This window comes from Fundulus heteroclitus, chromosome 16 (genome assembly GCF_011125445.2).
Source record: "Fundulus heteroclitus isolate FHET01 chromosome 16, MU-UCD_Fhet_4.1, whole genome shotgun sequence".
Taxonomy (NCBI): domain Eukaryota; kingdom Metazoa; phylum Chordata; class Actinopteri; order Cyprinodontiformes; family Fundulidae; genus Fundulus; species Fundulus heteroclitus.
Genome location: NC_046376.1, coordinates 2,951,706 through 3,091,873, shown reverse-complemented (window position 1 = coordinate 3,091,873; position 140,168 = coordinate 2,951,706). Strand labels below are relative to the sequence as shown.

General features: G+C 43.4%; 10 protein-coding genes and 4 long non-coding RNA genes across 21 annotated transcripts in view; 7 read left to right on the top strand and 7 right to left on the bottom strand.

Moving 5' to 3' along the window:
* LOC105919096 (ceramide synthase) overlaps window positions 1-6,533 on the top strand; it is a 9,317-nt gene extending 2,784 nt beyond the window's left edge. For both annotated transcript variants that reach the window (XM_036148645.1, XM_036148644.1), the window contains 5 exons: window positions 63-146; window positions 2,202-2,427; window positions 3,359-3,454; window positions 4,954-5,063; window positions 5,773-6,533. In XM_036148645.1, the coding sequence (XP_036004538.1) occupies window positions 88-146; window positions 2,202-2,427; window positions 3,359-3,454; window positions 4,954-5,063; window positions 5,773-5,932 (651 nt within the window). In that variant the 5' untranslated portion in view covers window positions 63-87 and the 3' untranslated portion in view covers window positions 5,933-6,533. The remainder of the gene's footprint in view (window positions 1-62; window positions 147-2,201; window positions 2,428-3,358; window positions 3,455-4,953; window positions 5,064-5,772) is intronic.
* A 10,758-nt stretch (window positions 6,534-17,291) lies between these two features.
* LOC118566469 lies at window positions 17,292-21,320 on the bottom strand. Its single transcript, XR_004933042.1, has 2 exons — window positions 20,730-21,320; window positions 17,292-20,698 (listed from the first exon to the last, which is right to left on the bottom strand). It is a non-coding gene; the product is annotated as an uncharacterized LOC118566469 (long non-coding RNA).
* A 6,314-nt stretch (window positions 21,321-27,634) lies between these two features.
* Window positions 27,635-32,917, top strand: LOC118566470. The gene is made up of 2 exons (XR_004933043.1): window positions 27,635-27,691; window positions 32,571-32,917. It is a non-coding gene; the product is annotated as an uncharacterized LOC118566470 (long non-coding RNA).
* Window positions 32,918-50,609: 17,692 nt separating this feature from the next.
* Window positions 50,610-52,011, bottom strand: LOC105917954. Its single transcript, XR_001165180.3, has 2 exons — window positions 51,874-52,011; window positions 50,610-51,743 (listed from the first exon to the last, which is right to left on the bottom strand). It is a non-coding gene; the product is annotated as an uncharacterized LOC105917954 (long non-coding RNA).
* An 8,581-nt stretch (window positions 52,012-60,592) lies between these two features.
* LOC118566269 (heat shock 70 kDa protein 1) lies at window positions 60,593-62,714 on the bottom strand. Its single transcript, XM_036147738.1, has one exon. It carries the CDS (start codon window positions 62,689-62,691, stop codon window positions 60,772-60,774), a length of 1,920 nt encoding a protein of 639 aa, XP_036003631.1. The 5' UTR covers window positions 62,692-62,714; the 3' UTR covers window positions 60,593-60,771.
* Window positions 62,715-64,797: 2,083 nt separating this feature from the next.
* LOC105924564 (heat shock 70 kDa protein 1) lies at window positions 64,798-67,676 on the top strand. Its single transcript, XM_012860380.3, has 2 exons — window positions 64,798-64,879; window positions 65,340-67,676. Exon 2 carries the CDS (start codon window positions 65,363-65,365, stop codon window positions 67,280-67,282), a length of 1,920 nt encoding a protein of 639 aa, XP_012715834.2. The 5' UTR covers window positions 64,798-64,879; window positions 65,340-65,362; the 3' UTR covers window positions 67,283-67,676.
* A 1,512-nt stretch (window positions 67,677-69,188) lies between these two features.
* LOC118556568 (heat shock 70 kDa protein 1) lies at window positions 69,189-71,978 on the top strand. Its single transcript, XM_036148706.1, has 2 exons — window positions 69,189-69,299; window positions 69,638-71,978. The coding sequence occupies exon 2, from the start codon at window positions 69,661-69,663 to the stop codon at window positions 71,578-71,580; it is 1,920 nt and encodes a 639-aa protein (XP_036004599.1). The 5' UTR covers window positions 69,189-69,299; window positions 69,638-69,660; the 3' UTR covers window positions 71,581-71,978.
* Window positions 71,979-73,486: 1,508 nt separating this feature from the next.
* LOC118566467 (heat shock 70 kDa protein 1-like) lies at window positions 73,487-76,276 on the top strand. The gene is made up of 2 exons (XM_036148707.1): window positions 73,487-73,597; window positions 73,940-76,276. The coding sequence occupies exon 2, from the start codon at window positions 73,963-73,965 to the stop codon at window positions 75,880-75,882; it is 1,920 nt and encodes a 639-aa protein (XP_036004600.1). The 5' UTR covers window positions 73,487-73,597; window positions 73,940-73,962; the 3' UTR covers window positions 75,883-76,276.
* A 1,698-nt stretch (window positions 76,277-77,974) lies between these two features.
* sh2b1 (SH2B adaptor protein 1) lies at window positions 77,975-92,702 on the top strand. Of its 2 annotated transcripts, XM_012852912.3 has the most exons (10): window positions 77,975-78,180; window positions 79,789-81,838; window positions 81,916-82,017; window positions 82,915-83,006; window positions 84,114-84,196; window positions 84,466-84,621; window positions 85,460-85,671; window positions 85,748-85,922; window positions 86,204-86,294; window positions 88,459-88,605. In XM_012852912.3, the coding sequence occupies exons 2-10, from the start codon at window positions 80,171-80,173 to the stop codon at window positions 88,478-88,480; spliced, it is 2,601 nt and encodes an 866-aa protein (XP_012708366.2). In that variant the 5' UTR covers window positions 77,975-78,180; window positions 79,789-80,170; the 3' UTR covers window positions 88,481-88,605. The 2 variants fall into 2 exon arrangements, with proteins under 2 accessions (XP_012708366.2, XP_036004598.1); XM_036148705.1 differs by lacking the exon at window positions 86,204-86,294 and having other exon boundaries at window positions 88,459-92,702.
* A 313-nt stretch (window positions 92,703-93,015) lies between these two features.
* On the bottom strand, window positions 93,016-109,571 carry LOC105917956 (WASH complex subunit 3). 5 transcript variants are annotated; one of them, XM_021310805.2, is made up of 14 exons: window positions 109,241-109,571; window positions 100,997-101,103; window positions 100,804-100,843; window positions 100,693-100,721; window positions 100,229-100,283; window positions 100,020-100,099; window positions 98,151-98,183; window positions 97,109-97,151; window positions 96,979-97,028; window positions 95,372-95,395; window positions 95,244-95,288; window positions 95,066-95,098; window positions 94,811-94,896; window positions 93,016-94,739 (listed from the first exon to the last, which is right to left on the bottom strand). In XM_021310805.2, the coding sequence occupies exons 2-14, from the start codon at window positions 101,094-101,096 to the stop codon at window positions 94,713-94,715; spliced, it is 645 nt and encodes a 214-aa protein (XP_021166480.2). In that variant the 5' UTR covers window positions 101,097-101,103; window positions 109,241-109,571; the 3' UTR covers window positions 93,016-94,712. The 5 variants fall into 5 exon arrangements, with proteins under 5 accessions (XP_021166480.2, XP_036004601.1, XP_021166481.2 ...); XM_036148708.1 differs by having other exon boundaries at window positions 100,020-100,081; XM_021310806.2 differs by having other exon boundaries at window positions 100,693-100,718.
* A 2,901-nt stretch (window positions 109,572-112,472) lies between these two features.
* Window positions 112,473-124,808, bottom strand: spns1 (spinster homolog 1 (Drosophila)). The gene is made up of 12 exons (XM_036147958.1): window positions 124,566-124,808; window positions 123,219-123,422; window positions 119,093-119,158; window positions 117,608-117,744; window positions 117,167-117,318; window positions 115,738-115,941; window positions 115,412-115,567; window positions 115,155-115,344; window positions 113,895-113,960; window positions 113,705-113,803; window positions 112,977-113,145; window positions 112,473-112,906 (listed from the first exon to the last, which is right to left on the bottom strand). The coding sequence occupies exons 2-12, from the start codon at window positions 123,412-123,414 to the stop codon at window positions 112,836-112,838; spliced, it is 1,506 nt and encodes a 501-aa protein (XP_036003851.1). The 5' UTR covers window positions 123,415-123,422; window positions 124,566-124,808; the 3' UTR covers window positions 112,473-112,835.
* On the top strand, window positions 115,565-115,692 carry LOC118566302. The gene is made up of 2 exons (XR_004932944.1): window positions 115,565-115,613; window positions 115,646-115,692. It is a non-coding gene; the product is annotated as an uncharacterized LOC118566302 (long non-coding RNA).
* Window positions 124,809-126,890: 2,082 nt separating the features above from the next.
* LOC105917948 (nuclear factor of activated T cells 2 interacting protein) lies at window positions 126,891-132,569 on the bottom strand. Its single transcript, XM_012852905.3, has 8 exons — window positions 132,465-132,569; window positions 131,351-131,449; window positions 131,202-131,262; window positions 130,878-131,097; window positions 130,580-130,805; window positions 130,089-130,233; window positions 127,988-128,088; window positions 126,891-127,866 (listed from the first exon to the last, which is right to left on the bottom strand). The coding sequence occupies exons 1-8, from the start codon at window positions 132,549-132,551 to the stop codon at window positions 127,705-127,707; spliced, it is 1,101 nt and encodes a 366-aa protein (XP_012708359.3). The 5' UTR covers window positions 132,552-132,569; the 3' UTR covers window positions 126,891-127,704.
* Window positions 132,570-135,728: 3,159 nt separating this feature from the next.
* Window positions 135,729-140,168, bottom strand: part of sgf29 (SAGA complex associated factor 29) — a 7,286-nt gene continuing 2,846 nt past the window's right edge. Inside the window, exons 7-10 of one of the 2 annotated variants that reach the window (XM_036147819.1) lie at window positions 139,007-139,153; window positions 138,894-138,929; window positions 138,103-138,265; window positions 135,729-136,037 (exon numbers count right to left, since the gene is read on the bottom strand). In XM_036147819.1, the coding sequence (XP_036003712.1) occupies window positions 135,921-136,037; window positions 138,103-138,265; window positions 138,894-138,929; window positions 139,007-139,153 (463 nt within the window). In that variant the 3' untranslated portion in view covers window positions 135,729-135,920. The remainder of the gene's footprint in view (window positions 136,038-138,102; window positions 138,266-138,893; window positions 138,930-139,006; window positions 139,154-140,168) is intronic. The other variant, XM_036147820.1, reaches the window with a different exon arrangement.

The window sequence follows — 140,168 nt, the reverse complement described above, 5'->3', positions numbered from 1 at the left end:
CTGACCCAGAACCTGACCCAGAACCCAGAACCCTGGTGCTGACCCGTCTGTCTGTCCTGCAGCCTGGTGTCGTCTCTGCAGGCCGTCATGGCCTCGTCAGCCGGGTGGATCATCTCCTCGTCCTGCAGGGACGTGATGGAGGACAGGTGAGGACCTGCTGCCTCGTTTCCACCTTTATGTCGTTGACTTCCCAGATTCATGCAGAAGAATCTGACGTTCCTGGTTCCGTTGGGAATATCTGAACAGAACCAGAACCTCCTCTGAGGAGAGCAGACCCGAGGCTGTCGCTGCGGTTCCGGTCAGCCTGTAATCTGATTACCAATCTGAGGTTAATCTGAGCCGCGGCGCAGCTGCAGAGTTATTTCAGGCGGTTGGTGATCCTCCTCGCTGAGCATGCTGGGAAAATGGGAGCGAGCGCTGATTTCCCAGTCAAAGTGGAGCGCTGGTCCGGCTCCCATTTGCTAATCAAATCACAAGGAACTCTGGGAAATGTCAGCCCAGCTGCAGAGAGACGTGGTGAAGAAAGTCTGCTTTTCTGTCTCTACTGCTAAAACTAGTGCTGTCAAATGATTAAACGTTTTAATCATGATTAATCGCATAATTTCAATAGTTAACTCAAGATTAATCACATATTTTATTTTTTTATTTCTGAAAGTATAAAAGCCTATTTGGGCATTTTAATATGCAATTTTGCAATAAATGACACTAATAAAACACATGCTTGTACAAAAAATATTTTATTTTTTTTATTTTTCAAGCACTTTTCAGAATTGGAATGAAAACATCCTGGTGCCATAAAATGTTTAACTCTGGACTATAATGGCTAAATCACTAATTATAATGCACTGATGTTTACACAATGTGTAAATAAATAAATATTTCATGCCAAAATATTTTTTGCCTCTTAGATAGACATGGTAATAAGCATTTACATATTAAGTAATACTAATTTTACATTTTAATAAAGTTTTGTTAATTTTTTCACTCTCTCACACACATGTAATCCTGAGCTTTCACACCAACAACAATAATTTATTTTTTATTGTTGCATTCTGTTTATATCCACATTCATACAGTTTAAAGCCTGGAAAAAGGTTTTAAATTTCCACGTCATTCCAGAGTCTTAAACTTTGCTTAAACTGGCCAGGAGCTTAAAAGCCTTGAAAGAGAAATGTTTAGCACAGATTCATGTCCTGACACTATAACTCCAGGTACTTTATTTGTTAACGTGATTCAGCCTTAGTTTGTCAAATTCAGAGACAACAAATTAATAAGCATTAACGTGGTTTATGGGTTGGGTTTCTGCAACGTTATCAGCGTGTAAAAAAATAAATAATAAAAAATCATCTTCAGAACCAATCTCTGCTGAAAATGGTGATCTGCACCACGTAATCTACTTTCAGCAGTCATCACTGGTTATTGCAGAAAACCTTCTGCCTTTACTCCCTCTGCTGCTACGTCAGGATGCGCTGCAGCGCGTAATGAGGCGGAGGATATTTCAGCTGGTCATTAGTGCGGCAGCTTCACTTATTTTAGAGCCAAATAAGCGATTTCACTTTCAGAAATAAGCCCAAAAGAACTGCAACCTGCATCTCATGAAATTTACAAGCAACTTTAGAAAAAAAGAAGCCCAAAGTTGCATAAAATAAGCAGATTTGGCGACAGTGAGCGCGGGTCTGTTTAGCTTTCTTGGAACTACGGAAAGCGGCGAGGGTAAAAAAAAACCGCAGTTCAGAGACGCTGCTGGAAAAAAAACATTAATGCGATTAACGCGCGTCAAAAAAAATGTCGCTGTTATTGTCCAACAAGGTTAACGTGTTAATAACGCGCTACTGTTTACTTCTAAATCTCTGCCGCACCTAAAACTGTAATTTAACTTCTACTGCGATTTACAAAAGCTGTACAAAACGAAATTTCGTTCTGTACACACTTTGTGCATACCGAATGACAAATAAAGTTGTCTAAGTCTAAAACCGACAGTCCTGGTTAAAACACAAATAAACCAAAAATAATAAAGACAGACGTAAAATCAGAACAAACGGAGGAGCCTGTGTTCAGTGGTGTGAGACGGTTCTACAGTTCTCCTGTTTTTAATCTGATTACCGATGGAACCGGGAGTCTGAGGGTTCTGAATGGACCCGGTCCAGCCAGCCTCCATGTTTCTGACCAGCCGGTACCGGACGTCTGTTTCTCCTCCCCAGACACTGGCTGACGGAGGCCTACGTCCTGTTCGCCACGCCGTACTTCGCCTACGACGTCTTCGCCATGTTCCTGTGTCACTGGCACAAGCAGCAGGTCAAAGGTCACGAGGAGGCGGGGCCTAACGGCGGCGCGGTGCGAGCGGCGCTGTCGGGTTTCCTGCGCAGAGAGGTTCTGATGGTGCTGCATCACGTCTTCATGGTGGCCTTCTGCTTCCCTGCCTCTCTGGTAACTACGGCTCGGTTCTGATGTTTCCTGCGGCGCCTGCTCCAAAATCATCCAGAACCCGTCCAGAACTCCAGAACTCCAGAACAAAGTAAATTTATGAATCTGGACTTAATCCCAGTCCAAAACAAAAACTCTGAACAGGGTCAGAACCTGTTGGGAACCACTTCAACTCTGAAACCCAGACTAATCCAGACCCGGGACCAGCACCGGTCCAAAAGCCAGAATAAAATCCGGTCCATATCAAAGGCCCAGTTCACGTCTAGAGCTGGTCTGAACCTGGCCCAAATGTAGCCAGGTCCAATCTTAAGGTCAGAACCAGCCCATCAGTTCAGAAAGCACAGGAACCAAACTAGGTAACTAGTTAAAAAGGTTCCTGAATCCTGGATCAGAACCAGTTTGGTTTGACTCAGAATAAAACCAAAGAAACCCGTTTAACTCGGGCCACAAAGGTTGAATCCAGCCCAAACCCGGTCCGAATTCAGCTCCAGAACCAAAAACAGTCCTTTGTTCAGCACCAGTTGAACTACTTGGATAAACGTGTTCTGGATCCAAACTGGTACTGAAGAAAATCTGCAGTCAGATCCACATTAAAGTTCCTCTCTAACTTCTTCTAAAATTCAGAACCAGTTACTCAGTTAAAAACAGACCAGAGCTAAGACTAAATCCAGAATCAAACCGGGTCAACAAATGTCAAAATGAACTGTAAGTCCACATGAGGTCCAATTCCTGCCCTGGAGTCCAGCTTCATAACCAAGAATTTGGTCCAAAAGCCCGGGTGACCCCTTGTTTGTTAGACCAGATCTACAAAAAAGACCCAGTTATAAATGTGTGATGATGAAAAGTTCTGAGTCCGGTTCTGGAGAGAGAGCGCGCTGTTCTGATGGGTCAAACACATTGACACCCCCTCTCTCTGTCTCCCCCTGCTGGCCAGCTGTGGCGGCGGGGTAAGGGCGACTACTTCCAGGGGGTTCTGTTCCTGGCTGAGCTCAGCACGCCCTCCGTCTGTCTGGGAAAGGTCCTGATCCAGGTAAGCCTCCAGGTGTTCTGGACCCAGTCACTGTGGTAGATTGTCGTGGTTCCGACCCAGATTCTGAGGAGATCCAACAGAGCCGAGCGGAGTTTATTACTCTGATTACTTTTCTCTTATGCTCATAATTTGTTGCTCTTCATGGTGGACTTCATTTAATTTAAATTTAATTTATATAGCTCTAATTAATATCATTTAATCTCAAGGCTCTTTCCAAAGTCAGACTCCATCAGATCCTCCAGGTTGGTGAGAAAGTTTCCTCTCTAAGGAAACCCAGCAGATTGCATCAAGTCTCTCCAAGCAGCATTCACTCCTCCTGAAAGAGCGTAGAGCCACAGTGGACAGTCGTCTGCATTGTTGATGGCTTTGCAGCAATCCCTCATACTGAGCATGCATGAAGCGACAGTGGAGAGGAAAACTCCCCTTTAACAGGGAGGAGAACCTCCAGCAGAACCAGAACCAGGCTCAGTGTGAACGCTCATCTGCCTCCACCCACTGGGGCTTAGAGAAGACAGAGCAGAGACACAGAAAGCACAGAAGCTCACATTGACCCAGGAGTACTTTCTATGTTAGAGAAGACAGAGCAGAGACACAGAAAGCTCAGAAGCTCACATTGACCCAGGAGTACTTTCTATGGTAGAGAAGACAGAGCAGAGACACAGAAATAAAGAAAAAGCTGAATTAAAGTTAAGCTGTAAGCAGAATAAAAAGAAGTTAGTAGAAAGAGGAAAGAAATATTAAATAATTATTACGTTATAATAAAGCAGATAAAACAGGTTAAACAGAACAAAGACAGCCATTTACAGAACAGAGCTGAACCGGACCGTCTGAGTTGGACCGCGGTACACGGACGGGTTAAACACGAGAACACCGTCAGATCTGCAGCTGATGTAAAGTTCTGAGCATAAAAGGATCACGGAACATCAGCGGATGCAGACACTATGGTTCTGGTTCTGGTTCTGGTTGTCCACTGGAGCCTCAGAGAAGCAGGTCCTCTACATGCAGTCCTCGTTGTTGCCACCAGGGGGCGGTGTGACCCAGCTGCATACAGCAGCAGGACAGGCGGGACAGATAGAACTCCAAACAGAACCAAGGTTCTGCTCAGGCAGAAGGAAGCCAGAGTCCGCTGTTGCTTCAGAACCAGATTCATCTGAACCAGATGGGCATGGTTCAGCTCAATCTGGATCGGGTCAGACTGGTCCTGACCCGGCTTGGTTACCAGAGAGGAAACCCACCTGACTGACAGCAGAACCGCTCTGATCGTTTAAGCTGCTTCAGAACCCGAAACACGTGGAAATGTTTCAGAACCTCTGAGTCTGCTGGCTGAAGCTGGTTCTAAATGTTTCCTCCAGAACTTTAACCTCCTTTTATTGCTAGTTGCTGCCGTTTCAGAACCAGGTCCAGAACCAGAACTTCAGGTTCAGGTTAGATGATTCCAGGTGGCTCCTTCCACAGTTCAGTCTGGTCCAAACAGTTTTCCTTTCTGTGTGACCCGTCAGTACCAGAAGCAGAACTCGGTGCTGCACAAAGTCAACGGCGTCTTCATGCTGCTCAGCTTCTTCAGCTGCAGAGTGCTGCTCTTCCCTTACCTGTACTACGCCTACAGCAGGTAAACACACCTGTCCTACTGACTCCACACTGTCAGCAGGTTCATGTTGCAGCAGATTTCAGAACCAGAACCTGTTACCGTTTCACCTCGGATCAGGAGATTCTGTCTGTACAGCTGAGACGAATAAGATCAGGACCAACAGGAGGTCTTCTTCTGTTTCACTGCTCCTGAAATAATTATAAATTCTAACTATAAAATTATTATTATTAATAAAACATTATTATTGTTATTACATTATTATTATTAATAATAGTACATTATTATTATTAATAATACAAAAAAATAATTAACAGTAATAATAATATTAATAATACCAGTAGTAATAATAATAATAATAATATTTTTCGTTATTAATATTATTGTTATTAATATTATTGTTATTATTATTGATGATGTTATTGTTATTATCAATAATACTAATAATAACAATATCAATAATAATAATAAGTTTTTATTAATATATTTGTTAATAATAATAATAATAATTGTATTATTATTATTATTATTAAAAATAATACAGTATTATTAATAATACATTATTATTATTATTAATAATAAAACATTATTATTATTATTATTATTATTATTATTATTATTATTATTAATTGATTCTGTAATTGATTCTGGTGATCCAGAGTCTTTTAGGCTCCAGTTGTGGTCTGTAGAATAAAGCAGCCATGACCACAGCGCCCCCTGTCTGCCGCTGCAGGTACGCCTCCATTCCTCTCCTCCGGGTCCCCCTGGTGGCCCCCTGGCAGTGTAACCTGGGGGCCGCCCTGCTGTGGCCCCTGCAGCTCTACTGGTTTACGCTGATCTGCAGAGGAGCGCTGCGGCAGTCGGGTCGGCGCCAGAAGCCTCCAGGAAGCTGACGGCCGGACGCTGATGGAGGAGCAGGAAGGTCCGGACTGTCGGGACCGACCGGGCTGCTGGGTCAGAGATGGAAAGGTCCAGACAGGAGAAGGTGACCTGGTCAGAGAGGTTCCACCTTCAGAACCCGGACTTCAGGGACCGGTGGTCCAGGAAGAACCTGGAGAGAACTCTGAGCTGATCCAAACTTCACCTGAGATGGTTCTGCTGATCCGACCCGTTGAAGGAGCTCCTTAGAGGATCTGCGTGCACCTCTGCTCGTTTCTGTCCAGAGGACCAGAACAATGGTCCATCTGAGGCGTTCAGACCCAATCTGGTTCTGGTTCTGTGCCGCTTAAACCCAGAACAGCTCAGACTCAGCAGAACTGGGCTTAGATGAACCAGAACAGGTTCTGGTTCAGTGGATTTGGGTCGGTTTCAGGACTTTCTGGTCTGTTGTCCATCAAAATGCTTCACAGCGTTCCTCTTCATCCAGGCGGTGCAGCGAAGGTCTTAGAGGTCCTGATCTTCTCAGACCTGCACCTCCACCAGGAAACCACCGTCGCCCCCTGCAGGCCGGGGCCAAAATGACCGTAACGTTTTAAATAAAGGGACTCTGCCTCCTGCTGCTGCCTCCGCGTCTTTTATTGGGCTTTAAATGATCCTGATGGAGAGAACATCTGGAGAACATCTGGAGAACAGTCTCCACCAGGTTCAGAGGCATGAGGACAGGTTGACGGGATGTTCTCGGGTTCTTCTGCTCTGGTTGGTTCTGACTCTCAGGTGTTCTTCATGTCTTTCTATAGCTGCTGTCCAGTAGAACCCCAGACGCTGGTTCTCTCTCTGCTCGCCTCACCAACCGTCGCAGAACCGCTGTTGATCAGAACATTTTCATTTAGATCTGTTGAACTTTAGTTAATATGTTCCTTTACCTCCTCAGACCAGAATCTACATCCTGGCTCTGGTTGTGAGCCGTGGTTTACGTGTTCTGTCTCATTTGGACCGATCATAAAACAGGTTTGTGTTCTATTTAAACCAGGGGTGTCAAACTAATTTTGGTTTAGGGGCCGCATTCAGCTTAATCTGATCTCAAGAGGGCCACACGATTAAACTCATTGCAAGATTAAATAGAACTAATAAAAGTGGACTTGTTGTTGATTTTTATATTAAATGAATTTCACTTTTACACAATATATTATGAATACCCTCAGCGTTTTTAAGAAAGTGTGTGCAATTTCAACAATACTTTTACTCAGTTAAACATTTACTTGTGTATTATGCATAAGAACTGATCACAGTGATTGGACAATGTTGAAAAACATTTATTCAAATTTTTTGGAACTTAAAAACACTGTCCTGCATGACAAAATACATCAAACAGATAAAAATTAAGAAATGATTTAAAATCAATTTTCCACATCTGAAGCTCAGGGCTACAATCTGCTGATTAAAACACAGCGCCCCTTGTGGACAATATAGGAACTGCAGATTTTCAATTAAACAAAGTACATGTTTTTTTTTTCAATAATTGTTTTATCATTCTCTTCCTTTTATCTCCTCTTTCTTTCACCTTTTCTTTTTTCTTTTTCTTCCTTTCCTCTCCTACTTTCCTATTGTAGTGTCCATATCATTTGAGATATTCCCCGCATGAATTATAATAAAACTATTCACATTCATAAATCAAGCGGAGCACTATGGCAAAAGCAGTACAGCTAATCTGATTTATTATTTTTTTTTGTTGGAATAATGATAATGCATTTAGCCACCCGGCCGGACTAAATTGTTCGGCGGGCCGGAACCCTGATTTAAACTGTTGTAGTTCTCATTAGCTGAAGCTTGTGGTCCAGCTTTACCTGCTACTGTTCTACTACAGGTTCTTCCTCTCAGTTCCTTTCAGAACTTTGAATCGTCACTGAAATGTTCTGCTCTCCTCTCACAGCATTTTTCACCAAGAATCAGACTAAAATTCTAAGATTTTTCTTAGAGTTTTACCTCAGTGGGATAAAAGTTCTTCACAAATTATCTCAGGCCTTCAGAGAGCTGCTAAAGTGGAAAATGTCAGAGAGGACGACTTTTAGAGCCTCAGAGTGAAGCAGGAAGATGGAGGAGACGGAGAGAGCTGATTGGCTGAACAGCGGAGGGAATGATCACATAAACATCTTTAATAACCATAGAATTATTAATATGCAGCTAAAATAACCTTTATCACCTCCATAGAGAGAAATTAATTAGTTACAGTAGGCCGACGGGTTTAAGGTGCAACTCTAGTGACGTAATTTTACAGAAGATAAATAATAGGAAAAATGCTGAATAATCACAAATAAAAAGTGGAGAAATTTACAAAGAATAATTATAAAAGAGGTGAGAAAGTATTTCATGTGTAGCATGGTAATGTCTGATCCGGGTCCTCTATGGCAGGCCAGTTTATCATAAAATCAGCTTCTTCTGACTATCCCTAAATACAGTTAAGATACCAAAAAACAAGTTTTGACTGGTAAAAACTACATTCTGACTATCCTGAATGGTGCTTTAAGATATCTGCATTTATATTCTGACTAGTAAGACAAACGATTCAAGATATCTTTAATCACATTTTGGAGAATCAAAATGCCCTTAGAGATCTCACATGACGTCACCTGATTGGTCGTTTGAAGGGTCACACATATGGAATTATAATTAAGATATCTTAAACTTAATTATGACGAGTCAAAATGACATTTTTAGATATCTGGATTCATTCTTGTTTCTTAATTCATGTTGAGCACGAGCTGCAGCTCTAAACATGGTTAAAACAGGAGAATTAGCGCTGGACATTCCTGACATTGATGACCACTGAATAGCAAATGCCAGTAAAGATGCCTTAAACTTTCCACCTAAAATGCTACATAAATGCCGTGTTTTGACTAGTCAGAATGATAATTCAAGATATCTGAACTACAAAGGCTGTCTAGATTAAAAATAGTCAAAATATCTCTGATTCTTTTTGAGATATCTTCAAAAGAATTTTGACTAGACAAAAAGACATTTCTAGATCTAAAACATAGTTTTGCCTAGTCATTATTTGCTTTTAACATATCTGTAATTAAATTTGCACTAGTCAAATCTTAGTTTAATATATCTTAAAATACATTAGAGATATCTTGAAAAAAAAAGGTAATTTGAGATACCTTTAATTGGAATTATGATTAGTCAGATCAAAAACCGAGAAATCTCAAATTTACCTTATGACTAGTCATCATTTAATTGTTAATATCTGAAATATACCTTTAAGATTGTAAGTAATGTGTTGTAGATATCTTAAATTAGAGCCTCCATACAAACAAATGGTACATGACATCATTAGGACAAGTCAGAATGTAATTAAGATATCTGTATTTATATTTTGCCTAGTCAAAATATAAATACAGATATCTTAATTAACTATTATGTCTAGTTAGAAATCTATTTAAGATATCTGGAACGCAAGTGAGGTGAAGCCGATTTTATGTTAAATCGGCCTGCCATAGCCCTACAGGCAGCCCTCTTTTTGAGCTCCTCTCCAGTTCCTTCAGAACCTTCTGAAGAGGATCAGAAGGAACGCTCTCAGCATTTGCTACCAGTGACGTTTGGAGATGTTCTTCTGTTCTCCTCTCAGGTCTTCTGGAAAGGTTCTCCTGCTGGTACCTTGAGAGGAACCAGCCCTCCTGAAGGCAGCTGAGTGTTTAGATGTAGTTGACAGCTGGTTATTTTCTTATAGTTTAAATTAATAAGTTATTAGTCACCATGGCAACTACCGTCTTCTTCTTCTGGTGTTTTATGGCGGTTGGCAACAAACTTTTAGCAGTATTACCGCCACTAACTGGTATGGAGCGGGGTTCTTGATGATCTATCTATCTATCTATCTATCTATCTATCTATCTATCTATCTATCTATCTATCTATCTATCTATCTATCTATCTATCTATCTATCTATCTATCTATCTATCTATCTATCTATCTATCTGTATTCTACTCATTTATATACATTTATATCACACCTTCTATAATCAAATTCTATGAAATAATTTAGTTTTCTTTAAATATTGAATAATTATATGTTTACTCCCCAAATGCTTCCTCAAAATATCTAATAAATTAACCTTTTCCTTTATACGTTTAAACTCTTTCCTCATATATCTTCTCTCTCTTTCACATTTATTGCATTCTAATATAACATGTTCTACTGTTTCATATTTTCCACAATAATCACAATTGCCGGTATTATGCTTCTGAATTTTAAAAAGTGTATAATTAAGTCCTGTATGCCCAAATCTTAATCTTATTATCCTCTTTTCTATTTCGTCTTCCATTTCTTTTTCTCTTACTGTCTTCTGAATTTTATAAAACCATCTTCCTGTTTTTCCTTCATCCCACTTTTTTTGCCATTTTTCTATCAGTTTTTCTTTAATAATACTCTTCCTCTCAGCCTTATTTGTTTTAATTGTAAAATGAATAGGCTTTTAAATCGCCCTCTTTTCCATTTTATCTGCCCTCTCGTTTCCTTCTACCCCAATATGCGCTGGAACCCACAAAAATATAACTATTAAACCCATGTTTTGTATTCTGAATAATGTATGAAATATTTTTAATAAAATGTCCATCCTACTATCTGATTTTTTTATATTTCAAACTTAATGCAGAGCTTGAATCTGAACAAATTACTGTTTTTAATGGTTTGTCTTCTCCTGTGTATACTGATAATCCGTCTGTAATTCGGTTTCCCATTCTTATATTGAATTCTGGTACTACAAATGCTATTCCTATTTTTTCATTTATTTTTTATGCATCTGTATAAATTTCAATATATTGATAATAATTGTTTAAATGTAACTGTACTGAATATCTATCTATAATGTAGGATTTATTTTGTTTCTTTTCCATTATTGTCATATCTACTGTCGCTTCTGGTAAAATCCATGGTGGTATAATTCATATTGGTGTTGTTTGTGGAATTTCTAAATAATTTATTTTAAATTATTTTATTTTATTTTCAATTGTCCATCCAAAACTCCTCATTTCTTTATTTTCTTTTTACCAACATGGATTTAAAATTTCCCAAGTTGGATGATCTGAGTTATTACCTTTTAAATTCCACCAATAATTTATTTCTAGTTTTGTTCTTCTTAAATCTAACGGCATTTCTCCCATTTCTACTTCTATTGCTGCTGTTGGTGTGGTTTTAAATGCTCCAGTAAATAATCTTAATGCGTGGTGTTGAATAATGTCTAATTTAGCCAGATGTGTTTTAGCTGCTGAACCGTGCTGTCATATTTTGGATTATATTTCAGATTATTTATGTAATTTAGGTTCTTAATTCTCCAGCCTCTCCTCTTTAATCTGTATGACCATGAAAAGTTTCCAGAAAACATGTAATTCTCCTTCATTTCTTTAGTTGTTTCTTTCAGTCGATCATTTTTCATACATTTGTCCTTCAGTTGTTTTTCTCTAAAGTTTTCTGTGTAAAGCTTTTATCCATAAAGGCCGATTTAAAAAAGCTACGCCCAGGAAACGGGTTTAAAGTTTCAATCACTGAAGAGGTTTGATTAAAATCGTCACGTTCTCATTTCAGACACTTTTCATTTCTTCTTTCAGGCTCAGCTGCTGTGGAAATAAAAGGAATAAAAGAAACAAACCGACTCATGGAAGCAGTTCAGTTTTCTGGGATTTATTCAAGTAAACAGCATCATGAGAGCAGATCAGAAGTTTAAACATGTTTTATTCACTTTGCAGACATTTGTTCAGCCAACGGTCACCTGGGCCCAGTGAGACGTTCTGGTACCGTTTATATTTGGACGCTCAGATAAGAGATTTACACAAATTATTTAACAAACTTGTTCTTACAGAAAATAATCCACAGAGAGAGGAGAATTTAAACTGCTGCTGCTGTTGGTAAAGAACAGGATCATCAGCGTAGAGCTGCAACAAACCTCCAACAATCAGGAAACAGTTTCAGCTGATGGACACGAAGATAACTCAGTATTTCCAGGGCGGTCCAACATACCAGAACCAGGACATTCAGAACCAGAACACAGAAACTGCTTCAGCCAAAGTGGCAGATTTATTTTAGAAATCTGAAAAATATCAGTGGGAACTTTTAGCATTTGAGTCATTTTCCTGTTTCTTGTCTCCATCCATGCAGCGGACGTCCACAGAACCGGACCTCCCAGATGTTTGGACCCGTTGGAGAGAAACGGGTCGAGTTCTGCAGTTTAGCCTCTGCCGGTCCATTTTTACACATTTTGTTCTGTTTTTATCGTTCTCACTTCCTGGTTCTGGGTTCTTTATCTGCATTTAATCGTTCCTGTTTTATTATATCGATGGTTTTATTGATTTTAACATTTGGACATTTTCTATAAATGTAAAGAAATGAATTATTTTTATCGTTAAATATGATGTTCAGAACCAGAACACAGAAGCCGGTTTAAAGATGAACGGATCATGAACAGCATCTACAGAACCTTCAGAATTAACGGCATTTGTTCTGATCCAGACTTTCCTGAAATGTCCAGAAATCTTTTTTGGACTTTGGCTGCTGGTTAGAAGACGTTTGGTCCAGACTTCTGAGGACTGAAAGGAACCGATCATCTCCTGCTGAAGCTGCAGCACCTGTCTCAGGTGGCTGCACCTGTTTCTCTGGGAACTAGCGCCCCCTGCAGGCAGGTCTGTACCAGCCTCACTGATCACTGATCTACATATTGGTGTTTTTTTTTTTTTTTGGTCCCGGGCCTCTGGGCCACTCCACCACCCCACCCCCACCTTACTGGGGGTGTCAGCTGACCTGTTTTTTTTTTTAATTGGACTTTATTATTTCTCACATTTCTTTATTGCAGCAGGAAACCACGACCAGGAAGCCAGATGATGGATCTGGACTTTGCAGACTGCTGACCTGAGGACGGAGGAACCTCCTGCAGGTTCTCCATCTTTGTTCATCCCTGAAGTTCTGGTTCGGTTCTTATTAAATGTTGACTTTAGGCTGATTTCACTTCATCATGAAGTTTTTATTTACGGCTATTTTTCAGCTTCATTTTCTTATTTTATTTCATCAGCAGTTTGAAGCTATTTTCAGACTTTTTTTCTGTTTTTCATACTTTTCTGTGTTTATTTTCGTCTAATTTGTGATTTTCTGGATCTTTTCCAGCTTGTTTGTTTCTTCGTTCAGCTCTTTGTGGTTTCGGTTTCCTCCGTTCTGAAGCCTTTTGGTTCTGTTAGTCTTTAAATCTAAAGCTTTGCTCTCATCTCTGTCGTGTTTGTGGTTGACTTATTCAACCAGATTCTTCACTCTGAGCCTCATTTCACTGCAGAGGTTTTACTGGAGTCATTTTCTCTTTAACACCAGAATGATCCAGTTTTACAGCTAACTGTTCAGAGGTTCTGCTGAATTTAAAACCAGGTTCTAGAGGTTCTAGAGCTAAAATAACTCTAATCCCGCCTCTGTAGCGCCACCAGGTGGCCGTGTTCTAAACCACATGAAGCAGAACAACAGGTTCCAGATACAGTTTTAGCCACAAAGCAATGAAAATGGTTTTAGATAACTGAATATTTAAAAGGTTAGATGCTTTTGTTAAACACATTTGTCTTTGCTGCTAAAACCACCAAGTGTCCTTCAGTCAAACATATTTAGATCATTTTTACATGAGATTGTTTTTCTGAAATACATCTTTTAACTCTTATTGGACCAGAACACCAGTTTTATTCACACAAAGCTGTATTTGCTGTTGACTTTCATTGATCACAGCTTATTATCCCACTTTTAATCATTTAACACCAGTTGTGAACAAGTTAAAACCCATTTTTCAAAGTTCAACACATTTTGCGCGTCTGAAACCTTTTTCTCTTAAACATTCTCCAGTTTTAACCAGATAAAAATTTACCTTTTTCCCTAATAGTTGGTTTAGAGTTTAACTGCCACATTAATCTGAAAATAAGGAGCTTTATATGCAGGGTTTGTTTTGTAGCATGAGAAATAACTTTTCTGTGGCTACTTCAGCAAATCTTCATCATTAACTTTTTCTCTTCTAAAATTAATTTTCATCCTCTCAGAACTTGATTCTTAATCTGCTGCATATAATCAATCAGGTTAAGTTTGACCCGTTATGATCAGATTTCCTGCAACACGTCTAGAACCTTTAAGGTGATGAAGAGCTTTAACACCGTGGAACAAGTTTAAATAAAACTCAGCCTGGGAAAAGATTGTTAGATTGCTTTCATTTTTAAATCTGCCAGAATAATAAAATCTGTACACTATATTTATTTATTATTTATTTATAACTCTGAAACCATCAGGCTCTTTAATCCCAAGCATTTTATTTCCCACCAGATCTGCAGTTTTTCTGTGAATCAAAAAATAACCTTTTTCTCAAACTGGACTTATGCACAGAAGAAAAACCCAATTAAACCAAAGATAACACAGTTTGTATTTAAAACATTCGGTGATATTTGACCCTTTATTGAAACCAAGAGACTTTCATAGAAAATAAAGAGACATGTTTAATGTTCAGCTGAGTTTTAAGCACGTTTTAAGTTTAAATACCTGAAACATTTTACACATCGTTACCCACAGTGATTCTCTGATTAAAGAAATATCAGTTTTAAAACACCAGCTGTTGATACGGTTTGATAAAAATATTTTTTTTATACAAATAGGTCAATAAATTCAAAAAGAACATTTAAAGAGAACTTGTAGAAATATTTTTAAATTTTCATTGAACCATTTGGAGTTATTTAGTCTTTTAAATTGGTAACCATAACCTGATTAAAGAAACACCATTTTCAGTAAAAGCCACATTCCAGAGACGATGTTAGAATAAGAAGTGAGAATTTAATTAATCAGTTTTTCAACAAAAAAAGAAAATGCAAAAATGAAATGAAAGGCTTCTCTAAAAAAAAATAAGGTTCTTGTTAATTTGGCTCAATAATCCGATAACTCTGGATTAAAACAGGAAAAAGTTTGAGATGTATCAGATTGACTTTTTGTTGTAGAGGCTTTAGCTCATTAAAGTAAACATAAACAATCAGGTCTTCAACATCATTTGTAGGAGCAGATAAAACATGAAATATTTTCATTTTCATGGTTTGACTGAAGATTTTTTTGCAGCTTCAACTTTAGTTTGTGAAGAATGAAGAATGTTTGCAATTTGAAATTCTGACTTTAATGGAAAGATGAAGCCAAACAATGAGACCAGTTTTATCTTCTAATGTTTGACACGTAGCTTCTAGTTTCTGCGTGTAGCTTTTAACACCACAAGTTTCATTTTCAACCTTGTCTTCTGAGATTTTCTAATGAGGAAAACATGGAATTTAAAATATTAATAATTTGAGCACATAGCTAATTTTAGTCAGATTGATTTCATCAAACCTTTAGACCCATTAAACCAGAAACCTGTACGACCTGTTGGAGGAAATTTAGAAAGAAGCTCCTCTTTGTTAAACTGACTAAATGAAGCTGTTTGTCCACATCCCATAACTCCACTTAGAATATTGATTTACAAACCTTGATAACCAGAAAATACTTTAAAGTTTTGTGCAACTCTGTTTCTGATACTGGGAACTGGGAGCAAACGCACCAAACTTGGACCAAATGAACCTTTTTGAACACAACTTTGACTTGTGAGTCTAAAAGGAGGATGAAGACATGAGCAGGTTGACTTTAAGCAGTAAGCAGAGATTTAACATTTAACAGCTGCTATTGAAGACATGTTCAAACATTTGCCCTTGAGCAGGTTTTAGTGATTTAAGCAGTCAGCTGTAAGCAGCCTGTTTTACACACGCTTCATGTTCAATAGTTTTGCTTTTAGCTGGTTAAAAAAACGGAGCGCTGATTTTTCCCACCAGACACCTTAAAGTTTTCTCCAATCACATCTGTGAACACACGTTTAAATGATGCAGTGATTTAAGTCAGCTTAGTGGTAAACAGGAGCAGAGCTCTTTATCTGCTAAAATGCTTTCATGCCTCCAGTCTGAGCCACTTTCTAAAACCTCTCCACTGTTTTCCACACATCAAGTCTTGAATTGTTTTCAGCGGGATTGTCAACCTGTTGCTGATTATTTCTCAGACAGCAGCTGTTGCTCTGACCTTTTCAGCTTGAATGAGTCTGAACACAAATGGAGACTGACTCCATAAACATTTAGCTTTAGCACAATTATTTCAAGATCCACACTAGAAAAACCAGAAATGATCCATGAGAGTTCCTTCAGAAATAAACAAATCCTTCATGGAACGTTAACCCAGTTCACAATGTTTCTACATTTTAGGACATTTTCTCAGTCTTTAGATGTCAGAGCTCTAAGTACCTTTGCAGAGAACAAGTGAGGACGAGGCTACGCCACTGAGCTGATAAAAGCAGCCAGTCAAGAGTCCAGAAATCTGGATATAAAGGATAAAAATAGCAGGATTGGTGATTCTAAAGAAAGAAATGTAATCTCTGAGACACAAACTGACCAAGTTAGCTGTGGTTCTTCATCTCTTGATTGAAAAAGTAAATGAAATGATGAGCGTGTCTGTGGAAAACAGTGAGTGGCCCAAGTACACGGCCCTGTGGACTCCCTGTTATAATTTAAAGTTCCACTTTAACGGTTTCCACAGATTTTCTGTCCCTGACATTTAAACTGAATTAAAGTCTCTGAGGAGCATAAAGCCAGATGTTTTCACAGCACATTTAAGGGGATTGCAGGTTAACTGTGAAAGCTGTAGGCCCGCCCACACCTGAGCTCTTTCTGTTTAATGCCACCTGATCAGTCAGCTGTAGATTTAACTCACTTATTGTGTCACAAAGGTTTCACCTTAACAAGGGAAGCAAACGCTGAAACGCTGATAGAAACCAGAGCTTTTTACATTCATCACGTCACTAATAGTGTTTTACCTCCATCTGAAGACCAGCTACAGCAATGAGCAGATCTTAGAAGATTTAGCTTTTCAGGAGAAAGAAGAAGAATGTTTGCAATTTGAAATTCTGACTTTAATGGAAAGATGAAGCCAAACAATGAGACCAGTTTTATCTTCTAATGTTTGACACGTAGCTTCTAGTTTCTGCGTGTAGCTTTTAACACCACAAGTTTCATTTTCAACCTTGTCTTCAGAGATTTTTTAATGAGGAAAACATGAAATTTAAAATATTAATAATTTGAGCATATAGCTAATTTTAGTCAGATTGATTTCATCAAACCTTTAGACCCATTAAACCAGAAACACACAAAGCTGTATTTGCTGTTGACTTTCATTGATCACAGCTAATTATCCCACTTTTAATCATTTAACACCAGTTGTGAACAAGTTAAAACCCATTTTTTAAAGTTCAACACATTTTGCGCGTCTGAAACCTTTTTCTCTTAAACATTCTCCAGTTTTAACCAGATAAAAATTAACCTTTTTCCCTAATAGTTGGTTTAGAGTTTAACTGCCACATTAATCTGAAAATAAGGAGCTTTATATGCAGGGTTTGTTTTGTAGCATGAAAAATAACTTTTCTTTGGCTACTTCAGCAAATCTTCATCATTAACTTTTTCTCTTTTAAATTAATTTTTCATTCTCTCAGAACTTGATTATTAATCTGCTGCATATAATTAATCAGGTTAAGTTTGACCCGTAATGATCAGATTTCCTGCAACACGTCCAGAACCTTTAAGGTGATGAAGAGCTTTAACACCGTGGAACAAGTTTAAATAAAACTCAGCCTGGGAAAAGATTGTTAGATTCCTTTCATTTTTAAATCTGCCAGAAGATTAAAATCTGTACACTATATTTATTTATTATTTATTTATAACTCTGAAACCATCAGGCTCTTTAATCCCAAGCATTTTATTTCCCACCAGATCTGCAGTTTTTCTGTAAATCAAAAAATAACCTTTTTCTCAAACTGGACTTACGCACAGAAGAAAAACCCAATTAAACCAAAGATAACACAGTTTGTATTTAAAACATTCGGTGATATTTGACCCTTTATTGAAACCAAGAGACTTTCACAGAAAATAAAGAGACATGTTTACTGTTCAGCTGAGTTTAAGCACGTTTTAAGTTTAAATACCTGAAACATTTTACACATCGTTACCCACAGTGATTCTCTGATTAAAGAAATATCAGTTTTAAAACACCAGCTGTTAATACAGTTTGATGAAAATAATTTTTATACAAATAGGTCAATAAATTCAGAAAGAACGTTTAAAGAGAACTTGTAGAAATATTTTTTAATTTTCAATAAACCATTTGGAATTATTTACTCTTTTAAATTGGTAACCATAACCTGATTAAAGAAACACCATTTTCAGTAAAAGCCACATTCCAGAGACGATGTTAGAATAAGAAGTGAGAATGTAATTAATCAGTTTTTCAACAAAAAAAGAAAATCCTTAAATTAAATGAAAGGCTTCTCTAAAAAGATGCAGGTTCTTGTTAATTTGGCTCAATAATCCAATAACTCTGGTTTAAAACAGGAAAACGTTTAAGACGTATCAGGTTGACTTTTTGTTGTAAAGGCTTTAGCTCATTAAAGTCAACACAAACAATCAGGTCTTCAACATCATTTGTAGGAGCAGATAAAACATGAAAAAGTTTCATTTTCATGGTTTGACTGAAGATTTTTCTGCTGCTTCAACTTTAGTTTGTGTTGAAAGACTTTAGAAAAGCTAAAGGCAAAGAAAAGCAGGCCTTCAGCGTTAAGCAGCCAAAGAGAAAGTGTCAAGCAGAGCAGCTTTCTGGAAAACTCCACAACAACTGCCTGGTTAAATCTGCATTAAAGGAGCAACTCCACCATGTTTTCTATTCACAATCAGTCGTATCACAGGGAAGTTCATTAAACTGATCAGAAAAGCAGGACGGCATATTCTGTTAGAATCAGCTAAAGAGGCTCATTTTCACAACCCTGTGCACTTTGATTTCAGCTTCAGAAAAACTTTTTACAGTAAATTTCAGCCCCCAAACTTTGCATAGAGTCACTTTTCAAACGTTTAGTTGATTTTCTGCATCATCTTGTCGGCCCTTTAACACAAAGGGCTTCAACCAGCACACGTTAGACGTATGCGTAAGTCTTTTAAAGCTTGAAACGTGCAGAACTGGGAGCAAACGCACCAAACTTGGACCAAATGAACCTTTTTGAACACAACTTTGACTTGTGAGTCTAAAAGGAGGATGAAGACATGAGCAGGTTGACTTTAAGCAGTAAGCAGAGATTTAACATTTAACAGCTGCTATTGAAGACATGTTCAAACATTTGCCCTTGAGCAGGTTTTAGTGATTTAAGCAGTCAGCTGTAAGCAGCCTGTTTTACACACGCTTCATGTTCAATAGTTTTGCTTTTAGCTGGTTAAAAACGGAGCGCTGATTTTTCCCACCAGACACCTTAAAGTTTTCTCCAATCACATCTGTGAACACACGTTTAAATGATGCAGTGATTTAAGTCAGCTTAGTGGTAAACAGGAACAGAGCTCTTTATCTGCTAAAATGCTTTCATGCCTCCAGTCTGAGCCACTTTCTAAAACCTCTCCACTGTTTTCCACACATCAAGTCTTGAATTGTTTTCAGCGGGATTGTCAACCTGTTGCTGATTATTTCTCAGACAGCAGCTGTTGCTCTGACCTTTTCAGCTTGAATGAGTCTGAACACAAATGGAGACTGAATCCATAAACATTTAGCTTTAGCACAATTATTTCAAGATCCACACTAGAAAAACCAGAAATGATCCATGAGAGTTCCTTCAGAAATAAACAAATCCTTCATGGAACGTTAACCCAGTTCACAATGTTTCTACATTTTAGGACATTTTCTCAGTCTTTAGATGTCAGAGCTCTAAGTAGCTTTGCAGAGAACAAGTGAGGACGAGGCTACGCCACTGAGCTGATAAAAGCAGCCAGTCAAGAGTCCAGAAATCTGGATATAAAGGATAAAAATAGCAGGATTGGTGATTCTACAGAAAGAAATGTAATCTCTGAGACACATACTGACCAAGTTAGCTGTGATTCTTCATCTCTTAATTGAAAAAGTAAATGAAATGATGAGCGTGTCTGTGGAAAACAGTGAGTGGCCCAAGTACACGGCCCTGTGGACTCCCTGTTATAATTTAAAGTTCCACTTTAACGGTTTCCACAGATTTTCTGTCCCTGACATTTAAAGTGAATTAAAGTCTTTGAGGAGCATAAAGCCAGATGTTTTCACAGCACATTTAAGGGGATTGCAGGTTAACTGTGAAAGCTGTAGGCCCGCCCACACCTGAGCTCTTTCTGTTTAATGCCACCTGATCAGTCAGCTGTAGATTTAACTCACTTATTGTGTCACAAAGGTTTCACCTTAACAAGGGAAGCAAACGCTGAAACACTGATAGAAACCAGAGCTTTTTACATTCATCACGTCATTAATAGTGTTTTACCTCCATCTGAAGACCAGCTACAGCAATGAGCAGATCTTAGAAGATTTAACTTTTCAGGACAAAGAAGAAGAATGTTTGTAATTTGAAATTCTGACTTTAATGGAAAGATGAAGCCAAACAATGAGACCAGTTTTATCTTCTAATGTTTGACACGTAGCTTCTAGTTTCTGCGTGTAGCTTTTAACACCACAAGTTTCATTTTCAACCTTGTCTTCAGAGATTTTTTAATGAGGAAAACATGAAATTTAACTTATTAATAATTTGAGCACATAGCTAATTTTAGTCAGATTGAGTTCATCAAACCTTTAGACCCATTAAACCAGAAACCTGTACGACCTGTTGGAGGAAATTTAGAAAGAAGCTCCTCTTTGTTAAACTGACTAAATGAAGCTGTTTGTCCACATCCCATAACTCCACTTAGAATATTGATTTACAAACCTTGATAACCAGAAAATAATTAAAGTTTTGTGCAACTCTGTTTCTGATAGTGACGACACCTCTGGTAGAAAATGATTCAACATAAACATTTGTCTGATTTCACAATAATAACCAGAGTTTTCAATATTAATAGAAGATCCTGCATCAAAGTTAATTAGACATAAACGTTTGAACTTCATGTGATCATCTGCAGACATTAATGCTTCTGCTTCAGAGAACTTTAAGTGAACAGAAATGAGAGCTGACTAACAAAGACAAAGTGTGTTAAAAAGCTGAAATAGCAGCTCTGAAACCACCTCCTGCTGATAATTAACATTTTGCCTCCATCACACTATTTTAGTGGCATATTTAAAAATAAACCTTCATCTAAACTGAGCATCAGATCTTTTAATGATGCAAATATCAGAAAAATTGTCCTAAAAACAACGAGAATCATCTGCATACGTTGATTAACTGCAATCTACGGAGGAACCTCCTGCAGGTTCTCCATCTTTGTTCATCCCTGAAGTTCTGGTTCGGTTCTTATTAAATGTTGACTTTAGGCTGATTTCACTTCATCATGAAGTTTTTATTTCCGGCTGTTTTCAGCTTCATTTTCTTATTTCTTGATCTTTAGCTGACTTTATTTATTTCAGCATTTTGAAGCTATTTTCAGACTTTTTTTCTGTTTTTCATACTTTTCTGTGTTTATTTCCGTCTGATTTGTGATTTTTCTGGATCTTTTCCAGCTTGTTTGTTTCTTCGTTCAGCTCTTTGTGGTTTTGGTTTCCTCCGTTCTGAAGCCTTTTGGTTCTGTTAGTCTTTAAATCTAAAGCTTTGCTCTCATCTCTGTCGTGTTTGTGGTTGACTTATTCAACCAGATTCTTCACTCTGAGCCTCATTTCACTGCAGAGGTTTTACTGGAGTCATTTTCTCTTTAACACCAGAATGATCCAGTTTTACAGCTAACTGTTCAGAGGTTCTGCTGAATTTAAAACCAGGTTCTAGAGGTTCTAGAGCTAAAATAACTCTAATCCCGCCTCTGTAGCGCCACCAGGTGGCCGTGTTCTAAACCACATGAAGCAGAACAACAGGTTCCAGATACAGTTTTAGCCACAAAGCAATGAAAATGGTTTTAGATAACTGAATATTTAAAAGGTTAGATGCTTTTGTTAAACACATTTGTCTTTGCTGCTAAAACCACCAAGTGTTCTTCAGTCAAACATATTTAGATCTTTTTTACATTAGATTGTTTTTCTGAAATACATCTTTTAACTCTTATTGGACCAGAACACCAGTTTTATTCACACAAAGCTGTATTTGCTGTTGACTTTCATTGGTCACAACTAAGTATCCCACTTTTAATAATTTTACACCAGTTATGAACAAGTTAAAACCCATTTTTCAAAGTTCACCACATTTTGCGCGTCTGAAACCTTTTTCTCTTAAACATATATTCTCCAGTTTTAACCAGATAAAAATGAACCTTTTTCCCTAATAGTTGGTTTAGAGTTTAACTGCCACATTAATCTGAAAATAAGGAGCTTTATATGCAGGGTTTGTTTTGTAGCATGAAAAATAACTTTTCTGTGGCTGCTTCAGCAAATCTTCATCATTAACTTTTTCTCTTTTAAATTAATTTTTCATCCTCTCAGAACTTGATTCTTAATCTGCTGCATATAATCAATCAGGTTAAGTTTGACCCGTTATGATCAGATTTCCTGCAACACGTCCAGAACCTTTAAGGTGATGAAGAGCTTTAACACCGTGGAACAAGTTTAAATAAAACTCAGCCTGGGAAAAGATTGTTAGATTGCTTTCATTTTTAAATCTGCCAGAATAATAAAATCTGTACACTATATTTATTTATTATTTATTTATAACTCTGAAACCATCAGGCTCTTTAATCTCAAGCATTTTATTTCCCTCCAGATCTGCAGTTTTTCTGTGAATCAAAAAATAACCTTTTTCTTAAACTGGACTTACGCACAGAAGAAAAACCCAATTAAACCAAAGATAACACAGTTTGTATTTAAAACATTCGGTGATATTTGACCCTTTATTGAAACCAAGAGACTTTCATAGAAAATATAGAGACATGTTTAATGTTCAGCTGAGTTTTAAGCACGTTTTAAGTTTAAATACCTGAAACATTTTACACATCGTTACCCACAGTGATTCTCTGATTAAAGAAATATCAGTTTTAAAACACCAGCTGTTGATACGGTTTGATAAAAATAATTTTTTTATAGAAATAGGTCAATAAATTCAAAAAGAACATTTAAAGAGAACTTGTAGAAATATTTTTAAATTTTCATTGAACCATTTGGAGTTATTTACTCTTTTAAATTGGTAACCATAACCTGATTAAAGAAACACCATTTTCAGTAAAAGCCACATTCCAGAGACGATGTTAGAATAAGAAGTGAGAATTTAATTAATCAGTTTTTCAACAAAAAAAGAAAATGCAAAAATGAAATGAAAGGCTTCTCTAAAAAAAAATAAGGTTCTTGTTAATTTGGCTCAATAATCCGATAACTCTGGATTAAAACAGGAAAAAGTTTGAGATGTATCAGGTTGACTTTTTGTTGTAGAGGCTTTAGCTCATTAAAATCAACACAAACAATCAGGTTTTCAACATAATTTGTAGGAGCAGATAAAACATGAAATATTTTCATTTTCATGGTTTGACTGAAGATTTTTTTGCAGCTTCAACTTTAGTTTGTGAAGAATGAAGAATGTTTGCAATTTGAAATTCTGACTTTAATGGAAAGATGAAGCCAAACAATGAGACCAGTTTTATCTTCTAATGTTTGACACGTAGCTTCTAGTTTCTGCGTGTAGCTTTTTACACCACAAGTTTCATTTTCAACCTTGTCTTCAGAGATTTTTTAATGAGGAAAAACATGAAATTTCAAATTTCAATAATTTGAGCACATAGCTAATTTTAGTCAGATTGATTTCATCAAACCTTTAGACCCATTAAACCAGAAACCTGTACGACCTGTTGGAGGAAATTTAGAAAGAAGCTCCTCTTTGTTAAACTGACTAAATGAAGCTGTTTGTCCACATCCCATAACTCCACTTAGAATATTGATTTACAAACCTTGATAACCAGAAAATACTTTAATTAAAGTTTTGTGCAACTCTGTTTCTGATACTGGGAACTGGGAGCAAACGCACCAAACTTGGACCAAATGAACCTTTTTGAACACAACTTTGACTTGTGAGTCTAAAAGGAGGATGAAGACATGAGCAGGTTGACTTTAAGCAGTAAGCAGAGATTTAACATTTAACAGCTGCTATTGAAGACATGTTCAAACATTTGCCCTTGAGCAGGTTTTAGTGATTTAAGCAGTCAGCTGTAAGCAGCCTGTTTTACACACGCTTCATGTTCAATAGTTTTGCTTTTAGCTGGTTAAAAACGGAGCGCTGATTTTTCCCACCAGACACCTTAAAGTTTTCTCCAATCACATCTGTGAACACACGTTTAAATGATGCAGTGATTTAAGTCAGCTTAGTGGTAAACAGGAGCAGAGCTCTTTATCTGCTAAAATGCTTTCATGCCTCCAGTCTGAGCCACTTTCTAAAACCTCTCCACTGTTTTCCACACATCAAGTCTTGAATTGTTTTCAGCGGGATTGTCAACCTGTTGCTGATTATTTCTCAGACAGCAGCTGTTGCTCTGACCTTTTCAGCTTGAATGAGTCTGAACACAAATGGAGACTGAATCCATAAACATTTAGCTTTAGCACAATTATTTCAAGATCCACACTAGAAAAACCAGAAATGATCCATGAGAGTTCCTTCAGAAATAAACAAATCCTTCATGGAACGTTAACCCAGTTCACAATGTTTCTACATTTTAGGACATTTTCTCAGTCTTTAGATGTCAGAGCTCTAAGTAGCTTTGCAGAGAACAAGTGAGGACGAGGCTACGCCACTGAGCTGATAAAAGCAGCCAGTCAAGAGTCCAGAAATCTGGATATAAAGGATAAAAATAGCAGGATTGGTGATTCTACAGAAAGAAATGTAATCTCTGAGACACATACTGACCAAGTTAGCTGTGATTCTTCATCTCTTAATTGAAAAAGTAAATGAAATGATGAGCGTGTCTGTGGAAAACAGTGAGTGGCCCAAGTACACGGCCCTGTGGACTCCCTGTTATAATTTAAAGTTCCACTTTAACGGTTTCCACAGATTTTCTGTCCCTGACATTTAAAGTGAATTAAAGTCTTTGAGGAGCATAAAGCCAGATGTTTTCACAGCACATTTAAGGGGATTGCAGGTTAACTGTGAAAGCTGTAGGCCCGCCCACACCTGAGCTCTTTCTGTTTAATGCCACCTGATCAGTCAGCTGTAGATTTAACTCACTTATTGTGTCACAAAGGTTTCACCTTAACAAGGGAAGCAAACGCTGAAACACTGATAGAAACCAGAGCTTTTTACATTCATCACGTCACTAATAGTGTTTTACCTCCATCTGAAGACCAGCTACAGCAATGAGCAGATCTTAGAAGATTTAGCTTTTCAGGACAAAGAAGAAGAATGTTTGTAATTTGAAATTCTGACTTTAATGGAAAGATGAAGCCAAACAATGAGACCAGTTTTATCTTCTAATGTTTGACACGTAGCTTCTAGTTTCTGCGTGTAGCTTTTAACACCACAAGTTTCATTTTCAACCTTGTCTTCAGAGATTTTTTAATGAGGAAAACATGAAATTTAACTTATTAATAATTTGAGCACATAGCTAATTTTAGTCAGATTGAGTTCATCAAACCTTTAGACCCATTAAACCAGAAACCTGTACGACCTGTTGGAGGAAATTTAGAAAGAAGCTCCTCTTTGTTAAACTGACTAAATGAAGCTGTTTGTCCACATCCCATAACTCCACTTAGAATATTGATTTACAAAACCTTGATAACCAGAAAATACTTGAATTAAAGTTTTGTGCAACTCTGTTTCTGATAGTGACGACACCTCTGGTAGAAAATTATTCAACATAAACATTTGTCTGATTTCACAATAATAACCAGAGTTTTCAATATTAATAGAAGATCCTGCATCAAAGTTAATTAGACATAAACATTTGAACTTCATGTGATCATCTGCAGACATTAATGCTTCTGCTTCAGAGAACTTTAAGTGAACAGAAATGAGAGCTGACTAACAAAGACAAAGTGTGTTAAAAAGCTGAAATAGCAGCTCTGAAACCACCTCCTGCTGATAATTAACATTTTGCCTCCATCACACTATTTTAGTAGCATATTTAAAAATAAACCTTCATCTAAACTGAGCATCAGATCTTTTAATGATGCAAATATCAGACAAATTGTCCTAAAAACAACGAGAATCATCTGCATACGTTGATTAACTGCAATCTACGGAGGAACCTCCTGCAGGTTCTCCATCTTTGTTCATCCCTGAAGTTCTGGTTCGGTTCTTATTAAATGTTGACTTTAGGCTGATTTCACTTCATCATGAAGTTTTTATTTACGGCTATTTTTCAGCTTCATTTTCTTATTTCTTGATCTTTAGCTGACTTTATTTATTTCAGCAGTTTAAAGCTATTTTCAGACTTTTTTTCTGTTTTTCATACTTTTCTGTGTTTATTTTCATCTAATTTGTGATTTTCTGGATCTTTTCCAGCTTGTTTGTTTCTTCGTTCAGCTCTTTGTGGTTTCGGTTTTCTCCGTTCTGAAGCCTTTTGGTTCTGTTAGTCTTTAAATCTAAAGCTTTGCTCTCATCTCTGTCGTGTTTGTGGTTGACTTATTCAACCAGATTCTTCACTCTGAGCCTCATTTCACTGCAGAGGTTTTACTGGAGTCATTTTCTCTTTAACACCAGAATGATCCAGTTTTACAGCTAACTGTTCAGAGGTTCTGCTGAATTTAAAACCAGGTTCTAGAGGTTCTAGAGCTAAAATAACTCTAATCCCTCTGTAGCGCCACCAGGTGGCCGTGTTCTAAACCACATGAAGCAGAACAACAGGTTCCAGATACAGTTTTAGCCACAAAGCAATGAAAATGGTTTTAGATAACTGAATATTTAAATAGTAGATGCTTTTGTTAAACACATTTGTCTTTGCTGCTAAAACCACCAAGTGTCCTTCAGTCAAACATATTTAGATCATTTTTACATGAGATTGTTTTTCTGAAATAAGTCTTTTAACTCTTATTGGACCAGAACACCAGTTTTATTCACACAAAGCTGTATTTGCTGTTGACTTTCATTGATCACAGCTAATTATCCCACTTTTAATAATTTTACACCAGTTATGAACAAGTTAAAACCCATTTTTTAAAGTTCAACACATTTTGCGCGTCTGAAACCTTTTTCTCTTAAACATTCTCCAGTTTTAACCAGATAAAAATTAACCTTTTTCCCTAATAGTTGGTTTAGAGTTTAACTGCCACATTAATCTGAAAATAAGGAGCTTTATATGCAGGGTTTGTTTTGTAGCATGAAAAAACACTTTTCTGTGGCTACTTCAGCAAATCTTCATCATTAACTTTTTCTCTTTTAAATTAATGTTTCATCCTCTCAGAACTTGATTCTTATTCTGCTGCATATAATCAATCAGGTTAACTTTGACCCGTTATGATCAGATTTCCTGCAACACGTCCAGAACCTTTAAGGTGATGAAGAGCTTTAACACCGTGGAACAAGTTTAAATAAAACTCAGCCAGATTGTTAGATTCCTTTCATTTTTAAATCTGCCAGAAGATTAAAATCTGTACACTATATTTATTTATAACTCTGAAACCATCAGGCTATTTAATCCCAAGCATTTTATTTCCCACCAGATCTGCAGTTTTTCTGTAAATCAAAAAAATAACCTTTTTCTCAAACTGGACTTACGCACAGAAGAAAAACCCAATTAAACCAAAGATAACACAGTTTCTATTTAAAACATTCGGTGATATTTGACCCTTTATTGAAACCAAGAGACTTTCACAGAAAATAAAGAGACATGTTTAATGTTCAGCTGAGTTTCAGCACGTTTTAAGTTTAAATACCTGAAACATTTTACACATCGTTACCCACAGTGATTCTCTGATTAAAGAAATATCAGTTTTAAAACACCAGCTGTTAATACAGTTTGATGAAAATAATTTTTCATACGAATAGGTCAATAAATTCAGAAAGAACGTTTAAAGAGAACTTGTAGAAATATTTTTTAATTTTCATTGAACCATTTGGAGTTATTTGCTCTTTTAAATTGGTAACCATAACCTGATTAAAGAAACACCATTTTCAGTAAAAGCCACATTCCAGAGACGATGTTAGAATAAGAAGTGAGAATGTAATTAATCAGTTTTTCAACAAAAAAAGAAAATCCTTAAATTAAATGAAAGGCTTCTCTAAATAGATGCAGATTCTTGTTAATTTGGCTCAATAATACGATAACTCTGGATTAAAACAGGAAAACGTTTGAGACGTATCAGGTTGACTTTTTGTTGTATGCTTTAGCTCATTAAAGTCAACACAAACAATCAGGTCTTCAACATTATTTGTAGGAGCAGATAAAACATGAAAGATTTTCATTTTCATGGTTTGACTGCAGATTTTTCTGCTGCTTCAACTTTAGTTTGTGTTGAAAGACTTTAGAAAAACTAAAGGCAAAGAAAAGCCGGCCTTCAGCGTTAAGCAGCCAAAGAGAAAGTGTCAAGCAGAGCAGCTTTCTGGAAAACTCCACAACAACTGCCTGGTTAAATCTGCATTAAAGGAGCAACTCCACCATGTTTTCTATTCACAATCAGTCGTATCACAGGGAAGTTCATTAAACTGATCAGAAAAGCAGGACGGCATATTCTGTTAGAATCAGCTAAAGAGGCTCATTTTCACAACCCTGTGCACTTTGATTTCAGCTTCAGGAAAACTTTTTACAGTAAATTTCAGCCCCCAAACTTTGCATAGAGTCACTTTTCAAACGTTTAGTTGATTTTCTGCATCATCTTGTCGGCCCTTTAACACAAAGGGCTTCAACCAGCACACGTTAGACGTATCCGTAAGTCTTTTAAAGCTTGAAACGTGCAGAACTGGGAGCAAACGCACCAAACTTGGACCAAATGAACCTTTTTGAACACAACTTTGACTTGTGAGTCTAAAAGGAGGATGAAGACATGAGCAGGTTGACTTTAAGCAGTAAGCAGAGATTTAACATTTAACAGCTGCTATTGAAGACATGTTCAAACATTTGCCCTTGAGCAGGTTTTAGTGATTTAAGCAGTCAGCTGTAAGCAGCCTGTTTTACACACGCTTCATGTTCAATAGTTTTGCTTTTAGCTGGTTAAAAAAACGCAGCGCTGATTTTTCCCACCAGACTCCTTAAAGTTTTCTCCAATCACATCTGTGAACACACGTTTAAATGATGCAGTGATTTAAGTCAGCTTAGTGGTAAACAGGAACAGAGCTCTTTATCTGCTAAAATGCTTTCATGCCTCCAGTCTGAGCCACTTTCTAAAACCTCTCCACTGTTTTCCACACATCAAGTCTTGAATTGTTTTCAGCGGGAATGTCAACCTGTTGCTGATTATTTCTCAGACAGCAGCTGTTGCTCTGACCTTTTCAGCTTGAATGAGTCTGAACACAAATGGAGACTGACTCCATAAACATTTAGCTTTAGCACAATTATTTCAAGATCCACGCTAGAAAAACCAGAAATGATCCATGAGAGTTCCTTCAGAAATAAACAAATCCTTCATGGAACGTTAACCCAGTTCACAATGTTTCTACATTTTAGGACATTTTCTCAGTCTTTAGATGTCAGAGCTCTAAGTAGCTTTGCAGAGAACAAGTGAGGACGAGGCTACGCCACTGAGCTGATAAAAGCAGCCAGTCAAGAGTCCAGAAATCTGGATATAAGGGATAAAAATAGCAGGATTGGTGATTCTAAAGAAAGAAATGTAATCTCTGAGACACATACTGACCAAGTTAGCTGTGATTCTTCATCTCTTAATTGAAAAAGTAAATGAAATGATGAGCGTGTCTGTGGAAAACAGTGAGTGGCCCAAGTACACGGCCCTGTGGACTCCCTGTTATAATTTAAAGTTCCACTTTAACGGTTTCCACAGATTTTCTGTCCCTGACATTTAAAGTGAATTAAAGTCTCTGAGGAGCATAAAGCCAGATGTTTTCACAGCACATTTAAGGGGATTGCAGGTTAACTGTGAAAGCTGTAGGCCCGCCCACACCTGAGCTCTTTCTGTTTAATGCCACCTGATCAGTCAGCTGTAGATTTAACTCACTTATTGTGTCACAAAGGTTTCACCTTAACAAGGGAAGCAAACGCTGAAACGCTGATAGAAACCAGAGCTTTTTACATTCATCACGTCACTAATAGTGTTTTACCTCCATCTGAAGACCAGCTACAGCAATGAGCAGATCTTAGAAGATTTATCTTTTCAGGAGAAACAAGAAGAATGTTTGCAATTTGAAATTCTGACTTTAATGGAAAGATGAAGCCAAACAATGAGACCAGTTTTATCTTCTAATGTTTGACACGTAGCTTCTAGTTTCTGCGTGTAGCTTTTAACACCACAAGTTTCATTTTCAACCTTGTCTTCAGAGATTTTTTTAATAAGGGAAAACTTGAAATTTAAAACATTAATAATTTGAGCACATAGCTAATTTTAGTCAGATTGATTTCATCAAACCTTTAGACCCATTAAACCAGAAACCTGTACGACCTGTTGGAGGAAATTTAGAAAGAAGCTCCTCTTTGTTAAACTGACTAAATGAAGCTGTTTGTCCACATCCCATAACTCCACTTAGAATATTGATTTACAAACCTTGATAACCAGAAAATAATTAAAGTTTTGTGCAACTCTGTTTCTGATAGTGACGACACCTCTGGTAGAAAATGATTCAACATAAACATTTGTCTGATTTCACAATAATAACCAGAGTTTAATATTAATAGAAGATCCTGCATCAAAGTTAATTAGACATAAACGTCTGAACTTCATGTGATCATCTGCAGACATTAATGCTTCTGCTTCAGAGAACTTTAAGTGAACAGAAATGAGAGCTGACTAACAAAGACAAAGTGTGTTAAAAAGCTGAAATAGCAGCTCTGAAACCACCTCCTGCTGATAATTAACATTTTGGCTCCATCACATTATTTTAGTAGCATATTTAAAAATAAACCTTCATCTAAACTGAGCATCAGATCTTTTAATGATGCAAATATCAGAAAAATTGTCCTAAAAACAACGAGAATCATCTGCATACGTTGATTAACTGCAATCTACGGAGGAACCTCCTGCAGGTTCTCCATCTTTGTTCATCCCTGAAGTTCTGGTTCGGTTCTTATTAAATGTTGACTTTAGGCTGATTTCACTTCATCAAGAAGTTTTTATTTCCGGCTGTTTTTCAGCTTCATTTTCTTATTTCTTGATCTTTAGCTGACTTTATTCCAGCATTTTGAAGCTATTTTCAGACTTTTTTTTCTGTTTTTCATACTTTTGTGTTTATTTCCATCTAATTTGTGATTTTCTGGATCTTTTCCAGCTTGTTTGTTTCTTCGTTCAGCTCTTTGTGGTTTTGGTTTCCTCCGTTCTGAAGCCTTTTGGTTCTGTTAGTCTTTAAATCTAAAGCTTTGCTCTCATCTCTGTCGTGTTTGTGGTTGACTTATTCAACCAGATTCTTCACTCTGAGCCTCATTTCACTGCAGAGGTTTTACTGGAGTCATTTTCTCTTTAACACCAGAATGATCCAGTTTTACAGCTAACTGTTCAGAGGTTCTGCTGAATTTAAAACCAGGTTCTAGAGGTTCTAGAGCTAAAATAACTCTAATCCCGCCTCTGTAGCGCCACCAGGTGGCCATGTTCTAAACCACATGAGGCAGAACAACAGGTTCCAGATACAGTTTTAGCCACAAAGCAATGAAAATGGTTTTAGATAACTGAATATTTAAAAGGTTAGATGCTTTTATTAAACACATTTGTCTTTGCTGCTAAAACCACCAAGTGTCCTTCAGTCAAACATATTTAGATCATTTTTACATGAGATTGTTTTTCTGAAATACATCTTTTAACTCTTATTGGACCAGAACACCACAGTTTTATTCACACAAAGCTGTATTTGCTGTTGACTTTCATTGATCACAACTAATTATCCCCCTTTTAATAATTTTACACCAGTTATGAACAAGTTAAAACCCATTTTTCAAAGTTTAACACATTTTGCACGTCTGAAACCTTTTTCTCTTAAACATTCTCCAGTTTTAACCAGATAAAAATTAACCTTTTTCCCTAATAGTTGGTTTAGAGTTTAACTGCCACATTAATCTGAAAATAAGGAGCTTTATATGCAGGGTTTGTTTTGTAGCATGAAAAATAACTTTTCTGTGGCTACTTCAGCAAATATTCATCATTAACTTTTTCTCTTTTAAATTAATTTTTCATCCTCTCAGAACTTGATTCTTAATATGCTGCATATAATCAATCAGGTTAAGTTTGACCCGTAATGATCAGATTTCCTGCAACACACCCAGAACCTTTAAGGTGATGAAGAGCTTTAACACCGTGGAACAAGTTTAAATAAAACTCAGCCTGGGAAAAGATTGTTAGATTCCTTTCATTTTTAAATCTGCCAGAAGAATAAAATCTGTACACTATATTTATTTATAACTCTGAAACCATCAGGCTCTTTAATCCCAAGCATTTTATTTCCCTCCAGATCTGCAGTTTTTCTGTGAATCAAAAAATAACCTTTTTCTCAAACTGGACTTACGCACAGAAGAAAAACCCAATTAAACCAAAGATAACACAGTTTCTATTTAAAACATTTGGTGATATTTGACCCTTTATTGAAACCAAGAGACTTTCACAGAAAATAAAGAGACATGTTTACTGTTCAGATGAGGTTTCAGCATGTTTTAAGTTTAAATACCTGAAATTCACCAACATTTTACACATCGTTACCCACAGTGATTCTCTGATTAAAGATATATCAGTTTTAAAACACCAGCTGTTGATACAGTTTGAAAATATTTTTTTATACAAATAGGTCAATAAATTCAAAAGGAACATTTAAAGAGAACTTGTAGAAATATTTTTTCATTTTCAATAAACCATTTGGAGTTATTTACTCTTTTAAATTGGTAACCATAACCTGATTAAAGAAACACCATTTTCAGTAAAAGCCACATTCCAGAGACGATGTTTGCATAAGAAGTGAGAATTTAATTAATCAGTTATTCAACAAAAAAAGAAAATCCTTAAATTAAATGAAAGGCTTCTCTAAAAAGATGCAGATTCTTGTTAATTTGGCTCAATAATCCGATAACTCTGGATTAAAACAGGAAAAAGTTTTAGATGTATCAGGTTGACTTTTTGTTGTAGAGGCTTTAGCTCATTAAAGTCAACACAAACAATCAGGTTTTCAACATTATTTGTAGGAGCAGATAAAACATGAAATATTTTCATTTTGATGGTTTGACTCAAGATTTTTCTGCTGCTTCAACTTTAGTTTGTGAAGAATGAAGAATGTTTGCAATTTGAAATTCTGACTTTAATGGAAAGATGAAGCCAAACAATGAGACCAGTTTTAACTTCTAATGTTTGACACGTAGCTTCTAGTTTCTGCGTGTAGCTTTTAACACCACAAGTTTCATTTTCAACCTTGTCTTCAGAGATTTTTTTAATGAGGAAAACATGAAATTTCAAATATTAATAATTTAAGCACATAGCTAATTTTAGTCAGATTGATTTCATCAAACCTTTAGACCCATTAAACCAGAAATCTGTACGACCTGTTGGAGGAAATTTAGAAAGAAGCTCCTCTTTGTTAAACTGACTAAATGAAGCTGTTTGTCCACATCCCATAACTCCACTTAGAATATTGATTTACAAACCTTGATAACCAGAAAATAATTAAAGTTTTGTGCAACTCTGTTTCTGATAGTGACGACACCTCTGGTAGAAAATGATTCAACATAAACATTTGTCTGATTTCACAATAATAACCAGAGTTTTCAATATTAATAGAAGATCCTGCATCAAAGTTAATTAGACATAAATGTTTGAACTTCATGTGATCATCTGCAGACATTAATGCTTCTGCTTCAGAGAACTTTAAGTGAACAGAAATGAGAGCTGACTAACAAAGACAAAGTGTGTTAAAAAGCTGCTGAAATAGCAGCTCTGAAACCACCTCCTGCTGATAATTAACATTTTGGTTCCATCACACTATTTTAGTAGCATATTTAAAAATAAACCTTCATCTAAACTGAGCATCAGATCTTTTAATGATGCAAATATCAGAAAATTGTCCTAAAAACAATGAGAATCATCTGCATACGTTGATTAACTGCAATCTATCAACTGAGGGGCAAAAAGTTTCATTTTCATCGTTTGAAGACTTTACTGCTGCTACAACTTTAGTTTGTGTTGAAAGACTTTAGAAAAACTAAAGGCAAAGAAAAGCCGGCCTTCAGCGTTAAGCAGCCAAAGAGAAAGTGTCAAGCAGAGCAGCTTTCTGGAAAACTCCACAAGAACTGCCTGCTTAGATCTGCTGCATCGCGGCCACTGTAGTGGACAGCTACTTAAAAGTAAATATCTATGGTTCTATGGTTTTTATGGTGTAACTGCATATCAGTGTCTAGAATGCTCTCTGCTGCCACACTCCTTTGAGGTCAATTCAGTGGTCAGTCATTGTAACTGCAAGTAAATTTGTTCTGAATCCAAGATGGCCACCAAACAGCAACCTCTGTCGACCACTGCTGGCATTTCCTCTCAATCCTTCTATAGTAGAAGAGCCCAACAGGTAAAAAATATGATGAATTACAGTAACATCTAAGGAAGGATATTATCAGTTTGAAATATAAAAATTTTCTCCAACATTTAGAAAATTACGATTAACCATGTGTCCACTGAAGTGGACGTCATGCATCACCCATTTCATTTTTTCAACAGAAATCATATAATTGCTTTACTGTCTTGTAATTGTTTTGCTTATAATTCAGTGTTTTAAACATAACACACATAAGCTATTCACTTAAAATTTACATTTTAGTATATTTTGTTTATACTTTGTGTATAATTTGCGCAGATTAGCTGTAGTTTGTGTTAACTATACCAATTATTTATATTGTAGACTTCAAACACAGCGAAGAATAAGGCAAAAAAATCTAAAAATGCAAACAGAGGCCATGATGCTGCATGCATATGGAAGACCAAATACATCTGCATGCAATGCTGTGTGCCACTGTGCCCTGGGTGCTTTGCTAACATGCATACAGCTTAGGTGTGATGACCATCAAAGTGTTAGGAGATGCAGAGACTAAAGTGACAGTTCATGTTTTCTTGCAACATGCTAATAAAAGGACTTGGTTATACTGTCCTACGTTCTTATAGAACTGTGGAGAGCCACAGTGATGTTTGTCACATTCAGGTTAAAGATGTTTGGCTATGATTGTTATTGGTTTTCTTATTCAGTTCTAAACATTGTGCCTATACAGTGTTAAAATTTAAACAAAATATGTTGAAATATTTTTCAAAGTATAAAATGAAACAGAATACAAGATTGTTCTGTTTTTAGAATAAATTCATAATGTTTTGTGTTGAGTGCTCAGGCGCATGTAGTCCACTGTAGTGGACATTTCTGTAACTTCCTGGAAAAATACAATCTTTGAAAAAAAAAGTTCATATTAGTTTTTTTTCAAGCCCTAAGAAGAGTAAAAACACATATAAAAATCTTGACTCAGGGATTCATAATTCATGCATCAGAGGGTTAAAGGAGCAACTCCACCATGTTTTCTATTCAGAATCAGTCGTATCACAGGGAAGTTCATTAAACTGATCAGAAAAGCAGGACGGTGCTGACAACACACGTTAGAAACCAACATCCCTTTGGATCCTGACTTGCAGGTCTAAATTTAACCAGCGGCATTAACTTTAATGTTTCATTGATCTCTGGGTTAAATCAACAAACTAGAAAGTAACTTTAGAAAACTAAGGAATATTAAAAACATAACCAGATAAATGTGTCCTGAAACTGGAATGTTAAATAATGTTCACCTCCCAGAGGAGTTAGAGCTTTAATTTCTGTCCATAAAAGAAATCAAGATGAGTTTAAGAGACTTTAGGATGAATTTAAGCATCAATACACTGTGATGATGCAACACGGCAGAGTTAGTAAACCTATTCAGTTTAAACTTCAGCAGGACATCTGTATTTATCACTTAACCAATATTATCATCCCTATTTGATTATATCAGTCACCAAACCTACCAACAATTTCACATCAACTGCTGACAGATGATAGAAATTAATTAAATTTAAAACAATCAACTAGTTTTAGTAATGAAATCAAATCTTGATGAATTCAAGAATTAGGTATGTTTTAGTAAATTAATATATTTGGAAGTAGCAGCTTTTATCTACTCAAATCAGTAAATGTTGGAGCAAACCAATAAGTTTAAACCAGTTTTATATATGTGTAATGTTAACTTAATATTTATCCGTCTGGTTAAAATTTACTCCAGAGATAAATCCTACAAACTGTCTTTAACAAGAGAAAAATCACTAAAATAGACTCTGCAGGGTTTCAAAGTGAGAAGTCTTTGAGTGTTTCAGTTTTTGTATGAACCAAAGATCAGAGCAAATTATTATTTAACAAATTATTATTTATCCAACAGTCTGCAGTGAAAATAATTTAACAGTTTCCAAGATGTTCTCCGTTAGACATGAGCATTTAGACAACAGCAAACCTTCATTAAATCACTTCAGATCAGACGTCACTTTGATTCTGAGCCCCAACAACTTTCAGGATTTATTTACATGTTTGCAGATTAATTTAGGTTTTAGGGCAAAATACACATTTCAGGTGTTTCATCTATAACCTTTAACTCTCACAGTTAAATTATCCCAGAGCTAAGTTCCAATCCTTAACATAAAGCATTTTGCTCTATAGCCCACCAACATATAATTTATCACATTGTTTTGTGTTCCCCAGTTTTATTCAAAACATTCAGTTGTTCTAAATAAAATGAAGAATTTAGGTAAAAATGTAAACTTTCTGAATCCCCAACCACAGAAGTCTAACAGCTTTACTTTGAGGGGTTCCACAGGGATCAGTTCTCAGCCATCTGGTTATTTCTCAGCAGATTACGTCAATATTCTCTGGATTATACCAGGAAAAAGTCATTCATTTGTCCAGAACCAGGAAACTTGTTGTAGAGAGTTTGCTCTGAATTTGTATTTGGTGTTGATGCTATCTTTCAGATTCAGATGTAAGATTTATAGCAAACCAGTAAAAGTTAATGAATCAATTTTCATGATGGGATCGGGGTTTAAAGCTCACATTTAGATTTCTGGCCCTTGAACACATTTCTTCCACATCAACAACAGTTTTCATGCAGGAACCACAATGAAGCAGTGAGTTGAGTCAGAATATGAGCCATGCACGTCTCAACCAGCATGCTGACCACAAACACAGACGGATGGATGGAAAACAAGGAAGGAGAACGAGTTATGGAGAAACTGAGCGTTCACAAACGTCTGAAGGGACGGCTGTCTGCAGCAGAAAGGTGACAACATGAAGGTGACAACATGAAGGTGACACCATGAAGGTGACAATAATAACCACCGAGGATCAAACAGGACGGAAGTCCAGACAAACAAACCTCCACAGAAGACGAGGAATCCAGACCAAACCTTTCTAATCATCACACTCAACGTCTAAACTCTAGTTTTAGACATTAAAACCAAAGATCTTCCTGTTTGTAGCAGTTTGAATCAAACCTTTCAGGAGCTCAGAGTCAGATTTACCCTCTTTTATTTCTGGTTTTAGTTTGTTCTAAATAATATCCTCAGAACATATGTTGATAAAAACACTTTGGAAAGTTATAATAAATATGTTAATGGTCTCATTTGTTGGATTTTTTGGGTTCAAACTAAAATCTGTTAAGAAAAAAAAATCCCTTTTATTAACTGTATGACATTTTAAAGTTTTTAACTCTCCCTCAGATTTTATGACATCTCCTGAAAATAAACGTTTTTCAGTGTGAGACTGAAATGTTTTTAATAATATCTTTTTTTTCCAGTGCAGAGCTTTAATCCCAACATAACTATCAAACATTTCTGCTGATGAATTCGTCTACGGTGGATGGAAATACGCTGATGTTCCTGAATGAAAAGCAGCGCTGCTGGATGGTTCAACGTTTGACTGGACCAGCCTGGTCATTGGACCGCCGCCGCCTAATAAACTGTTTTATATTCAGTAGGTTTAATTTACAGCCTCCAGACTCAGAAATGTCTCCCAGCATTCATCCGGATCAGAAACTGGAACAGTTGAAGTTTTCTGTTTCATAAAGGTCACCATTTATGCTCCTTTTGTGCTTCATTTCTGTTTTACATGATTTGTATTTCCTCCTTATTGCTGGAGAACTAAAAGCACCTTCAGATCCATGATTTATAGAGTTCATGTTAGAAACTGAGATCTGGAGTCCCACAAGGTGCAGCTCTGGTTCCCTCTAAGTTTTCTCTTTAACCCTAAAATAAACCATTAGTTCTAGTTTTATGTTCTAGTGTTTTAACTCCAACAGTGGGGGAGCAACTGGTCGATTCTGTTTTAGTAATAAAAAATTCATATATTAATTAATCGGTATATTTATAGGGTCTATTTCCTCCCTGCTTCTCCCTGTAATAATGACGGAGAAGACGTATAATAGACAATCTGATTTCAGCCATTTGAGGATAATATTCTCTGTTTTTTTCTTCTATAAACTGATGTTTTTAGATTTTATTACTTTTCTGACCTGAGAGGCATCAATAAGGCCTCGTCAGAATAAAAGCTTGTGAAGGTAAATAAATTAACTTTATTGAATAAATGAGCAGAGGATCATGTTAGTTACCCTGATTCAGTTTAACAGCATTTTATGTGCAGCAGTAACTGACGTATAACTGGGTGGGTCTTAGTCCTCATTTTCTATTTCAGAATTTCACCACATATCCAATAAAGTTTTCCAGTTTTTCTACAAGCTTATACAAAGCAAGACCAATAAGCTATAAAAGATCTGAATTACCAGTTTAAAACGTTAAAACGTCCTAACTGACCCAACAGCAGCTGTCGTCAGCTAACATAAATTAAAGCGATGTTCAGACATGTCCGTTTTGTTTTTGGTTTTAAATTGTAATCCTGCTCTCTGGATCCCATCAAACATTTTCTCTGTTGATTATTTTTAAAGTTTCTGAATGCGTTGTTCCTTCAGAGTCGTTAGCAGATCCAAACTAAATGGTTCTGGTTTCATGTTTGAGAACAATTCGTTTCTCCTCCTCATTTAATTTAAGAGCAAATCTGCAGACGTTTAACTTTCACTAGTTTTCTTTGTAGTTTGTGATTTTCATGTCTTTTTAGTTTTTGGAAGCAAAAGCACCAATAAAGCCCAGATTTATAGACTTTAATCAAAAGTACTGAGAGCAATAAAGGGAAGTTCTGCAGCAGCTAGTTTCTGGTTCTGGATAAAAATAATAAGTTAATATGGAGTCTGAGAACTTTCTCCTCGGTCCTAGTGGCCGTCGTCATTTCTGTTTTCAGCAGAGTTTATATTTTATTAGAATCTATCTGAACATCAGATGCACAGAAATATCAAACTAAATCCTGTTTCAGGTTAGAGAATAAATCTTCCTGGTTTGTCTCCTTATTTGCAGCAGTGTTAGATTTAATTTCTCAGCAGAGACGCTGGTTCTGAGTCCGACCCGGAGCAGATTTACGGCTGTTTGGACCTCCGGACTGAACAGAACCACCTGATGTTGGTTAAACACAGGATGGAGAAACAGATGTTTAAAGGGGAATTTAAGAGGATCTAAAACTAAGTTTATTAGACTACAAAGTGATTTTAAAGATGTACACAGCATATAATTACTTTTCAGACCTTTTAGATTAAATTTCTCCCCTGAGATAAACAAGAACTCAGCAGAATAAGAACTCTATCCTTGCTGATCTTTTGGAAAATTAATTTCCTTTAGTCCAAATAAAACAACTGAACAAAGCACCAGGTGAGTTAACCTGCAAGTTCATTTCAGAACTTTTTATCTGCCGTCACATTAAAACAATCTTCTGTTTCCTGCTTCTGTTACTTTACATTTTCAACTCATTGTAAAAGAAATGACCGTTTTGGTCTGAAAAGCTTTTAAAAGCACAGACAGACCAGACAGACAGAAAGATTTATAACTGAGATGGATTCAGACTTTAATGATCACAAACATATGATCAACCTCCCAATCATCAATAATTCACCTGAATTTCACTGTATGCTTCTTCACATTTGGGCAACAGCTCTCATAATCACCTTATTTTACCATATTTAACATATTCCTTTAAAAACTGTCGTTTTAGAACCCAAACTACAGTTTTTTAAACTTCCCATGATTCATTGGAGCAGTTCCTAGAAACACTAAAGGTTTTAGTTTCTGACAGTTTTAACTCTGTTTCCACAGAGCAGATTCCTTTGAAGTCTTTGGTTGGCGTTTTATCATCACTAACACCACCTAGCTGCTGGATTTATTATAATCTCTTGGTTTGATGATTAGAAATAAAAGTATTTAAAGGAATCTGGCCGACTGAAGGGAATATTTTTAATCAGATCAAATTTAATGGATTTTTAATATGTTTGTGTTTTTTCTCTGAACACTGAAATAAATTAGAAATGTGACCATTTAGTGTTAGATGTTTTAAAGTGAAACTTTAAAGTGGTTTCTGCTTTAATCCTTTATAGACCACAGCTCAAACCGGGTTTCCTTCTGTTTTATGTTACCCAGTATTTAAAAAGCAGAGAAACAGAAAATAAACTGCATGTATTATTGTGGATTTAAACACATGACTGTTCATAGCTGAGCAAACAGGTTCAGTGTGGGAATAATTACATCTGTACTGATTAATGATAGGTGAGTTTTAATCGGGTCTCAGCCCAACTGCTCAGCTTGTTTTGTATTAACAATATTTAATTATCCAGATTAAACTCATCTGCACAGATGTTCGTTTTTCAGTCCACCTCAGAGTGGAAACAGCTAAATCCTCCAAGCAGGAGACCAAACAGAAACATCTGAAGTGTAGAAAGGAGGGAGAAGATTAGAAATAAACATGTTTTAGGGAAGTCTGACATGGATTTGTGGAGATCTTCTTGGTTTTCTCTATAAACTGAAATCAGTAAAGAACAATTATTCTCACCATTTATTCACTTCCAGATGTTTTAAAGTTAACCCTCCTCATCCATAAGTGTCATCAAATAGTTTGAGACTAAATTAATCTTCCTCTGCAGTGTTTGTAGCTCTTTTACATATTTGTCTATATTTCTGTATCTCTTGATAAACTGAATTTTGTCTTGGTTTTTGAACTAAACAGGGGAGGGTTGGATGGGTTTTAAGATTTTTATCTGTTGCAGAAATTTAACTAATGATGCTCGGCTTCCTGCTGATAGTTTGGTTGATTTTAGCTTTTTAAAAACAGAGAAAACTGATGGAAGCCACAAATGAACTAAAATGTATTTTAGCAGCTTCTGACATTACGGTAATTTAACTGTTTAATGACCTACAGCTGATCAGAGATGATTTATCGTCAACTGCAGACGTTTAAAGACTTTCATGCAGAACCTGCTTTGGTTGGAGCTCTGAGGAGAAGCAGGAGGAGATGCAGAGGAGGACCAGCCACCGGGCTCTGATCCAATGTAGCGCCAACATTACCGTAAGTCTCTTATTTCCAACAACATTCTGATTCAAAGCCTTTAGGGAAGATTTATTGTTGATTTTATCACCAACATCATCATAAAGATTCCATCTGGTCCTCTCTGGCCTCGTTTTCCTGTTTTAACTTTAAACGTTTGGCTCTAATGTTTTATGTTTGTCTTTATCAGACGTCTTTGCTGCTCATCAGACATCAATTCACTACAATATTTAAACTTCAACACTTAAATACTCTGATATTAAGGAATAATGCACACTAAAAGGATTTTAGAATATCCTACAAACCAGTATCAACACTTTTCAGTAAAACATTTAACTTGAACATTCAAAGGCAATTTTAAACAAATGTGTTTTTAATCTTGATTTAAAGGAACTCAGGCTTTCCGCACTTTTACAGTTTTCTGGAAGTTTGTTCCAGATCAGTGGAGCATAGGAACTAAATGCTGCTTCTCCATGTCTGGTTCTGGTTCTGGTTCTGCAGAGCAGGCTGGAGCCAGAAGACCTGAGTGGTCTGGAGGGTTGATGCCCTGATAACAAGTCTGTGATGGATTTAGGTGCTAATTCAGGGATTTATAGACTAACAGAAGTATTTTAAAGTCTATTCTCTGAGATACAGGGAGCCAGTGTAAGGACTTTAGAACTGGGGTTATGTGCTCTACTTTCTTAGTCTTAGTGAGGACGCGGGCAGCAGCGTTCTGGATCAGCTGCAGCTGTCTGATCCACTTTTTAGGCAGACCTGTGAAGACACCGTTGCAGTAATCAATTCTACTAAAAATAAACGCATGGATTAGTTTTTCCAGATCCTGCTGAGACATCAGTCCTTTAATCCTAGAAATGTTCCTCAGGTGATAAAAAGCTGACCTTGTAACTGTCTTTAGATGCTTTTGGAGGTTCAGGTCTGAGTCCATCACTACTCCCGGATTTCGGGCCTGATCAGTGGTTTTTAGCTGAAGCAGCTGAAGCTGTGTGTTAACTTTTGATCTCTCCTCTATTGGTCCAAATATTATTACTTCAGTTTTGTTTTTATTCAATTGAAGAAAGTTTTGGCACATCCAGGCATTGATTTCTTCTAGGCATTTACTCAGTGCCTGAACTGGTTCATAGTCACCTGGTGACATGGTGATGTAGAGCTGTGTGTCGTCTGCATAGTTATGGTAGCTGATGTTGTTGTTTTTTATGATCTGAGCTAGAGGGAGCATGTAGATATTGAAGAGGAGGAACCCAGGATGGACCCTTGGGGAACCCCACATGTGATTTTTGTCATCTCTGATGTAAAGTTACCTACTGATACAAAAAAGTCCTTTAAGTAGGATTTAAACCAGTGGAGAGCTGTACCAGAGAGGCTGACCCAGTTCTCCAGGCGTTCTAACAGAATGGAGTGATCAACAGTATCAAATAAGACACGAGCGTTATTAATGTTTTTCTTAATGATCTCAGAGAAGAAAGATTCTCTTGCATTTTTCAGTTGTGAGTTATATCTGTAAAGTCTCTCTTTATAGATGTCATAGTGAACCTGGAGTCTGTTCTTTCTCCACCTGCGTTCAGCTTTTCGACATTCCCTTTTTTCACTTCTAACTGCTGGAGCATTTCTCCAAGGAGATTTATTCTTCCCGGAAAAAAACTTCACTTTGACTGGAGCAATGCAGTTAATGATGTCTGAGACTTTAGACTGAAAGTTATCTACTAGCTCATCTACTGAGTTGCAGCCCAAGGTTGAGGTAGCAAAGTAAGCTTGAATAAAAGTTTCCGTGGCATTGCCCTTAAAGGTGCGTTTTCTTACGATGTCCCTTTGGCTAAATGAGTCACTGGAAATGATACATTCAAAGGTAACGGAGAAGTGATCGGATAAGGCAACATCAGTTACATTGACGTTAGAAATGTTTAGACCTTTAGTGATGATTAAGTCTAAAATATGTCCCTGCTTGTGTGTTGGCTGTTTAACATGCTGTGTTAAACTAACGTTTCTAAATGTGTCACACAGTTCTTTTGCACTTCTGTCTTCAGGGTTGTCAACGTGAAAGTTCAAGTCTCCAACAATAATTAAAAAGTCATAATCAACACATATCACAGACAGCAGGTCACTGAAATCATTAAAAAAGTTTGATGTGGACTTAGGAGGCCTGTAAACATTCAGAAACATAGTTCGTACCGGGCTCTTTACCTGGAGAGCCAAATGTTCAAAAGAGTCAAATTTTCCCCAAAACACCTTTTTACACTTTAGTGAATCATTAAACAATGTTGCTACTCCTCCACCTTTCCTTTGCTGTCTGCTCTCACAAAGGAAATTGTAGTTTGAAGGTGTCGACTCCATCAGTATAGCTGCTTCACTAAATTCATGCAGCCATGTTTGTGTTAAAAACATTAAGATATATAATAAGATATATAATATAGATTAATAATAATAATAATAATACTGGTAATAATATGCCTCCATGAGATGAGAACCTCAGCAGGCAATGCGACCCATAGACATCATCCTGCAGTGATTACCTGTTGAACTAAGGTCCTTCCTCTCTCGTCTTTCTTATCGCTGGTGATCTGAAACCACTTCTAGGTTCTGGTTGACCCTGAAAACATGACAGCAGGAACGGGAACCAGCAGCTGGTTCTGACTGGGAATTAAGATCCAGTCTGGAGTCCCACATGGCCTCGTCCTCAGCCCTCATGCTGCTCAGCATGACTTCAAATTAACTTTTAAACAAAAGGTGGTCATAATGTTTTGTCAGAAACATTCAACAAACTCCTGCTGTGGATGAACGAGTGTCTCCTGTTCTTTAGCCTCTGATCAGGTTTTACTGCACTTTTATAGAATAAACCTAGAAATGTGAATATTTGACAGTAAAATCCACCACTAACATTTTTATTGGTCAAAATGGGTGAAAAATGGGATTAAATTGGAGAATTGGAGGCGTGTAAAGAAAAACTCCACTGATATAATCGAGTTTTGGTTTATTTAAAAAATCTTTTGTCTGAGAGACAATTTCTGAAAATGAATCGGTTTGTATCAAAGACTCAAACTATAATCTAGTTTTCTTACTGATTTCTGTTTTTTTTCTGTAAAACAAAGTTTCTCAGATACCAACTTTAATAAATAATATCATTTCTTTTTTATTAATTTGAGTTAAAATTAATTAATTTTACTGTAAAGCTGCTGCAGTCAAAGGAATTTATTCACTATAGAAAGCTGAATAAAACTTAGTGGCTGTGAGATTTTAGAATCTTTTTCTTACTTTATATGTTTTTTTACATTTGAATTTTACACTTTAGTCCATAAACCTTCAAAATAACAGATTACTGTAGATTCAGACCTAAAGGAGTGTTTTATAACAGAGCCGTCAGTATTTTTACCCTCTGGTCCAGAAGCAGCTGACAGCATGACCAGAACCCCCAAAGCAAAAATATTAAAAGAAGATTAAATACGCTGGAAAATGTGGGATTCAAACCCGAGCCTCAGATTTATTACTTCACTGCTGGTAAACAGCTGAAATGCTTTTAGGAGCTGAATCAGTCCAGCAGATGAAGAGGAGCCTGCAGAGATCGACCCGGTCAGCTGTTCCCGGGTCAGATCCAGAGAGCTGTGGTTCTGCTCTGATGAGTTAGGGGAGAACCGGGGGAGGAGCAGGAAAAGGAACCGGGGGAGGATGAGGAGACAAAGTCAGGGTACAAAGACTTTTTTACTGAGTCTAGAAACAAGTTGTTCAGGATTTATTACTGCATGATGTTTAAATTATATGAACACAATAAGAAATATTACATGGACAGTTATATGCATCCAAAAGTCTGTTCTTATGTTGGCTCATTATTTATTTATTCATAATAATAACAACAATTTATTTTACAGGTGAAACTAATCTGTTCTCTTCAGCACTTTGAATTGTCTTGGTAAAATATTAATATAGACTATAAAACAATATTAACACATTAATATGCACATTAGTTATACATTTTAAATTGTACACATAAACCTAGTTTAAAATCAGAGATTACAGTACTTTATTTTATTTTACAAAAAAGTTACTAGTATTTCTGTAGTTTATTCCTGTGTGACTCTGTTGGTGAAATATAATAATAATAATAATAATAATAATAATATCTCATGGATGACATAGATTTTTATCTCAGGTTTTGTAGAATCACCGACTCAGGAGGAAAAATAATTTAACGTGTTTCTGGGATTATTTGGAGGGTAAACAGGAGAGTTTCTAAATTTATGAGACGGAGAACCGATTAAATCCAGTGTAAAGTTCTAAAAGTTCCCCCCTAACATCATAACTATGAATCAATGAATTTTCAGATAAAATCTGTTGTATTTCCTGAAGCACTTAGTCTAGAAAACAGAATAATCCTTTAATATTTCAGTTTTCAGGGAGGCAAAAAGGACCAATAGAGAAAGTTTTGGTTTGTTTAAAATATTCAGAGTAAATTTAAATCTGGTCCATTTTTCCAGTAAACCAATTTACCTCATTTAAATATAATAACATTAAACTACATGAAAAAGACAATTTTTACATTACCATTTCTATTTTCATAACCTAGTTTAAGTATCTGTAATTTTTACAATAATTATCTGTTGAAATAAATTAATGTTTCAGAAGCAGAACCTTCATGTTTAACTGTTTAAAACTTGCAGTTGAGTTTATAAAAATGATAACATTAATGATTCTTTTTAAGAGGCTGATTGTTGGTTTGCAGCTGAATGACTGAAGTTTTTGGTTTAACAGATCATTTTGGTCTAAATCAAATAAAAACTCTTTTTTTGTTATCGGGACGTTTGAAGCAGCTTCTAGTTTTAAAATTTAACTTTTCTTCATTTAAATGCATTCGGTCCAATTAACAGTCCATAGGGTGGAGAACAAGGAATTATTATGGGATGGGATTAAAAAGCTGTTTTAGTTCAGATCCGGTGAATTTAAAGGTTTCTGATTTTAACAGTTTATTTAACAGAATGTAGAACTTGGTTGAGTTTGTTCCTGAGGTCCGTCTGTTGGAACCATCTGATGATGAGTTACGGTTAGGTCAGCTGTAGATGTTTAACCAGATCTACTCATTTCCTTCTAAGTTTAAAATCTAGATTTTAGGAGTTTGACTTGTTTTTTATTTAAATGTTATTTGTTGTGTCTACAGCAGAGTCCAGTGTGAGTGTTTTTTTTCCTGTAAATGTGATTTACATGTCAGTGACAACTCAATTTCACCCTTGGGGATTAATAAAGTAAACCTTAAAGCTGCAGGTTGATGTCATCCTTTCAACAGCAGACTGTGTAATTCAATAATATTAAAATAGAGTAAATTCAGAAAGCTTTTAGTGTTAATAATGGACACTAGAAGGTATTTAGGAGGCATCTTAATGAGGTTAAATGGGGAGGGGCTGTGGGTGGAAATGTTTCCAGACTCATCTATGTTGTTCTAAACAACTCTAAGATTATTTACAGCCAGATTATTTGATGTTTCACCGCTAAATATTCAGAAACACTTTAAGGTTTAACGATCAATAACGTTATTCCCACTAATAAGAGAACACTCATACAAACTGATAATAATGATGTGTTTAATGATCTTTAAAAACAACAAGTTTATTATTCATTTGGTGTTTTTCATTTTAACGCTTTAAGCTAAATTGACTTTTTCATCAGGATGGGTGAAGCAGCTTTTCTTTCTGAGCTGCTTCATCGGTTCCTCTTAAAGCTGCACCTTTTTCTCTGGTTCCTGGAACCAATAAAGTTCCCGGAGGAAAGTCAGATAAACTTTAAGTGCCCTAAAGACCAAGTCATAAATACTCCAGTGTAAACTGAACTGTTTTATGATGTTTATGCTGCATTTACTACATTTACCAGCAGCAGCTCTGCACCATAACTCATGATGGACAATTACTGACAGATATTAGCAGCTTTATCAGCTGGAGGGACAGAGACAGACCAAGCAGGACCGGGAAGAACCGGCCCAATGCGGTGCCCTAGAGGCCCGCCTCATCAGGAGTTTACATCCACTTACATCTTTAATTTCTAGTCTTAAATTTAGAACATAACATTCTACCCCAATTTGCATGCTTAAAAATGAGAAGTAATGATAATAATTTAAAAATCTGAACACAGTATAAATACCCTAAAAATCCCATAAAGTGAATAAAACAATATTAGTTAGAAATTAGAAAACTAACATTAAATTTAAATGACCACACCGTTTGCACCATGCAAAAACTATATATAAAAATAAATAAACTAAATAAAATACAGAAAACTGTCTACTTTACTGGCCTCTAGTGGCGCTTCTTGTTACTGCAGCCATCAGACTGAAACTCTACTTCCTGGATCTTCTCCCAGCCGTCATCTATGACGTCATCACATGACAGACGCAGTAATATTAACTGGTCACTGCTAAACATCGGAGTCTGTGTTAGATTTTCCTTCTAAGAGTTAATTTTAGTTCGTTTTAATTTAGTTATATGAAGGTGAATTTATTCTGATTTCTGGCGCCCCCTGGAGGCCGCTGCGTACTCAGCATTTCCAGATACTGTCTAATGGGCGGCAGGCTCTAGGAAAGAGGGATGGAGGGAAGGACGAAGGGAGGGGGGGAGGAGAGAAAGACAGAGGGAAGGAGAAAGATGAAGGGATGGAGGGAAGGAAGGAGAAAGATGAAGGGATGGAGGGAAGGAAGGAGAAAGGGACGGATGGAGGGAGGGAAGGAGAAAGAGAAGGGAGGAGGGAAGGAGAGAAGGAGAGAGGTGAAGGAGGAATGAGTGTAAGACGTAAATTGCAGGACAGAGGCCAGTCGATCGACTTCTGATGGCGGCTTGTAGTTTGAGGGGAAGTGACTTACGGGTCTCCCGTCTAGTTGAAGTTAGAGGATTTGCGGGTCCCCTCGGCCTGAAACAGTGTTCTTCTGGGGTGCGGTAGCCGGTTTCGTGGTCTTTCCGTACGGGGGCGTGTTCCAGCCGCGCGCGCCGGTCGGCGCTGGCCGTGTCTGCGTCCTGCCATCCCCTTCTCCGCTCGCGCTTCCTCTTCGTGCTTGCATTAGCCCGTGCCGCCCGTTTCCTTCTTGCCGGCCCTCTGTTGGTCTTTTTTCGTGTGCCTGGCGGCCGGTTTACGGCCCTCTTTCTTCCTGCAGGCTCCTGCCGACCGGGGCGCCCCGGGGCCTGAGGGATCTCCTTTCTGGGTGAGAGGGCGAGAAGGGGGAGGTTCCTTTCTATGGAGGGAGGGAAGGAGAGAAGGGAGGAGAGAAAGATGAAGGGATGGAGGGAGGGCAGGACAACTGAGTCAGTCTGGAAATGAATCGTTCGTTTCACTGAACGAGTCAAAGACTTTGTTCAGTGTAAAATGATCCAGTTGTGAAGCAGAAACGTCGTTTTAGCTTTTTAATTCCATTTGTAGTTTGAAGCTGCAGAGACGATCGGTGCAGACGTTAAACTTTATTATCCGAATCATTCTGAACATTTACAGTGAAAACAAATTCTAGTTTTTATGTATTTAAGCAACAGGAAGGGTTTCCATGACAGTCTGAAAATGTCTGAATTATGTTTAAATTATGTCAGGATTCAACTACAGACCAATTATGAGACAATCTATATATCTGAAATATTGTCCATATAATTTAGAAATGTTGACAGCAGTGAAATATTTAAACCTGAATTTAACAATTCACTTTTACACATAATCACAAACTGTTACAATAAAAATCTGACATCAGTTAACTCATTTATTTTACACATGAAATTATCCATCATCCTGATTTTAAATCATCAAAATATCTTTTTCTCATTAAACCTTCATAAACTCATGAGAACAGCTGATGGACCATTAAACTCCTCCATGATAAGATTATTATAGTGAAGTTGTTTAATTCATTAAAGCTGCTAACATCAAGCATCACAGCCTGAAACATCTCGTTAAGAGTTCATTAAAGCGTTAAAACCCCCATTTAGAGCAATAAAGCCTTATTTTTTTATTTTTTTGTAGCTCTTTTATGGTTCTCAGCAGGAAATAATTCACATCTTTACACCTGAAGCTGTTAACTTCAGGTTTTACTCCAGAACCGGGTCTAGGTTCTGGACTTCCTCTTTAAATTATCCAAATCAGCCACACACTGAATTCCTGTTTTTGTTTCCTTCCTGTTCAGAAAACTTTGGCTGCTTTTAACATTTTATTTCCTTCATTTAAAACTATTTTCTCTCTCAGTGTTAAAGTTTTTATCTTACATGAAAACTAAGAATTTAACCAGACTTTCATGTAGAAAATGTGTATTTACCTGCAAAATCTGCAGATTAAATATTTCTATAATCTATAATAGTCAAGCTGCTTTTCAACACCTTTTAATTTATTTCTCTGAACTTTGAGACTTTAAAATCTAATTTCAGTTGCTTCTTTGTTTAATATTGATCTGCAGAATCAATTTATGATTTATGTTTGAATAAATCTACAGGATGAAGCTTAATGAGTGTTTTCTATTAAAACATGATTTTAAAAATGTTAAATGTAGATCAGCTCCTACTCCGCTGATCTTCAGGGAACCTCACATTTTTCCAGATAACGTTCCTGTTGAGGGTTCTGAGGCACAAATACAGGCCGCTGCAGCCTAAAGGCAGGAAGCTGTCCAGGTTTCCCCGCCAGCACCACAGAACACATGTGGACTCTGTTCTAAACCAGAAGAGCGCCCCCTGCTGTCTCACTTGAACACTGCAGGCAGCTCTGATGGAAAGGACCTCTGCTGGTGAACCGGTGCTACTACATTAGGGGACTAAAACTGAAAGCTGCATGTCTGAAACCAGAGGTGTCAACTAAGTACAATTACTTCGGTACCTTAATGAAGCAGAACTTTTGGTGATTTATACTTTACTGGAGTAATTATTTTTTTAGCCTACTTTTTACTTCCACTCCTTAAATTTTGAAACTAGTGTCATTACTTCTATTTTATTACATCTTATTTCGCTACTTGAACATAAGCTACTTATGGATGGAGGAGGAGCTTCACAGAGTTGTTTACCACACAGCCAACAAAGACTTAAGTAGAATAGTGCATTTTTAGGATTATTAGTTTACTTTTTTGATTAACTGCTAATCAATTATGTCCACAATGCAGCATACAGACAACTATACTTTATATAAGATAATCTAATTTTCATGTCCAGTTATCTTACATCTGTTGTCCTCATCAGTTCCTGCAGCTACGCCTGGATGTTAATTTATTCCAGTAAAAAGTAAGAGCTTATTGATAATGTCTCTGAAGTTAGATTTTTTTTTTTTACACCAATGCTAGGAGGCAAACAGACATCAGATTTTCTGGTCCATAAACTCATCTTGATGCTCAGTATTGCACATATGCACCTTTAAAATATTTGCTTTAGACTAAATGGACACATAGTGGGTTAAACAGCCAATCCCAATTGTATTCAATATTATACTATATACTTCTAGTAATAGTCTTTAAAAATATGTCCTTTATAAGCCCTCGTGGTGCGTAATGTTTTAGCTTTGGTCCTTGGTGGCATTTTTTATGTTCTCTAGTTCCTGCTAGTCCAGGGCAGGCATAGATGTTAGTGCAGTTACGCAACGCTCTTGACACATTTTCTTTCTCCAACACATTTTATTCATATTAAAGACTTTACAACTGAACCTGCAGAAATAATTACAGCTCTTATGTAAGGGTGGGGTACATAGCCAGACAGTATTACAGTTTATCTTTACAGATTACCATAGAAGCTAATATAACTCAGCATTTAACACAATACTGTTATCAGGCACCGATGTCACAAAACTACTGAATGTTTATTGGTTTTCTACTTTGCATACAAACCTGCGGCAGAGCGTCATAGAGCAGCATCGCCACTAGAGGGAACCCTCGAGCTGCTCTCCGAACATTCCAGACCCGCCCCGCCCCCACTGGCCCCGCCCCCACGAGCTGTTTACGGCTCTTCCAGAACCTTCCCAGACCTACTGCAGATCAGGTTTAAACCGGTCTAAACCGGTCCTGGCCAGCTCCAGCTGTCTTTCATTTGACCTTCAAAGGATCAGATGTCCAAACCTTCTTTGTACTTTAGTCTTTTCCCTCCAGGCTGTGGTTTGACAATAACTGGAAGTTCATCGTAGTAACTTAAATTTTTTTAAAGGTTTCTTTAGACAAAGTTACTTATATGATTTTTCCCGGGTAAACCAGAACATGAAGCAGTTGTTTCCCCATACAGAACCACGTTTTATGAAACCAAACCCATTTCTTGGTCCCATCTGTAAATCAGAATTAAATCCCAGTTAAATATCGTTCCATTAGTTTAGCGCGAGGCAGTGTTTAAAGCCTGCCACGCGCTCAGTCCAGCTTTTACTTCTGTTTCTACGGAAACCTCTGTGTTTGCGTCATGGACGGGTACAGTTCTGAAACGAATAAAACAAGTTTTCAGCACAGAACCACCAACTTCCCCTGCAAACAAAGAACAACACCCAGAAACAGAGAGAGAGCGTCCGCTCGTCCCGCTGAACGCAGGCCGGAAGTGGCTTTACTCACGGATAGAAGCCTCGGTCCCCAGCGGGAAGCGTCTCGGTGGCCATCGTCTTCCGTTTCTCGGTCCCCCCGCTGTCCCGGTCCTGGTCCCGGTCCCGTCCCGACACAAAGCGGACCTGGTGCGCTGCTGCCTGTTATATAGCTGCGGGAAACCCCGTGTGGCTGCTTCCAGAACTTTCTCTGCGGTCCCGCCATCAAGCTGGAGCCAATGGAGAGGACCAGATCTGGTGGAGCCTTTCAAAATAAAAGCCTTCGGTCCTAAAAAGCATGTCCTGGCTTGGTTTATATTTAATTTGGATAAATTAACGTTATTCTTCAAAACTACTGTTTCAGTGCTTTAGTTTTAATCATCTAATATAACCCTTTATCGGTAGACTTCTTGTTTTTAAGCAACCAACCAATTTCAGACATGGATTATGAAATGTTTTATGTTCAATGCCCAAATATAGCCCTTTATGTTTTAGTTTTTCCTGATCTCTTGAAGTTTTCCTGATCAACATTTCTTTAAGTGAGCAGAAGAGTTTTCATTTTTCTCTGCTGTTCTAACTTTACTTTGTGAGCTGTATCCCCTATTCTTTATAAACTTTGATTATCAAAAGAAAGCAAAAGTGGACCTGATAATTAAATTTTGAATGGCATTATGATACTATTGTTATATATTTTGATTATGATATGCATTGTAATTAACCCACATTATTGGCACGCTTTCTTTTCCATCATCGAAATGTCCCCACTGGGCTTTCTGATCAGTTTCACTGAGACTTTTATCAGTTGTGGGACTAAAGGACAGCGAGAGTCCACCTAAAAGGCCAAAGGGAAATTAGAGGTTAATGCACCTTAAATCATATAGCCAGCCAAATATTTCATCCACAGCAATATTGCACACATACATAATATATAATGACCACGTGCATTCAGTGCATTGTGGGGCTTTGCCTTGTGTACTACAAGATCTACAGATATAGGAAGATGATTTGGCAATATAAACACTCTTCATTTGGTTTACAGCCAAAATTCTATACCAACAGAGGATTATAGGAATAATTATTGTGTGTTTATATAGTTATGGTTCAAATCAGAAGAAACAGGATAATGTGAAAGATCTTAAGGGTTAAAACAATATAGTCACCCCATTGTTTCTGCTGTTTTGTTCAGTTTGACTTCTCTTAAAATAGACCATTAGACAATTTTTACGAATAATACATAGTTAAGTGATCATTTTTTAAACCTTTGTGCTGCAAACTACAAACTTTTTTCCATTTATGCAAACAGAGTAATTTACTTCCTTAACTTATAAACCCTAAATAAATAGTTAAAAACGACTCAGTATTGGTATTCTAGTTTTATGAAAAAAGAAACATTATGTACATTTTATTTTGACAGTGAGCTGCAGTTGCTTCCGTTCATCGTGTGACGCTTTCTGCGCAGACAAACGGACCAATCAGAAGCGGAGGCTGGAGTTGCCACGGCAACAGAACATTCCAGAGCCAGATGGAAAAATCCTGAACAAGAACAAACTGTTATCTGCTGGGTCAGGAAGTTCTTCAGAACTGAACTTTGACTCCATAGTTCCTGCTGATTTGTTTAAATCTGGGTCTCATTTAAATATCCATGGCCCCTGAGAAGGTTTCAGGTGTTTCCTGCTGCTTTCATGTCTCTTTATGCTCTTGACTTGTGTGATTTAATAGCAGCTGTGAAGAACTGGTTTCTTGTTCTTGTCTTTATTTTATCCAGACATCTATATGGTTATGGACCTTACCAGAGGGGCCGCTTTTCATTGGCTGATGCCCATTCTACGTCATAGAGTGGCTACAACGTTCGAAGAAGTCTCACAAACACAAGCTAATGTAGTGCTAGACTACTGCTGTACTAGCATACCGGCATAAAGTTTTCGAGTTAATAATCGAAAAATAATAAAAAATAATGGTTCTCCATTGCCAGTGGGGTATCTGTACTGGTGATGTCAGATATCCTGATCGTATTTGTGGTGGGAAAATTCACAGATTTCCAAAATCAGGTGCAGAATGCCGGGCTTGGATCAAAGCTTGTGCACGACCACATGAGCAGCTCAACCTTCGTAGGATCAACAAGAACAAGGGAGTGTGTGCTGGTGTAAGTATTATAAATTTGCTTTAATACTTAAAGCAAAGCAATAATACTTATTGCTTATTATTTATTTATTTATTAGCATTTTGTTGGCGGGGATGGGCCAACAGCGTCCCATCCTTATCCGACACCAGCAGACGGAGCGCGAGTGCATAAAGCTAGGCGCGCACGAAAAAGAGCATCGGAAAGTGCAAGTAGGCAGGACAGCAAAGACAAGAGACCATTGATTAGAGCAGAGAGCTTGTTAGTACACACAATTATATACACATCCATAACACAGTGCTGATTAAAAGTTATTTTATTATTTATCATGTGTCACAATTCACATTTTCCACAAACATGAACATCAAACAGAAACAGAATCACTTTTGTTGTTTCAATTGTTTACAGGGATACCATCTAGTTCACAGTGAATGTTCTGAATTATTTACAGGGATACCTACGATGCTGCAGTAAACAATGATGCAGACAAAGGGATAGAGGTGCAAACAGATGAATATTGTAAGTGAGGATAACCAGTTCCTACATGTTTTGTAAATAAGGCACAGCATGATCTTGATAGAAAGCAGCTAAAACTTCTAACATGGATGACATAAATACTTTGTCTGGCCACACTCTTTCTACATGTAAATCCTTGTGGGTGAAAACAATAAAATCACTAAAATCACATCCTGTGATCATAAGTTGACCTTGAACCTGAGCATAGTACATGTGTGTCTTCTTCAGCTGAGCAGAGCCACTGGGTTGCATTTCTAGGCAAAAATTGGGTAGCATGCAGGCATCCAGAATGGTGGAATTTCGAGCGGTATACGGACACTTTATTTCTATTAGACCTGATCGGCCACCGTCACATACTTTGCCGTCGGGTGAAGCACCTATGAAGGGAAAGTGATTACTGACCACAAAGCCACACTCATGCAAGTGCCGGTCCTGATGTGTCTGTAAATATTTGGATTTTGCTAAGGGCTCGTTTCTTCGCCCGTAATCCAGTGAAGGGGCTGAAACAGAGTTAGCGTCAAAAAATGACTCTAAAAACTTGTGTGTGACCTTTGCTTTCCTGACCATAACTCGATGGAAATTTGAGGCTGTAAGCCTTTTTTTTCTTGCCTCAAACCACTCAGCACAATTACTCTGTTCTCTGGTTCGAGCTTCCAGTTCCACAGGATCTTCACAAATATTAAGGTCTTTCAAAGCTTTATATCTTTCTGGAAGATCCACTGGTGGGTTATTTGTGACACAGGTGTTGCCACACTGTTGCATGACCGCTGTCGCATCTGCCTTCAAGTTCCTTGTCTGAAACAAAAGAGCCGTATCATCACATTATATACATTTGTCTATATATACATATTTAGTCCTTTTTTATTTTTTGTTTTCAGGGATTTCGCCGCTGGATATGCTTGCAGTGACTGCAGAGTTGGAAATGGCAAAAACTGAAATCAGTCGCTTACAAGCAAAAGTGGAAAATTTAGAAACAGAGCTACAGAAAGAACAGAAACGAAAACTGTTTGGTATTGATGCTGTTGTTGAATCTGAGAAGAACAGCAAAAAAAATCTGTGTGTATATTATACAGGACTTACATTAGTCCGTTTCATGTCACTATTTACATTTCTCTTGCCAAAGAGGGAGACTTTGACTTATGATGAAAACAGAAATGACATTAGAGAAATGTCAGCAGAAAATGGACTTTTCCTGACTATGTGCAGACTGAGACAAAACTTTGGTCTGTTCGATCTAGCAACACGGTTCGGCATTTCACAACAGTCAGCTGGTATAGTATTTAACACTTGGATTGACATTATTTATCTTAAGCTGTGCACTGTTTCTATCTGGCCACAAAGACAAACTATAATAGACAACATGCCAAAAGACTTCAAAGCAAATTTCCCTACAACATTAATTATTATTGATGGAACAGAATTAAAAACAGAATCCCCCTGGGCCCATGGTGTGCAATGCCAACTATATAGCGATTATAAGTCTACCACAACATTCAAGGCACTCATAGGTTGTGACTCTCGGGGGTCTTTCATGTTCACATCAGAATTATTCACAGGATCAATATCAGACAAGGCCATTACAAAAGCAAGTGGTTTTTATGAAACCATACAACAACTGAAGGACGTTGGTTACTTTCAGAATGGTGACGGTGTCATGGCAGACAAAGGGTTTACAATCAAGGATGAGATAAATGCCCTTGGTCTGTCCTTAAACATACCACCTTTTGCCTCAGCAGACAAACAGTTGTCTCAGGCAGATCTTGCACTAACTGACAAAATAGCAAGACACAGAGTGCATGTTGAACGACTCATTTCTCGCATTAAAGATTTCAAAATAGTTGGTTGTACAATTCCTGCTATATTATTTCCTAAGTTAAACAGAATATGGGCTGTGTGTTGCTACTTGACACTTTTCCAGGGCTTTGTTTTGAAGAAAATGTAAGAACAGTAATACTAGTCTTGTTTCAGTACACATTTCATTCATTTTTACCTGATAGGAAACAGCTGACCCAATTTGCACTTCTCCCAGGGGTGTAGAGACAGTTGGTGCTGAAGGCGTCAACATATATGTCAATGGAGTACCATGTAATAATTTCAGTGAATCTATCTCCTCGGGTTCAACCTTTGTCACTCTGTAAATACAATTAAAATGAATTTTGAGAGCTGTCAAATTTGCAATGGTAATTAAAATAAAGAACAGTTTTATGTGTTGGTTTTGTTTGCATTCATGCAGTTGTAGTTACACTCAGAATCATAAAACAACACCAGGGTACATATATTTTTTTGTTAAATTTTGTTTCAAATCTAAATCAGTAAAAAAGTACATACATTTTGTTCAAGTCCACACTGCATTCCTTCGGTCTGCGCTTGCGGTGAGTCACGTGTCGTGCTAGAGTGAGGTGGTTGATGGGAACGGGTTCAATCCTCAAACCCCGAGCTGATTGTGCTCCCCAAGCTTGTGGCATACTGGTGCAGCTCAATCGGTCAGGGATTGAGGAAAAACTTTGCAGTTTGAAATACTGCAAGGTCTTGAGGAGGCCTATAATATGTGAACAATGACCCCCAAGTCTGAAAAAAAGAAAATCAATAATAAACGCATGCATCATGAACAGCTTTTAGCTAATTACAACATAACGGCAGTACTGATACAACTTTACAGCTTCAAGACCGTGAAGCCTGTCTGCTACACAGTCTTACGTTAGCTAAACAGATCAATCTCAATCGTGTACTGTATCTGACATACACTAAATATTTTATTTTAGCAGAAAAGGCTTTGGACGAAACTGTTCCTCGTGTTAGCCACTCTAGCACCAAGTACAGCGTATCAGGCTAGCCACACAAACATTTGCCAACAAACCACAGGAATTATCCGCTGATTTCAAAAGTAACAGACAAAACGATGAATGCACAACTTACCCAGCCTTGCAAGAACAATAGGCATCAGTTATCTTGTCCACATCTATATTAATGCTGAGGGAGTGAGGGTCTGCCGTTTTCCTCATCGACCGATAGCATTTTGCTGTGACCTGCACAACTTTGGAGGCATCGCGTGGCTCAAATACCTTTAACTCATCCAAAAATGATGACATGAACTTGTTAATTCCTCTGTCCATTGTTGTCGATGATATTTTTTCAAAATCAGGCAGAAATGACGCACTAATCGAGTCAGGAATACTCCGCAAAGAATCAGTCCAAGTGGAAACCGCCATGTTTACATAGAAACTTCCGTAGAATTGAATTTGTTTGTGAGACTTCAGAATTTTTAGGACAGTTGTGGGCGGAGCTTGGTAAGGTCCATTTCCCTACAAGTACAACCCAACTCTACTGACCCATGTAAGCTGCATAGAGAACCTGGAGCTGAACATGATCAAAAGTGGCTACATCTCCATTGGTACATTACTCGACAGGATACAGAGTTTTAATTATGGTTTTGTCGAGCGAAAAAATAAACCAAGTGGGTTAAAAATAAAAGATAACAGCAAGCACTTAGGTTTAAATGCCATTCAGTCATTATGCATCATCCGCCATATTCCACTCATTTTTGGTGACATTGAGCGGGACAATAACCACTGGAACCTAGTTCTCCTGTTGTTGCAGATTGTTAATATTGTGTTGTCCCCAGTCCTTACTGATGGCATGATATGTTACCTGAAACATTTAATCTGTGACCATCATAACTTGTTTAAAAATTTGTTCCCAGATAAAAAATTAATCCCGAAACACCACCTAATGATTCACTATCCAAGGTGTATAAAGAAAATTGGCCCTCTCGTTTATATATGGTGTATGCGTTTCGAGGCTAAACATAGTTTTTTTTTTAAAAAGTCTGTCAAAAAATTTTAAAATCTTACAAAATCTCTTGTAAAGCGACATCAGCGTCAATTGGCCTTCTATTATGAAAATTATTGAAACTATTGTTATTGAAACTATTGTTTCAAAAGATTTGAATATGGTCCTTTAAAATCAAGAACAGCCAATAGCCTGGAAGGTGGAGATCTACTGTCTAACACCTTAAATCTGGATTCATGCTCAAACTTTTTACTTACAAACTGGGTACGAAATTATGGCACTGAATACCAGGTTGGACTGTTTATATGTACTGCAATGTCCAATGATCTACCTGTGTTTAATAAAATTTGCCATATTATAATACATGAACAGCAGACATTCATAATAGGCTGTACTGCCAACACCTTGTACTTTGATGAACACTTTCATGTATACCGTATTGAAGAAAAAAATAATGAGCATGTTATTATTTGCATTGACAAGCTCACCTATGTCAGACCTTTTGATAGTCAATATTCTAATAAAAGTGAGAACATGTATATTGTTCCACATTGTTACATGTTTTGAAAAATATTTTCTAATTGTGGTGCACTTTTGAAATAAATATTTTCTGAAAAAACAAACAAACATTGCTTCTTTATTTATTTATTTTTCCCAAGGGATTTTTATATGTTCAGAAAAGTAAATTCTTCAGCATTTAGTATTAGAGAATAACTCCTATGTAGTTAGAAAAAACATTCCATGAGAGTGTTAATATTCCAATTCTAACCCCTATTTGGTGTAATTAAGTGTTAAATGATCAACTCCAGAAAGATTTATTATTTAACACTAAATATGAGTTACGGTGCCAACTCTCCAAAAAGAGTCAAATTGACTCTCTCTGGTGTGGACCCATATAGACACTTCAACAGTGTTTAAATCAAATCTGACAGTGTTGATTTGAGCATGTTGGATTTGCTGTGTATGTGAGAATTAAATGCAGCTCAGAGAACGCAGCCATAAATCAGAAAACTAAAACCAGGGATTAGTTCAGCTAGAGTTAGTTGAACTTTGGTCTCTTGAGATCAAAAGAATTTTAGTCCAAACCTAGGCTTTCAGACGCCATAACACGGACTTAAAGGCTGTCAACCTGATCTGTAAATGAGTTTATTCAGAGTCTTTTGGACACATTCCTGGACTGATTTGATCATTTTGTTGCTAAAACATGTACAAGGTATAAAGTTAAATCCTCCTCTTTAATCACAAACCAGAGTGTTTAGAAGACTTATTCTCTAAAGCTTATTTACAGATCTGTCACGAGAAAGAAACGTACGTTTGAAGAGAAATTGATCATTTTTTAGTCCGTTTTCAGGTGTCTAAGAAACAGTGTTTGGACTGAAATCCTCGGGTCATGAGGGACCTTTAAATTTCAGATTTAAAGGAATTAGCAAGTTTACTTTGTAAAAGAGCAAAGAATAATCTTCAGAGTTTGAGCTTTCATATGTGTTTGAACTTTGGTTTTATCACAAATGCATCTCAGCAAACAACCAATTAACCCAGATTAATTTCATGCTGTGTTCATAAATTCTGACTACTGAAGTCAACCGTGAGAAAGAGACTTGAAGGTCTTCAGGTGTGTTTTAAAACCAGCCTTGTTCTGACCTGAACAAGCTGAAATGATGCATCACTCTCCCCCCGTTTTAACTGATTTAACAGATTTTATTACGGTTTAATCATTTTAGTTTTATGGTTTAAACTTTTTAGTTCCTATAAATTTATCCTGTTTTCAATCCTTGTTATTTTCTGTGCCCTGCTTGCTTTGATCACTGTTATGTTTATTTGAATGGTTTCAGGTGTGTTCAGATGTTTGTGTGAATGTCGGAGCCCCTGCTAAACAAATCTACCTACAGGAATTATTAACATTAGACGGAACCTCAAAATACTGAAACGTAAGTTTCCAACCTGTCATTACTATTTCACCTCTGCAGTGTAATTTCTGCTTTGTGTTGTTCTAATCATGTACAGCACTTTGAACTGTTCAAATAAACTCACCTTTCCTTCACAGCGCTCTAGCAGCCAGAGGTGGTTTTAATTTTTATGACGCTGAAACTTCCAGATCAGGATCATTTGGATCATTTAGATTTTTAGAAAATATCAATATGTTTTCAATGTTGAAGATGTTTTTAGTTCTCTCCCACCCCCCACGTAAAAATAAATATATAGAACAGAAAACTAAAACACCAACCATAAAATTCTGTATATTTTATTTTACTGCAATGACCAGCAAGACAGAGATAAAATATATTTACACTGTGAAAATATTTACAGCTTTAAGGACAATTTACATTTCAATCATCAAAGCAACTTCAGCATCAAGTCTCTAGAGCTCAGTAGTGTTCATGAAGCAAAGATGAACTCCCATCTTCCATGGGGAGCAGCGTGTGAGCGGTCTAGAAGGAGTCTGGGGTTCTAACAGGTCCAGGTCAACCCTAAACAGTCCAGGAGATGAGAGTCCACCTGAGAGGCCCTCTAGTCCACCTCCTCAATAGTGGGCCCCTGGGTGTGGGCTCCTGCCTGCTCTCTACAAGTACCAGTGGGCCTCCCTCCCTGATACAACTTGCTGATGATGGGGTTGCACACCTTCTCCAGCTCTTTCTGCTGGTGCTGGTACTCGTCTTTCTCGGCCAGCTGGTTGTTCTCCAGCCAGCTGATGGTCTCCTTGCACTTGTCGATCACCTTCTTCTTGTCTTCCTCGCTGATTTTGCCCTTCAAGCTCTCGTCCTCCACGCTGCTCTTCATGCTGAAAGCGTAGGACTCCAGGGAGTTCTTGGCAGCCACCTTGTCCCTCTGCAGCTCGTCCTCGGCTTTGTACTTGTCAGCGTCCTGCACCATCCTCTCGATCTCCTCCTTGCTCAGTCGGCCCTTGTCGTTGGTGATGGTGATCTTGTTCTCTTTGCCGGTGCTTTTGTCCACCGCAGACACGTTGAGAATGCCGTTGGCGTCCACGTCGAAGGTCACCTCGATCTGCGGGACCCCTCGGGGAGCGGGGGGGATTCCCGTCAGCTCAAACCTGCCCAGCAGGTTGTTGTCCTTGGTCATGGCTCTCTCCCCTTCGTAGACCTGGATCAGGACCCCGGGCTGGTTGTCAGCGTAGGTGCTGAACACCTGGGTCTGTTTGGTGGGGATGGTGGTGTTGCGTTTGATCAGGGCCGTCATCACTCCTCCGGCCGTCTCGATGCCCAGCGACAGAGGAGCCACGTCCAGCAGCAGCAGGTCCTGGACGTTCCCCGAGGTGTCTCCCGTCAGGATGGCGGCCTGGACGGCGGCGCCGTAGGCCACCGCCTCGTCCGGGTTGATGCTCTTGTTCAGCTCCCGGCCGTTGAAGAAGTCCTGCAGCAGTTTCTGGATCTTGGGGATTCGGGTGGAGCCTCCCACCAGGACCACGTCGTGGATCTGGCCCTTGTCCATCTTGGCGTCCCTCAGGGCTTTCTCCACGGGCTCCAAGGTTCCCCTGAACAGGTCCGAGCACAGCTCCTCAAAGCGAGCCCTGGTGATGGCGGTGTAGAAGTCCACGCCCTCGAACAGAGAGTCGATCTCCATGCTGGCCTGGGAGCTGGAGGACAGGGTCCTCTTGGCCCTCTCACAAGCTGTGCGCAGCCTCCTCAAGGCTCTCTTGTTCTGGCTGATGTCCTTCTTGTGCTTCCTCTTGAACTCCTCCACAAAGTGGTTGACCATGCGGTTGTCAAAGTCCTCTCCTCCCAGGTGGGTGTCTCCGGCCGTGGCCTTCACCTCAAAGATGCCGTCCTCGATGGTCAGGATGGACACGTCGAAGGTGCCTCCGCCCAGGTCGAAGATCAGGACGTTTCTCTCTCCCGTCTTGCCTTTGTCCAGACCGTACGCGATGGCCGCCGCCGTGGGCTCGTTGATGATCCTCAGGACGTTGAGGCCCGCGATGACGCCCGCGTCTTTGGTGGCCTGTCGCTGCGAGTCGTTGAAGTAGGCGGGGACCGTGATGACGGCGTTGGACACCTTGTGGCCCAGGTAGGCTTCAGCGATCTCCTTCATCTTTACCAGCACCATGGATGAGATCTCCTCGGGGAAGAAAGCTTTGTTCTCCCCTTTGTACTCCACCTGAATTTTGGGCCTCCCTCCTTCTGACAGCACCTTGAAGGGCCAGTGCTTCATGTCCGCCTGCACCACCGCCTCATCAAACTTCCTTCCAATCAGCCTCTTGGCATCAAACACGGTGTTACCGGGGTTCAGGGCCACCTGGTTCTTGGCCGCGTCCCCGATCAGCCTCTCCGTGTCAGTGAAGGCCACGTAGCTGGGGGTGGTCCTGTTGCCCTGGTCGTTGGCGATGATTTCTACTTTCCCGTGCTGGAAGACCCCCACGCAGGAGTAGGTGGTGCCCAGGTCGATGCCGATGGCCACGTTTTTAGCTGCAGACATCTTGGCTCACTTTCCTTGCAGTCCTAAACCAGCAGAGACACACGTGAGAAGCAGAAGGATTCAGGTGGACAGGAGGGATTTATTATCTTTAACATTGACACAGTTCAGATTTTTACTGGACTTTATGGCAGTTAGAGCTCAAAATAAAACAGCTTTTCTAATGCTGTGGAGAGACAGCCTCAGAGAGGCTCACAGTCCTTTGTCCCAGAAAGCTGGTCTTCACTTTCCTGTCTCTGACTTAACTCCATAAAGTCCATTTGTTGTCATTACATCAGTGAATAAATGCATTAATGTAGTTTCCTGTGGCTGTAAAAGCAAAATAGGAGGAAAGTGTGAAGCAGAAGATGAAATGAGAACTTACTGTAGACCAGAGTCTCCTCTGCAGAGCTTCTTGAAGCTTCCTCCTCTTGTGGATCTCTCCTGATCTTCTCTGAAGGTCTCTTAGTCTCAATCTGCCTCCTGCTCGCTCTCGCCGCTATTTATAGCCTGTCAGCGCTTCGCGCGGCTTCTCCAGCCTTCGTCCAATCACAGAGCGCAGAGCGCGATGACGTCACCCGGCAGAAGTTTCTACCGGCTTCTTGTCGCTTCGAGAAAATGTTGGAAAGGGACAGAAAATGCCGATTAATTCGGGAGATTTCAGGAGCTGTCAGAGCGGAAATGACCGAGAAAATATGAAAATATTACAGCAGAAATATCAACATGTTGATTTAATAAAGCGCTCAAATCTGCCTGAAAACTGCAGCTTTATCTGATATATTTTCAATTTCTCAGCCAGGAACCTGACTGTGGATTTCAGACTGACTTGGAGCGGCTACTGTGGCTTATCAGGCTGTACAATTAGTTTAGAATCATAAGCGATATTTTACGTGATCTATTTTGAGGAGTAAGTTGTCTGCATAAAAAGGTTGAATTAAAAACAGGGTACACATTTCTAATGTTATAAAAATGTTTCAGAAACGCTGAGCTCTTTGAGCTTCAGACGGTTCTGTTTTACTGGTTTTCTTTTGTGTAATTTTTACTTTATTTTTTATTTTTATTTTATTTTTTTGTTTTGTTTCTGCTGCCTGTTTAAACACATTTGTTGTCAGTTGCAGGTGTTTTCTGAAATGCTCTGGGTCAGGGTCCTGTTTATAACTTCTGATCCATCATCTTTATTCATGTCCTTTTTCCTCCCAAACAGCCAGGTTTCTTTCATCTTTTAAAGGTTTTCTCATAGTTTGCTGAGACTCTGCCTTGCTGCGCTTTGATTTAGCTTCCTGTGTCTGAAGAAGCTCAGCATTTAAAGAAAGTAAGAATCTGGACACATAAGGAGTCCTCACGTGATTTTATTGACTTCACTTCATCATTTAATGATGTGTTATTAAATGTATCCCATCTTTTCCTTTAGACTTTCAGTGTTTGAGTTGATTACAATAACATATGTATTTATATAAAACTATTGCACACAAAATGTGGACAAAGGCATCAGAATGACATTGTCTTTTCTTCAAAATATAGAGAATTATGTACTGCAGAATCTGGCCCGTTTAAGTGGGCTGCTGAACTTCTCCCTTCATTTTGTGTGATATCCACATTTTAAAGGGAAATATTGACCAGAACTATCTCCTTATAAACTCGGGGAACCATCGGTTCCGGGCAGATTTCCGGATTTTCCTCTTTCAGTTTCTGAACCAGGTAACTGGAGGCTGACTGAGCGACAGAGCATCCAAAGAAAAGTCTGTTTCCGATGGTCTGGTTATCGGAACCACATTCATTAAATCAGAGGTTCTGCTATCCGGTTCTAAAGGTTCTGTCTCGTTTATCCTTTGTATCTCTCCAGAAAGTTCTTCACGCGTCCAGCAGCAAAAGCTGCTCTCCGCCTCTGATTAGAAAAATCCACCAAGTTACCGAAAACTTACCGGAAACAGTTCAACCTTTTCTTCAGTCTATGTAGAGTGCAGGTCTCTCCCATAAACTGTTGAAGCTGTGCTTTTATTCTGAAGCTGTGAACCGGAAGCTGTGTGTGGTGTGCTCGCCGCCTTGATGGTGCCGTGTGTGAAAGGTCTAGAAGGTGCCAGACAGCTTCAGGTGGAAATAAAAGGAGGAAGCATGAGGTGAGAGAGCAGAAACAGTCCCAGAATCAGAGCAGAAGAAGAAGAAGAAGAAGAAGAAGTCGCTTCATCTCAGCGCTGAACATCAACACTCATCTGTAAGTACAGCTTTTCATTTCTCATGGGGGGTTGAAGCCAAGGGGGAAAATTACCTTTCAGCTTCTGGGGGGTTCAAAAAGCAAGAAATGTTTCAAGACAACTGACTGTTAAATGACAGATAACATCATTGAAAAAGCATAGCAAGATGTATTTACTAATCATACAAATAATAACAATTATTTCACTAGTAGAAATATTTAATATTGTATAATCTGTAATACTGTATAATCTGATTGAATTTGACTTTGTAAAGTGCCTTGAGATGACATGTTTCATGAATTAGCGCTTTATAAATAAAATAGAATTGAATAAAATTTAATTGAATTAATTATTGGAATTTACCACTCAAGAAGCGCACCTCAACAGAGGTCAATCATTAACATCTGAATCAAAACTGGCAAATATCTGATCAAGTTCTTTCAGCCAAAGTTAAACTCACATGTGTCTCTGCTGGTTTAGGACTGAAAGGAAAGTGAGCCAAGATGTCTGCAGCTAAAAACGTGGCCATCGGCATCGACCTGGGCACCACCTACTCCTGCGTGGGGGTCTTCCAGCACGGGAAAGTAGAAATCATCGCCAACGACCAGGGCAACAGGACCACCCCCAGCTACGTGGCCTTCACTGACACGGAGAGGCTGATCGGGGACGCGGCCAAGAACCAGGTGGCCCTGAACCCCGGTAACACCGTGTTTGATGCCAAGAGGCTGATTGGAAGGAAGTTTGATGAGGCGGTGGTGCAGGCGGACATGAAGCACTGGCCCTTCAAGGTGCTGTCAGAAGGAGGGAGGCCCAAAATTCAAGTGGAGTACAAAGGGGAGAACAAAGCTTTCTTCCCCGAGGAGATCTCATCCATGGTGCTGGTAAAGATGAAGGAGATCGCTGAAGCCTACCTGGGCCACAAGGTGTCCAACGCCGTCATCACGGTCCCCGCCTACTTCAACGACTCGCAGCGACAGGCCACCAAAGACGCGGGCGTCATCGCGGGCCTCAACGTCCTGAGGATCATCAACGAGCCCACGGCGGCGGCCATCGCGTACGGTCTGGACAAAGGCAAGACGGGAGAGAGAAACGTCCTGATCTTCGACCTGGGCGGAGGCACCTTCGACGTGTCCATCCTGACCATCGAGGACGGCATCTTTGAGGTGAAGGCCACGGCCGGAGACACCCACCTGGGAGGAGAGGACTTTGACAACCGCATGGTCAACCACTTTGTGGAGGAGTTCAAGAGGAAGCACAAGAAGGACATCAGCCAGAACAAGAGAGCCTTGAGGAGGCTGCGCACAGCTTGTGAGAGGGCCAAGAGGACCCTGTCCTCCAGCTCCCAGGCCAGCATGGAGATCGACTCTCTGTTCGAGGGCGTGGACTTCTACACCGCCATCACCAGGGCTCGCTTTGAGGAGCTGTGCTCGGACCTGTTCAGGGGAACCTTGGAGCCCGTGGAGAAAGCCCTGAGGGACGCCAAGATGGACAAGGGCCAGATCCACGACGTGGTCCTGGTGGGAGGCTCCACCCGAATCCCCAAGATCCAGAAACTGCTGCAGGACTTCTTCAACGGCCGGGAGCTGAACAAGAGCATCAACCCGGACGAGGCGGTGGCCTACGGCGCCGCCGTCCAGGCCGCCATCCTGACGGGAGACACCTCGGGGAACGTCCAGGACCTGCTGCTGCTGGACGTGGCTCCTCTGTCGCTGGGCATCGAGACGGCCGGAGGAGTGATGACGGCCCTGATCAAACGCAACACCACCATCCCCACCAAACAGACCCAGGTGTTCAGCACCTACGCTGACAACCAGCCCGGGGTCCTGATCCAGGTCTACGAAGGGGAGAGAGCCATGACCAAGGACAACAACCTGCTGGGCAGGTTTGAGCTGACGGGAATCCCCCCCGCTCCCCGAGGGGTCCCGCAGATCGAGGTGACCTTCGACGTGGACGCCAACGGCATTCTCAACGTGTCTGCGGTGGACAAAAGCACCGGCAAAGAGAACAAGATCACCATCACCAACGACAAGGGCCGACTGAGCAAGGAGGAGATCGAGAGGATGGTGCAGGACGCTGACAAGTACAAAGCCGAGGACGAGCTGCAGAGGGACAAGGTGGCTGCCAAGAACTCCCTGGAGTCCTACGCTTTCAGCATGAAGAGCAGCGTGGAGGACGAGAGCTTGAAGGGCAAAATCAGCGAGGAAGACAAGAAGAAGGTGATCGACAAGTGCAAGGAGACCATCAGCTGGCTGGAGAACAACCAGCTGGCCGAGAAAGACGAGTACCAGCACCAGCAGAAAGAGCTGGAGAAGGTGTGCAACCCCATCATCAGCAAGTTGTATCAGGGAGGGAGGCCCACTGGTACTTGTAGAGAGCAGGCAGGAGCCCACACCCAGGGGCCCACTATTGAGGAGGTGGACTAGAGGGCCCCTCAGGTGGACTCTCATCTCCTGGACTGTTTAGGGTTGACCTGGACCTGTTAGAACCCCAGACTCCTTCTAGACCGCTCACACGCTGCTCCCCATGGAAGATGGGAGTTCATCTTTGCTTCATGAGCACTACTGAGCTCTAGAGACTTGATGCTGAAGTTGCTTTGATGATTGCAATGAAAAATGTCCTGCACACAAGGTTTTTTATGGGTCTTTTTATTAAAATGTGTTGAACACTAAATTATCAAACTTGGAAAATTGTTCTACTTTTTATCTTTTTCTCATATTAAAGTATTTTCTTGGGAGTGTTTTCCTAATATGTGACTTCTGAATGTATTTTTCATCTGTAACATGCTGGTCAATGTAATAAAGATGAAAGAGAAGCTTGTTGGAGACATTTTTCTGTTCATTGCTCTCAAATATTGTGAACTGTTGATTACCATAAAACACATTTAATTTCACGTGGGGCATACACTAAGAAATAATTTCACTCTTTAGCTGATCTTCACCATAGACCTGGAGCAACAACGTCATAAAGTTCCCCATCATTCCTGCTTAAAACATGAACAACTCCAGAGCCACTGGCCATTTTGACGCATCGCTGCTCCAGGATTTCTGAGCTTATGGCTAAATTAACTCCTCATTATGGCTTTGAGGTCTGCAGACGTCCTGCAGTAATTCATTCATTTGATAAATAATACGTTCATTATCCCACAACAGGGAAATTCAGGCATGACAGTAGCAAAAACCCATAGACAGATTTAGACACTACGTTAATAATATGAATATTTAGGGGGACAAAAAGAGGACAAACTAGAATGGCCACAGCTGCAATATATATATATATATTGTTGCTGTGTAAAGCACTTTGGAAAGAGGCATCTGGATTAAATGTGCTATATAATTATAGTTGACATTGACAGAGACTCAGGTCCCATCTCACCGACAGACAAACAAGATCACTATATATATTATTGTAATCAACTCAAACACTGAAAGTCTAAAGGAAAAGATGGGATTTAATAACACATTAAATGATGAAGTGAAAACAATAAAATCACGTGAGGACTCCTTATGTGTCCAGATTCTTACTTTCTTTAAATGTTGAGCTTCTTCAGACACAGGGAGCTAAATCAAAGCGCAGCAAGGCAGAGTTTCAGCAAACTGTGAGAAAACCTTTTAAAAGATGAAAGAAACCTGGCTGTTTGGGAGGAAAAAGGACATGAATAAAGATGATGGATCAGAAGTTATAAACGGGACCCTGACCCCCAGAGAATTTCAGAAAAAACACCTGCAACTGACAACAAATTTGTTTAAACAGGCAGCAGAAACAAAAAAAAAAAAAAAAAAAAAAAAAAAATTACACAAAAGAAAACCAGTAAAACAGAACCGTCTGAAGCTCAAAGAGCTCAGCATTTCTGAAACATTTTTATAACATTAGAAATGTGTACCCTGTTTTTAATTCAACCTTTTTATGCAGACAATTTACTCCTCAAAATAGATCACATAAAATATCACTTATGATTCGAAACTAATTGTACAGCCTGATAAGCCACAGTAGCCGCTCCAAGTCAGTCTGAAATCCACAGTCAGGTTCCTGGCTGAGAAATTGAAAATATATCAGATAAAGCTGCAGTTTTCAGCCAGATTTGAGCGCTTTATTAAATCAACATGTTGATATTTCTGCTGTAATATTTTCATATTTTCTGGGTCATTTCCGCTCTGACAGCTCATGAAATCTCCTGAATTAATCGGCATTTTCTGTCCATTTCTAACATTTTCTCGAAGCGACAAGAAGCCGGTAGAAACTTCTACCGGGTGACGTCATCGCGCTCTGCGCTCTGTGATTGGACGAAGGCTGGAGAAGCCGCGCGAAGCGCTGACAGGCTATAAATAGCGGCGAGAGCGAGCAGGAGGCAGATTGAGACTAAGAGACCTTCAGAGAAGATCAGGAGAGATCCACAAGAGGAGGAAGCTTCAAGAAGCTCTGCAGAGGAGACTCTGGTCTACAGTAAGTTCTCATTTCATCTTCTGCTTCACACTTTCCTCCTATTTTGCTTTTACAGCCACAGGAAACTACATTCATGCATTTATTCACTGATGTAATTACAACAAATGGACTTTATGGAGTTTAGTCAGAGACAGGAAAGTGAAGACCAGCTTTCTGGGACAAAGGACTGTGAGCCTCTCTGAGGCTGTCTCTCCACAGCATTAGAAAAGCTGTTTTATTTTGAGCTCTAACTGCCATAAAGTCCAGTAAAAATCTGAACTGTGTCAATGTTAAAGATAATAAATCCCTCCTGTCCACCTGAATCCTTCTGCTTCTCACGTGTGTCTCTGCTGGTTTAGGACTGAAAGGAAAGTGAGCCAAGATGTCTGCAGCTAAAAACGTGGCCATCGGCATCGACCTGGGCACCACCTACTCCTGCGTGGGGGTCTTCCAGCACGGGAAAGTAGAAATCATCGCCAACGACCAGGGCAACAGGACCACCCCCAGCTACGTGGCCTTCACTGACACGGAGAGGCTGATCGGGGACGCGGCCAAGAACCAGGTGGCCCTGAACCCCGGTAACACCGTGTTTGATGCCAAGAGGCTGATTGGAAGGAAGTTTGATGAGGCGGTGGTGCAGGCGGACATGAAGCACTGGCCCTTCAAGGTGCTGTCAGAAGGAGGGAGGCCCAAAATTCAGGTGGAGTACAAAGGGGAGAACAAAGCTTTCTTTCCCGAGGAGATCTCATCCATGGTGCTGGTAAAGATGAAGGAGATCGCTGAAGCCTACCTGGGCCACAAGGTGTCCAACGCCGTCATCACGGTCCCCGCCTACTTCAACGACTCGCAGCGACAGGCCACCAAAGACGCGGGCGTCATCGCGGGCCTCAACGTCCTGAGGATCATCAACGAGCCCACGGCGGCGGCCATCGCGTACGGTCTGGACAAAGGCAAGACGGGAGAGAGAAACGTCCTGATCTTCGACCTGGGCGGAGGCACCTTCGACGTGTCCATCCTGACCATCGAGGACGGCATCTTTGAGGTGAAGGCCACGGCCGGAGACACCCACCTGGGAGGAGAGGACTTTGACAACCGCATGGTCAACCACTTTGTGGAGGAGTTCAAGAGGAAGCACAAGAAGGACATCAGCCAGAACAAGAGAGCCTTGAGGAGGCTGCGCACAGCTTGTGAGAGGGCCAAGAGGACCCTGTCCTCCAGCTCCCAGGCCAGCATGGAGATCGACTCTCTGTTCGAGGGCGTGGACTTCTACACCGCCATCACCAGGGCTCGCTTTGAGGAGCTGTGCTCGGACCTGTTCAGGGGAACCTTGGAGCCCGTGGAGAAAGCCCTGAGGGACGCCAAGATGGACAAGGGCCAGATCCACGACGTGGTCCTGGTGGGAGGCTCCACCCGAATCCCCAAGATCCAGAAACTGCTGCAGGACTTCTTCAACGGCCGGGAGCTGAACAAGAGCATCAACCCGGACGAGGCGGTGGCCTACGGCGCCGCCGTCCAGGCCGCCATCCTGACGGGAGACACCTCGGGGAACGTCCAGGACCTGCTGCTGCTGGACGTGGCTCCTCTGTCGCTGGGCATCGAGACGGCCGGAGGAGTGATGACGGCCCTGATCAAACGCAACACCACCATCCCCACCAAACAGACCCAGGTGTTCAGCACCTACGCTGACAACCAGCCCGGGGTCCTGATCCAGGTCTACGAAGGGGAGAGAGCCATGACCAAGGACAACAACCTGCTGGGCAGGTTTGAGCTGACGGGAATCCCCCCCGCTCCCCGAGGGGTCCCGCAGATCGAGGTGACCTTCGACGTGGACGCCAACGGCATTCTCAACGTGTCTGCGGTGGACAAAAGCACCGGCAAAGAGAACAAGATCACCATCACCAACGACAAGGGCCGACTGAGCAAGGAGGAGATCGAGAGGATGGTGCAGGACGCTGACAAGTACAAAGCCGAGGACGAGCTGCAGAGGGACAAGGTGGCTGCCAAGAACTCCCTGGAGTCCTACGCTTTCAGCATGAAGAGCAGCGTGGAGGACGAGAGCTTGAAGGGCAAAATCAGCGAGGAAGACAAGAAGAAGGTGATCGACAAGTGCAAGGAGACCATCAGCTGGCTGGAGAACAACCAGCTGGCCGAGAAAGACGAGTACCAGCACCAGCAGAAAGAGCTGGAGAAGGTGTGCAACCCCATCATCAGCAAGTTGTATCAGGGAGGGAGGCCCACTGGTACTTGTAGAGAGCAGGCAGGAGCCCACACCCAGGGGCCCACTATTGAGGAGGTGGACTAGAGGGCCCCTCAGGTGGACTCTCATCTCCTGGACTGTTTAGGGTTGACCTGGACCTGTTAGAACCCCAGACTCCTTCTAGACCGCTCACACGCTGCTCCCCATGGAAGATGGGAGTTCATCTTTGCTTCATGAGCACTACTGAGCTCTAGAGACTTGATGCTGAAGTTGCTTTGATGATTGCAATGAAAAATGTCCTGCACACAAGGTTTTTATGGGTCTTTTTATTAAAATGTGTTGAACACTAAATTATCAAACTTGGAAAATTGTTCTACTTTTTATCTTTTTCTCATATTAAAGTATTTTCTTGGGAGTGTTTTCCTAATATGTGACTTCTGAATGTATTTTTCATCTGTAACATGCTGGTCAATGTAATAAAGATGAAAGAGAAGCTTGTTTGAGTCATTTTTCTGTTCATTGCTCTCAAATATTGTGAACTGTTGATTACCATAAAACACATTTAATTTCACGTGGGGCATACACTAAGAAATAATTTCACTCTTTAGCTGATCTTCACCATAGACCTGGAGCAACAACGTCATAAAGTTCCCCATCATTCCTGCTTAAAACATGAACAACTCCAGAGCCACTGGCCATTTTGACGCATCGCTGCTCCAGGATTTCTGAGCTAATGGCTAAATTAACTCCTCATTATGGCTTTGAGGTCTGCAGACGTCCTGCAGTAATTCATTCATTTGATAAATAATACGTTCATTATCCCACAACAGGGAAATTCAGGCATGACAGTAGCAAAAACCCATAGACAGATTTAGACACTACGTTAATAATATGAATATTTAGGGGGACAAAAAGAGGACAAACTAGAATGGCCACAGCTGCAATATATATATATATATATTGTTGCTGTGTAAAGCACTTTGGAAAGAGGCATCTGGATTAAATGTGCTATATAATTATAGTTGACATTGACAGAGACTCAGGTCCCATCTCACCGACAGACAAACAAGATCACTATATATATTATTGTAATCAACTCAAACACTGAAAGTCTAAAGGAAAAGATGGGATTTAATAACACATTAAATGATGAAGTGAAAACAATAAAATCACGTGAGGACTCCTTATGTGTCCAGATTCTTACTTTCTTTAAATGTTGAGCTTCTTCAGACACAGGGAGCTAAATCAAAGCGCAGCAAGGCAGAGTTTCAGCAAACTGTGAGAAAACCTTTTAAAAGATGAAAGAAACCTGGCTGTTTGGGAGGAAAAAGGACATGAATAAAGATGATGGATCAGAAGTTATAAACGGGACCCTGACCCCCAGAGAATTTCAGAAAAAACACCTGCAACTGACAACAAATTTGTTTAAACAGGCAGCAGAAACAAAAAAAAAAAAAAAAAAAAAAAAAAATTACGCAAAAGAAAACCAGTAAAACAGAACCGTCTGAAGCTCAAAGAGCTCAGCATTTCTGAAACATTTTTATAACATTAGAAATGTGTACCCTGTTTTTAATTCAACCTTTTTATGCAGACAATTTACTCCTCAAAATAGATCACATAAAATATCACTTATGATTCGAAACTAATTGTACAGCCTGATAAGCCACAGTAGCCGCTCCAAGTCAGTCTGAAATCCACAGTCAGGTTCCTGGCTGAGAAATTGAAAATATATCAGATAAAGCTGCAGTTTTCAGCCAGATTTGAGCGCTTTATTAAATCAACATGTTGATATTTCTGCTGTAATATTTTCATATTTTCTGGGTCATTTCCGCTCTGACAGCTCATGAAATCTCCTGAATTAATCGGCATTTTCTGTCCATTTCTAACATTTTCTCGAAGCGACAAGAAGCCGGTAGAAACTTCTACCGGGTGACGTCATCGCGCTCTGCGCTCTGTGATTGGACGAAGGCTGGAGAAGCCGCGCGAAGCGCTGACAGGCTATAAATAGCGGCGAGAGCGAGCAGGAGGCAGATTGAGACTAAGAGACCTTCAGAGAAGATCAGGAGAGATCCACAAGAGGAGGAAGCTTCAAGAAGCTCTGCAGAGGAGACTCTGGTCTACAGTAAGTTCTCATTTCATCTTCTGCTTCACACTTTCCTCCTATTTTGCTTTTACAGCCACAGGAAACTACATTCATGCATTTATTCACTGATGTAATTACAACAAATGGACTTTATGGAGTTTAGTCAGAGACAGGAAAGTGAAGACCAGCTTTCTGGGACAAAGGACTGTGAGCCTCTCTGAGGCTGTCTCTCCACAGCATTAGAAAAGCTGTTTTATTTTGAGCTCTAACTGCCATAAAGTCCAGTAAAAATCTGAACTGTGTCAATGTTTGTTAAAGGGAATAAATCCCTCCTGTCCTCCTGAATCCTTCTGCTTCTCACGTGTGTCTCTGCTGGTTTAGGACTGAAAGGAAAGTGAGCCAAGATGTCTGCAGCTAAAAACGTGGCCATCGGCATCGACCTGGGCACCACCTACTCCTGCGTGGGGGTCTTCCAGCACGGGAAAGTAGAAATCATCGCCAACGACCAGGGCAACAGGACCACCCCCAGCTACGTGGCCTTCACTGACACGGAGAGGCTGATCGGGGACGCGGCCAAGAACCAGGTGGCCCTGAACCCCGGTAACACCGTGTTTGATGCCAAGAGGCTGATTGGAAGGAAGTTTGATGAGGCGGTGGTGCAGGCGGACATGAAGCACTGGCCCTTCAAGGTGCTGTCAGAAGGAGGGAGGCCCAAAATTCAGGTGGAGTACAAAGGGGAGAACAAAGCTTTCTTCCCCGAGGAGATCTCATCCATGGTGCTGGTAAAGATGAAGGAGATCGCTGAAGCCTACCTGGGCCACAAGGTGTCCAACGCCGTCATCACGGTCCCCGCCTACTTCAACGACTCGCAGCGACAGGCCACCAAAGACGCGGGCGTCATCGCGGGCCTCAACGTCCTGAGGATCATCAACGAGCCCACGGCGGCGGCCATCGCGTACGGTCTGGACAAAGGCAAGATGGGAGAGAGAAACGTCCTGATCTTCGACCTGGGCGGAGGCACCTTCGACGTGTCCATCCTGACCATCGAGGACGGCATCTTTGAGGTGAAGGCCACGGCCGGAGACACCCACCTGGGAGGAGAGGACTTTGACAACCGCATGGTCAACCACTTTGTGGAGGAGTTCAAGAGGAAGCACAAGAAGGACATCAGCCAGAACAAGAGAGCCTTGAGGAGGCTGCGCACAGCTTGTGAGAGGGCCAAGAGGACCCTGTCCTCCAGCTCCCAGGCCAGCATGGAGATCGACTCTCTGTTCGAGGGCGTGGACTTCTACACCGCCATCACCAGGGCTCGCTTTGAGGAGCTGTGCTCGGACCTGTTCAGGGGAACCTTGGAGCCCGTGGAGAAAGCCCTGAGGGACGCCAAGATGGACAAGGGCCAGATCCACGACGTGGTCCTGGTGGGAGGCTCCACCCGAATCCCCAAGATCCAGAAACTGCTGCAGGACTTCTTCAACGGCCGGGAGCTGAACAAGAGCATCAACCCGGACGAGGCGGTGGCCTACGGCGCCGCCGTCCAGGCCGCCATCCTGACGGGAGACACCTCGGGGAACGTCCAGGACCTGCTGCTGCTGGACGTGGCTCCTCTGTCGCTGGGCATCGAGACGGCCGGAGGAGTGATGACGGCCCTGATCAAACGCAACACCACCATCCCCACCAAACAGACCCAGGTGTTCAGCACCTACGCTGACAACCAGCCCGGGGTCCTGATCCAGGTCTACGAAGGGGAGAGAGCCATGACCAAGGACAACAACCTGCTGGGCAGGTTTGAGCTGACGGGAATCCCCCCCGCTCCCCGAGGGGTCCCGCAGATCGAGGTGACCTTCGACGTGGACGCCAACGGCATTCTCAACGTGTCTGCGGTGGACAAAAGCACCGGCAAAGAGAACAAGATCACCATCACCAACGACAAGGGCCGACTGAGCAAGGAGGAGATCGAGAGGATGGTGCAGGACGCTGACAAGTACAAAGCCGAGGACGAGCTGCAGAGGGACAAGGTCGCTGCCAAGAACTCCCTGGAGTCCTACGCTTTCAGCATGAAGAGCAGCGTGGAGGACGAGAGCTTGAAGGGCAAAATCAGCGAGGAAGACAAGAAGAAGGTGATCGACAAGTGCAAGGAGACCATCAGCTGGCTGGAGAACAACCAGCTGGCCGAGAAAGACGAGTACCAGCACCAGCAGAAAGAGCTGGAGAAGGTGTGCAACCCCATCATCAGCAAGTTGTATCAGGGAGGGAGGCCCACTGGTACTTGTAGAGAGCAGGCAGGAGCCCACACCCAGGGGCCCACTATTGAGGAGGTGGACTAGAGGGCCCCTCAGGTGGACTCTCATCTCCTGGACTGTTTAGGGTTGACCTGGACCTGTTAGAACCCCAGACTCCTTCTAGACCGCTCACACGCTGCTCCCCATGGAAGATGGGAGTTCATCTTTGCTTCATGAACACTACTGAGCTCTAGAGACTTCATGCTGAAGGTGCTTTGACCATTGCAATGAAAAATGTCCTGCACACAAGGTTTTTATGGGTCTTTTTATTAAAATGTGTTGAACACTAAATGATCAAACTTGGAAAATTGTTCTACCTTTTTATCTTTTTCTCATCTTAAAGTATTTTCTTGGGAGTGTTTTCCAAATATGTGACTTCTGAATGTATTTTTCATCTGTAACATGCTGGTCAATGTAATAAAGATGAAAGAGAAGCTTGTTTGAGACATTTTTCTGTTCATTGTTCTCAAATATTGTGAACTGTTGATTACCATAAAATACATCTAATTTCACGTGGGGCATACACTAAGAAATAATTTCACTCTTTAGCTGATCTTCACCATCGACCAGGAGCAACAACGTCATTACATAAAGTTTCCCATCATTCCTGCTCAAAACATGAACAACTCCAGAGCCACTGGCCATTTTGACGCATCGCTGCTCCAGGATTTCTGAGCTAATGGCTAAATTAACTCCTCATTATGGCTTTGAGGTCTGCAGACGTCCTGCAGTAATTCATTCATTTAATAAGATAAGTAATACGTTTTATTATCCCACAACGGGGAAATTCAGGCATGACAGTAGCAAAAACCTATTCACAGATTTAGACACTACGTTGATAATATGAATATCAAGGTAGTTTAAATATAAGCTCTAAGCGATAAATGTACAGTGCAATGTTTTAGTCTGACGACCCAAAGTGCTTTACACTACAATCAGTCATTCATAAAAGCCACAGAGATGAACTTTTCAGAGGGAAAGAAGAAAATATTGCACAATTATTGATAATACAGCACATATATTAAAAAGCAATATTCTAGTTAAATAGAGGAGAAAGAAGAGCTGGTTTACAGAACCATGTGAGAAAACTTCAAAATGCATGATTGTACAGCAATACCCCAGAGTAGCTAACGCGTGAGCAAATGGACATCAGCGTCTGAGAGACGTGTAAATGATTCCTGATCGGATCAGAACCAGAGCAACCATCAGCATTTGGTAAACACTCACTGAGTCTGTTGTGAGCAGCAGAGATGATAAATTCTGGCAGCAGCTGGGAGGAAGGACCTGTGGAAAGGCTGCTTAGAGCATCTGGGATGCAGCCGTCTGTTACTAAAAGAGCTCTGCAGCTCCATGCATTTTCCATCAGTGATGGTATTTTCCTGACAGCCTGTCTCCCAGCACCAGCACTGGGTCCAGAACCGGTACCAGTAGCAGATCCAGGTGACCCAGGTGAACCAGGTGTTTTAATAGTGAAGCATCTAGAGTTGCAGCACAGTAGCTCTTGAGGACTGGAGGTAAAGGCCTCTGTTCTAGCAGGCAGAGATGTTTTTCACGTCACATTTTCATCCATTATTTAGAAATTTACTTTTTACCTAAAGAGATTAAGGGGAGTGACTAAATCAAAGATAAAAAATGATAGAAAACAATAAACAAAACTAGAATATCTTGACAAATATGAACAGAAACACACATGCTTATTCATTTTACTGTAGTTTTTATCTCATTGTATGTAAATTAATTTTTGTATCAGTTTTTTTTTTTTTACGCATATGACACATTTTTATTTTATTTTCTAGTTTATTTAATCATTAAGTGGTTCAGTTTTCAAGTTATTTTGTTATGTTTTTATTGAATTTGAATTTCATAAAAATGTGTTATTTTAATTTCTCATTTGTTTACAACTTCTCTGTTGTGGTTTTACGTTATTTCACAGAGTTGGAGCTTTGCTTCTTGCTTTATTTTTTATTTATTTTTTTACTTCGTTCTTAATATATTTGTTATTCAATAAATACGCTAATTTAATTTCTGTGTTTTACTCTATCGTTATCAAACAAATAGCATAATTTCTATTATAATTACGAGCGCTTTATTTCTCGGCTGGTAAAGGCTGGAGCGGCGAGTTCAAACAAGACAGACATCCTGTAAATATCGCGAGAATTGAAGCAGGGCGAGAAGACGGCTTCAGTCAAGGCATAGCAGTCATCATATTTAGCAACAACAACAAAAACAGCAGCGACAGAGAAAAGCTTTGAGGAGAATGGTTGTTCTGCGGCGCTGACGGGCTGGATGCCGATGTTTGCGGCCCTCTCAGCCGCAGATGAGACGCCAGGCCGGGATGAACAGGTACGGCTCAGTTGCTTATTTATTAGCAGCTAGCTAGCAGGCTAACACTTAGCCGTTAGCTCGGAGCTAATGTTTGGCGTTAGCTGCAATTTTCCTCATCGGTCTGTGGGTTTTTCAAAACGCGGTCAACATAAAGTCCAGAACGCAGCTAAAAGCCACCAGTGGGGCTGAATCCAGCTGGTGATAAGCGGCATGTTTAGGTGAGGATGGGCAGCTATTGTTAGCAGGCTAATGGGCTGGATGATCGCACATGAACGCTGCTTTTAGAGCCCCAAAGCTGCAGCTAGCTGTGATTTATCACCAGCCTGTGGTGCAGGAAGGACTCAGCATTTACCCAGAGACACAGCCTGACACCACAGAGCCTGAGTGATGCTCCACAGCTTAAATACACACGACCAGAGTCTGTATTTATTGACCCACGCTAGGACTAACATTCCTAGAAAACCGTTAGATTGGTAATGTTTGATGTGAGGATTAATCAAATAAAACGGCAATAAAGTTCCTTTCAGATTCAGATATTGTTTAAAGGGCTAATTCACTGTTTTCACATCATCTGGACCGCTTCTGAGATATTTATTAAAATCTGAAACATTAGACAAGTCAAGCATGAATACAGGTCCAAACACTTTGGCTTTAGTTTATTATAAACTGATTATATTAAATCACATTATTAATTAGTGTAATGTGGCAGGTGCAAAGGACAGAATGGATGCTATATTTGGCTCATTCTAATATTTCAGGAGTGATGCATTCAGTCGCTGCTTTCCAATAAGATATTTCGCCACATAGATGAACTTTCACGATTTAAATTGGTTGATTCATGTGAAAGGGGACAGTTCAGTTTAATAAATCTCATGATAATTCAGGAGTTAAAACAGCCAAAATTAGCCAAAGGCTATTTTTCATCTGCTGTCTCCTGGCCATGATGTTAAAAAAGCAATAAATGCAGGAATATAATAGTTAGTAAGGACATGAGCTGGAACTAGACAGATCCTGACACAAAGACAATGGAATGCGACTCAGACCTGATCCCAGGTGCTAAAGCCAAGGAGAGTTTAGGAAAGCTGGGGTTCTCTGATTTATATTATTTGTGCAAAATTTTACTATAATATCCAAACGTCTAGCTTTCCTCATATTGTTCAGTTCTAATAACTTTCTAACTGGAACCAAATGTCCCCATAAAGAACGGTAAAACCCTTTTTGTGTGTTTTCTGAAACATTTAAAGTGTTACAAAGCTAAAATAGTATTTCTAGAAATCTACTCTGCACTTTTCAGTTGGTATAAAAAAGGTCAAACTTTTTGTTTTCACCTATAAAAGATCTTCAGGGCAGAATATAGAGTTCCTACAATGTCTTTAAATAATAAATGAAATAACACGAGCTGCATGGAAAGTAATGTAGGTATTTGGAATGGTGACTTAAATCACAACCAGCAGTAGAAATATGCTAGTTTAGTTTCTCTGAAGGAACAGTGGAGAACGTAATGTTTGTTACAACAAGCTGAACTTGTAGAAGAGTCATTTTTGTCCCTTTGTGGTCTTAGTTAATAGAGGGTTTATCGTCAGCTGTAGGTTTTGCTGTTAACGCGTGTGTCTGTGTGTCTTCCAGCATGCGGCCTCGGCTCTCTGGACGTCCATCAGCCTGTGAAGATGAGGCAGATTTCTTAGCTCTGCTGCGCGTTTGAGGAACTTGTTCTCCTGCTGGAACAGAGCTGTTATCAACCCTGAGAAGATGATGTGAGACGCAGCCGAGCTGCGAACTGCTGAAAGCGGCGGCGTCTGGGTCCAGCTGCGGTCTCTGCGGCTTCACGCCCGGCTTCACGCCCGGCTTCACGCCCGGCTTCACGCCCGGCTTCACGCCCGGCTTCACGCCCGGCTGTCAATGAGCAGACAGATGTGCTGCGGACATTTGCTCCAGCTGTGCCACCACTTCTGCTCTTCTTGTTCTCGTCTGAAGAGATTCGACTGAACTGAGTCCCAAACATTTCAGGATGAACGGCTCTCTGCTAACCCCGCCCAGCCCGCGGGCCGCTAACTCCTCCCCTCTGCCCCCGTCGCCCTCACCGTCTCCCTCCCCACCGTCCCCCTCCCTGCTACCTTTGTCCTCCAGACCCCCCCCTCTCCCCCCGCTGGTGAGCCCGCCGCCCCAGGCGCCCCCGTCCTCCCTGTCCGACACCCCCACGCCGTCCCCCTCCCCGTCCCTGAGCTGGACTGAGTTCTGCGAGCTCCACGCTCGCGTCGCAGCCGGCGACTTTGCGCGCCACTTCCGGGCGTTTCTCCAGGAAAACCCGCACTACAGCACAGACTCGGCGGCGGCCTTCTGCCGGCGCTTCACCGACCGCTTCATCCGCCACTTCCAGACGGAGCTGGAGGGGCCGCTGCCGGCGAGCTGCGCCCCGGGGCGCGACGACACGGTGAGCTGGGCTCCCCCGTCAGACGCCACCTCTCTGGAAGAGGAGGCGGTCTCGCCCCTGTCGGGGACCGGCGGGGCGGTCCTCCCGTGCCCCCCCTCCGGCACGCCGCGGGTGGCGTCCAGGCCGGCGCCGGCCCGCCTGGTGCTGGAGAGCCGCGGCGGCGACCGCTTTCAGGACTCCTACGCCCAGGGCCAGGTGCTGCCCCCGTCCTCTTCGTCGTCGTGCTGCTCCTCGGTGGGGGGGAACAACGGGCGGCGGGAGGAGAGGGGCGCCGTGCTCGGCCCCGGGAACGGAGACGCTCCGGTGGAGGAAGAGGAGGACGGCTGGCTCGGGGCGGCTTCGGCGGGGGAAGGCGTGGAGCAGGAAGAGGAGGAAGCGGAGTCGTGCGAGGCGGATCACGCCCCCCATCTTCTCCCCTCCTCCAGCACTCCTCCGCCCGACTCCAAAGGCAACGGCACGCCCACCTCCAAGAGCAAGCTGAAGAAGCGCTTCTCTCTGCGCAGCGTGGGGCGCAGCGTGCGCGGCAGCGTGCGCGGCATCCTGCACTGGAGGAGCTCCTCCAGCGACGCCGCTCAGAACCAGCTGCCCTCCAGCTACAGCTACACCATGGGCGTCCACGACTCCGCCCCCGCCAAGAGGAGCTCCGCCACACAGCCCCCCACCCCCACCTCCTCCATGCCCGTGTCCCTGTCCATGCCCCTCTCCCTTCCGCACTCCTCCTCCTCCTCCCTGCCTCCCTCCTCCTCCAGCAGCGCCACCTCCCTGTCCGTGTCCGAGGCCGCCCGCGACCGCCGGCGAAGCAACGGCGAAGGAGGCGAGAAGGACAAGTGGAGCCATCGTCTGGAGAAGCTCCGGCTGTCCCGCTCGCCGCCCCCCCTCCTCACCCAGAGCCCTCACCCCGGCTCCAACTCGCTCCCCCCGAGCAGCGCCGGCGCCGTGGGTCCCCCCAGGAAGGTGGGCCGGCTGGTGCGGGAGGGCGGGGTGAGCGTCAGCTCCTCCAGCGACGAGTTGGGGGGGAACCACGTGTTCTCGGGCTTCTCCTTCGGCCTGCTGCACCACGGCGCAGAGAGCGGCGGCTCGGCCGCGCCGGCCCAGACGGCGCCGGTCCAGCCCCTGGCCAGCGGAGGGAACGTTCCCTGGAGGGGGGGCCGCTGGCACAAGTGCCGTCTGGTTCTGAGAGAGCGGGACCGGGAGGGCGCCGAGCGGGGAGAGGAGTACTACCTGGAGTTCTTCATCCCGCCAAAGGTAAGCGTCTCCTCCGAGCGACCCGTCAGAACCGGCCCAGACATCAGGAGATAGAACCCGACGTCTCTGTGTTTCAGTCCTCCAAGCCTCGGCTGACCGTCCCCTGCTGCTCCATCGTGGACGTGAGGAGCACCACGGCCCTGGAGGTCCCCGACAAGGAGAACACCTTCCTGCTGCAGGTACCGACCCATTCCGCTGCCTGGTTCTGGAGGGCAGAGCTGACAGAACCTACAGAACCTACGGCGTAGAGCTGGACGATAAATATCGATCTATGATCGTATATCATGATAGAAAAAAGGTCAAAAGTTTAGTAGAATAACAGTTTTCCTTCCTTTAGCATTCTAGCCTATCATGAAGGTTAATATTACATCATTACATCCTCCCAGCCAATCACAACGCAGACCCAGGAACCAGGCCCCGCCCCCTTCAGAGAGTTCAGAGACGCAAACCCTTTTTCTTTTTTAAAAACTTGTAGTTTTGGTAGAAAGTTGAGTTTGAATTCAGTGTTTGTGTATTTATCTAAAAACAGGTTGCTAAGCAACAGCATAAAACGGCCAGGGCTTAAAATAAATGTTTTTAATTTGTTGATAATTATCGACATCAATGGATTTGATTTATATTTTATCGATATGTTTTTTTAAATATCGTCCAGCCCTACTGCGGCTGCTCTGTCTGCCGGGTTAGCTCCATGTTCCAGAACCAGAACCGACCCGTAATGTCACAGAACCGAGGAAGACCCTTAAATCTGGCAGGAGAACCTTCATTTCTGAACCCGTCTTATTGGAGCCGGTTACCGGTGAGGAGCGCCGTCCGTTCTGGACAGTTCTGTTCTGGACGGGTCCGTTTCTGACGGCTTTGGAAAGTCTCTGTTTCAGAACTTTGTTTGATCAGATTCCTTAACGGACCCGGAACCACGAACAGATTTAGCCCCAATATAGAAGTTGGGTCTTGTCTCGGTTCTCCTAAATGCTCACAGCGAACCTTTAGAGAGTTGACATGTTCAGCTGTCAGCAGGGAACCAGAACCCAAACGGGCCGCTGCCTGACCCGAGCTGTCCTGTTTCTGCTCTTCCTCAGCTGGAGGGCTCGGCCCAGTACGTGATCGAGACTCGAGACGCGGTTCAGATGAGAGCCTGGCTCAGCGACATCAGGAACGCCATCTGTCTCAGGTAATGATCGCTGCACCAGAACCACCGGGCCAGAACTGGCTGCTTTGACCCGGTGCAGGTTCAGACGTTTCCCTGAGCCACGCTCAGTGTTCTCCACCTCAAACTGCTCCTCCAAAGGAGAACCAGAGGTCCGTTCTCTCTGAGGAACCGGGACCACCTCCAGCAGTCTGGACCTGGTCCAGAACTTCATGTCCAGCGGGTCAGAGACGGTCCCAGGAGTTATGGAGCAGTCGGGTCTTAGCAGAACCTTAATGGGTTTGATCATAAAGTAGGGCTGAACAATTAATCGCATTTTCAATATAATCGCAATTTAAAAAAAACGCAATTTCCAAATCGCAGAGTCTGCAATTTTTGGCTATGTAACAATTAGTGAATTAGACACGTCCATTAGGTGTTGGTAAAATGTTTAAAGTAGGTTTGCCTCCACATGGAAGGGAAGACAGTTGCAGCAGTGAGATAATCTAATTTTATTACTTGTTTTAGAGTTTATATAATCATACATAGCATTAAGTACAGGTCAATCAGTTTAATACATAGACTTGCTTGTTGGTTGCACTTTATGTTCAACAAGGATTGATGTCCAATTCAACTAAAAGCTGTTCTCTTGAATAATATTCTGATTAATAGAATGATTAAAAGTTCTTGTTTTAAATAGTCCTTGTTTACAAACATCTTTATTTAGAGGCCATTTTTGTTGCTTGTGGTTAATGCAGAGAAAAGTCAAAATTGCAATTTTGGTTGAAATATATTGTAAGCAGAACGCAATCATTTCTGCTCTGAGTTTAGATGCTGTGGGTCTTTTAGCAACTAATCTGCACAGCGAGGAAACAAAATGATTTGTTGTTTGTATATATTTAAAAAGACATGATAAATTAAATGGAAAAACAAATCGCATTAAATCACAATATTAAGAAAAAAAATCGCAATTAGATTATTTTCCAAAATCGTTCAGCCCTATCATAAAGGCCCCTGAACCGTAGATGTTTCCAGTGAAACAGAGAAAGCTAAACAGCCGTTTGGGTCGTAGCCAGAACCTGTGGGTCCGCTGAGCATCAGGTGAGCTGCAGGTGAGCTGCAGGTGTGCTTACCTGTGTTTTCCCGCTGCAGTGAGCAGGAGGACGCTGAAGGTGTGTGCGCTGCTTCCATGGACATCAGCGGGACGCCGGAGACCGCCGACCGCCTCTCCCAGGGTGAGTGACGCTTCCAGTCGGCACCGCTGGCCCAGAACCCGTCCTCCAGCTCTCGTTTCACCAGAACTGTTCTGGGAAAGTGGTTCTGATCAGTTGGTCTCTGGGCTGTAGGGTTCTGACATGAACGAGCAGAACCAGAACTCTGGCTAAAGCCTACAGAACCTTTGGTCCGGACCACTGAAACGAGAGCTGGATCAGGACTGGGCGGGAAGAACGGGCCCGCCTCGGTACCGGTCCGCCTAACGCTGCGGTTCTTCTGCTCCTGGCAGTCTGCTACGGGGGAATCGGAGGCTCCTCCCCTCTGATGGACCCGCTCCCTCCAGAACTTCCTCCTCGAGCTCCACTGGACGAACCGGACGGCAGGAACTTCGGGGGAGGCGGGGCTAGTGTGGGCACGCCTTTGGCGGAGACGCCCGACGCGACAGGTGAGCACGCTTCACAGGTAGAACCGGGTTTATCAGAACCACATGAGCGGAGCAGAACTCTGGACCGCGGCGTGATGCAGCTGGTTCCTCCCAGACGAGAACCGTGAACCTAGAAATAAATCCATAAAGAGGGAGAGGTTCTGTCTTCTGGTAGAACCGCCTTTAACCCGTCCGGTTTGGGTCCAATGTTCTCACATCAGTCTGCTGGAACTTCGGTCCATTCCTCCATCAGAACCGCTGCAGCTGGGTCCGCTCTGCAGGCCTTCTGGCTCCCAGGTAGTAGTCTGGGTCTGAGATCAGAACTTTGTTCTGATGGACGTTCCGTCCAGACGCTGCGGTTCTGATGGTCCCGTCCAGATGCTGCGGTTCTGATGGTCCTGTCCAGACGCTGCGGTTCTGATGGTCCCGTCCAGACGCTGCGGTTCCGATGGTCCCGTCCAGACGCTGGGGTTCCGTCAGACCCGAGGCCATGGGTCCAGTAAGGAAGCTCTGGCCTCTTCCTGTCTGAGTGGCCATGCTGGTCCAGGACCAGGACTCTACCTGCTGATCTTCACAAAGTCTTTGGTTCTGGTTCTGGGGTCGTTTCACACCAGAACCCGTTTGTCTCTTGGGTCAGAACCCGTCTACGTTCCCATGGTGTTTAAACGTGGATCTGCTTCCTAAGCAGAACCTTACAGAACCATCTGAGTGTTTAAAGGTCCAGCAGGTCCAGGTCCGGCCCGCCGGGTTCTCTGGAAGTAGAACAGATCAGAACTCTGGGGTTTTGGTGGGTTGTGTTACCTGGATGCAGACGTGGAGAACATAGAGAACCAACAGAACCGTGCCTGTGGTCCTGCAGGGTCGTTCCTCTTCTCTGAGGTGGGGCCGGCGGAGGCGGTGGAGCACCCGCTCAGCGAGTGCCAGTGGTTCCACGGCACGCTGTCGCGCCTCAAGGCCGCCCAGCTGGTTCTGGCCGGAGGCCCGGCGAGCCACGGCGTGTTCCTGGTGCGGCAGAGCGAGACGCGGCGGGGCGAGTACGTCCTCACCTTCAACTTCCAGGGAAAGGCCAAGGTGAGTACCGAGAGGGAGGCGGTCCCCGGGGTCCGGCGCCGGCGCCGTCTCACCCAGCGTGTCCCGTCTCTCGCAGCACCTCCGTCTGTCCCTGAACGAGGACGGCCAGTGCCGGGTGCAGCACCTCTGGTTCCAGTCCATCTTCGACATGTTGGAGCACTTCCGGGTGCACCCCATCCCCCTGGAGTCCGGCGGCGCCTCTGATGTCACGCTCATCAGCTTCGTTGGAGCCACCGCCGTCCGACAGCCAGGTACGCCCGCCGCCAGCGGCCCGCTCCGCCGCCTGTAGTCGGTTACCTGAACAGGTGTGAGCCCGCCGGGTCCGGTGTCTGCATGCTCCGTGTTGTGTATGGGTTCTGCGTGGTTCTCCATTCTCATAGCGTTCATCAGCAGCTACGCTCTCACAGCCTCCAGGTGTGTAAATCAGTGAGACTGAGCAGAGGAGGCGTAGTTTGAATCCCAGCAGCGTTGTCCGTCCTGTGCCCGTCTGACCTCTCTGTTGTTGTCTTGTATGGTTGGCTCCCCCCTGCAGGCCGGGACAGGGCGGGCAGTCGGCCTGCGGTCTGCGACGCCATCACCACGCGCCATCCCGACTCTCCATCAACCCCCATCTCTGACTGTGTGTAAGTGCGACCGGCCTCGGCTGACAGAACGAGTGTGTGGCAGAGAGGACGCATTCCATTTCTATCAGGACTCTCATGGTGGCAGAACCAGGCTCAGGCTCGGTGTTCATCACAAGTTCTGCTTTACAGCGTTTATTATCACTGTCGTTTCTATTTTATATCAAATGTGGATCAGGGCAAGGCAAATTTATTTCTACAGCACATTTCAGTACAGAGACAATGCAAAGTGCTTTACACGATTAAAGTATAGGAAAATAAAACAGAATAAAAGCAAGTAGGAATAAAATGTAGAAACAAAATAGAACATGGGAGAATAGAAACTAAAAGCAAACATTAAAAACCCTGACAGCAGAGCTGTTCCCTCCAGTCCCTGCATCCCGTCCAGTAGCCCCCCCCCCCCCCGCCCGTCTGGTACCGTACCACTAAGATCCAAGATTATTCCATACTGAGTTCTGTACCGCTCCATACCTCCACAACCATATCTTCCACTCATTTTCTCTGCATGGCCATCCTCTTCCACACTCTACTGCCCCCCGTTGGCCCCTAGTTCCCCCCGTTGGCCCCTAGTTCCCCCCGTTGGCCTCTAGTGCCCCCCGTTGGCCCCTAGTGCCCCCTGTTGGCCCCTAGTTCCCCCCGTTGGCCTCTAGTTCCCCCCGTTGGCCCCTAGTTCCCCCCGTTGGCCTCTAGTTCCCCCCGTTGGCCCCTAGTGCCCCCCGTTGGCCTCTAGTGCCCCCCGTTGGCCTCTAGTGCCCCCGTTGGCTCCTAGTGCCCCCCGTTGGCCTCTAGTGCCCCCCGTTGGCCTCTAGTGCCCCCCGTTGGCCTCTAGTGCCCCCGTTGGCTCCTAGTTCCCCCCGTTGGCCTCTAGTGCCCCCCGTTGGCCCCTAGTTCCCCCTGTTGGCCTCTAGTGCCCCCCGTTGGCCCCTAGTGCCCCCCGTTGGCCTCTAGTTCCCCCCGTTGGCCTCTAGTGCCCCCCGTTGGCCTCTACTGCCCCCCGTTGGCCCCTAGTTCCCCCTGTTGGCCTTTAGTGCCCCCATTGGCCTTTAGTGCCCCCCGTTGGCCCCTAGTTCCCCCCATTGGCCTCTAGTGCCCCCAGTTGGCCTCTAGTGCCCCCTGTTGGCCTCTAGTGCCCCCCATTGGCCTTTAGTGCCCCCCGTTGGCCCCTAGTTCCCCCCGTTGGCCCCTAGTTCCCCCCATTGGCCTCTAGTGCCCCCCATTAGCCTCTAGTTCCCCCCATTGGCCTCTAGTGCCCCCCGTTGGCCTCTAGTGGCCCCCGTTGGCCTCTAGTGCCCCCCGTTGGCCTCTACTGCCCCCGTTGGCCTCTAGTGCCCCCGTTGGCCCCCAGTTCCCCCCATTGGCCTCTAGTTCCCCCCGTTGGCCCCTAGTGCCCTCGTTGGCCCCTAGTGCCCCCCGTTGGCCCCTAGTGCCCCCCGTTGGCCCCTAGTGCCCCCCGTTGGCCCCTAGTGCCCCCCGTTGGCCTCTACTGCCGCTTTTGAACATTATAACAAGTAGTTGAATTAAAAAAAGTAAATGTTATTTCCAGGAAGTATAATAAATGGATATCAATAAAATTCAGGCAAAAAGGAACTATCTCTGGAGTCCCAGTCAAACCGGACTCTCCGCGTGTCTGTGGTCTTCAGGGGCCGTCTCACCAGAATCAGGAGGTAATGCCTCCATGCAGGTTTGGGTTCTGGCTGGAAGACCTGATGGATCACAAATCCAATAAATATGTTGGACTGAGAGCTTAATGAGTCTAAAACGGGTAGAAGAAGTCCTAAAGAACCCAGGAGAAACAGTTCCTCAGAGGATGACCCAAATGAAGCTGATCTTTGAATGAGTTCCTCATGCGAGCCGCAGTCAGTAAAACCCGATAATTCCAGAACCACATGAACCCCTGCAGGGAGAGAACGGTTCTGTCAGAATGATGCCATCTCTGAGCCTGTAGGGCCTCTCCTGCCTCCATGGAGTCCAGAACCTGCTTCTCCTAACTCCTCCCCCTCACTGTCAACCCGCCTCCCTCCTCCTCTCCTTGCCTTTATTCACTCCCTTCCTCTCTCCCTCCTCTCCTCCTCTCCTTCCCTTTATTCACTCCCTTCCTCTCTCCCTCCTCTCCTCCTCTCCTTCCCTTTATTCACTCCCTTCCTCTCTCCCTCCTCTCCTCCTGCAGACTCGACCAGCAGACCCCGTAGTCCACCTCAGCCTCCTCCGCTGCCACCGGGGCGCCCGCCGCCACCGACCCCGCCCCAGGAGAGGGGAACTGAGGCGGACCCGGCGGGAGGAGGAGGACCGCCCCTGGGAACGCCCGCCGCAGCGGGGGGAGCAGGAAGTGGGGCAGGAAGTGGAGGCAGCGGGGGTGGTAGCGGGGGAGGAGTGGAGGACTGGGAGGAGAGGGACACGCCCCTCCGCCAGCTGGAGGCCGGGGAGGGCGAGGAGCGGGACGGGGCGAGGGCTCCTCGCGCCATCGATAACCAGTACTCCTTCTTCTGAGGAGGAGGTCCATCAGAACCGCTCACAGCCATCGCTTTGATCTGCGGCGGTCGCTAACACTAATTGGGACGGAGCCAGGAGCACCTTCAACACTAACGAGCAGTACATTTCTTTACCTGCAGTCCGATAAGCTTTGGGTTCTTACCGGTCCGCCTCACAGAACTCTCTGGATCCTGCGTGTCAGAACCGGAGCCAATACCTCACGGTGGTCCCGCCCAGACGGCCAAACACACACGCTACACGCGGTTCTACTGCAGAACGCAGACCCGAAACCTTACACCGCCCCCGGTACCGGAGCCAGTCCTCACCCCGACTCCTGGTCCAGACCTCCCTGCAGCCTCTTCAAGTTCTCCAGAGCTTTCCTTTGGACTTTCAGTTCCAGAACCCGGCCGTTTTCAGAACCACTACAACCTGTTAATCAGGGAGGAGGTTCCTAAACCAAGCAGATGAAATGGAGTCGGGTCTAAACTGGATCTTCAGGCGTTTAGTTACCAGCAGCTTTTCTCAGAACCATGTTCAGTTCTTTAGTTGGATCTCTGGAATATCCCAAAGAAAACCCAGTTTCACTGTCAGAACCTGGGAGGTGATGTGTCAGAACCCAGGTTCTGAAGCATCAGGGCTCTGACACCAGGATGCTCCTCATCTCCTTTAGATCCTTTTTTTTAGGCCCGACCCGCTTCACTGCTAGCTGAGACGTCTGGTTCTGGACCAGGAGATGGATCTCTCCAGATTTCTCAGCTAACAGCCAGAGGACTGGACTGCTTTCGTCTGGCGTTCTCATAGTCCGGACCCGGTGTTGGTTCTGAAACGGCAGATCTAAGCCACCGAGCAGCAGATGAGGAAGGAGACCTGGACCCGTCTCCTCGGCCCGGTTCTGTCTCTTCCCAGGCAGACTGGACCCTGCTGCAGACGGCAGGAGGTTCTGGAGTCCACCGGGACCAGACTGTCCGCTCCACATCAACAGAACCAGAGATCCAGGGTCTCTGCTGCAGGTTAGATTCTGACCCGCCTGCGGTGTCCCTTTAACGAGGTTGTTGGTTCAACGCTTCATTGAATGTATGCGATTCCACTACTGAAAGCACAGACACTAATGAGCCCGTTCACTCACACCTTCATTCTGTCAACCGGTCCGGTACCAGCGCCTCGTCTGACGGGTCCAAACTCAGCCCCGTCTGGCGCCTTGCTCAAGAGCTGCAGGAAAACCGAACGGTCCGATTCTGCCGGCTGTGACTGGCCCGTTTCAGGCGTTCAGCTCCGTCGTCTAGACTACAGGGAGCCCGTGGTCCGGTTGGCAGAACCGTAAATGTTCTGAAGAACCTGAGGCGGGATCCTGCTGCTGGGCTTGCCGGTCCAGGTGGGAGTTGGAGCGTTCTGATGACATCATCATTAAATTCACGCCCCCCCCCCCTGTCACCTGTTTCCATCGCCTCGGTGACGGCCAATAGAATCCTGTGGAGCTCCAGAACCGGGCTAGACTCTTCACCAATGGGCTGACCAGAGCTGTGGTTCTGGACAGACTGAGACGTCTCGATGAGGAGCTGCTGACGGACCTTCAAACAGAACCGGGATCGTCGTTGACCATCTGATGTTTCACCTGAGCAGAAGAACTTATGTGACTGAGGTCAGCTGGTCCGACTGGACTATCCAGAACCAAATAGGAACCTCCTCATATTGACCCAGTTTTATAAAAAGTTATTTTGATATAAAGTTAATCTGGTCTCCTCATCAGTTTCGACCCGTTTACAGAACAACTCAAAGGTTCTTTAATTGATCTGTTGATGAGGTCCAAATGCCTACTGGACCTGAGTCATGGTACCGGTGGAAAAGGGATGGAGAACCTGCTGAATTTCTGGGTTTTTGGTTCTGTCCATATCAGACACGTTACTGACGGTGAAGCTCGTCGTTTAGGTTCTGGTCCAGCCGTCTGTTCCATCAGAACCACCATTCAGAGTTGAACCCGATCACGGAGAGTCGGACCTCAGCTTGGAGTGATGATGGTTCTGACCCAGTTAAATATTCAGAACCTTGGAACAGTTTCTCCATCCAATCCTAAATAGTTCTGGCTCCATCTGAACACCCTTACTGGGTCAGAACCTTTTACCAAAGCAGAGGTCTGGCCGCCATGATGCTGTCTGACTGCTCAGTGATGAAGGAGGCAGGAAAAGGAGCCTGGATGCTTCCTATCAGGCTAGCCTAGGAACCTGGCAGCGTCCTCAGAACCGGGTCGTCTCTGGGTTTGTTGGGGGGGTGACGGCGCCGCAGAGTCTGTGCCTGGGGTTGGTTTGTTTAGTATGATCTGCAACGCCAACCTCCTTACGCTAAACAGTTTTACTCCATCATGATTCGCTGAAACCGGAGACGTTTGGTCACCCTACCTAAGGAGCCTTAAAGGAGCAATAAGTCAGAAATTTACCGTAGAATCAAACTAAATCGTTCTCATTGGTCACCCAGGATGTTAGCAACATTCCCTAGAAACAATCCTCTCCATCAACAGCGTCTTAGTCGCGTTTTTCTCCTCTCAAACCTGGCGGTACGGTCCAGAACTACTTCGGTTCAGGGTGTAGCCGTGTCTACTTCCTGGTTCCTCAGCCAATCAGATGAAGGTTCCCAACACAGAGCAGTATTTGGTGTTTAATCTTGGCGAAGAGCAGCAGCCTGCTAACATGGAAGCTGATAAGAGAAGCGGACCAGAACCAGAACCAGAACAGAATACAGCATCTGTCCTGTGGAGGCAGAAACTCAGTGGAGTTTCACGCTGTTTAAAAACGGCATATTGGATTGTTGTGATTAGGAAGCTGATCTGAGCCTCATGGGTCCAGTATTACTTATAGATCCTTTAAGGTATCCCACAATCCTTTGCGTTCCATGATGTATGCGTAGAACAGAGAGCGTCTCTTTGTAGCTGATGTCCAGAAGGCTGTAGGCCGGATCATGGAGCAGGAGATAGGAGGTAGGAGCTGTTATTAAGGGTGTTCGGATGGAGCCTTGGTGTCTCCCACCTCTGGAGGACTTCCTGTTTTCTGTCCAATCAGAGCCCAGAGTACAGTGACACACCCTCTCCTGAGATTTCACCTCTGGATGGTTCTAGAGCGACAGGGTCTTAAGGTTCTGTTTAGCCCTTTGGACCTGCTACAGCGATCACTTTGGAGCTGTGAGCCCAGCAGAAGGTTCTGATGGCTTCCCTCTGGTTCTGTTTGGGAAAATTCTAGGTCCATGTCCCCGTTCCAGAACCAACTGAGCAATAAGTCACTTTAACGATTTAAAGCTTCTTGTTTCCAGAAGAGATGCTCCTGAAATTAAATGGCATGATTTTGAAAGCGCCGCGTGATTGGCTGGGAGCAGGGCGGCGCGTGATTGGCCGGGAGCAGGTCAGCGTGTGATTGGCTGGGAGCAGGGCGGCATGAGAGGCTTTGGGTCTGGACTAGGAAGGAACCGTTTACCTCAGGCCCACTCAGGTGAATCCTGGACAGCCGGGCGGAGCGATGATGACGATGGTCAGATTAAAGAGTATTAAAGGTTGCTAGTTTGATTTTTGCGACTCCATCTCAGTTCAGACGTCTTTGTGCCTTTTTTTTGGTTTTTTTGTTTTGGGGGTGAAAAGGAGAAAAGCTCCGGTTCTCCTCCTGGTTCCTGCTGTCCTCTCCGCCTCGGCCTGCGTTCATCGACACTTAGAGAACATTTCAGAGAACATACCTACTTATTTCTAGTTGTGCCTTTCTGTGTCCGTCTGTCTTCAGTCCCCTCCTCCATCATGTCCTCGTCTCAGTTGGAAGACTCTTCGTGCCTTTCTCTGTCTCTTTTCTCTGCTGGGACCGTCTGTTGAGGACAGGCGGAGCTGTCTGTCCATCCTGTGTGTTGGTTAGTTTCAGGTACTACATTGAATTTAATGATAATGATATAATATAAATATAGTGAAACATTGAACTCTGTGGTGGTTTTATTTCTTCACTCCTGCTTTTATCTTTACGGTCCGTTCTGACGCAGCCAGGACACCCTGGGCCAGACCCAGAACTCTAGTGATACCCTGGGGGGAGGTTCTGGTTCTGCAGCATCCACACCCGGACCACAGAAGAAAGCAAGATGGAAATATGGATTTATCCTAAAGCAGGAAAATGCATTAAAAATAATCCAGTCTTGAAGTTTCACTGGTTAAAATTTAAGGTCTTGATGTGTTTGACCTTGAAGAACCTTCAGCCATGATCTGCTCTGGGGTTTGTAAAATAAGTCAGTCTCAGGCTTCTGTACTTTCACTTTAATTCAGATAAAAACATTTCTAGATCACACGTTGACAGACTAAGGAAACAACATTGAAACAGACGGTGGATTAAGACATTCTCAGGAGTCGTCAGTAAAATCAAAGCTGAAACGTTTTCGGGGCCTCAGGATTTTTGGCACCAATAAAAAAACTATGGATCATTTGGAAGGTTACATTGAATTAATAAAAGAAACTAAACATGTTCTTAACATGATGCCTAACGGCTGGGAGGCTCCACACCTCGGCGCTAATCTGGATTAATCTGGACTTTTTCATGTTAGTGTTCCCAACCTTAACGAGTCTTTCAGGAATCTGGATTTTGAAAGGTCACATTTAAAGGAATTTCTCAGGAGGTGAACATGGAGCGTCGGAGCAGCAACCAACCTGATCCAGACGCTTTCATCTGTATGATGGTTTTAAATAATCCTGTTAATCTTAAGGACATCCTGAGAGCAGTACTCGGCACTGTGATGTCTTATATGACCAAAATCACCAAGGTGTGACAGGCTGGATGAAAAACATGCATCAGGACTTTTAAGGATCTTTGCTGGTCCCGTTCAAAGCTCAACCAAAACAAAACCCGGCTGTAACTCTGAACTAGCATCAGAGCTGCGGCCCGGTTTCAGCCCTTATTGTTTGATGGGTCACAGTTTCTCCACTCCTGTTCTAATCATGGCGTCCCACAGGGCTGAGTGTTTGGCTCTGGATCAGATTGCTCCGTCCCACAGGGTTTCCAGTTCATCCAGACTAACTTTTATTAGCATCTCAGTTTATTTCTTGACAGGTAAGCAGGGAAATCAGCTGGTTCTGAAGAGTCTGACCCGTTTTGGTGGTTAGATGATGATGCAGATGATACCCTGATCTATGTGGTCTAACCTGAACAACGAAACAGTTGTTGAAGATGGAGACCGCAGCAGGAGGTGTCATGGACCGGTTCATCTCTAATTTTCCTGTTTTTTTTTTTTTATTCAAGTAAGGCAGAGAGGTTTTATTTGGTTTCATTCCCGTAAACTTGGGGATTTGTATCTGTTCCAATAAAGCTAGTTGGTTTCTGAAGCTGCAGGCGTGTATAGAAAACGTCTTGGATGATCAATAATCTTTTCTTTGGTCCTGGAGCTTCACTTATGTGGCAGAACCTGGAAATGTTCATGTTTTCACCTCCTTTTGTCCCTTTAATCCTGCTTCTATGGGGCTTCTATCAGTGACACAAAGGTAAGCTCAAAACTATTCATGCCCCTGGCACATTTAGATAAAGATTTTCATTCGACCAAGTTGCTTGATGATTAGAAAAGAAGCCAATCCGTTTTTATGTAGCTTTTAAGCAAAAGAAAGGTTTGTTAAAATAATTTCTACCCTTCTCAGTAAAAGGAAACCTGATCACTGTCAGCTTTGCGTGTTTGTCTTTGGGGATGAAAACTGCTCCAGAATAAAAACTTCCAGCCAGCAACTTGGTCAAATGAAAATATTTACTTTAAAACTAAATCTGCCAGACGTATAAATCCTTTTGGGCCTAAATGTAGAGATTGAAAAGGCTGCTGCTGTGAGAGTGAAACTGCTTTTTAGCTGAAGCAGAAACTGGGTGGAAGCTTCAGCAGCTGAGAGGTCTCTGGGTGGATCCAGTTTCAGGTTCTGATGAAGATTAGGCTGCAGAACTCGCGGTGTTGAGGCGGTTCCTCCCATCAGGCGCTGGGCTGACAGTGGATCATCTGCAAGCAGGAAGCAGAGTCAGCTGCTGCTCCACAGGTGGATGCTTACCTTACAGGTGAGTGACACCTACAGATGGCTGATTCACATAGTTGTCCTCATCATCATCGTCGTCGTCGTCGTCCGGCTCGCTCTGAGATGAGATGTCAGGCGTAGAACCTGCAGGAAGAAAAGCACCAGGCTGATATTTTAGAAAACCAAAAGATAAACGGAGACGCTGTCTTGACATGAAGCAGTTTCTAAAGACGGAAAACTAAATGCAGTTCTGCATGTTGGCCTGTTGGGTTTATTCTGTGGTTCTGGCCCGTCTGCGACATGTTTAACTCACTTGGCTGATGGAGCTGGTCCACATTCAGATAGTCTGGAGGAGGAAAAAAGACATTTGTATAAGAATTAATGGACGATTAGAACCCTGGCCCCCAAATGTCCTGCTGATTGGTGGAGCTGAGGCGACACCCTCCAATCAGCAGCGTGGAGGCGGGGCCAACCTGCACAGGTGAACTTACTGGGCTCAGATTCTGAGTCTGTGTCTTGTTTTTTTTCTTCTTCTCCTGAAATGAGAAAATTACAACTTAAAGCAAAGACAAAAGGCTCCAGGAAGATTATTTTCCTTCATACAGAAACAAAAACTCACCGAGGTTCACGTAGTTATGATTATCTGTGGGTAAAAACAAACGGATCAGGTCACACATGACCAGCTGAACACGCTGACATTTACACGCTAACATCTACACACTCATAGACATTATATACGTAGACGCGTCGTTGGGCGCAGGATCGCACGTCAGCGTCACCGCCATATTGTATGTGGCAGAAAAAAGTTGAGTTCTGTTGTAGTGAACGGGAATCAGAGAAGAAGCCTCATTCTTGTGCTGCATGGAAATGTATTCTGGCTGATTTCACTACTTGTATCTGCCTTCTATAAACTAAGGCTGCACCATGTTGCAAAACTGGACACACTAACGCTGCAGAGTGGCAACACTAGGAAAAAGCTGTGCAAAACCATTCTTTTTCAAGGTTTTTAGCTTGCATACAGTACAGACTATTGTATTTAGACATAGATGTGCATTTATAGATTTTCAAGTATTATAAATAAGCCAAATAAATAGCTGTGTGATTTTTTATATTTATATATATATAAAAAACGTGTCACATGTGAAACTTTATTTTTTGGGGGAGTATTAAATAGGTAAAATGACTAATATGAGGAAAAAAAAGACCTAGGTAAAGTAAAAAACATAAAAGTGGTAATGTTATGAGAAAAACGTCATATTATGAGAATTAAGAGGGAACGTTTCCAGAATAGTCACAGTTTGCAGAATTATTTCACTCCTGGAGTAACAGGGCCAGGTTAGATTATTTTAATTATTTTTATTCTTTACGAGAATAAATTCAGGCGAATGAAGCTAAAGGGATACGAAAATAAACTTGTAATATTAAAAAAAATAAAAATATTACGAATACAAAGTATATTCAGAGATTAAAGTCCCTCTGATACTGTTTAAGTGACTGAGTAACTGCAGATTTGCCACATTTAAGATGGCGGACGCTCTGACGCATCGCAGCAGAGGCAGAACCCGCCCAATGACGCGTCTACGTATATAATATCTATCTACAAGCTAACATCTACACCAGGGGTCACCAACATGGCGCGCACGAGCCTGTTCTAAAAACAGCACAATCCACCAGTGAACTGCACCTGAAACTTTATTCCAGTACGATTCTTGTTCAATTACATATGCATTTATGTAGATTTAAAAATGACAATATCTAAAACAAAGCATTAAAAATGTATTTATGTTACATAAAGTTAAAATGAACGCTGACTCTTATACTTCAAAGGTCAGTACAGGGACCTCCTCATATGACAACACCAATGAAGTAGCTCTCAGATTCAGAAAGGTTGGTGCCCCTGGTCTACACACTGACTTCTAGACTCTAATATTTACATGCTAACATTTATACGCTAACATCTATGCTAACATTTACATGCTAACATTTATACGCTAACATCTATGCTAACATTTACATGCTAGCATCTACGAGTTTCACTCTGTAGATATGAGCTCCTCAGGCTAAGAGAAAGTTCTCATGCATCTATAACGATGCACGACGGCAGTGGAAGTGTTATGGTTTATGTTGCTTAACTTCCTGTAGTTATAATAAAAGGCTAAAACATGCAGAATATAAAATTGCTCTAAATCAAACTTTAGTTTGAAGTGAGACTCCTGCAGACTGTACCTGAGCTGGGAGTTGAGGCTCGGCTCTGATCCATTTCAGGAAGTACCTTTCTGCAGAAATCAAGAGAAAATTGTGTTCTGGTCAGATTCTGGTTAATCGGTTGAAGCAGCAAGAGTCGGGTTAGACCTACATGTATCCGTTGTCTTCAGGATCACTGTCTTGGAAATCAGTTCCTGCAGAAAAAGGACAACAACTAAATTCTCACACAGATCAAGAAGGCAAGGAACCTCTCGTTGTTTCCTCACCAAGTCCCGAAACCCAGTCCAAGTCTCTTACCCCGTCCAAGTCCCTTACCCAGTCCAAGTCCCTTACCCAGTCCAAGTCCCCAATCAACCATGAAGTCCATCATTTATTGAGCACCTTGCAACAAAACCTCACATCTGGTCCAGAGTCCCTCACATGTCCTCCCTAAGTCTGGTTCAACACATTGAAGACAGATGAATGATATTATCCAAGTCCTCAACTGACCAACAATTAACCAGTTGACCAAAAAGTCCTCAAGAGTCTTGAACACAGTCCAATCCCCAATCAACCAAGATTTCCAACTGGATTTTAATAAGTCAAGAACGCCAAAGTCACCCGAAAAGTCACCATTCACGAAATCTAGAGTCTAGTCCCAAAAACTTCCATGTCCAACAAGTCCTGAGTCCAGTCAGAGTCCCCGATCAAGCACGATGTCGAGCATAACCCTAACCCAGAAAGGACCCCCGTCTGGGCCAACAACGGGTCCAACGGATCCTAAACCAGCTCAAGCACCAAGTCAGGAGACAAGTGCAACATCCAACAAGTCAAGCTGAAGCACCTTACAAGTCACTAAATGTTGAGGCTGTTCCACAGTCCAAGCAGGTCTCCTCCCTCCAACAGACACTATCCAGGTCGCTGATAGTAAAAGGCAGCGAGTTTAACTTATAGGGAATTAAAACAGAATTTTGTGCCTTAAGAAGAAGTCTGAACCCATTTCAGTTAGTAGCACTTTTCTTTGGGTTCATGAGATGAGAGTCTGGGAACGGCCGATTTAACGGGTTCTCTGTGTTTTCAGTCGTTTCCAACATCATCTGCATGTTCTGGATTTTGTGCTTTAGACCCGTGCAGCTAAAGATAAACCTGATCTGTGATCCCCCGCTGCACATCTTGATCTTAAATCGGAGACAGAGAACAATGGCAGGTCTTACCCGGTACTGGATTCTCGTAACTCGGATTACTCTCTGTGAAAGAGAAATAAAATCAGCTGAGCGAAGACTAATGGCAGCACTTTTATTTCCTATAAGCAAAACGTCTCAGGAGGGGGAAGCAGTGCAGTACCAACACTGTTTACAGTGGGGGTGGTGTGCTGCTGACCTCGACTCGGGACGTCGTGCGTCGGTGGGCAGAATACTTCGAAGACCTCCTTAATCCCACCAACACGTCTTCCATTGAGGAAGCAGAGCCTGAGGACTCTGGGTCGGGTTCTCCCATCTCTGGTGCTGAGATTGCCGAGGTTGTTAAAAAGCTCCTTGGTGGCAAGGCTCCGGGGGTGGAGGAGATTCGCCCTGAGTACCTTAAGGCTCTGGATGTTGTGGGGCTGTGTTGGTTAACGCGGCTCTGCAGCATTGTGGTGACATCGGGGGCAGTTCCCCTGGATTGGCAGACTGGGGTGGTGGTCCCCCTATTTAAAAAGGGGGACCGGAGGTTGTGTTCCAACTTCAGAGGAATCACACTCTTAAGCCTCCCTGGTAAGGTCTATTCGGGGGTTCTGGAAAGGAGGGTCCGTCGGATAGTCGAATCTCGGATTCAGGAAGAGCAGTGTGGTTTTCGTCCTGGCCGTGGAACACTGGACCAGCTCTACACCCTCAGCAGGATTCTGGAGGGGGCATGGGAGTTTGCCCAACCAGTCTACATGTGCTTTGTGGATCTGGAGAAGGCATTCGACCGTGTCCCCCGGGGGATCCTGTGGGGGGTACTCCGGGAGTATGGAGTACCGGGCCCTTTAATAAGGGCTGTCAGGTCTCTGTACGACCGGTGTCAGAGTCTGGTCCGCATTGCCGGCAGTAAGTCGGACTCGTTTCCGGGGAGAGTTGGACTCCGCCAAGGTTGCCCTTTGTCACCGATTCTGTTCATAACGTTTATGGACAGAATTTCTAGGCGCAGCCAAGGTGTTGAGGGGATCCGTTTTGGTGGCCTTAGGATTGCGTCTCTGCTATTCGCGGATGACGTGGTCCTATTGGCTTCATCAGGGCGTGATCTACAGCTCTCACTGGAGCGGTTCGCAGCCGAGTGCGAAGCGGCCGGGATGAAAATCAGTGCCTCCAAATCCGAGACCATGGTCTTGAGCCGGAAAAGGGTAGAGTACCTTCTCCGGGTTGGGGAGGATGTGCTGCCCCTAGTGGAGGAGTTCAAGTATCTTGGGGTCTTGTTCACGAATGAGGGAAAGATGGAGCGGGAGATCGACAGGCGGATTGGTGCAGCGTCTGCTGTGAAGCGGGCGCTGTACCGATCCGTTGTGGTGAAGAGAGAGCTGAGCCAAAAGGCGAAGCTCTCGATTTACCGGTCGATCTACGTTCCTACCCTCATCTATGGTCACGAGCTTTGGGTCGTGACCTAAAGAACGAGATCCCGGATACAAGCGGCTGAAATGAGTTTTCTCCGTAGTGTGTCTAGGCTCTCCCTTAGAGATAGGGTGAGGAGCTCAGTCATCCGGGGAGGACTCAGAGTAGAGCCGCTGCTCCTCCACGTCGAGAGGAGCCAGTTGAAGTGGCTCGGGCATCTGGTCAGGATGCCTCCTGGACGCCTCCCTGGTGAGGTGTTCCGGGCACGTCCCACCGGGAGGAGGCCCAGGGGAAGACCCAGGACACGCTGGAGGGACTATGTCTCTCTGCTGGGAGCGCCTTGGGATTCCTCCTGAGGAGCTGGCCCAAGTGGCCGGGGAGAGGGACGTCTGGGCCTCCCTACTGAAGCTGCTACCCCCGCGACCCGACCCCAGATAAGAGGAAGAAGACGGACGGACGGACGGATAAGCAAAACGTTCCTGGCTGACACTGAAACCAGATGAAGGACAGACCCACCAGTTTCTGTTGGCGTATAGGGGCGCAGTCTCCGCTCAGAACCACCATCAGCAGTATTTGGGCTGAAAGCAGTATTTGGGCTGAAAGACACACAGAAAGGGAAGGTAATAGATTGCTGACTGTAAAAAGCAACAAATAGTCTGAGATAATAGAGTATTTGTTGTTCTGGCAGAAAGAAGTGAGTTTGGTTGTGAGGTAAAGCGACTCACTGGGGCATCAGGGTGGAGGGGGAGTGGATGGTGTTCTGGTCGGGGCGTTGCTGGCCTGCAACCCAAAGACACAGTTCAGCCTTTTCATCATCATCCTCCTCAGCATGAAGGGAAATATCATCATCATTAAACAATTATCCTGAATGCTGGTCCAATAAAAGAAAATCTCCCCCTTTTCTAACCCTTAATAATAGAAATATTCACATTTTAAGATTATATTAGCAAAACCTTATGACTAAAGTTTTCTAGACTCGAATTTCAGTTTCAATTATTTTTGGTCAATCATTAAAAACATAATAAATTTGGATGGATTGATGGATGGATGACGAATGGATGTGTGGATGGATGGTTAGATTTGTGGTTGGTTGGTTGGTTGGATGGATGGATGGATGGATGGATGGATGAATGGAACCCTGGATTACTTTCTAGGGTCTCCTGACCCAGCCTGGGTGTTTTGGACTCACGTGGATGGATGACGGTGAATCCAGAACTTCTGATTGGAAGAAGGAGAGAGATTTATTTATCAAGCTGTTATGAGAGCTGAACAGAAATTAGAGCAGCAGAAGAAGACTTACGGCACGTATTCCTCTGAAGCAGCCGTCTGACTGATGGAGGCTGGAGATAGAAACCAAACATCAAAACTAAGCATCTGAGTCGGACATGAGAGGTGAGACAGTTCTGGTCTGACTGCGGTTTCAAGGTCTGTTAGTAAAACCCACAGGTTGTGATATCATTCACATCTTAACCACGAGTGAACCTTCATCTCACCCAGAGGACCTTTGTTTCCGCAGTCCAGGCAGACGACGGCCAGGAGGACGGTGGCGATGAAGACGGCGGCCGATATGAGCAGGGTCAGCCAGATGTCCATCCTTCATCTGAGGAGGACATTCAAGGTTCAAATGAAAAACATCTGAGCATTACAAAGTCGGTGTGAGACCGAGGCCAGAGTGAACCAGAACTGAAAGTTCATACACAAAGAAACGGCTTTATTTTGGAAATTAATTTGTTTGCCTGGAAGGAGGTCCTGAACCAGGACCAGTTCAGAATGAATGCAGATCAACCTTGAAGCGAAGTCTTGATTTGGTTTTATTATTGATCCAAAACCACCAACCACAGCCTGACACAAGGTCTGAATCCAGAACTAAATGCCCCAAACCAGTCTCAATCCAGTTCAGAACCGTATCATTAATTAAATTTAGGATCAGTCTAAACACGGTTCTGTTTCCTGTTTGGGTCAGCTGCCTGTTTAATACCCCAAATCAAACTAGAACATCTCTGAGTGACCTGCTAATATATTAGTTACTGGAGACATATAACCGCATGTGTTTACAGTCGACTATAGATAATAAAATGACTTTAGACCCTTGGTTATCCGAACAGGACAAAGCATTCCTCTGGTGGAGATGAACTGTCGGGGTAAGGCGTCCAGCGGTACCGAGACCTTTTCATGAGAAAGTTGAGCTACTTTCTGCACTCGGCTCAAAACGGACCCAACTGAAAGGGTTCCGGTCGGTCATTTTGCCCGTTTACTGTTTTCTCGCTTGGCTGCATCGTATCCAAAAACCTTTGGACAAAAGAATCGGTCTGTGCTGGCACGTCAGAACAGGCTTTGTTCTGTACCCAAAGACTTGACTCATTTTCTGTAATCGACTACAGTTGTCTAGATGTACAGGTGCGAGTGTAGGATGTGATGAAATGCCAAACGGGTATCAGAAATGGCAGAGCAGGGAATTGACCCAGCCCCAGATTAAACTGCACTTTAAGATGATCAAACCAGGTCCAAAAGAAATAAACCTGGTTAAAATATGTCTGAAGCAATGAGCCATGATTAAAACATATAAGATGGGAATAAATCCACAACCAGTCTGAATAACAGTTCAGTTTGCCTAAGCCTATATCTACCATTTTTAAACCAACTGACAATATTTAAATACTAGTGTAAAACTGCCTCAACCCAAATCAAAATCTTGTACCAAACCCAATTCAGAACTGGTCCAGGACAGGACGGGCCAAACACTCAACCAAAACTACGTTCAAGATTGGTTCAAAACAGCTTCAACGATTCAAAATAGTCCCAAATGTTTAGAACCATCTAGAATAAATTCAAGAGCAAAAGTCGAGTTTAAAGCTGCGGGGAGAACCCTAAACCAGCTGCAGTGACGGTGGCTTAATTAAAACCTGTTACTCAACATGAGGAAGTGAAGGAGAGGCCCCCTGGTTCTGAATAGTGCAGGGGCATCAGGAATGGGATCGTGACACATGGCCAACATATTGCAGGTTATGCTTTTTAACTTTAGCTGGACAGTTTATCAGCAGCATGCGCCAGGAGACCTGCTAGCTGCTCCGGTCCGTAGAACTCTACTGCTGCAACATGAAGTGGTTCTGATGCCCTGAGGTTTGGTAACTGAGATGAGACAGACTAATGTACACAGAAATGAAACCATCCCACAATGCAATGCGGTGTGACATTGTTCCTGTTGGGATCAGGGGTGTGGTAATCAGCGTTCAGCTGCGTCAGGTCACCTTTTCTCGTGTTGTAACTGCTGTGAATTATCTGATATATCACATTTATCAGGAAGTCGTCATGCCATCAGTTTCTCTTTTAGTTTCAAGCATCCAGCATCCTGAGGGGAGTGATGCACAGTACAAGTGATGTTAATGTGGGGTAATCCTGCTGGTGCATGTGCACGGACCGGTATACATGATGTGAGAACTACAGCAGATCCTTTCTTCATGTCCCAAAGTTCAGAAGCAGCCGGGATGATCTATCAAATCTGATCAATTAGTGAATGCTACAGTGTTCAATGCAAAGGAAGGCATCATGTCTTTCTATGTCATGAAAAGCACAAAAGACGGTTGTAATAGACTAATAGTCTAGACTTGGTCTCTGAAAATTGACCAACCCTGAGTTCACAAACCAATATGGCTGCCTCACATCTTAAAGGTTTGCAGTAACTGACTTTTTGTTTCTCCTTCTGGCAGTTTGCATCTCATGAAATCAGTAACTGTCTGTAAACACGATTCTTTAGTTTGAAAGCACAACATCCAGATAAGAACATTGCTGTTGGCTTGCGGTAGTAGTTAGCATCTACTGGTAAACATCATTATAAGATATGAATCAACTGCTGAGGAAGTTAAATGTCACATTAGGCTCCAAAACAGAAACGAAACGGACTTTTTTGCAGCTAACAAAGCTATAAATGTCTCCAAATTTTCTCCAACTAACTAACTAACTTTTAAAATGATTGATCCTCTATAGTCTGCCTGATCTCTTGCTTCTTGTCCACCAAACACTAAACATCAAACCTAGAGACAACAGATAAGCTAAGACATGATAGAAATGATAAAACAATGTTTGACTTTTATGGATAAACCAAAGTAAACAGTCCTGACTCAAAGGAGCCAACAGTTTCTGCACATCTCACCTTGTTGGGTTCTGGTTCTGAGGTCTCGGATGACCCGACGGGTCTACAGGACCTGACCAGCACCTCTGGCATGTATTTAGCTTCATGGCCTTTTAGCGAACACAAGATTTAGAATTTTAATCTCTGATGAACAGGCGGTTTGTGTGAACCAGAGCTGGTGTGATAGGATCCGTTTTCCTGGTGTTGGTCAGGATGTTTAAGAGACCAGTAAAGACACGTTTACTATCTAACCTCAAATGGAAATGAAATGTGTTCCAATAATAAAACAACTTTATCCTGGCTTTGGTTTAAGGTGGTAGTAGATTTATTAATTTATTAATGACCATAGGACGGAGCCTTGAGGTTCCCCTCATGGGAACAGCTGCCTCAGTCAAACATGTCTGCCTTTCTTAATCAGCCAGCATGTTTCTGATCAAGATGCACAGCAGGAAGCAGAGAAATTCACCTTTTCCTGAATCACAAACAGCTTTCAGACGTAAACATGAAGACTTTTGCCATCAGGGAAAATCTGTTTTTTCAGCTTTAGTGGAAACGTCAGAAAATTTCCATCAAACGACACGTGTTTGACTCGTGTTGATCAGGCGAAGGTCGACCCGGAAAGGCGGCGCCGCCGAGACTAAAGGAAACCAGAAGTCTGAGACGTTCTGCGTCGCACGGAGGCGGCCTGAGGTTCTCTACATCTTTCACATTTTAGATTCTCCCTAAACATCAGCATGTGCCTCATGATCCACTTCCATAAAATCTCACACAAGCTCAGCAGAACCAAGTCCAGTTGAGGTCGTTTATAATCCAGAACCCTAAACCCGGATTCCCAGATGTGGTGAATCGGTTTAGTTAGCAGCTAGTCAGAACCAAACCAACAAAACCAGGTTTAACTCAAGAGCAAACACAGAACTTTAAAGCACATTTCAGACTGACGTCTAAACCAGTTTAAAACGCTCCTGACCAGCAGTTTGGAACCAGAGGGAAAGATTTAAAGAACGTTTCAAACGTTGCCAAAATGAATGTGAAACCAGCTGTCAGGCCAGAATAAAGCTGTTCCAAAGTAGAACCACCTAAAAGACATTTCTGAGACTAATCTAAAAATAAAAGGAAAAATAAAGTCCAACTCCAGGTTGCTAAGTCCAGAACGACCGGATCTTCTGCAGTTTGATGTAGAGAACATAGAGCAGAACTGGAACACAGGAACGTATGGATTATTACTGATTACGGTGAGCGGACGGGTCCAGAACCGTTGTACATCAGGCAGGTATATCTGGACCCTGTTCTTTAAAACGGGTTCTGATGTGAAGGGAACCAAAGTTCCTTCTCTTCATCTCATCCTGACGTCAGTTTGAAGCTGACGCTGTTTCCTGTTTTAATGCTTTTCTCTGATTCTTCATCATCTTCATCATCCGCTGGTGTTAATAGGCCAACGGTCACTTTGAAGGTCGCTTTGAAGGTCGTCGTTTGGACATAACGGCTCGTTTACCTACGGCTACCGATAAAGGTGATGACTGAGGGAAACCAGTAAAACTGGACGTGTCTCAGAACCAGAACAGATCCAACGTGGATTCTGAAGCATTTTAAAATGAGCAGCCAGAGCAATCAGGTTGAAACGATTAACTCGTCCTCTCAAAACCGGGTTAAAAACCGGGTCGGCGCGTTGTCTGGACTTCAGAACCGGATCATTTCTAAGCTAAACTGCGTAGCGTAACGGGTCGACCCGTTGGATTTATTCTGAGCAGCAAAACCTGCAACAACTTTTCTGCTTTTCAGTCTTTTTGTTCAGAACAATCGTGTTTCTAAAGGTTTCCAAACTCGTCTTGTGAACAGAACCGCACCTCTAAACGGTTCCCTCTGCTGTCTCAGCTGGTGGTTTTCTGTTTCCTGAGGCATCTCTAGTGCAAGCAGCTAATCTCGCTCCGGATCACGCCGGTACCTCACACAGGAAGGAGAACCGCGTGACACACGATGCGACTGACGGTTCTGATCGCTTTCTTTCCTCTGAAGGCCTCCGGTCTCAGATCGACAGCCGGACCGTCGTCACAGACCCGGAGAGGACGGCGCGGCTCCACCGGCCTCCTGAGGCAGGCCTGCAGCGCTCAGAGAGCCCAGAGCAGGACACGCTGCCACGTTCTGAAATCAACACTTGGAGACGTCGTTAGATGCAACTGCAAAGAGAAACGTGTCTGAGAAGGTCAGGAAGGAAGCGAGACAGGAAAAGCCCGATAAGGTTACATCAAACAGCTTTGCTGAGCTGCTGCAGAGCTCTAGACGTGTTTTCTGCAGAAAAATCAACCAATTTCCACCTCCTGACTGTCGGATCGTGACATTTTCCACGTTCCGACGTCTGATCGGACCTTCTGCCGTTACGCCTGGAACCAGAACCAGCTCCGGTGTCTGTGTTTGCTGATGATTAGTTCGTTTACATGCCAGAATAGTTTTACTGCAAAACAAACTGAAATCATCCAGAAACAGGTTAAAATATAACTGAGAACCCCTAAAACCTGAAAAAACAACCACAGACAAACGGATTAATATTAGATTTAAATCTACACCATTTACTGATGTTTATTAACGAGAACCGAAATTAATTAATTAAACAAAGACCAGAACCAATCTAATTAAATAGATCAACGTTCAAAATCAGGACCGAAACGTTGTTTAAAAGAATTTCACACAAATCCAAACTTATTCTAAATTATGAATAAAATAAAACCCAAAAACCAATGGAAAAATATACAGAACCAAACCTCAGAACCACCGTGTCAATAACCAGAACTTCTTCTAACGGCCGACATCTCTAAAGTCAGTAAAACTTTATTTTATAAAACCTTAAAGAAATAAAAACCACAACATGCTTCATAAAAACTAAAATGTGTAATTATTCCAGATCCTTCAATAAAAAACTGATATAAACTAGTCAATTTAACCCAAATAAATAAAATGAGTTTAAAAGCTACTAAATCTCATTCTAACTGATTTTTATGAAGCTGTCTCCAGAATCCGCCCCAAAAGTCTAAAACGGGTCTAAAGCAAAAAGATCGTCCAGAAGAAAAAATATAAAAATTAAAAGATAAGAAAACCCAAAGAAATGAAGAAGTCTAAACCTGATCTAAAATATGCCTGAAATCCAAAAAATGGTTCAAACGTTCAACTAAAGAACCCTAACCCACGATCCAGAACCAGCGGTACCAGACAGAGTCAAAACTTCTTAGACCAAATGAGGAAAACCCGATAACAGCTCCGGTCCCATGTGGTCCAAACCGGTCCCAACCAGAACCAGGAGCAGAAATTAAAATTATTTCCGGAAAACTGAGAAAATCAAGTTAAAAACCAAATGAATTCTAAACCCGGCCCAAACGGGACGAGAACAGTTAACCAAAGGGTTTAGAACAAATGATAAAAGCGTATCCAGAACCACGACTGAAACCCAGAAAGATCGCTAATCTAGAACCAACAGAATCATGTCCAACGCGTCTCTTAGATTCCTAAAATCCAAATCTTTCTAAAACGTGATAAAAATAGAAATTTTAAACAGAAAGTGTGAAATCTGAAGAAGTCTGTATCGGTTCCAGTTCCACCCAGAACCTGCAGGAGCCCATGTGGGTGACACGCATAACTTAGAACGATAACTTAGAACATCACCAGAAGTACGTGAGTTTGACTGGTTCTGTTCAAAAAGGCAAAAAGGTTCTGTTCATTTGATGATTCTGGCTTCCAGCCCAGAAAACCCAGAGTTCTGTTCCTCACCAAGTTTGAATTCTACGTCAGAACAATAAAAAACGATGTTTGACAGAAACGTGGACCTGAAGAAATGCTGAGAAGGAATAAATTCTGGTTCCTAGCTTCAGCTGCTTCAGCTAGGAACCACTTATCAGGCCTGAAACCTCCATCTAAAGACAAAGTGGACCTTCTAGAACCTGGAGAACATTTCCAGGATTAAAGGACTGATGTTTCAGCAGGATCTGGAGAAACTAATCCATGTTTACCTTTAGTAGAACTGATCATAGAGAACATGGACCCGGTTCTGAAGTCCTTCCACTAAGACTAAGAACGTAGAGAACATGGACCCGGTTCTGAAGTCCTCACTAAGACTAAGAACGTAGAGAACATGGACCCAGTTCTAAAGTCCTCAATAAGACTAAGAACGTAGAGAACATGGACCCGGTTCTGAAGTTCTTCCACTTAGACTAAGAACGTAGAGAACAGGTCTTCTGGCTCCAGCCTGCTCTGCAGAACCAGAACCAGAACCAGAACCAGACATGGAGAAGCAGCATTTATGTTCCACTGATCAGGAACAGACTTCCACTGTTTTCCTGATACTTTGTTAGATTAGTTTGTGGTTCCGCCCATCCGGACTCTCTGGGTTCTCTAACGTTCTGTTCACGTCAGAACTTTAAATTGTTGGTTCTGGTGTTTCTCATCCTCCTCCAAATCCACACATTCTCTACGTGGTTCTGGTCGGTCCAACTGCCTCGTGTTACCATGGTTTTTACTGCAGGTGTTGGGTCGGTACCAGGTTCTGCTGGAAAATTAAACCAGAACCGTTCTGGCCCTGTGAACCTCTCCAGAACTCTGGGATGGACTCGGGTCCAGCGCCTCTCTGGGCCGCCGGAACCGTTCCTGCTAAACTTTCTCTGTATTTCGCTGTAGGAAGTGAACCTGGTTCTGATCCAGAAGAACTTCACTGAGGTTCTCCTGGAAATGACGAGCCAGCGGAACCGGTGTGTTGAGATGAGAAACTAGAGTAGCTGAGTTAACAGCCACTGACTTCCTGCCGGGTCCACATCGAGGTTAACCCGCCGGCAGGAAGTGGACCCGTCTACCAATCAGGTACCGTTGCTCTCAGAACCCGTCTGCCAATCAGGTACCGTTCCTCTCAGAACCCGTCTACCAATCAGGTACCGTTGCTCTCAGAACCCGTCTGCCAATCAGGTACCGTTCCTCTCAGAACCCATCTCCACGTCACGCCGCAGATCAAACGGCCTCAGGCGGTGCTGAAGGTGGAGTCTGGTACCTTTCCACTGAGCTGCGTCATCAGAACACACATGTATGCCCCAGAACTTTGGATCAGAACCAGCTCATCATGACGGTTCCTGTGGAATCTGAAATTCTGACAAACATGAAGCCGTTCATGGCTGAAGGTCCGACAGACATGTTGGAAACGGGCCCAGCAGAACCTGAACATGACCCAAAAACCCGTTTAGGCCCGGGGCGGCTGCTCCATTCCTGTGTGTTCTGTTCAGTTCTGTTCTGTTCTGTTAAGTTCTGTTGAGTTCTGTTGAGTTCTGTTGCTCTCATCATCGCTTGAAAAACGGATTGTTCTGAAACCAGGAGCAGGAAATGGTTTCCTGCTCCTGGTTCTGGAAACGGCCTAAACTCTGCAGTTAGTAAACGGGCCGGCGCCAGAACCGCTCAAACCGGAATAAGAAGCGTTTTAGTGGAAACCGGGCCGGCGCCGCCGGAGACATTAGATGAGAAGTGAAGACGGGTCAGAACCGAAGGGCAGAACATAAAAACATGGAGTTTATATTCGGCCCGATCACGGCCGGTCCAACAGAACCACCAGGGTCCACATGTTCCTTTCCGGGCTCACACTGACCTGCAGCCGTGGACCAGGAGCGTAGATTCAGTCGGTGGACGAAGGTCCAGAACCTCAGACGTTCTCCTCCTCGCTGTCGGACTCAGCAGAACATCTACTGGACCCAGAGAACCACCATCTCCGTCGGTTCCCTCTGCAGTCAGACGGTCTCTTACCGGATCATGTCGGGTCGGCGCCGCAGATGGACCGCCTGACGCCTTCCCTGAAGGTCTGACTCACCGACCCAGAGGTACCAGAACCGTTCTGCTGCGGTGAGGAACGCGTGGGCCGATCAAGCTGCAGCTCATCTGCAAACTGGAAAGCAGAGAAGCGGTCCTGCAGCTGAGAACGCCGCCTGTTTCACACCAACACTCTCGACCAATCAGGACGCTCGGCTGTGACGCCTCAGAGCGGCGCCGCTGCTGAAGAGCTGCTGCAACCGCCAGAACATCCTCCAGAACATCCTCCCACCTAGAACAGGAAACCACAGCGCAGAGCAGGCTCCACCTCCTACCTGCTGCTGCCGGGGTCCAGAGGAACCAGAGGAACCAGAGGAGAACCAGGGGGAGAACGAGGGGGGGAACCAGAGGGAGAACCAGAGGAGAACCAGGGGGGGAACCAGAGGGAGAACGGGCCAGAGGAACCAGAGGGAGAACCAGAGGGAGAACCAGGGGGGGAACCAGAGGAGAACCAGTGGGAGAACCAGAGGGAGAACCAGGGGGGAACCAGAGGGAGAACGGGCCAGAGGAACCAGAGGGAGAACCAGAGGGGAACCAGAGGGAGAACCAGAGGGAGAACCAGAGGAGAACCAGAGGGGGAACCAGAGGAGAACCAGAGGGGGAACCAGAGGAGAACCAGAGGGGGAACCAGAGGGAGAACCAGAGAGAGAACCAGACGGAGAACCAGACGGAGAACCAGAGTGAGAACCAGAGGGGGAACCAGAGGGGGAACCAGAGGGAGAACCAGAGAGAGAACCAGAGGGAGAACCAGGGGGGAAACCAGAGGTAGACCCCCCCCCCCCCGTCGTGTGACGTCGAGCCGCGTTTCCCCGTCAGATACGGCATGACGTCACACCTGTACGGAAAAGCGGGTAGAAAAATCCATGGATAGAATGTTAAATTTTAAAACGTTTAATAAAATTGCTCAAAGTTTATCAGAAAAAAACGTAACTTGCTTTTAAAGATGAAAATGTTTTAATTAGAAAAATGTTATTAAAGTTTTGCGTAAAGTTAAATATTGTTTTAATCTCGGTTGCTGCAGCTTTTAATGGTTCCTTAGATCCAGGAGGCGTTCTCAGCTGGTTCTGCTGCGACTGTCACTCCGTGTAAGAATAACAATTAACTTCCTAAAAGCTCCTTTCTCTGGCCTCACCATGTTAGAACCCGTTCTCCGGTCCATGTTGTAGCTGCAGCTTATTATTTATTTCTTTTTCACGTAGTTTCTAAATCTTTGTCGTTTTATTTACAGAGTTTCCTGCTGCGCAGCTGCACATGAGACTTCGGTAAATTTAGAAAGTTGCTCTCAGATGATTGTTCTTCTACTGGTGGCAGACTGAGCTAGAACCACAGTTTCCTCAGAACCCCCCCCCCCCCCCCCCCCACCCCCGCTGGGACTCATTGCAGATGCTTAGGGACCGTCTGCAAGTTGCAGCACCAGCAGAAGAAGCACAGAGAAACATTCAACAGCGTCACCAAGCAGAGGATTATCAGCAAATTAATTTCATGTGTATCTGATCTCACGTCTCTCATACTACATTTATTGGGTTGGAAAATAATACATAAAAATTTTTTTGAGGAATTTCCTAAAGCCTAAATATAAAAAATATTCATTAAAGTCCCTTTTGCTAAGAAATCCATGAAAAATAACTGTTTGCTCTATAAATCAAATAGCTTTGGATAAAGGGCTTTCATTTTAATCAGCGTTTATCATTTAGATAAGTAATACCTACATCTTCACATTGTTTATTGTTAAAATGAGCAATAACTACACTATAGATCATTGTAGTTTCACCAAACTCGTAGCACACATACACAGCCTCATCTGGATCATAATACAACATTACTTATATGTCTTTACAATGACATAGAAAATATTGTGTTTCCCGCAAAAAAACAAACAAAAAAATCTGCATAGTGACTGAAAAATGTTGAGGGCATCAGTCAGTGAAGTTGTGTTTTGCAACCTGGCAAATGCAAAAGTTGCAAAAGCTTTTAAACTTTTATCTTCTGTTTTTCTTCTGCTGCTTTCAACATACGAGCAACACAGTGAAATTTGTGTTTGCAGGGGCTGAATAAATCCAGGAATTCTGTGGAACTGTGAGATACATCTCCATGAACACGCTATTGTGAAGCTTTTTATGTTTGCTGAATTCTGACCTAATCATTTTTAGAACATTTTTATTCAGACTTCGGCGTATATTCCCAGAAATAAGTTCAGCAACAGGGAGCTTTCTCCCTTGGTCAATGTTTTCTGTAGCCAGAGCTTCAGTGTTTACAGACATTTTCTTTACTTTTTCTTCCTTTTCAGTGTTTTGCAGGTCTGGAACATATAAAGTTGCTGTATCTCCTCCCTTTGGTTCATCAGATCTCATCTCTGTGGACCTGATTCCTGCCTACAACCCACTGATCAGAACCAGACCGTGATCAGAACCATCAGGTCTGGACTGAGGAGGCTCAGCTCTGCAGGAATCACTGACTGGGATGTTTAACGACGACGCTGACTTAGAAAGCTCCACATCTTCTGTGCTTTATCCACTTCTGCTCTGATGCCGTCCTCCCACAGAGACAATCAGAGTGTTTCCTGAGCAGAACCATGGGTGGACAGCTCGGTCCCTGCTGAAGGCCCAGGATGCAGCAGGACCAGAGGAGAACTTAAAGGTCCAGAAGGCCAGGCCGAGGTACCAGCATCGCATGGAGGACCACCTCAGCAGCAACAATCCAGGTAACATGCAGAGAGGCATCAGAAAGGTGAATTCACGGTGCGTCTTATAATCCGAACACTACGGTAACTGTGTGGTACGGAGGTGCAGAAGGAGAGGAAGGAGAGGAAGGAGCGAGCACGGCGTGTGAGGACAGAGCAGGGGATTGTGGGACTGGTACCAAAAACCTCTGATGCAAACTTTTTAATTTTTTAAATCTTTTCAACCTCATAATAATAACTCTGTAATTTGTTCATGGCCTGTTTGTCTGGTAAGTGACAGAAATGTCACCATGGTAACACGCGGTGACATCAGGGAATGGAAACTAAAACAAACGAGCTTCAAAAGATCCGTTTTATTTCAGAAATGAAGCTAAAATCAGTCAAACATGAATTAAAAAGCATAAGAGTTGAAATGTGCTGCAGGGAACCTGCAGAACCGTCTCAGACCGGGTCAGAACTTTCTTCTGTGGCTTTAAAAGAGGAACAAACCTGCTTGTTACAGACATTAGAAAACAACGCTACGTGGTTCTGGTGCCGGACCGGACCGGACCCGGCCGCCAACGGAACCGGTAAACCGGGCCGCTCCGGCTCCTGGTTCTCTGCAGAACCTCTGGACCTCAGCAAGTCCGTAAAAAGGAACACGGATTAAAAAAAACATCTGCAGGAGATGGTCCAATCAGGCGGAGGGGGCGGAGCTTCAGATGAGCACGCTGGACACCGGCACGCGGGTGGACCGCCCGCTCTTCGGCACCACGATCGGCTCGTCCGCTGGAACCAAGAGAGCGCCGGTTATTTCAGGACCCGGTGTTCTGACCCGGTTTAAGCCAGCGGGCCTCACCTGTGGGCTCGTAGTTCTCCGCCCGACCGCGGTCGTCCTCGATGAAGAGGGCGGTGGCGAGGAAGAAGGCCCCGCCCACCACGGAGACGAAGGAGCAGAGCATCAGCGAGAGCTGCAGCGAGCGGAACTGCCAGAGGAAGGAGTCGGTTCTCCTCAGGGAGTCCGAGAGCTGAGAGGAGGAGAGGAGAACATCAGCAGAACCAGCAGAACATCAGGAGAACATCAGCAGAACCAGCAGCAGAACATCAGCAGAACCAGCAGAACCAGCAGCAGAACATCAGCAGAACCAGCAGCAGAACATCAGCAGAACCAGCAGCAGAACATCAGCAGAACATCAGCAGAACATCAGCAGAACCAGCAGCAGAACCAGCAGCAGAACATCAGCAGAACCAGCAGCAGGAAGCTGGGCTCTACCTGACCCAGTCGTTGTTCTGATCCGTTTAAATTGGACGAATGCTCTTTGATTTCTAAGGCTCAGCTCGGAGTGTGACGGTTCTGACCCAGTAACTAATCAGAACCTTTTGGGTTTGATGAGCCCCTCTGCTTGGCAGGGTTCTCCAGCACCAGCGACCCGTTGAAGGTCGTTCTGCAGCATCTCTATCGGTGCAGACTTTGACTAGGACACTTAGCTACAGAGATGCGGGCTTGCTGGTGAGTTCTGGTACCGATCAGACCGGTTAGTGAAACTGGACCCAGACGGGTTCTGGAGTTCTGCTGTGATGACGTACCACTCCGATCAGGTAGGGGCTGCCAGCGTCTCCCAGCAGGTGAGAGATGACGATCTGCAGGGCTTCAGCCGTGGAGCGGCGGGTCGGAACCACGACGTACTGCAGACACAGAGAAGCTGCTGGTTACGGGTCGACAGAACCGCGGTTCTGATCGCCCCCTGCAGGAGAGAGAGAGAGCAGCAGAACTCACCAGCAGAATATCTGCAACGATGGCCCAGTTCATGGAGAGGAAGGTCTCCCCCAGGAAGATGAAGGCCTGCAGGGAGGAAGAGGAGGAAGGGGAGGGGGGGGGGAGGAGGAAGAGGGAGGAAGGAGGAAGAGGAGGGAAGGAGGAAGAGGAGGGGGGAGGGAGAGGGGGGAAGGAGGAAGAGGAGGGAAGGAGGAAGAGGAGGGGGAGGAAGAAGAGGGAAGGAGGAAGAGGAGGGGGAGGAAGAAGAGGGAAGGAGGAAGAGGAGGGGGAGGAAGAGGAGGGAAGGAGGAAGAGGAGGGAGGAGGAAGAGGAGGGAAGGAGGAAGGGAGGAAGAGGAAGAGGAGGGAAGGAGGCAAGAGGACCGGAGAGGGGAGAGGAGGGAAGGAGAAGAAGGGGAAGGGGAGGGAAGAAGGAGGACGAAGAGGGGGAAGGAGGAAGAGGAAGTAGGAGGAAGAGGGAGAAGGAGGAAGAGGGCGTTAGAGGAGGAGGTGAAGAGAGGAAGGAGGAAGAGAAGGGGAAGGGGAGGAGGAGGGGGGGAAGAGGGAAGGGGAAGAGAGGAGAGGAAGAGGGAGAAGGAGGAGGAAGGGCGCAGAGGAGGAAGGATGAAGAGGGGAAGGAGGAAGAGAAGGGGAAGGAGGAGGGAAGGAGGAAGAGGGGGAAGGAGGAAGAGGAAGGTAGGAGGAAGAGGGAGGAAGGAGGAAGAGGAGGTAAAGGGAGGAAGGATGAAGAGGGGGAGGAGGTTCAAAGATCAAGCTTGTGGCAGACAGGAAGCACATTTTAATTTTATCTGATGATTATTTGTTATTTATCGTCTGATGCTGGGAAACCTTTTTACTGACCGGCGCCGCTAAAGCCCGGTTAGCAAACCAGAACCAGAACCCTGAGACCAGCAGAACCCTCCCTCTGCCTGGGCGACCTCCTCCTGGTTCCTCAGGTTCTCTGGAGCAGCAGGAACCTTCTGGACCGGCCCGGTCCGTCTCCACTGAGGCCTCTCTGCTCTAAGGACTACAACTCCCAGACTCCCCTGCACCTGGACTACATTATTCTACACTAACAGCAGAATATGTACATTTGGACGTGGTCCGACCCAAATGGACCGGGACCTGGCTCCACCTGAGGAAGGCCCAGAGCATGACGCTGCCACCACCATGCGTCACCCCGAGGGTTCTGTAGAACCCGTCCACCATCTTTAACGGTTCTGCGGCACCTACCCGCTCCTGAGCGGACCTGTGCGGCGGGTCCGGTTCTGATGGAACTCACGTATGTGGCGGCGGTGCTTCCCTGGGCGAACACGATGGCCAGGTAGAGGAACGGCGCCGACAGCAGCAGGCCGGCGGCGCACACCAGCGGGTCGGCCTGGGCGGTTCTGGTCCGGAGGAGCCGGCTGGCCTGCACGCCGCTGAACACGCCCAGCACGCCCGTCACCACGGTGATGACGCCGAAGATCAGGCTGCGGAGGAGAAGCGCTGCAGGTGAGGCGTCCCCGGCAGCGGCGGACCAATGGGAGGAGGGCTCACCTCTCGGAGGAGGCGCAGTGGGCCTCGTCGGCGCACGGCGCCTTCTTCCCGTTGAAGACGGCGGCCCTGAAGAGGAAGGTGGGCGCCCAGAGCGCCAGGGAGCCCGTGACGAAGGCCACCGCCGTGAAGCCCAGGGTGGACAGCACGAAGCTGCGGCTGTGGAGACAACACACTGGGTTAGAGGGAGGGGACGCCCCGCCAGGTGAGCGCCCCGCCAGGTGAACGCCCCGCCAGGTGAGCGTCCCGCCAGGTGAACGCCCCGCCAGGTGAGCGCCCCGCCAGGTGAGCGTCCCGCCAGGTGAGCGTCCCGCCAGGTGAGCGCCTACTTTCTGCTGAGGGCCCGCAGGTCGGTCAGCCAGCTGGTGCGCCGCAGCTCCGCCCTCGCCTCCACGGCGCCGCGCTTCGGCTCCTGGACCACGAAGAAGAGCAGCAGGACGGCGATGAGGCCGAGCGCCGGCGTCACACGCAGAGCCCAGTGCCAGTCGCTCGCCACCACGCCCACCTGGGAGCCCACGATGTAGCCCAGACCGCTGCAGGGGCAGAGGTCACAGGTCATCACCATCATCATCTTCATCATCACCACCACCTCAGCAGCCGCAGCACCAGCAGATCGGCTCCAGCACACCAGCGCAAGATCTGCGTAGCAGCAGTCCTCACCACAGAACCAGCTCATCAGTCAGCAGCAGCGGAGCGGCTCAGCACAAGGGAGCAGCGGCGGACAGCTGGCCTCAGCACCACCACCAGCGGCAGCAGCACCAGCGGCAGGGCAGCAGCGGCCGCAGCACCAGCAGCCGCAGCAGCACCAGCGGCAGCCGCACCACAGCCGCATCAGCACACCAGCAGCAGCGGCTCAGCACGAGCAGCAGCCGCAGCAGGTCCGCAGCACCAGGCGCAGGATCGCTTCATCATCGGCAGCCGCACCACCAGCGGCAGAGCAGAGCGGCAGCCGCATCACCACCGGCAGCCGCACCAGGATCGGCCGCAGCAGCACCAGCGGCATTCTCATCATCCGCAGCACCAGCGGCAGCAGCACCAGCGGCATCCGCACCACCACCAGCAGCAGCAGCGGCCGCAGGCGCAGCAGGACCAGCGCAGCAGCACCATCCGAAGCGGCAGCACCAGCCCCAGCGGCAGCCTCACACACCAGGACCGGCAGCAGCCGCCGCCGCACCACCATCGGCAGCATCACCCTCACCACCAGCGCAGGGGCAGCCTCAGCGGCACCACCAGCAGCAGCGTGCATCATTGACCATATTCATCCTCACCACCACCACAACCACCATCTTCATCATCATCATATCTTTATCCTCATCCTCATCATCATCACCATCTTTATCCTCACCACCATCTTCATCCTCACCACCACCATCTTCATCATCATCATATCTTCATCCTCATTTTTATCCTCACCACCACCACCATCGTCATATCTTCATCCTCATCATCACCACCACCACCATCATCATCATCCTTATCTTCACCACCATGACCTTCATCATCATCATCCTCCTCACCATCCTCATCTTAATCTTCATCACCATCATCATCCCCATCTTCATTATCATCATCATCATCACCATCATCATCCTCACCATCTTCATCATCCTCAGAGCCTCCCATTAAATCCACTAATATGAATTAAAACCCACCCCTGCACAGTGACAACATGCAGCAAGGCTGGGATTTGAACCCAGGACCTCCGTGGAGCAAGGCAGCAGCAGCTGCCACAGAGCAGACGGAGGCGAGCGCACCCACCTGCCCACGGGGATGGCGAAGTAGAAGATGGAGAGCATGCTGGTCCTCCTCTCCTTGACGTACAGGTCAGCGATGATGGTGGGGGCGATGGTGGAGTAGCTGGCCTCGCCCACGCCCACCAGGCCTCGGGTCAGCAGCAGCGCCCAGAAGTGCTGCGGTCAGACAGAACCCGGTCAGACAGAACCCGGTCAGACAGAACCCGGTCAGAACCCGGTCAGACAGAACCCGGTCAGACAGAACCCGGTCAGAACCCGGTCAGACAGAACCCGGTCAGAACCCGGTCAGAACCCGGTCAGACAGAACCCGGTCAGACAGAACCCGGTCAGACAGAACCCGGTCAGAACCCGGTCAGACAGAACCCGGTCAGACAGAACCCGGTCAGACAGAACCCGGTCAGACAGAACCCGGTCCGCCTCGGGGGAACACCTGCTCGCCGCTCACCTGTTTGGGCGTGTAGGAGCTGGAGAGCGTCACCAGCGACCAGAAGGTGATGCCGCCGCACATGATGTACTTCCTGTTGTACCTGTCGCCAAGGTAACCGAACACGGGCGCCAGAACCATGTAGCTGCAGATAAAAACTGGGCAGAACACAGAGAAAGGCTTCATCAGAACCGTCTGGAGAACCCAAACGTAGCCACGGCTGGAACCAGACCCTCCAGAACCCTTCAGAACATTTTAATGTCCACACGCTGCTACTGCCCAACAGAACGGACCCAAATTCTGGTTCTAACACGTTTACATGTTTCTAAGCTAGCAGAACATCTGGAACCTCAGAGAGGAACATCCGGGTCCAACAGCAGTTCTGCAGGCCAGAACCTGCTAGAGCATGGGTGTCAAACATACGGCCCGCGGGCCGGTTCCAGCCCGCCGAACAATTTAGTATGGCCCGCTGGCCAAATAGATTATCATTATTCAACAAAAAAAACATTTTTTTATTTTTTTTTTTTAGTGTCCTGTCTGGCAATGTGGCAATAAGAATTGTTGTCTTAATGCCAAAAAGAGCTCATCAGATTTGACTTTCACAAGTGGAGCAGTACGGCTTTTGCCATGGTGCTCCGCTTGATTTATGAATGTGAATAGTTTTATTATGAATGAATGTGAATAGTTTTATTATGATTCATGTGGGGAATATCTCAAATGATATGGACACTACAATGGGAAAGTAGGAGAGAAAAGGAAGAACAAGAAGAAAAAAAGAAAAGGTGAAAGAAACAGGAGCTAAAAGAGAATGATAAAACAATTATAGAATTTTTTTTTATTTTTATTTTTTTTTTTTTTTTTTACTTTTTTTAAATCTGCAGTTCCTATATTGTCCACGAGGGGCGCTGTGTTTTAATCAGCAGATGGTAGCCCTGAGCGTCAGATGTGGAAAATTGATTTTAAATCATTTCTTAATTTTTATCTATTTAATGTATTTTGTCATGCAGGACAGTTTTTTTAAGTTCCAAAAATGTGAATAAATGTTTGTCAACATTGTACAATCACTGTGATCAGTTCTTATGCATAATGCACTTAAGTAAATGTTTAACTGCGTAAAAGTATTGTTGAAATTGTACATACTTTTCTTAAAAATGCTGCAGTTATTCATTATATGCAGTCATTCAATATATTGTGTAAAAGTGAAATTCATTTAATATAAAAATCAACAACAAGTCCACATTTATTAGTTCTATTTAATCTTGCAATGAGTTTACTCGTGTGGCCCTCTTGAGATCAGATTAAGCTGAATGCGGCCCCTCAACCAAAATGAGTTTGACACCCCTGGTCTACAGGCAGAAACATTCAGAGCAGAACCTGACTCCAGGCTGCACGGACCCATATGGTTCTGACTATGGTTCTGACTCCAGGCTGGACCCATATGGTTCTGACTCCAGGCTGGACCCATTTGGTTCTGATTATGGTTCTGACTGAGTGAAAGCTTCTCACCTGTCTGCAGCAAACCGGACTTTTCATCGTTGATGTTGAAGTAGTGCTCGATGTCAGGAAGAACCCCTGGTGGAAGAACAAGGTTCCGTTACTGGGTTTATCTACAGAACCAGAACTTTTCATCCGGACCTCTCAGACTTTAATGTGTCTCTGAGCTCAGAACATCAGCTGCATTTGTTTAGTCAGCAGATTTCAGCTCCTCCAGAACTTCTGACCCGTTTACCTTCGTTACACATAAATGTTCTGGTTTTTCTCCTAAAGAAAACTTTGTCTGGTGGAGCGGTTCTCCAGACTTTGACCCGGTTCTGAGAACAGCAGTGGCGCTGCTAAATGCCGGTTCTACCTCCAGACCTCAGATGTTCTGAGAAGGTTTCTGTTCGTCTGCATGGAAAGGAATCTGATTATGAGTTTGGGATTGTTGGTTCTGCAGGGTTCTAGATAGAACCCTGTGGTCTACAGAGGAACCCATGGCTGACTCAAGAGGTTCCATACAGATTTACCCGGTAATCTCAGACCAGAACCCAAAGTGTCACGGATAAAAGGTTCTGTTCAACTTCAAAATACATCTCATCCCTGAAAGCATAGAACCCGTGTTCTCCTGTGAGGAAGTAAAGAGCTTTGGTTCCATTTGTTGTTGTAAATGGTTCCGCGTCTCTCAGCCCATTTCTAAAAATGATATTTAATAGGAAGAACAAAGGCTGCAATCTATGCCACACTAGATCTATGCGCATAAAGTCCACAGACATATATACGTAGACGCGTCATAGGGCGCAGGTTCGCACGTCAACGTCACCGCCATGTGGCAGAAAAAGTTGAGTTCTGTTATTGTGAACGTGGATCAGAGAAGATGCCTCATTCCTGTGCTGCATGGAAATGTATTCTGGCTGATTTCACTACTTGTATCTGCCTTCTATAAACTAAGGCTGCACCATGTTGCAAAACCGGACACACTAAAGCTGCAGAGTGGTAACACAGGAAAAAGGTTTTTAGCTTGCATACAGTACAGACTATTGTAATTAGACATAGATGTGCATATAAAGATTTTCAAGTATTATAAATAAGCCAAAAAAATAGCTGTGGGATTATAACTATAGGTCAAGATTATAGCTGTTTATACATATCCATATCTTTATATATATATATATATATATATATATATATATATATATATATATATATATATATATATATATATATATATATATATATATATATATATATATATATATATATATATATACACTCCTGATCAAAATCTTAAGACCAGTCAAAAAATTGCAAAAATTTGCATTTTGCACTATTGGATCTTAAGAAGGTTCTAAGTAGAGCTTCACAATGTTAAAAGGACAAATCAGTGCAAGAGACAAGAACATTTGAGCAGGGAATTGTCTGAAAACTGCATTTATATTCAAACATGATTTTTTTCAGCTGATCAAAAGTTTAAGACCATAGTCTTTAAAAGCCAAAAGCTGTGCAAACATCTGGATTCCATGTCATTTTCTGTGAAGTCTTTATACTGTCAAGACCTCCTGATGGCAAAAGCAAAAAAGCTCACTGACTTTGAACGTGGTAGGATTGTTGAGCTGCATAAGCAAGGCCTCTCACAACGTGCCATCGCTGCTGAGGTTGGACGCAGGAAGACAGTCATTTTGCATTTTTTAAATGATCCTGAGGGTTATGGAACAAAAAAGTCAAGTGGTAGACCCCAAAAAATTTCACCAGCTCTGAGCCGCAGGATCCGATTGGCTGTCCGTCAAGACACGGGACGATCCTCTACCCAAATTAAGGCCATTACTGGTGCTGACTGCAGCCCAATAACCATCAGACGGCATCTGCGAGAGAAGGGCTTCAGAAACAAAAAACGTCTTCAAAGGCCACGTCTTCTTGAACGCCACAGAATTGCCCGTTTGGACTTTGCAAGGATGCACCAAACATGGGACATTGAAAGGTGGAAGAAAGTTGTCTTCTCTGATGGGAAAAAATTGAACCTTGATGGTCCTGATGGCTTCCAATGTTACTGGCATGACAGGGAGATCCCACCTGAGATGTTTTCTACACGGCACAGTGGTGGGGGCGCCATCATGATTTGGGGTGCGTTTTCCTTCAATGGAACAATGGAGCTTCAGGTTATGCAGGGGCGTCAAACAGCAGCTGGCTATGTGGAGATGTTGCAGCGGGCATCCCTCATGAATGAGGGCCCTCGTCTGTGTGGTAATGATTGGGTTTTTCAACAGGACAATGCTGCAGTTCACAATGCCCGCCTGACAAAGGAGTTCTTCCAAGAGAATAACATCACTCTTTTGGACCATCCTGCATGTTCCCCGGATCTAAACCCAATTGAGAACATTTGGGGATGGATGGCAAGGGAAGTTTACAAAAATGGACATCAGTTCCAGACAATGGATGCCGTTCGTGAAGCCATCTTCAACACTTGGAGCAACGTTCCCACTAGCCTCCTGGAAACACTGGCATCGAGCATGCCTAAACGATTGTTTGAAGTCATCAACAAGAATGGTGGAGCTACTCATTACTGAGTCCTTTTTTTGACATTTTGATTTCTGTTTTGGGGGGTTTTCGGGTTTTTTTGAGCTATGGTCTTAAACCTTTGATCAGCTGAAAAAATCATGTTTTAGTATAAATGCAGTTTTCAGACAATTCCCTGCTCAAATGTTCTTGTCTCTTGCACTGATTTGTCCTTTTAACATTGTGAAGCTCTACTTAGAACCTTCTTAAGATCCAATAGTGCAAAATGCAAATTCTTGCAATTTTTTGACTGGTCTTAAGATTTTGATCAGGAGTGTATTTGTGTGTGTAACATTGTGGTCTTCAGTATTTATTTCATAAAGCCGTGTCACATGTGAACCTTTAGGAACAGACTTTTTGGGGGAGTATTAAAGAGGTAAAATTATGAGAAAAAGACCTATGACAATAAAGTAAAAAAAAAAAAAGAAAGAAAAGAAAAACCCCACAAAAGTGGTAAAGTTATGCGAAAAACGTCATATTATGAGAATTAAGAGGGAACATTTTCAGAATAGTCACAGTTTGCAGAATTATTTCACTCCTGGAGTAATAGGGCCAGGTTAGATTATTTTAAATATTTTTATTCTTTAGGAGAATAAATTCAGGAGAATGAAGCTAAAGGGATACGAAAATAAACCTGTAATATTACAAAAACAAAAATACTACGAATACAAAGTATATTCAGAGATTAAAGTCCCTCTGATACTGTTTAAGTGACTGAGTAACTGCAGATTTGCCACATTTAAGATGGCGGACGCTCTGACGCATCGCAGCATAGGCAGAACCCGCCCAACGACGCGTCTACGTATATAATGTCTATGATAAAGTCTATGTGCATAACGTCTATGTGCATAAAGTCTATGTGCATAAAGTCTATGTGCATAAAGCTAAAACTAAAGGTTTCATCTAGTTTCTGAACATTTATTACACATTTAGAATTATCTATTTAAAAAAAAGCACTAAAATAACTTTCCACGTTGTTTCCAAATAAAAATCAAAAAGCTTTTATACACACAAAGGTCTGCAGGAATCACTGACTGGGATGTTTAAAGACGACGCTGACTTAGAAAGCTAAGGTTAAAACTAGAGACACTCTTGTCTTTAGTTTTAACTTTTCTGTTTTCATTTCAACTTTGGCTTTTTTTGGTTCCTCTTTTCTGCCAAATTGGTTCTTGTTCTCCAGGTTCTGCTCCAACAGGTTCCTGGTTTAGATGTTCTAGTCTGCAGCGGCGAGAGAGTTTCCTGTTTAAACTTTGGGCTTTGAGAATAAGACGACTTCTGCAGATGAAGAGTTTGAATGCAGTTCCAAATTCTCCTGCTTAGATCCAACCTCCCGTCCCTCTGCTCCTCCTCAGACCTCCTCCTCCTGCCAGCAGAACTCTGGACTTCACTCAGAACCTAAACCCGTCTGTTCCAGACTGCCTTCTCACTAAGACTCAGAAATACTTTGTTTATCCCAAAGGCAAATTAAATGCAAATTGATTCCTCTGAAAGGCGTTTGAAATAAAATGTATTATGACGGTAAAAAGAGGAAAAAGCTTCCAGCCAATCAGCAGGCGTTGCGCTGACCGACCGGCCAATGAGAGGACAGCATGCTGCTCGGTACCTGCCACGGTGAAGCGGTCCATGTAGTTCAGCAGGTTGATGTAACACAGGATGAAGACGGTGAGCAGCGCTCGGACCCTGGACACGCCGCTGGCCGGCTCCTCCTCCCGCTGCGCCTCCTCCTCCTCCACGGCCTCCGCCTCGCTGTCCGAGGAGAAGAACGGCGCCGAGTCCGACGCGTGTTCCCCCAGAGACATGGCTGCAGCTGTGGGGGGGAGAGGAAGATGCTTTTCTGGTGACGCGTTCCAGAGATCTGCAGCTTTTCTGGTCCCAAACAAACCAGAGCGCTGAATTCACAAAACGCCGTCACAAAACGAAAGTGAAATGAAGAAGAAGAGAGGAGGAGGAGGAGGAGAGAATTCCCGTCCGTCCTGTTCCTGTGACGCTTCTCTGGATCGGCTCCCAGCCTGCAGAGCTAAGAGACAGACAGCAGAAACCCGTCACTGTCCCCCAGGGCCACGTTAGCGAAGAGGAGGATCAAGTAGTGGAGAGGAAGAACATTCCTGGGACGCCTGACTCTGGAGGTGAGACAACAGGAGCCAAACATGGACTCTGGTCATTTCTCCTAACAGAAGAAATGACCAGAGCAAACCGCATGGAGGAGACCAGCTCCCAGAATCCACTGCAACCAAAGGGACAAACTGAAGAACCCAACCTGAGAACGCGGCATTCAGAGATCAGTCTGGCTTTAGGGCCCGCCAACAGCATTTAGGCATGAGGCTTAAAGCTAAAAATTAATAATAATAAATAAACCACGGACACTTTTAAGAGGAGAATCTAGATTTAGAAGTGATGAGGAACAGTTTCTGGGGGCAGAAAGAACATTACAGCATCATCAATATGCACAGAAATCCACAGGTAGAAAAGAAATGCTCCATAAACGTTTCTGTAGCTGATCAGCTTTTCTATCAGGTATAACATCTGTTACAGGCTGGAAACTGGATTAAATACGATCATTTACACTTCTTCTGCCTCAGAACATGGAACCCATTTCTGTTTAGATTAGAAAAAATTAGGATTGTGAGAAAAACAGCCAAACTGCCAGATTTAATCAATATTTATGTAAGATTGTGATCATTTTAACCAGAGAACAGTTTATTTTAAAGCTCCACTCTTTTCCCTCAGCTTCTCTGACCTTCAGTCAAAACGCTGTTTTTAAACGCACCAAACTCCATTCAAATCTCATCCAGTTTATATTCTTTACTTAACAGAAGTCAAAACGTTGCATTTTATTGACTGAAACGCGACTCTGAGCACTTTTTGCGGGTTTCCTCCTAATTCGGCTCCAGTGCCATGAAACAGGAACAAACAGAACCGAAGCAATCCCAGAACCCCTGCTGTTGTTTACCTGCGAGGATGAATCTGGACTCTTCTCTCTGTGTCCTTCCGCCGACTTAAAATCTTCCAGCTGAAAGGGATGAAACTTAAATAAAAGCCATGCTGTCACTTTGCTACTAAAACTCCCCCAGAGACGCAGAGAAAACAGAAATTAGAATTAAAGTCGCAGTTTTCCTGCGGACCGCTCAGAACAGACATGTCACCGCCGCCATCAGCCAGCTGAGCCACTTCCGCTCTGAGGCTCACATGACTAATCAGCGGGTCACGTGGCCGAGCAGCGGCTCACATGACGTCACCAAGCTGATTTCTTTTTATTAAACAAACAACAAAACAGTACAGAAAATATTAGAATCGTGGAGGATTACAAGTTAGGGGCAAGAAAAATATTTAAGCTGTTCAAAAACGAAGAAACTTATAAAAAATATGAAAGGTTTAAAACAAAGGGTTTTTAGCAATCTACTGTGGGATGATTTTCCATTGTTTAACCTTATTTAATGCTAAATTGTATATTTTAAATGTGTTTTTATAGTACAGGGGAAGGATGACTTCATTGATACAGTGGATATGGTGTTTAGCTAAAAAAAAACAATATTTATGGCATCAGAGAAAGCTGGATTTAATTTGTCCACACACAATAAAATGGCATCAGTATAAAACAAAGGAATGTCAAGTTTAACATTAATCCAGTTTCTAATGTCTATCCAAAAGCTTTGTGGATATTGATATGAAGAATATAAATAAAAACACTCCAGTAAATCTATTGATTTACAAAAGCAAAGGTCAACATCACATTTAAATCTTTCATATTGTGAAACTGCTCTCCTTCACTTTACCAGTTATAGACATTTTATAAATTTGGAACAAGCATAAGTCATAGTTTTATCTTTTGTTTTGGGAAATCTCTTGAAAGAATCTCTTTTATAGTCAAACTAATCCTTTTTTTCGTACATTCATTTATAATCTTATTACATTTATTGTCAACTAAGCTGCAATCATTTACATTTATTAAGATTGACATTGAGAATAATCAATGATGCTTTTAATCAAAGGGTTTGCTTCACAAAATATTTATAACAGCACCTTAAATTTTTAACAAATGATGAGAAATCCAAAACATCTTTGATGAAAATAACTTCATTCTTTTTAAATGACTTCCTGCCTGTAGTAATTGTTCTATTATTCCATAAAAACGACATGTGGGGAGAGAAATTAGGATTTGTTTGATATCTTTACCAGAATTTTACCATTATCAAAATCACATTTTGCAAAAAATTAAATTCCTCCCAGTTGCTTAAAGATACAATTAGGAATATGAAACCAGAGTTTTGTGGAAGAATAAATGTTTTAAGCCATTTTGTAGGAAATGCACCAACCATGTCCAACGCATTAAAACCACCTGTCATATTTTTATACCTTTTAAGATAAGAGGTGTTGTTTTTCCACAAAAAAACTGATAAATAATGGAATTAGCTTTCCTTATATTTAGAGGTGATGTATAGATACAGTAGAAGGACGTGGATAAATAACTTTAAATAACTTTAAAGAAGCCATCGGCTTTAATCAACAGGTTTCTTCCAAAGTTTGTTAAATCCCCGTTAACCAACGGCTAAAACTTTAATTTCTACCAGTCGAGCTGCAAAGTTCACACCTAATAAACTTCCAGATATTTGACTTCATCTTATACCCTAATTGATGAAACACTTTTATGTGTAAAATTATGAATGGGTAAAATGTGATTTTTTAAATGTTCAGTCCTAAACCTGAAGCCTTAGAGAAAAATTAAACTTCCAACCATTAAATCATTTTTTAGACATAATGCTGCATCATTGGCAGACTGGCTAATCTCGTATTCTCCATCAATGTTGAAAGCTTGTAACTCAGGACTGTTACTAATGTGAAGAGCTAATAACTGAGAAGTTGGAATGAATAATTTGGGGGAAATAGGGCAGCCGTGACGAATGCCTCACTGAATCTGAAATCTAGAGTTTAGCCTCAGATTTAAGCAAACAGAGCTCTAAAAATCATTCTGCAGGTCCGGTAAGGTTCTGGAACATTATCCGGTCGGTTCTGTGAGCTCAGGGTTCTGCTAAAAACACAACCGCTGACTGAAAATAGAGAAAGATTAGCGTGGACGATTACTTTAGGAGCCAAGAACAGTAAAAAGAAAAGACAGAAAAGACGTGAATTTAAACATTTATCAGGTTCTAATATAAGTTTTCAGTTTTCTTTTGGAGCAGAAAAGTGTTAATTCAGCCCTCTGGGAAAAAAAAAAAACTATTAATAAAATCTGGCATCAGTGTGGAAGATGTACTTTCAACCAAAAATGCTAAACATCAAAGATATGGCAGCAGAAATTTTATTCACAAGCCAAGACGACAAAATACAAACCCTGGAAAAACAGATTCAGTGAGAAAAAGTTAAATACATATAAACATAACTCTTCAAGGTTTTAGTCTTGACCTTAAAATTCTAATATTACAATTAAACATCGCGGCTTTGTTAAATATATCTCAAAAAATCAGTTACATCTTTTATCAGGGGAAAATGAATGGAATCAGTTAATTAATAAAACATTCAACGGGTCTGAATATTTTTTTTATAAATTATGCTACGTCCAGAACAGCGTTAGGGGAACCAGAGGAGCGGGACTAAGGTTCTAGTGGAAGCTCGATTCCAGGTGGGATTCACCTGGAGATGAAGCTGGAAACACGGTGATGATCTGGAGCGTCTTCCAATCAGAACGCGTCTGCTGATGATGAAGAGTTCACCTGGATGCTGACCCACCTGGCTTCACCTGCAGAGCCGGTCTGTCACAAGATGCTGGAGCCCGGATCAGACACCCAGGAGCTGAGGGTTCTGCCTGCTACCCTAATAAGGAACCAATATGGCGGAGAACCCGAGGATGCCAATTTAAAGGTGATCTCTGCTCTGATTGGCCAGTTTGATCCGTAGCTGTCCAATCAGGCTGAGGTCAAAACTAAAGCTTTTAAAGATTTGCGCTCCTGAACTTTTATTTCTCTGAACTTTATTTACTGATCCAAACTAAAACTGTGGCCAAACAGACCAGAACCGTTCTAAAATAATAACAACGGTGACTGGATCAGCCCAGAACCGCGTTCCCAGAACCAGACCGGCGCCGCCGCTCACTCTCAGGTCCAGACTTCAATGATGTCTCCGTCCTCCAGGTCCAGCTGCGCCGCCGTCTGGCTGCCCTTCACCTTGGAGCCGTCAAAATGGAAGCGGGCCTTCCTGTGAGCGCCGGCAGGTAGGCTGGACAGGTACCGGGAGAAGATGGAGCTCAGCGGCGCCTCCTGGGAGAGAGCAGAGGCGTTACTGTCAGCTGCCGGAGCACAGAGAGGATGAAGGAGGAGGAGGAGGAGGAGGAGGAGGACAGAGAGGATGAAGGAGGAGGAGGATGAAGGAGGAACGGACCCGGCTGATGGAGAACTCCTGGGAGGAGTCTCGGTCTCGGCTCTGCAGCTTCACCGTGATCTTGCTGCTGTTCGCCTCCTCCCCTGAGACCACGATGCATTCTGCACAGCGACGACAAACAGGTAAGCGGGTTAAGGTGGTCCGGATACGGCGGTTCAGACCCGTTAAAGGTCCGGTTCAGAACAGCCGCTCCAGGCTGGGTCCAGCGTCTGATCTGGAAACACTTCAAACACAAATTTATAGAGCAACGCTGCTTAAAACCAGCAGCATGAGCAGGAACGTTAATCTGAGGCGTCTGCCAAAGATAGGTTCCGTGTTGGGATGCATCACTCTGACAGAAACTCTACCACCATGCCGTCCCTGCAGATTTACTTCATACAGCAACAGATGGACTCACACACACTGAAGAAGAACATGTAGAACATGAAGGTGCTCTGCAGAGGATCAGGGCGTTGCTCAGGGACTCAGAGGCAGTGTGGGATTTGAACCCAGAACCTTGCTGTCCAGCACATAGCAGGAGGAAGGTGGAACCATTTAATGATTCATTAAGAGTTTTAACGACCTGGTGTCATTACAGCTGGTCACCAGAGGGGGCAGACGTCCACAGAACGTGACGCTTTGCTCCTTTAATTCATCTTAGTTTAAATCCAGACTTGTGTAACATTCTCCATCACCATCATTTTATCAAATAAATGGAAGAAGATGAAATAAAATAAAAATAAAAGACGTCAGATTGACGGGTCTCTGGTAGAGACGCTCCTGGACAGGGAGGCAAACAGTGACTCAGCGATTTGTTGTGTGGGTCGCTCCCATGGCCACACCTTTAAAGTGGGTAGCACACCTCCAACTTTTCATTAACCAATCAGTATACATACACTTTAGTTAGCAATAAAACTTTATTCTTAGTGTAAGTAAATGTGTTCCATCTGTAAGCGCACACATTTTGTTCACTTTTGTACTTATAGCCACTTCTCCATCTAATCTGTGTGTTTTAGTCACTAATCTTCGTTTCTTACCTTCCATGGTGCTGAACACAGCGAGGAGAACTGGACTGTTCCACCTGCTGCTGCTGGAGTTTATATCTTTATTTATTTGCATTTCACTTAGGGCTGGGCGATAAATCGATTTAATCGATTAATTCGAATTTACAATTCTTTAAGATTTCATTTTTGGAAAATCTGGATTTTATTTTGCCAATACACTCATTGGGTTTCCATGAAGAGAACAGCATGTGATGCTGAATATATGTTTAGGCAAATGTATTGTCAAAATATTGTTAAGTGGAAACTTTTTTTTACCATAATACGAGGTACTTCATTTACTTATTTACTTTTTTTAACTTAGTTTGAAGTTCACAAGTGCAGTGAAGCCTGTTCTTAGCTCAATGTGTAATACCACTAGCAGCAAATGTTTAGTTATATTTTCATTGTTTATAATGGCACGGCTGCCATCTTGTTTTACAGCTTGTTTTTAGTTGCTCTTTGAATTCAGGTCAACTCCCTGACGAAATGCTTGACATAAAAAGCAAGGTTTTAAAATAATTTCTTTAATTTCTTTTTATGAAACAAAAAGGAAGAAAAAAATCAATTAATAGGATTTGGTATGATAAAATCGGAGATTTATTTTTTAGTCCATATCGCCCAGCCCTAATTTCACTTAGGCTTTATATTTAGAGCTTGGTGTGTTTTCATTGTTCTTAGATTAGTTTATTGCCAAACTTAACTTAACTTAACTGCTTTGTTTAGTAATTTCTGATTGTTTGCTTTTAATTTATTGGTCTGATCATTTATATTAAATAAACTCAGTTTACTTAAATTTTGTCTCTTCTGACTCTGGAACCCAAAGTTTTTTGGGTTAAAAAGAAAAACCCAACTTTGAGTTAATCCCTGTGACTCCAGCATTTCCCTCCCAGGCGGGTTCCACGGTTCCAGGCTGCAGCTGGAGTTCTCCAGGTTCTAAATAAAAGGTTCTCACGTATGAAGTGAGTTCCGCTGGCGCCGCAGGTGATGACGTGTTCTAACTAAACTCTGCATGGAGGCAAACTGGACCGGAACCGCGTCCAGTGGTTCTGCTGAGGTTCTGCGGGGGTCACATGACTCACCTATGATGTCAGCGATGCCGAGGCCCAGCTCGCCCACCGTGGCGCCGGTCGGCAGCTCCTGCGCCTCCTTCAGCAGCAGGAGGCGCGCAGGCGGGACCTGCAGGGTGCGGGCCAGCTGACCCACTGCGTCTCCCAGCCGGGTCGACTGGAACAGAACAGAACGAGGAACCGGGTCACACCGGGTCACACAAGCTGCAGCCATCAGACCCAAACCGAGCTGCACAAACAGAACCGGCCCGGCTCCTACTGCCCAGAACTGGAACCATCAGAACCGGCCTCCATCCTGAAGGAGGACACGGGGAGCCGGTCCCACCGGGTCAGAACACGTCTTCTACAGAACGCTTCAGATCGGGCGGCGCCGTCACGCCGCTGCATCGCAGCAGAACCAGGCCCAGCTGGGGATGAGACCAGAACCAAGTCCAGAACCTCCCTGCTGTTTCGGTTCCGGTCAGGAGAGATGATAAGTAAAAGCGGTTCTGGACCCAACGTACCGGCAGCACCAGAACTTTGTGGACGTCTGTTCGGAACCGGATCTTCAGCGGGATCTCGTGCAGCGAGTCGGATCGGAACACGGCGCCCTGGGAGTCCGGGCTCAGGATGATGACATCATCATCGTCGTCGTCATCGTCCGGGTCAGACGGCCGGGTCTGGTACCGTCTGGACCCGCGGGCCCGAGGCTCCGGAGAGCTGACGGCTCGGAGCTTCCTGTTGATCTCCCTGGGAGGACAGAGTGGACCCGCGGGTCAGACGGAACCGGCAGCGGAACCGGGCGGGCTGAACTGGACTCACCGGATCTTCTGCGTGGCCCGTCTGGACGGTTTCTGGACCGGACTCTCCGGCGCCGGAGGAGACGGGCAGCGGGGGTTCTCTGCGGAACACACTGGCGTCTCTGCGGGTTCTGATCGGTGCTGACCCGGTTCTGGTTCCTCATCAGAGTCGCTGAGGTCCAGGAGCGGCAGCCGCGGCTTCTGAGCGGAACCGGGGAACCAGAGAGTTCTCTCTGCTGGGTCTGCGGGAGACAAGGCGGAGCTTAGCGGGTCCAGACGGTACCAGAACCGACCGTCTGACCCAGACCACGACGATGATGATGTCATCATCCTCAGCGCCGCTCACCTGAGACGTCATCGCCGGGGAACAGCGCCGCCGCGGGCTTCAGCTGCAGGCTGCTGCTCACCTGGACACAGAACCACCATCAGAACCGCAGCGTCTGTCACGAGGAGGTCAGAACCGGTCAGAACCGGACAGAACCGGGAGCTCCTTACCCTGCTGGAGTAGACGGGGATGGGCACGATGGCCGAAGGCTTGAGGAGGCGCCGTCGCTTGGAAGGAGCCGTCAGCGCCTGGAGGTCGGTGCCGGACGCCTGAGGACAGAAGAACGTCGGTCAGAGCGGCCCGGTACCGCCACAGAACCACCCGGTACCGCCGCAGAACCACCCGGTACCGCCACAGAACCACCCGGCGCTAACAGAACCTCTAGAACAGCAGCAGCTTCTGAATGCAACACCAACAGGCTTCAGCTCACGGTTGTAGTTCTGACTCGGACCCGGTCCTCCTGATCCAACCAGGGTTCTAGTTCTACCCGTTCCTCGCTTCGTTATTGGGGTTGTTCTCATTTTCTCTTGGTTTCATTTGGGTTCCTGCTAAGTTCTAGCTTGATTTTCCAGGTTTCATCCAGTTTCTCCTGGTTTAATCAACATTTCTCCACATTTCTGCTAAGTTCTACGAGCTGAAGCTGGAGGTTCTACAAGCTGCTTTTAGAGGTTCTACGAGCAACTTTTAGAGGTTCTACAAGCTGCTTTAGAGGTTCTATAAGCTGCTTTTAGAGGTTCTACAAGCTGAAGCTGGAGGTTCTACAAGCTGAGCCTCAGCGTGCCTCTCTACAATAAATCAGCTCTTTTTAAAGTCTCGGCCTTCAGAACATGGTGACCCAAAAGGTTCTGTTTATTTTACATGTTCTGGTTCCGTTTGTTTCCTTGAAATGTGCGGAATAAATCTATTAAACCTTGTTTTTCACTGAGCCGCAGCTTCTAGAACCCAACAGAACCGCCTCTGACTGGCGGAAGCGGTTTTTTGTAAGTGGTTCTGGAGAGCGAACCTGTCGGCCTGATTGGGTCAGGGTACCATGAGCGGGTCAGAACTCACCAACGGGCTGTTTTAATCGGCGGTTTATTTTTAAACATGTTTTATGGGGCAGACTTTAACTGTTACTCACAAGCAGCAAACTGCTCGGTTTAGTGCCGACAACCTTCAAATTTCCGACCTTCAAGAACCTTTAAATCATTCCTCCAGCCTAACCTGTAGAACCTGGAACCAGAACCCGACCGGACCTCCTGCTGTTTAATGAAAAAGCGGCAGCAGAGATAGTCAGCCACTCACCGGACCCGCCATTCTTCTTCTTCTTCTGCTTCTTCTTCTCTGGTGGAAGTTGGCAGAACAACTATAAAGGAGCTCTACCGCCACCATCTGGTGAGGACTGGAAATGACGCGCTGGCTTCCGTGGAAACAGGCTGAGACATCATATACGTAGACGCGTCATAGGGCGCAGGTTCGCACGTCAACGTCACCGCCATATTGTATGTGGCAGAAAAAAGTTGAGTTCTGTTATTGTGAACGTGGATCAGAGAAGATTCCTCATTGCTGTGCTGCATGGAAATGTATTCTGGCTGATTTCACTACTTGTATCTGCCTTCTATATCTATCTATCTATCTATCTATCTATCTATCTATATATATATATATATATATATATATATATATATATATATATATATATAAATATATATATATATATATTTTTTTTTGTGTGTGTATGTGTTATGAATATAAGGATCAATTTGTTAAATCTAAACATTGTGGTCTTCATTATTTCATAAAACCGTGTCACATGTGAACCTTTAGGAACAGACTTTTTGGGGGAGTATTAAAGAGGTAAAATTAATAATATGAGAATAAGTCCTAGGTCAATAAAGTAAAAAAACAAAAACAAAAAAAAAAAAACACAAAAGTGATAATGTTATGAGAAAAACGTCATATTATGAGAATTAAGAGGGAACATTTCCAGAATAGTCACAGTTTGCAGTATGATTTCACTCCTGGAGTAATAGGGCCAGGTTAAATTATTTTAAATATTTTTATTCTTTAGGAGAATAAATTCAGGAGAATGAAGCTAAAGGGATACGAAAATAAACTTGTAACATTACAAAAACCAAATTACTACGAATTCAAAGGATATTCAGAGATTAAAGTCCCTCTGATACTGTTTAAGTGACTGAGTAACTGCAGATTTGCCCCATTTAAGATGGCGGACGCTCTGACGCATCGCAGCATAGGCAGATCCCGACCATTGACGCGTCTACTTTTATATGTCTATGGGCTGAACAGATCAGAGTTATCAGCAGAGCTCTCAACTGTCATGCAATGACCGTGTGACACGCATTTCCGTGACGTCACACGCCTCACATGCGTTTCTCACACATAAAAATAACCCTGGTCCATCATGGCCGCCGGTGATCCATCCAGAGCTCAGTCTAAAGCCGCCTCTGTGGAGCTGTTGCAGCTTCTTTCACAGCTTGTGGCCCTCAGTAATTATTCCTGCTGCGGTTCATGTTAACAGAGCAGCAGGAACAATCAGAGTTATGAATAATTTTAGTCTTAACCAGTGGTGACAGTAAGCCGGTACCGTCCGGTGCGGCGTACGCTGCCAGATGAAGCCTTCATTCAGAACCAGTCATGGCTGCACGCTGGATCAGAGAACAGTTCTGCTAACCAGATACAGTCTAAAACGCCTCTTAGTGTGTTTATAACTTTTGTTTTATTCAGTCTGAATTGTTTCTGCACTACATGTTTCTGTGCTTCAACGCTCTTACTGCTCGCCTCTCTTCCCTCAGAGCCAGGAGCTTCTATCAGCCAGCCTCCAAAACCTGAATCACTACGTTTAACGTCCTTCTGCTCGTAGCAAAATGTCCCAATTAAAGTCAACAGGAGAGTTAGTGGTTGTGTTTCATGCTATTTTAGATTAGATTAGATTCAACTTTATTGTCATTACACAGGTACAGGTACAAGGCAACGAAATGCAGTTTAGGTCTAACCAGAAGTGCAATAGCAGCAAGTGCAGGATAAACAGTGGTTCCATAAGTACAGGATATGGGTTATTACTGAATAAATATAGAGATGGATACTATTATAGACATTGTATACTATTTTATTTAACGACACAGAACCAGTGGTGCTGCGGTGGACTGTTGCGTCGCCTTGTGCTTGAATTACAGGTGCGCATAATTAACTCACCTGTAATTCAGGAGCGCACTTTTAAGGCTCGTTTAAGGGACTAGTAACATCAGGGGCTTCAGCTCAGACCCGTCATTCCTCCTCTTCCCTCTGAAGGAAGGGGTGTCAAACTAATTTTGGTTTAGGGGCCGCATTCAGCTTAATCTGACCTCAAGAGGGCCACACGAGTAAACTCATTGCAAGATTAAATAGAACTAATAAAAGTGGACTTGTTGTTGATTTTTATATTAAATGAATTTCACTTTTACACAATATATTATGAATAACCTCAGCGTTTTTAAGAAAAGTATGTGCAATTTCAACAATACTTTTACCCAGTTAAACATTTACTTGTGTATTATGCATAAGAACTGATCACAGTGATTGTACAATGTTGAAAAACATTTATTCACATTTTTTGGAACTTAAAAACACTATCCTGTATGACAAAATACATCAAACAGATAAAAATTAAGAAATGATTTCAAATAAATTTTCCACATCTGAAGCTCAGTGCTACCATCTGCTAATTAAAACACAGCGCCCCTCGTGGACAATATAGGAACTGCAGATTTTCAATTAAACGAAGTACATGTTTTTTTCAATAATTGTTTTATCATTCTCTTCCTTTTATCTCCTCCTTTCACCTTTTCTTTTTTCTTCTTGTTCTTCCTTTCCTCTCCTACTTTCCCATTATAGTGTCCATATCATTTGAGATATTACCCGCAAAAATCATAATAAAACTATTTACATTCATAAATCAAGCGGAGCACTATGGCAAAAGCAGTACTGCTCCACTCGTGAAAGTCAAATCTGATGAGCTCTTTTTGGCATTAAGACAACAATTCTTATTGCCACATTGCCAGACAGGACACTGGGAAAAAAAAAAAAAAAATATTTATATTTTTTTTGAATAATGATAATGCATTTAGCCACCGGGCCGGACTAAATTGTTTGGCGGGCCGGAACCGGCCCGCGGGCCGTATGTTTGACACCCCTGCTTTACAGTCTTTATTTACGCTTTTTCTCACTCTTTATTCGCACTAATGGGGAGAACAGCGCCCACCTCACCACCTCTAACAGGTGTTATTAAGTATAAATTATGCTGGGACCAGATGATGATTTCTCTACAGTCACTTAGGAACCAGAGAGACGCAGAGCTTGAAAAGCTGCGCCTCTGCTCATATAATCTGGGTTCTCAGTGCTTATAAGGTGCTATATTTCTTTCCTACAGCGTTCTCCATTTAGGACTATTATTGTGCTGAAGGCGTTGCAGAAAGTAATCATTCTCGCCGCTCTGACCACAAACAAAACGTGTTCAGAGACAATTTCAAACTCAGCCTTCGGCTTAGTAATTAACCACCAGAGCGCCCGTATTTTCAACTACTGTTTTATTTATAAAGTGTTTAATATTAAAACCATGACAGAGTTATAACCAGAACCAACGGCAGACATGAAAACAAACGATGGAGGCCTTTAATGGCTGACGGTCTCCTCCCTGCAGTTCCTCTTGTGGCCAGCAGGTGAAGGGGTCCAGTGAGTCGGCGCTCCGCCTCCAGGTGGCGCTCACTTCTTCTTGTTCTCCTTGCAGGCCACCACGTAGCGCTGGGCCACGTTGAGCGGAGGCGAGTAGCCGTCGGCGTAGGACGTGTCCTCGAACAGCACCGAGTAGTCGTCCTGAGGCTGAACACACACACGCCGGGTCACTTCCACCGTACCGACACCTTCACCTGAGCCAGGTGTGCTGGAGGCGGGACGCACCTGGAGGCTAGAAGTATTCACACCCACCCAGCCGGCCCGCGGCGTCTCAGACCTTCACGAGTTTCAGGGGGAGGTCATGTGACCGGAGCAGCCCTGCTGTCATCGTTACTACGGAGGACGATCTGAAAAGTGTGGCGGGCCCGTCTGAGTCGATCATGTTCAGAACCGCCTCTGGAAGCGATCTGAGCTCCAGCAGCTCCTACTGACCCATTGGTTCTGAGTCAGACTGCTCCAGCCCAGGCTGGGCTTTGACTAGGCCGCTCTAACAGGTGGAAACGCTGTAACCAAACCAGAGACGTCCAAACCTGTTTATCACAGCCGACTAAAGAGAGACGCTGAAAGAACCCGGTCCAGAAATGTTGGTCGGGTTCTTTCTGGGTTCCTCACATCAGCACGATGCTCGGTTATCTGGTTTCTCTGGATCAGCCTTGAGCTGATTCACACGCAGCATTTTAAAACAGTCAGAGCCTGAGAGACGCTCAGAGCTACACACACCGACACGTTCCACTGAAGATCGGTCAGACGGGAAATGTTGTGAAGCTTCAAGATAAAACGTCAGTTTAGAGGAAATAAACGAGCAGGAAGAACAACGGCGACAGTCTGTGGACTGATTTTAACCCAGAACAAAAACACACACTGGAGAAACGGAACTAACAAGTAAAATCTTCTTCAAATTAGTGTATCTGTCCTTGATTTGAGCAGATAAATAAGATGATCTGCCAATGGAATAACATTTTTTTCACAAATCATCTCCATCATCTTATTTCAACTGCAGGATGTCTAATTATCTTATTTTATGGGTGAAAATACTCATTCCATTGGCAGATGATCTTATTTATCTGCTCAAATCAAGGACAAAAACACTAAGTTTAAGAAGATTTTGTTTTTGCAGTGCAAAAAGAATAGACGTTGGTTAAGGAAGTGGAGACAATGTGACCGGGAGATTCGGGGGAATCCCTCAGCTCGCGTTCTGATTGGCTGGTTACATTCACCAGGCTGTGAGCTCATTTGTCCTCAGGGGGCGGTAGGATATCTGGGCGAGACAATCCAGCATGTTGTTTATCTCTGATCTGAGGTCAGAGCCTAGATGATGCGCAGGTTAAACTATCGCTGGTTTTATGGTGAGCTGCTTTCTGTCCATCTGCTCAACCTGAACTGATGGAGGGAGAATCATCAACAGATTTCACCATCAGACTGAAACGTTTTCAGGTTAAAAACCCAAAAACAGTCTGATCATAATGTTTTTGATGCTCCTGGCTACATTCAGATTAAACCACTCTGACATACGCAGTTAGCAAAGTTCCCTAAAAAAAAAAACACAGAAGAAGAACTTCCGTCTTTACTGAACTACAAAATAGTTTTCTACGTGTTTATTCGTCCTCTGAGCTGCAGGCTGGACTCACACGATGTTCTAATTATGGAACGTCACTGAGTAAAGCGACAATTTTGAGCTCTAACAGGTTTCACCAGGATCCCCGACAGATTTGCTTCCCGACGTATTTCTGCCGCTCGTTACCGTGGAAACACGTTTACGGCGCACACGCGCTCTCAGGTCAGTTTACAACATTCAGAATTAACTTATCCTGAGTGTTTATCTGCTTTAAACTGATCAGATTATCAATCAGCAGGAACCACCCAATCATTCTGACTCAGCTAAATCTGATCATCGTGTTTCTATGGCAACTTTTATTCACAATCAGAACTACTTTAATAATCTCAGAGGGAAATTATTCTGATTTCTTTAGTGCGAGGAAAAGGCGCTGCTCTGCATTCACACTGAGATCTGGACCCAGCAGCGGCTCCTGAAGCCTCCGGTTCTCCTGCAGGTTCTTTAGGAGGGTCAGAGTAACGGCCGGTACCGACGGTTCTGGACCGCTCCGTCCGCCCCTGAAACGGGCCAGCGTGTGGAAGCGAGGGGCGTGAATACTTCTGCGGGGCGTCCCGGCGCCAGAGAGCGGACCCGTGCGGGTCGGGCAGAACCACTCACCCTGTGCGGCGGCGTGTGGATCAGGGCCCGGTAGAAGCAGGTGGTCTGAGGGTAGAGCGCCAGAACCAGCTGGTCCTTGCTGAACAGCGCCTCAGGGTCCGTTTCTGGGTTGGCCTTCCACTGAGGCAGAGGGATGATCCTCCGCCGGCTCAGCGTGTGTCTCCTGAACCAGAACCACAACCAGAACCAGGGTCAGTCTACAGAACCGGAACCAGAACCAGGGTCAGTCTACAGAACCACAACCAGAACCAGGGTCAGGCTCCTGAACCACAACCAGAACCAGAACCAGGGTCAGTCTACAGAACCAGAACCAGAACCAGGGTCACAGTCTGGACTCTGACTGGATCCTTCCTGCCTGCAGCAGCTCCTCCACTGTTTCCGGTCCAGTTGGTACCGTTTGTTTCAGAACCTGGGAGGATGCTTAATGAAACCAGATTCTGACCCGTTTTGGACGAGTTCTCCTGGTCAAAGAACCACAGAAAGCTGCAGCAGCTGAAACAGAACCGCTGGAGCGGAACCGGTCCATCTGGGGCCGGTCCGGGTCTCAGCCTCAGCTGGAGCGGTTCCAGCTTCCTGGTTCTGACTGAAGGAGCAGCAGATGGAGAACCAGAACCTTCTGACCCAGGAACAGGTCAGGAGTTTCTGGGTTCCTTACCTGGACTCTGGTTCTGATCAGGTTCTACAACGTCTGCAGGTTCTGATCACGGCTCCGGGTCCGTGTGGAGAACCCGGCGGGTCGGACCTTAACGTCCGGTCCAGCAGAACCACGGAGAGAACCGACGTCTACTCACTCTTTGCCTTCCTCGTCGATGTCGTCCACCTCGTACCTGCAGAGAGAGCAGAGTCAGCAGAACCCCGGGCGTCTGACGGAACCGGGCCTGACGGAACCGGGCCTGGGCCTCACTTGTTGGCGGAGTGGCTGTAGCTGACCACCTCGGCCAGGATCCACTGCTCGTCTCCGTCCACCGCCTTCACCCGCGCCGCCACCTTGTCGCCCTGCTTGGCCACGTAGTCGCCGCTGGCCGGGACGGCGCCGCACAGCGGGGGGGGGCTAAGGGAGAGTCCGGGTCGGCCCGGAAAGGCCCGGTCGGTTAGCAGAACCTCACACAGACGCACCGTGTCCTACAGCCGGGTCCGTTCAGGTCCAACTGCTCCTCCGCCTGATTCCAGCCTCACCAGCAGATGTTCTGGTCTTCATCACTCCTCCTCCTCCTCCAGACCGCCATGCAGGAACGGACCTCTGCAGCTTCACGCTGAGAGGTTCTGCTCAGGAGAAGCTTCAGAACCAGCTTCAGAACCAGCTTCAGAACCAGCGTCTCCTGAGCGGCAGCCTGGAGCTCAGAGGACAATAAGGAGGAGAAAGAAGCTCCTTCTGTCCAGGAAGCAGCAGAAGTCTGCAGCAAAGTTCTCCAGGAGAACCGTCCTGCTGAGGTTCTGGAGGTTCTGGAGGTTCTGGAGGAGGATCAGGTCCAGAAGAAGCAGCAGCAGAACCAGACCTGCATCTAGAACCTGAGAGAACCAACATCTGAGGAGGAGGAGGAGCTGCTGGGCTGGAGACGGAGCGAAGGAGCAGTCAGGGACCTTCAGGCTGGACCTCGGTTCTGACGGAACCAGAACCCATCAGAACTGTTCTGACCGGGTACCAGAACCCATCAGGACGGTTCTGACGGTACCAGAACCCATCAGGACGGTACCAGAACCCATCAGGACGGCTCTGACGGTACCAGAACCCATCAGAACGGTTCTGACCTGGTACCAGAACCCATCAGGATGGTACCAGAACCCATCAGAACGGTTCTGACGGTACCAGAACCCATCAGGGCGGTACCAGAACCCATCAGAACGGTTCTGACGGTACCAGAACCCATCAGGACCGCTCTGACGGAACCAGAACCCATCAGAACGGTACCAGAACCCATCAGGACGGTTCTGACCGGGTATCAGAACCCATCAGGGCGGTTCTGACGGTACCAGAACCCATCAGGGCGGTACCAGAACCAATCAGGACGGTTCTAACAGTACCAGAACCCATCAGGACAGCTCTGACGGTACCAGAACCATCAGGA

Coding starts and splice junctions, on each gene's coding strand:
- LOC118566269 (XM_036147738.1), bottom strand. CDS start 62,691: ATGTCTGCAGCTAAAAACGTGGCCATCGGCATCGACCTGGGCACCACC.
- LOC105924564 (XM_012860380.3), top strand. CDS start 65,363: ATGTCTGCAGCTAAAAACGTGGCCATCGGCATCGACCTGGGCACCACC.
- LOC118556568 (XM_036148706.1), top strand. CDS start 69,661: ATGTCTGCAGCTAAAAACGTGGCCATCGGCATCGACCTGGGCACCACC.
- LOC118566467 (XM_036148707.1), top strand. CDS start 73,963: ATGTCTGCAGCTAAAAACGTGGCCATCGGCATCGACCTGGGCACCACC.
- sh2b1 (XM_036148705.1), top strand. CDS start 80,171: ATGAACGGCTCTCTGCTAACCCCGCCCAGCCCGCGGGCCGCTAACTCC. Junction 83,007..84,113: donor AGGAACGCCATCTGTCTCAG/GTAATGATCGCT, acceptor TTCCCGCTGCAG/TGAGCAGGAGGACGCTGAAG. Junction 84,622..85,459: donor GGAGACGCCCGACGCGACAG/GTGAGCACGCTT, acceptor GTGGTCCTGCAG/GGTCGTTCCTCTTCTCTGAG.
- LOC105917956 (XM_021310805.2), bottom strand. CDS start 101,096: ATGGACATCTGGCTGACCCTGCTCATATCGGCCGCCGTCTTCATCGCC. Junction 100,100..100,228: donor CCCTCCACCCTGATGCCCCA/GTGAGTCGCTTT, acceptor TGTGTCTTTCAG/CCCAAATACTGCTTTCAGCC. Junction 97,152..98,150: donor TTACGAGAATCCAGTACCGG/GTAAGACCTGCC, acceptor CTTTTTCTGCAG/GAACTGATTTCCAAGACAGT.
- spns1 (XM_036147958.1), bottom strand. CDS start 123,414: ATGTCTCTGGGGGAACACGCGTCGGACTCGGCGCCGTTCTTCTCCTCG. Junction 115,345..115,411: donor CACTGCGCCTCCTCCGAGAG/GTGAGCCCTCCT, acceptor TCTCCTCCGCAG/CCTGATCTTCGGCGTCATCA. Junction 113,961..115,154: donor GAAGCACCGCCGCCACATAC/GTGAGTTCCATC, acceptor TCCTCCCTGCAG/GCCTTCATCTTCCTGGGGGA.
- LOC105917948 (XM_012852905.3), bottom strand. CDS start 132,551: ATGGTGGCGGTAGAGCTCCTTTATAGTTGTTCTGCCAACTTCCACCAG. Junction 131,450..132,464: donor GAAGAAGAATGGCGGGTCCG/GTGAGTGGCTGA, acceptor TTCTGTCCTCAG/GCGTCCGGCACCGACCTCCA. Junction 130,234..130,579: donor ACAAAGTTCTGGTGCTGCCG/GTACGTTGGGTC, acceptor GTTCTGTTCCAG/TCGACCCGGCTGGGAGACGC.